The sequence below is a fragment of the Ictalurus punctatus genome, chromosome 22, assembly GCF_001660625.3.
Source record: "Ictalurus punctatus breed USDA103 chromosome 22, Coco_2.0, whole genome shotgun sequence".
In the NCBI taxonomy this organism is placed as follows: domain Eukaryota; kingdom Metazoa; phylum Chordata; class Actinopteri; order Siluriformes; family Ictaluridae; genus Ictalurus; species Ictalurus punctatus.
This window is the reverse complement of record NC_030437.2, coordinates 4,129,269-4,245,000: the sequence shown is the minus strand read 5'-3', so window position 1 is coordinate 4,245,000 and position 115,732 is coordinate 4,129,269. Positions and strand designations below refer to the sequence as shown.

Here is a 115,732-nt window from a genome sequence, read left to right as displayed (position 1 = left end):
CTCTCTCTCTCTCTCTCTCTCTCTCACTTTCTCACACAAGTGATCTGACGGGGAAAGTGGGAAGAATCTTCACGCATGTAATGGGATAATGAAAAGGAAATATTTATATTAAGGGAAAAACAAACTATTGAAAATCCCCTCATTAGGCTTTGTTAATAAATGCAAATGTGGGTAATTAGCGAGAGGACCTTGGAGCTTCTGTTTTGCTTTTCTTGCTTGTTTGCATGTTTTTTTGCTCTCTTTTTTTTTTTTTTTTTTTTTTTTTTTGAAGTTTTGCCTCTTCGTTCCTTCTCTCTCTGTGTGAAGATCTCTCCTCCTATCTTCTCCACGGACGTGGCATGATCCTCTCACTTTCATCAACAACTTCATCAAAAACCCTCCTATCCACCATAGAACCAGGCCCAATTTTGCCTATAAAGTACAAAAGTGCACTCTGAATGTCTACAAGGGTCACACAGACACACACACACACACACACACACACACACACACACACACACACACACACACACACACACACACACACACACACACACACCCAGACATTCACACCTTTGCTTGTTATTCTCATGAGGAGATTCCATTGACGTAATTATTAAAGCAGCTAATTAATGCTATGCCTACTCTGAAACCTATCCCTATCCTTAATCTTGAGAAATAATAGGACTTTTAGGGTTTTCTTTCTGTCTTTATTTCTTTCTCTCTGTCTTTATCTTTTTTTAAAAAAATAAAACCTGTGGTTTTGGTGTTTTTTTTGTTTGTTTTTTTTTTAAAGTCCTCACAAGATCAAAACTGTCAGATATTCCTAATCCAATACCTTCTCAGAAATAAAGCTACTGGGGTGGTACCATAAAGGGGACATATTTAGTACCACTTAGTATATGTATTTTAAATGGAAAACATTTTTTAAAATAAACAATTGGACTTTAAGGACCACTACTTTAAGTTAAAGGTACACCGCATGCAATTTCTGAGTTGAAGGAAATATACTAAAAGTGAAATACAAAACCCCCAGCAACAAGAAAAAGTACAGTTTCTGAGACTCAGCTCCAGTTTCGGTCATATACACTCTTGCATACTGCATTTTTTTTTTAAATTAAATATAATGTACACTTTTCTGTCATCCCAAATGCATCTGATTAGCCCAAGATGTCTTGAGTGTCAAACAACCCTGTGTTTTGGGTGAAATGATACCAAAAGTAATCAAATATCTATGAAAGAAGTACATATTTATGGTGTGTAGGTTTATAATTCGGGAAATTATTTGGGGTGAAGTACATTTCCATTGCTTGTTAGGTTACCATTACCATCAAAACTCCAACGGAAACCTAAATGAACTAATTTCAGACAGGAAACACCTATCTGACATTAGCCTAGTTCTATCTTTGTAATCATGTCAATAGCATACATTTATATTATTACTGTGATCCATGCTTTATTATAGGAATAGTGCAGTTTGATATACTACTTGTGGTTGTAATCAAACAGTGAATATCAATCTGTGCATAAAGTTCTGTTCTGCTACCAGACTGCCATGTGCATTAGGATTGGAAGTTTACCTACTGTAGAACTTTAAACTTGGAGTATTAGACTGGAAATTTAAGCCAGAACTTTAGACTGGGACTTCAGGTTTGGAATATAAGGACTGGAAGTTCAGTGAGAACTTTAGGCTGGAACTTTAGGCATGAGAGGGCAGGCCTGGAACTTCAAAAGTCTTGAAATGATGGCTTGGAACATCAGGCCAGGAACTTAAGGCTGTGTAACAGAGCCTGGTAATCAAAGCAGGAGCAAATATTCCTCTGAAGCGTGGCATAGACATGATTATTTCAATGTTACAAATATACACAAGGGCCAGTGATTTTCACAGAACAACAGATTAAAACAAATTCAAAACGTTCCTCTGTTTATGTCCAGAAATGCCACATTTAAAGGCACAGACTTCATGTAATATTTTATTTTCTCTGCATGAGAAAGCACTCTCTAAAGATTCAAAGAAAGTGTTAGCTAATTAGAGCTAAACAAAGTTTTCCATTTTTTTATGCTCCTTTTATGCTTCCTTGCATTGTACCATATGACTTCTTCAGCTTTCAAGTCACTTCATTACTTTTAATTTATTAATGTCCAATAGTTAATGTGCCAAAAATGTCAGATTCAAAAGCTGAGAAAATGGGCCACTTCTGCACTCGGGAGGGGAGGCTCAAGCTGTTTGGAGCCTGTTGTTTTGGCTCAGGGGGTTGTGAGAGGGAACAAGGGGTGCGATGGAGGGAGTTTATCCATCTTTCACCATCTCACACACACACACACACACACACACACACACACACACACACACACACACACACACACACAAACACACACACACACACACACACACACACACACACACACACACACACACACACACACACACATGTAGTCACACGCACTCTCAACATCCTCTGAATCGTGCCAGAGGATGTAACTATGCACAAACTGACTTACACTTCTCAGAACTCAGGCCAGCCAGAAAGAAGTTTCTTCTTGAGCTGAGCACACACACACACACACACACACACACACACACACACACACACACACACACACACACACACACACACACACATAGTGTTATCTACCAATGAACAGAAGGAACAAACAAGCAGAGCATTGACTATAGCAAAAACTATTTTTAGTCTCCAAAGATAAAGAATCCTAGAGCAGGGTTAAGAAGCTAAGAAGTTAAGAAGCAACTTTTCATAATTTATTTTTCATAATTGATTCATTTTTCATAATTTATTCAAAATGGATACATTTTACTTGGTTGACTTAAGAGTATATTCATTCATCATTGCATTTGTTTTAGCTGTTTGAGAAATCCGACACATTTCACACATCTATGTATTTTGCATTATTGTCAGTACTGACTTATTTTTTCTATAATACTATGCACTATTAGTGACGAATAACGGAACAATGTAATTTAACAAAACGGCGTTCTGCTGAAATATTAAATAAGAAAATAATGATTTTTGGTAGTGTAGCTTTTGTCCTTTTTGGAGCCTTATATCATGCCTGGAAAAGTGTGCCATGACAAAGGACCGAGACTGGGCAATGACCAATACGTGATTTAATCTTTAAGCTAAGGTTCATCTTCACTAATATGGGTTTAGATTCCTGTATGTTCGTTTCCATGATGTAATTACATGAATCAAATTTAGTCACACGCTTAGAGCTCAGGTTCAGCCTCATTAATCGATCGTGTGCCCTTGACGCCTGTCTCTCTCCTATCAGCCGATCGATCATGTATTGATTGCCCATTCGTCCGGACTGCTGCTTTCCTGCAAAATCAGACTTTTCAGTGCAAAGATAGTGCAGGCAATATGTTGTTAAAAAGTGTTGAAATGTTTCTAGTGTACTATATTGTGTGTGTGTGTGTGTGTGTGTGTGTGTGTGTGTGTGTGTGTGTGTGTGTGTGTGTGTGTGTGTGTGTTTGTGTGTGTGTGTGTATCTCATGCCACCAATCACGCGGCAGAAGTGCAATGCATAAAATCATGCAGATACAGGTCTTGGAAAAACAATGTGATATCAGTGACTTGATTTGAGCTTTTCAGAAAATGTTGATAACCCCCTCACCCCCAGCCCCCCCACACGCACACCCCCACACCCCCTCGCCCCCTAAACAACATTCTCTAGAGTATACACAGAATAATGCATGAAACGAAATGCATGCGTCACATTTTCAACTGTTCAGCTTGGATTAGCCTGTGGCCACTGTAGCCTCAGTTTCCTGTTCTTGGCTAACAGAAGTGAAAACCGATGTGTGTTGTAGTCTTGATGTAGTTTGACGTGTTGCTCATTCTGAGATGCCTTTTTGCTCACCATGGTTGTAAAGAGTGATTATTTTGAGTTACCATAGCCTGCTTGTTATTTCTTCTGACTTCGCTCATAAACTTGGCACTGAACTGCTGCTCATTGGATGGTTTTATTTCCCCACGCACCATTCTGTATAAACTCTAGACACTGTTATGTGTAAAAATGACATGAAAACAGCAGTTTCTGAAATACCATTTACCTGCCTGTCTAGCACCAACAACCATCCCACAGTCAAAGTCAATGAGATCACTTTTTTCCCCATTCTGATGTTTGATGCAAACTGAAGCTCTTGACTAGTATTGGCATGGTTTGATGCATTGCACTGCTGCCATATGATTGGGTGATTAGATAATTGGAGGAATGAGCTGGGTGTTTCCATTGAACTGGCCAAAAATGTATGTGTGTGTGTGTGTGTGTGGGGGGGGGGGGGGGGGGGGGGGGCATGGGTGTCTAATTGGCAAAATCAGAGAAGCACACCATTTCTCTCTGTCTCATGAGGAACATCATACACTGTAATTCCATGGGTTACTTTGAAAGACTATAGGTAAGGAAAGTGACATGATTATAGTTAGATTTGTATTTGTACATTTACATAATTCAGTTAATTGATTATATAATCTGCTCATTAATTAGCTACCGATTATCCAACCCCGGCAAAAAACTGTGTAAACAGCCTATCAGTTCACATTCTCATTCACAGGACTAAAGCCATGTCTGGATCAACATAGAGACAATTACAAAACAATACAGTCACCTCATTATCACACACACACACACACACACACACACACACACACACACACACACACACACACACACACACACACACACACACTCATCTGTTCACTCACATATGCTCAATACAGAACTATGGTTTCTATAGTAACCTTTTGCTGTACAGAATGTTCAAGAGGCTATTTCTTGTGTCATTTGCCCATTTGATTAATTATGGCTTTGTAAAAGAGAGTATGGTAAAGCTAAACATTGCCCCAACACACACACACACACACACACACACACACACACACACACACACACACACACACACACACACACACACACACACACACACACACCATCCACTACTCCTCTGATCCTGAGCTGGGAGTCCATGTGGGGGACAAACAGGGATATTGTTTGGCCAGGGATAGACCCTTTTACCCCCTCCTGTGGCTGGAGTCCCAAGGAGCTGGAGGTTAGAGAAACAAAATGAGCGTCTGCTCTAATGAGCCGCTGCTTGTCAGCTACAGTTAGAGAGAGAGGAAAAGGGGAGAGATTGTGTGTGAGAGAGAGAGAGAGAGAGAGAGAGAGAGAGAGAGAGAGATAGAGAGAGAGAAAGGGGGGGATAGCCCAGGGGCTAGACTTGGGCTGCACAATATATTATTTGTGTTATTGACATAGTGTCCTTTCTAGTCCCGAAATATATCAACAATATGCCCTCTACACGCTGCTCCCTACAGTTAGTTAGTCCCTCAACAATCTGTAAAAAAAAAAAAAAAAAAAAAAAAATGTGAATAATGAAAAATCATTCATTAGAAAACTCTAATATTACTTTCAGATTTACAGCATTCAGACCATTTGCTGTGAAATTGAACTCAGGTGTGTCTTTTTTCTGTAACCTGTGCTAAATTCAGCTGACTGGACACGATTTAGAAAGACACACACCAGTCTATTATAAAAACCCCTTAATTGCACAGGCAGACAATGAGGTCAGAAGAGTTGTCCACAGCCGTTCCTCAGTAAAAGTCTTTCCCAAAAGGCAAATCCAATATTCCGACATCTAATGAATGTATGATTACATTCTTTGGCTTGAACGCCACGTGCTACATCTAGGGGGAAATCAAACACCACTCATCATCCCCACAGTGAAGCATGATGATGGTAGCATCATGTTGTGGGAATGGTTTTCAGCAGCTGGTCAGCACTGAGAGAATGATAAACAGAGTAAAGTAGATCTTTGAGGGAAAACTTGCTCCAGACTGCTCATTACCATAGATTGGGGTGAAGGTTGATTGTCCAGTCAAGACAACAGACTCAACTGAAACTCTGGAGATAGCTGAAAATAGTGATGTCCATTCAGCCTGATGGAGCTTGAGAGGTTCTGCAGATAAGTTATGAAACCTGGGAAGTTAAAAAATGGAAGGCAATGAAATAATTCCTCTTTTGCTGCAGTGACATGTCAGACTTAATTTGTTTCATTTATTTAACCACGCTACACTTGACACTGCCCCCTAGTGCACCCATCCACATTATGTGTAAATATACTTGTTAAATATATCTGTGCACAACACACTCACATGATCAAAGTATTAATAAGTCCTTAGTTAATTCACACACACTGTGCTCTTTCATCCTGACAGACAAAAAATAATTGCGATCAGAAGAATCGCACAACGTTTTCGTTGTTGTTTTTTTTAATCTCTAGTGATAAGGTATTTGAGTTATTTTTTGTTTTTTTTAGTCATTATTAGAAATGTATAAGTTTCTTCCACTTGTACTTCCTCAAGTAACAGTGCTGATCTCTACGTGAATGAAGTCTTTTGAACATGCCTTAAGTGGTTTTACTCTTCTCAGGATATCAGGTGTTGATACACAACCTGGTACCTTGTTTACATATGCACAGGCCTGGTAACTCTAGGTGAGCATTTAGCTTCCACTCTATAGACTTGATAAATAACTCATGAAGGAAACTTTAATGGCAAGGAGAACAATGGTCTGAGTTATTTTAGAAGGGAAATCAGTTCACTATATCGCTTCCTGAGAAACTAATGCATAAGAATAAAGTTGAAATAAAGGATCTGTGTTTTGTTGGTGTCTATAGGTACTTAGTCTGGAACAGAGAGCCTTGTTATCTAATGAGGCACTCATTCGCTTCCATTATGTGGTGAAGGTGTACATGGTGTAGATGTTAAAGCAAAAGTCAAGATGGCTGGTTTCACCAAGATTGACACAATACTAACTCTGACCAATTAGTGTTTAGGAGTAAAGTGTATTGCCTACATGCCTGTGCTGCTTAAGCACATCATCCGACAGTAGCAACTTGTGATCATCATACTGTACTAGAAAAGTCTGAGGCTGTGCTTCCTCACAAGTTCCTCCACTGGTGATTGCAAAAGTAAATTTTGTCACTGTTAGGACCCCAGCTCACCACTATGGTGACCGACACAAATTTCTCTGCTGGAATTAATTTGCTTAAAACTTCCTTGTTCTGATGTCCTGTCCAACCTGTGTTCATCACTCCTATCTGCAGTCCACCATTTTGCTATTATTTTGAAGAGATTATTTTATTATTAAGACTGTGTGTGTGTGTGTGTGTGTGTGTGTGTGTGTGTGTGTGTGTGTGTGTGTGTGTGTGTGTGTGTGTGTGTGTGTGTGTGTTTTGTGGATCGGACGTATGGCTGTTTTCACATTGTGGTTGAGTCCTCACTGGCAGCACATGTCTTGCTCTTTTCCGTTCCCACCATTCTGTGGATACGCAAAACTGCTCTCACACAATGGCAGCCATCTGGCTGTGCTTTATTATTTTACACTGAGGTACACATGCACCATCATTTGATTGATCAATCAGTAGCTCCATCACTTCATTGTGATTCGGCACTAAATATTCCTGACATTTGATCCTTTATTTGGGTCTGTATAAGTAAACTATGAGCCACTCAAAAGATCATAGCTTAAAAGGTTCAAGTTTTTTTTTTTTTTTTTTTTTAAGACACTTTCATAGCTGAGGGGAGGGGGGGTCTGTGTTGGCATTATGGACTATTAAATGTGACATCAACATCCCTGACCATGGACTGCTCAACCATGAGCTGTTTAAGGGCCAGATATTACTTTTATTCCAACCATTATATGCAATACCAGAACCTTTGAACTACAATTCAAAGAGTGAATTCACATATTAGGTTGAGTTTTTTTTTTTTTTTTTTTTTTTTTTTTTTTAAAAAAGCAATTGATCAGATGATAATGAAGCACTTTTCATCACTTGTTTCAGTCTCAGGTCAAAATGAACAAAATAATCTGCATATTAAAGGGGATTTTTATTATTATATTATATTTTTAGTGATGGTTCTAGTTTAAGCAAAAAAATTTAAACCGAGGACTGTCATAATTCGGCCTCATTCATGGTGACATATGATATACACAGATATAATGCACAGAACATAGTGAAAATACAGGCACAGATGCTTCATTAAAAAAGAGCTGCAAGTCATTGCTCATAAGCCCATGCTCTCTCATCACTGCCATACACACACATGTCCATCATGTCTTCCAACCCTTATATTCCTGTTCTGTCATAATACAATACTATATATATATATATATATATATATATATATATATATATATATATATATATATATATATATATACATGCATCTATATGTTGTAGTCATTGCTGGGCTTGTAGCCCATGGCCACGGGTGAAAGGCATCCTGTAAATTAATCAAAAGGTATGAATAAATATTTTTCAGTCCGATGACATCCAAGTTCAGTATTTTATTGAAATAGGTGCTTTGCTTTGGTTAGTTATATGTCATTCATATTTACCTTTTATATGTTGGTCCATGAAACATAAACAGTGGTCTGTGAAACATAGCCAGGAGGTGTGTGAATCTGTGGTTCCCTTTCAAAGGGAACTCAACGTTGTTTGAGCTTCATGCTGTGGGAAGCACCCTTGCGTGTGACTGGTATCTGAAGTACATCTATTTACGTGCTTGCCGTGGTCAGGTGATGTGGCAATTAAGCATGTCGCGTGATATAAAAACGGCACCTGTGAACCACGCCATCAGTATTATTACAGTATCTTTACTGAGACTGCATGTCGGTAATTGTGTGTAAACTCTCACAAAAAGACTCTTCATTACCTATCTTTTTTTTAAAAAAAATTTAAATTATCTTTACTTTTCTGTACCTTTCAAAAAAAGAAGAAAAAAAATATGAGTGAGAGAGAATTAAGGAAGTGTGTCATGCCTTGCATCTGTTTCATCATGGAGGGGACGGACACACTTTCTGTATGAAGTTTCAGGGAGTGGAGCATGTCACAGTGGCCCTGCCCTTGAGAGGGCTGACTGTGCGCATAGTGAGTGCTTTACAATCAGTTAGCCCCGCTTGTGCTTCGTGGATCTGGGCCAGCCACTGCTGAGGCAAGCAGCCAGCTCAGGTCCTAGGGCACTTGTATGGATCTGGAAGTGGAGCCGGAGACGAACGCAGCTCTATCTCTTGCTCTGTCTTCCAGATTCGGCTCTCCGCCAGATTTTGGAGCCCGTGTCGCGACTCCTCTTCCCGTTATAGAAAGCCAAAACACCCTCTCTGACTCCGAGGAGCCAGAGGGGGGAGCCACTGTACCAAAAATGAAGAGCAGCTCTCAAACATTTAAAGAGCTGCTTGAAGTGATTAGTAGGGCAGTAGAAAAACTTAATTTATACTGGCCCAGGGAAGAGGAAGTAGCAGGCTGGATATGCGCTATCTCCACAGTGAAAATAAATCTCCCTCACACAACAGAAAACTCCCCTTTTTCCTGAAGTGCATGATGAAATATCACACTTCTTAGGAAAACCATACACTAGACGTGTTTATAATCCCACGACGTTGGATTATTCGACCGTGGGTATTTAGCTATGCCAAAGGTGGAAGAGGCACTTGCAAGCTACCTCTCTCTGTCGATGGCAGGAAATTTGGGGGGGGGGGGGGGGTGTTTGCCATCCAAGCCATATAAGACCACATCAGCATTGGTTGTCAAAGCTTATGTGGCAGTGTTGCAGGACTACCAAGCAGACCTGCTGAGTGAGCTCAACAAGGGGGAGGGAACTTTGCCTGAGGCAATGGCGGAGCTTTGCCGTGCCACGGATTTATCTCTGCGGGCAACCAAGCAAATGGCCCATCATATCGGCCATTCAATGGGTAGCTTGGTTATGGCAGAAAGGAACCTATGGCTTAACCTCTCAGGGATGGTGGATAAAGATAAAGTCTCCCTGCTGGACGCCCCTGTTGAACCTTCTGGCCTGTTGGCAGCAAGGTTAACGTCATCGCCGACATGTTTTGTGAGGCGAAACAGCAAACGGCGGTGTTCAGCCAGTTCCTTTCCCGTCATGTCGAGTTCACCACAAGTGGAGCTTGGGCCAGCACTAGTGTGAGGGAGGCACAGAAGGCGAGTGTGGTGGCCCACCTACCCCCACGGAGAGCCAGGGGGACCGGATGGCCACAGTCACAGCCTGCTAGTAAGCCTGATCTGAGAATGATCATAAAGGCCAAGCAGACAAAGAATGAGCAGTTCTGATGGGCTGTGGAGGGAAGTATGAGGGGATATGAGGCTGTTAGGGCAGCTAGCCCCCAGTATTACTGTAGGGCCTCCCCTAGCCAATGTTGTCCCAAGTTTTCAGTCTTCTCTGGTCAGTGAGTTGTCACAGGACAACGAAAATCTGATGCTTTCCCTCCAACAGAATGTGGAAGGGTTACTGTCAGTAAAAGACCATCTATCAGAGTGTAAACTACTGCCAAATGTATCTCCATGGGTTGTGACCACCACAGAAAAGGGTTACCCGGTCTAGTTCAGAGCTCGCCCCCCCCCCATTCAGATGTGTGCTTACCACAGCAGTCAGCATACAGCAGAGTCCAATGTTACTACAGGAAGCAAGATCCCTCTTGGACAAAGGGGCCATAGAACATGTACCCCGTTCCCTGAGAGACGGAGGTTTTTACAGCTATTATTTCCTGATCCACAAAAAAGACAGGAGTATTTTAGATCTGTGCCATCTCAACCATACTCTTCAGACATACAGGTTCAAGATGCTGACTCTCAAAGATATAGTTCCACAGATTCAGTTCAAGGACTGGTCCATCCATCCATCTTCTACCACTTACTCCTTTTCAGGGTCACAGGGAACCTGAAGCCTATCCCAGGGAGCATCTGGCACAAGGCGGGGGACACCCTGGACAGGGTACCAATCCATAACAATCACATCACACCCATTCATACACTACGGACATGCCAATCAGCCATACATGTCTTTGGACTGGGGGGAGGAAACCCCCGCAGCATGGGCAGAACATGCAAACTCTGCACACACAAGGCCACGGTGGGAATCAAACCCCAGACCCTGGAGGTGTGAGGCGAACGTGCTAACCACTAAGCCACCGTGTGCCCTCGAAAGACTGGTGTGTGACAATATATCTATATATCTATATATCAGGAAGTTCCTGAGGTTTGCATTTCAAGGCAACATGTGCCAATATCGGTTTCTTCCCTTTGGTCTAGCTATATCTCCTCACACCTTCACAAAGTGCATGGATGCCGCTCTGGCTCCATTGCGACTCCAGGGCATCTGTGTTCTAACCTACTTGGATGACTGTTTAATTCTAGTGCGATCCAGGAAACTGGCAAGTCAACATTGAGATGTTGCTCTCACCCACATGAGTCCCACTGTGCTGTTGTTGCTCCCACAAGTTCTAGCAAGAGTTCGCCAAGACCGTCAATGTGTGCTGCTAATAGCAGCTTATTGCCAAGCTTGAATATGGTTCACAGAGACAATATCTCTGCTAGATGGCACTCCTTGGGAGATTCCTGTTTACAGGGATCTACTGTCTCAGGCCAGAGAGTTGATTTATCACCCTCGGCCGGAACTATGGAAACTGTGGGTCTGGCCGCTGAGGGGCACCAGCTCAGATTCTGGTCTCTCAACTGAGGATGTAGAGACCATATTGAATGCTGGAGCACTATCCATGAAAAAACTGTATGTGCTCAAGTGGTGACTTTTTGTCTTGTGGTGTGAGGAACGTCAGTCAGACCCAGTAAATAGCTACAATCCTGTGCAATAGCTACAATCCTGGAGTTCTTACAAGGGCATTTCTCAGCAGGGTTGGATCCTTCTGCAATCAGGGTCTACATAGTTGCCATTTCAGCCAGCCATCCTCTAACATCGAGGTTTATGCATAGTGTCAGGTGTCCATAGTGTTCTGGGACCTTTCTGTGGTCCTGGAAGGCCTGTCAGGTGCCCCATTTGAGCCCTTAGAATCAGCCTCTGAGAAGCTTCTGACTCTAGAGGTAGCTCTTCTGCTGGCCCTGACATCTCTCAAGCGAGTAGGAGATCTACAAACTCTCTCTGTTGCCCCTTCCTGCCTTGTCTTTGCCCCTGGATTAGCCAAGGCTTTCCTATATCCTAGGACAGATTATAATCCTAAAGTGCCTACATCTGCTGCTCAGCTGATAATATTGCAGGCTTTCTGCCATCCTCCGTTCATAATACCAGTATTAGAGAAATTGCACCTACTGTGTCCTGTAAGGGCTCTCTGTACTTACGTCCACTGCTCTGGCCAATGGCATAAGGCAAAGCAGTTGCTGGTCTGCTTTGGCAGCGCCAGTAGAGGTGATGCTGTGTCGAAGCAGTGCATTTCTAATTGAATAGTGGATGCAATCTCGATTGCTTATGAGGCGAATATATTGCACTTCCTCGAGATTATACTACACCTTTTAAGTTGGACATTTGAACTCATTCAGAATTTTTGTGATTTAAATAAATATCTCAATATGTTCTGAATGCTTGACTGCTCTGAATATACAGTATTGTATGCATGACTCTTAATTCGGACACTTTCGCATTTCCTGAATGTATTTTCTGTTGTGGATCCTCAGTCATATGCTGCAGTTGTACGCCTGGTGTTTTTTCCTTCCAATTTTTTTGCTATTCTTGTATTGTGATGGCTATTAATTATATAACTTGAAGTTTTTCCATTGCACATATCTTTCTCTATTTATAATCAGTGGTTCTGTGGTTGTCCTGTGCTGTTGTTGCTGTCCATAAGGGTTGACACTCCCACTGTCTCTCACTGCTCAGTACTGTTGTGTTATAGCAACCTTGTTGTTGGTTTTGTGGTTGGAGGCAACTGTAGTTTTATGTCATGGTGTCGGTATAGGGCCACAACAATGGTTCAATCCTTGGGGCCTCCACCACCCTTAGTGTACATATTTTCACACTTCAGTACATTTGGTGAAGTGTGAAAGCTGTTTTCAAGCTAGGTATTAGCTGTTTTAGAGAACCAATTCCTGGTCCTCTTGAAATGAGGCTGTTGGTGCAGTCTGCATCATGTTTGGATGCTATCCACTCTCAGCACTGTAGCACTGCTAACCCCAACCCTAACCCTGGTCTGTTTTAAGGTGCGTGTGTGATCGTTATACCAGGGTGCTAGCTTTTTTTCTCTAATTATTTTTCTTTTAAGTGGAGTTACCTTATATGCCTTGTATGATTTACAATATTTGATTTATGCCAATTTAGCTGTGATGTTTTAGCCCTGCTTTTAATAAACATCAATGCAGGAATATATATATATATATATATATATATATATATATATATATATATATATATATATATATATATATATATATATATATAAAACATCAATTAATAAGAATGCATATTTTGTTAATTACATAAAAAAAACAGTGTTGGTGGTACATTCAGGCTTTTGGATACTAGTGAATGTGGGTCATGGGGGTGCTCATGTGGTTCTGTTTAGGCTGGATGGGTTGTTATTGTTATTATGGTGACAGGTGGGGTGAATGCAGTAATATTGGTGTTAACCCCCCTCCCTGGTGCTCTAATCCCACTGAAGTGATGAAGTGTGGCTAGAGGGAGGACACACAGCTGTTGATGATCAGCTCGGTTAACATGAGAGGGAAGATATGTTTCCATCCAGCCATTTCACTAATTCTAAGCAAATTTCTGACCCATCAGTTGATGCACATATCCACTAATTTCTGTCCTGATATTCTGAAGCCAGTTAGTCATGCAGAGTGAGTGAAACACACACTCACTGTCATCATCATCATCATAATCTTCATCATTATAAACGTTTCCATCTGACATGTTTACATAGGCCATACACCAAATTTTCCACCAAAGTTGTTATCTGCATGTTTGCACTAATTTTCTGTTTTCATGTATTAGAAATAGTCAAACAGCAAGTGAAATATTGATTGAAAACTGAACATTGATTTTTGGATGTGAAAAAGCTTTTCGGTTTATGATTTTGGCTTTGTGCCTAATGAGTAAAGGGAGTGGATTAGGGCTTACATTTCTTAACAGTGTGGTAGATGCACACCAGGGGTAGCTGGGTATAAATGTGGGAGCTATGCTAAGCCCTTCTTCTTTCCTCTCCTTTTGTTTTGATTGTTGTGGAAACAAGCGCAACAGCCCCACCAATGAATGTACAAAAAATTTACAGCATGGTATAAAGAAGTGAGGATGGGGCTGATGTCTTTCTAGCCCAGACTGTAGATTCATGCAGTCACAGTCGTGATAGGTGACTACACAGAGTGAACTGAACACCCATCCATTGGTAAAAGTACAAACAACACAAGACAGACAATAGAATCATAAGTTTATTATTGGGTTGTTGTTGTTGTTGTTTCTTTTTGTTTGTTTGGTTTTTGTTCAACAAATGATTTTTCTGTTTCGCATATTTTCTTACATGGAAAGAACCCAGAAGAGCAATATAAATTCAAATCATGAATGCAACTGCCTATCTGCCTTTAAGTGTGCGTATGAAATAGTTTGCCCCATATCATTATCAGTATTGGGTCAGTTACTCAAAAAAAAAAATAAAAAAATAAAGTAATCCACTACAGATTACTAATTACTACTTTAAAATTTGAATTTGATGACATTTCTGACTCCTGCATGTAAAATGTAATCAGTTTACTAATTACTTTACTTTCAGGTTAATTTCAAAACCTATCAATCCTACAAAAATACACTACAACGTGAAACTCATAGTTCTTTCAGTAATTATAGCGTGCGTCAATGTGTGACATGATCAGAAAAAGTTGGACTTTATCATAAAACTTGCCTCGGGTGTTTTTAGGACTACCAGACCTATAAAATATCACATTTTTCTAACTCGTCTAGTTTGGTATATCATGTTCATGTAAAGTGGAACTCATATAGACATTTACACACCTTGTTTTCCTGCTCAGCATGACAGGATGTTACTGTTTCAATTTCAACCCCTTTACTGTTTTTTTTTTTTTTAAATCTGCGTATATCCATTTTTCCTCACACTGACCGTTTGAGCTAGCGTTACGCAGAATTGAGAGCCGTCAGACAATAAGGCACGAGTGTTTCCACGTATTTTCCTATAAACCATGTCTGATTGGTCTCGTCTCCGTTCACTGAAGATATAAAATGACAACACTGCTGTCTTATTTTACTGACGTTCAGTTTCGTAGTGACAAACCGCTCCAAGTGGAGAATTATTCGGGGCTAAAGTAAAAATCTTTGGGAATACAGCCCCGAATTTCCAGAGCGGGTTACGCCCCTGGCAGCTGTGCAAAACGTGAGTTATTTTAAAAATTCATTTGACTTAATATTGTTGTTTTTTTTTAACAATAAATTTGTAATTCAAATAACGTAATTTCAGTAACTGTAATCAAATTCTATAAATAGAAAATATAAATGTATTTTATTTTATAAATGTAATTATTAATATAAATGTGATGTGTTACATTACTGCGTTAACAGAAGAAGTCATTAGAATTACTTTGCAATGCATTACACCCAACTCTGATCATTCTTATTATACCATCGATGATCCCTCATGACATAATGTATCGCTCAACACGAACTACAGCTAGGTATTACATTTTAGCCTTCCCAACCTACTATCAAAGATGCAGACAAAACAATTATGAATGTTGTTGAATAATAAGACAGCAGCAGTATTCTTCTCATAATTGTGTTGTATGTGAAGCTATGTTTGTCAGTGTTTTGCTCGGAGTTTGAATCTACATAGCCCACGTTCACAAGCTCGTTCATTTGCATTTTGTCTAGACGTGACATCACATTTTATCCTTCTGTTTTGAGTAAACAATATGTGTTGACCCCACTTTAGTGGGGGGAACATCCACGGCTACGGAGGACAACAACACGAAGCGTTCTTTTGTCTTCTGAGGAACAACACGCGTGAGAATTCATCAGGAAAGATGCTGACCTATTCCATGGCCTCTCAAATGTAAAAGCTTGAATATTAAAATATATGAGGAACAAATTGTTCAAAATAGTTTTGTCGTTTATTGGGATAGAGACGAGGGTGTTATCGATTCAAAGTAGAGCTGAACCAAGCCAGCCTGAGAAAATCTCCAGAGAACAAATGAACTGTGGTGTCTTTATCAGATGAGGTGTCCGGACAAGTCAGCTGAATGATGACATCATCAAAAGGGCATGGTCAGATAAAATCAGTGCAGTAACAGCGTCTTCTATAAAAGTGCTTCTCAAAGCTACCAAAACTTTATTTATTATTTAGTTACTATAATTATTAGCCTGTTTAGCTAGTTCCTTGAATTAAAAGTGTTTTATCCAAACCTATCTAACTTATATTTTTTGATAATAATAAAATAAAAGACCACATATAATGACCACAACTTGAGCCTAATGTGTTCTGAAGGTGTAAAGTTCAGGTCGAACAAGTATTTGGCTCAAATAAAAAAACTAGAATACTATTTTAAACATTAAATAATTTGAATTTAATATTTTAATCGTTCATAAAATAAATATATACCAAGATTGTTTTTTTTTTTTTTTTTTGTAAAACAGTTTAAAGGGATGACTGCAAAATTTTGATACCCCCTGTTCTTTAACACCCACGTTAGACTAATAATATTTGAGAAGAAATCAAAAATTAAAACAAGAAAATTAAGAAAAGGACAAAACTATTTAAACAAGCACTTTTTGCTCAAAAGTATTTGATCAAACCTTTAAAAATGTATGTTTTGATAAAGATTATCATATTTTTTTAGAGAAAAATAATATAATATTTATATTTAAAAAACGGTCAATAAATTGCTGTATAATGACAATAACAAAGGGTTCACAATGTCCTTCTTGTTAGTTCAACATTACTTTTGCCAACTGTGCACGCTAGTTAGTGTTCTTTACATGGAAGGCTTTATGAAAATACAGCCCAATTAGGGACTAATGAGTGTGAGCAGCCCTGGCATAGAGAGGTCGAGGGCATGGGTTTGAGATGGGGAGGGGGTCATGTGGATATACAAAGCTACAAACGCTTCTCTCCCTCTCTTTCTACCTCTCTCGTGCACTCTGTATCACTTTGTTTGTCTGCCTCGTTCTCTCCATCTGTCTTAAAATCATGACATCAGCGATTTGGTGTACAGTAAGTGTGAATTAAACACCAAAAATAACCCTTTTGTTGTGTGTATCTCTGTATTTGATATGTAATGTGTTCTGTTCATTTGTGCACTACTGCAGACAGTTAGAATGAGTCCGTTTTTACAATGACAACTTCAAGAGAGAAAGAAACAGAGATGCTGGTTCGAGAACAACTGTTTGTCACAGCCATAATTTAAGTGATTACAGGAAGTAACTTGTTTTGAGGGTGCTACACAACATTCAATGTAACTATAAATGGATAAAAAGTGTGCGTTGTTCTTTAATTAGACGCGAAATTGATGCGTCAAGGAAGATGTTTTCTTCCTTCCAGTGGATACACGCAGAGAGATAAGTACACAGACTCCACCCTAACTTCACAATAGCAAATGGAAGTACAACTTATTATTAAATACGGGTCTGTGATTTCGTAGTATAAAGCTGGAGTATTCATATCCCACAAAGCTTAAAGCTATATCTATACAAGATAAACCTTTCTGTCTAAATCACAGCCTACAGTGGGGGGAAAGAAATAGCACTAATGTGACTAAGAGAATATACTGTATACAGTACTTACGTTACGTGGACACCACTCACAAGGTCCGCTGACACTGACCGCATTGTCACTAGAGTCAAAATGGCTAATAATTTATGGCTAAAAGACAGCATCAGTGTCATAATGTCCAAAAACATGTGAATTTGTCCCTCAATAGCCTCTAGTATGCATTTCAGTAATATGGTATTCAGCCACATGGCATGAAAAGCTATTTTTAAAGCTCTATCCATGTCATACATCTTGTAGCAAATATGTGTTTACCACAGAAAAGATTTCCCTGTACTGGGGGGGGGACAGAAAAATAGCTGATTCGGTCACAATGGATGTCTATGGGTAGTTGTTGAATTCTGTGAATAGATGTTTCATTTTGTACACAATTTCATTGAGTTTAAAACTACAACTAAAACACTCTAACCATAAAGGTCACAGACACAGGAGGAACTCGTCTTATGTAATTTTATGTATTCAACTTTCCAGTTCCATAGACAAAAAGTGACCTCATATGGATTAAAAATGTCCCAATAAGACTTCCTGTTGCAGTAAATAACTCACTACAGACTCCAGAAAATAATAATGCCATGGACATATGATACAGATTTAGAGTTTAATATTTGGATGCATTCGACGGAAAGATTCAAGAACATATGCAACAAAAAAAGGAAAACGTTTCTACGCTCTCTTTCTGTGTGATCGATAGAGATTAGGTTTAAATCACTGGTTAGACAAAGGGGTGGGGTTAACACCCATACCTTTTCTTCAACTTATCCATTTGAAATCCAATAAAATCACCACCCTCATCAGAATTCCTACATATCTTGTGTAAGATCAGGTTCATCTTGGGAGTCCAATTTAAATATGTATATCTTGAGAGCTTACCTTTCTGTGAATGTCTTCTTTTGTCTCAAAGGACATCAAGGACATGCCACTTTGGTGACACCTGCTTTATCTGATGCATATTGAGAACTATCGGAATGATTGCTAAGCTTTCTACAAGAAAAATACAATCCTCTGTACTGTTCAAACCATCTCTGCAAACCTAATCAAGGTTTAACTAGAGCCCCCAAAAGTTTTTTTCTTTTTCCCTGAACACAGCGCAGAGAGGATGAGCAATTGTAATTGAAAAATAAATCATGAAATAAACAAGGAGGCAGGTTGGAGTTACACCAAATAAGATCAGTGACATTGGGAGGGTCATCAATACGCAGGTCACGAATGCTCTCTCATCATCCTAACGTGCCTCAGGATCAGTATTTAATTATATTACAGGATGTCTGGCCTTATCCACCTTCCCAAAGTCAAGCACTGCTCCTCCACAGGTCTATAAGAGAGATGTGAGATCATATTACAGTGACAGGATGGTTTTAAGTCACTATATACATATTTATATATTGCTTTCAGCGATACACATTGTCGCAAGGCAGCTTTACAGAAACCTGGACGTAGATTTTGATTTCGATCTCTAATGAACAAGGAAGCAGAGACGAGGGAAGGACATGAGGAAGACACGTTGAGACTCAAAACAGCTCCCGTCCCCTTCTGGGTGAGACCTGAGAGTGTGATTATAAATCATTACAATATACAGGTGTACAAGAATAAGACAGGTGTAGAAAGGATGTTCAGTATGAGAATATTGTTCTGTATCATTCTCTATTCAGAAATTGTGAGAGAGTACATTAAAAAAAAAAGCCTATGGAAGAGAATTTTAGGCCAATCTTAAATGTGACACTATTAATTAATAATAATATTCCTTTAAAGTGCACAAAACAAACTTTTATTTGCACAGAGATCAGAAGAGAGTACTCACTTTTGTTTCCAGTGGTTTAGACATAAATGGCTGTGTGTTTACACTGTTACACATGCTGTACACTCACTACTTTACATTGTAGCAAAGTGTCATTTCTTCAGTGTCGTCACATGAAAAGATATCATCAAATATTTACAAAAATGTGAGGGGTGTACTCACTTTTGTGAGATACTGTACATTCATTCACTTAGCAGACGCTTTTATCCAAAGCGACTTACAAATGAGAAAAATACAAGCAAAACAATACATCAAGCAGAGAACAATACAGATAGTGCTACCATACATGATCCATTAATTGAGTTCCAGAAGAAGCACAGTGCACAGAGTAGAGGTGTAAGTGCAATTTTTAATTTTTTAAAAAAATTATTATTATGAGTTGGTTAGGTGTTCACGGAAGAGGTCGGTCTTTAACTGTTTTTTGAAGATGGTGAGAGATTCTGTGGAAGTGCATTCCACCACTGAGGAACAGTTAGCGTGAAGGTTCTGGAAAAGGACCTTGCGCCACGCTGAGTTGGAACTGCTAAACGTCGGTCGTTAATCGATCGCAGATTGCGAGAGTAATCTGAGTTCGGATCCCGGAAAATTGACTTAAGCAGGTGTATAGACGATGTCTGAATACTTTTGGACTTTTGACCATAGCGTGATTGTTGGTGCCAGACAGGCTGGTTTGTGTATTTCTCTGTCAATCTCCTGCAATTTTACACACACAGCAGTCTCTAGAGTTTACACAGAGTGGTGCAACAAAGAAAAAAAAAAGAAGAAAAAATCATCCAGTGAGCGGCAGTTCAGTGGACAGAAATGCCTTGTTGTTGAGAGAGGTCAATGGAGAATGGTTCGAGCTGACAGAAAGGTTACAGTGACTCAGATAACCATTTTGTCAGAACTGTAGTGAGCAGAAAAGCGTCTCAGAATTTTACATGGGTAGGGTCAGAGTGTGGTGCCAACAGAATGAATCCATGGACATAGTGTGTGTGTGTGTGTGTGTGTGTGTGTGTGTGTGTGTGTGTGTGTGTGTGTGTGTGTGTGTGTGTGTGTGTGTGTGTATATGTATGCTGTAGAGTAAAGAATTAAATAAATAAATAAATTCTATAAAGAGCAGTAAACAGTAATATATGAAACAAAGTCAATATTTGGTGTGACGGCCCTTTGCTTTAAAAAAATTAAAAAGTCTCAGGTACGATTAGTGCAGTTTTATTTATAAGGAAATGAGCTGTAACTTTTACTGAGCATCTTGCAGAACCAGCCACGGTTCTTCTGGAGACTTTGACTATCGCACTAGTTTCTTATTTCTGCAGCGAAACCCAGCAGCCTTCATTGTGTTTTTGTCTGAGTAGTGCTCTCTTATGTAATATTCTGCTTTCTTTACTGACATACAAATAGTAACCCTTAGTAAACAGTAACACCTAGTAACCCAGCCAGATCTCAAGAGGTTCAGTAGAGTAAAGTAGCACATCACTAAATAAGCAGGCCCATATCGCTTACTGTTGTAATTTGGGTATAAGTAGTGTATTAGGATGACTAATTAATCTCTGTTGTAAAGCAAGTCATTCATAGTCTTTTCTACAGGTGATGCAGAGAGATTAAGTGAAACGTGATCTGTACTGCCCTACAGGCGAAGACTCAGAGTGGCAAATCACTGTGGATAAGCCACACAAGTGGTGCTGAATTAATGCCTAGTGTGAAACGTGGCCCGTGTAGGCTATCGTACCGGTCTACAGTGTACACACACTCGTAGTTAATGTGTAATGTGTATAATGACAGGTTAGAGTGTGTTAGAGTGAAAATATTCTACGTGATCAAAAACGGCCTGTTTGTAATGACTAGCAAGGCAGCAACTCTCAAACGATGAGAATACTTTACGTAATAAAATCTGTGAAGGCTTGATTTCAGGTCATCAACCGAGGATTTAAGAACCTGAAGCTGTTGAATGTGTGTGTGTGTGTGTGTGTGTGTGTGTGTGTGTAGTAGTAGTAGTAGTAGCTCTTCACCTGTTTCTTTCCCAGACATGACGAGACAAGGCAAGTCAATCAAGTAGGCGGAGCAAACAATAAATAAGGAAATAAGACAGCGGAAATAAGGAATGGTGGAACAGTACACTTCCACAATTGTTTTTTAACATTTCCTCCTTAACTGAAATCTGATTCTCTTTTGCATCTCAGACAGAAGTAAAGTTCTAGCATTTTAAAAATTCTGGCTACCCAAATATTTAAAGATTTGGTTCTGACTGCAGAGCAGGAGCATCACAGACATTTTGACAGCTGGTGTCTGATTACAAACCGAATGAATTAGGCGTATGTCCTTTTCACTACGGCACAGAGCTAGAAACCACTTGATTAAAGCATGACATCTACAGTACTGTGTGCACTTTTAGACAACTTTAGGCAGAGTGACTTTTTTTTAACAACCATATGTGTTAAACTGGCTCCTTGAACACAACATGATCTCTGGAGAAAGCCTAGCCAAGAATAAACAGTAAATAAAACACTTCCTCATAGATTTGGTGAAATATATTGGTGATTTTTATTTATTTATTTATTTTTAAGTTGAGCAAAGTATGTTACAGGCAGGGGGAGAAAATGGTTAAAAATAATTTTGTCTAAATAAGTGTAATTTATACAGAAGTACTTACTTTCAGAATGTTTTATTTTTGTGGGAAGACAGCCAATTTCTGGTCAGCGAGGTGGTTTTGATTATGTTGTGTAGCTTACTGTGTCTTCACAGGTGCTGCCAGGTAAACCATAGCAAACTAAAGACAGCAATACCCAATAGCAACCGGAGTAGAGCAATTTGAGAGATATGAGGTGAAAAAATGCTGTTGGTAAAAAGACGTGTTTCTCTGACATTCTGTTCTTTCTTAGGAAGAAAATGTGTACATTAGGAAAGTGTGTGTGTGTGTGTGTGTGTGTGTGTGTGTGTGTGTGTAGAGGTGGGAAAAGAAAATAACTACACCATTATCTTTGTTGAATCACAACCAGAAGTCCTTATATGAGGTTTTTAATTATTCAAATTTGTACTCAGAAAGAAGTGTATTAACCATGCTGTCATGAAGAGTGAGGACAGAAGGAATGGAGATGAGGAGAGAAGAAACTCATGAGGGAGGACAAGAGTGGACAAGAGAGGAGAGGAGAGGAGAGGAGAGGAGAGAGATATACAGTAAGGGGGAACATGAGGAGGGGGACAGACTGAGCAATCAAGGGCTTGAGACTCGGGGGTCAAGTGAGGACGCTAGAGAAACAGCGAGTAAAAGGGAAGAGAGCGAGACAGAGAGATAGAGAGAGATAGAGAGAGATAGAGAGTAGACATCTCCTGCCACTGTAATAATGGCGCAAACAAGCAGGAGCGAGAGACACCACTGACTCAGCCTCACGCCATATGAGCTGGCAGCATGTCATAACCCAGGTCATCACACACACACGCACACACACACATCCTTGTTACCCCACATATCGGATGAGACCTGTTTTTCCATCCCTGACGACCAGTGCAAATGAAGCGAACACATCAGCATTCACCAGCCCTTACTGTCTGAATCATCATCACCATCACCATCAGCATCATCATCATCTTCATCATCTATGCACTTTCAGATGACCTGACACCATCTCAGCTGAAATGCTTGTTACTCCAATCATCATCATCATCATCATCATCATCAACACGAACCAGGCTTAGGTTCAAATCAAGTCATTTAAAAAGCAAGTGATTCAAATTTAAGCATGTTATGCTTAATGCAGGTAAAAGGAAATTGATAAAATAAATAAATAAACTGATTATGACAATGAAGGAAATCTAAGATCCTGTGGGAGATACATCATTGAAAAAATGTTTACTAGTTTGTTATATTTGTTTAAGAAACTCTGTCTTTAACATTTGCTAAACAATCAGAGAGAGAGAGAGAGAGAGAGAGAGAGAGAGAGAGAGAGAGAGAGAGAGAATAATATATATACACAGGTGCATCTCAAAAAATTTGAATATCATGGAAAATGGAAATAATGCAAATAATATTTTGAGATACTGGATTTTTGATTTCCGTGAGCTGTATGCCGTAATCATGAAGAATAAAACAAAACAAAAAACAGTGAAATATTTCACTTTGTGTATAATGAATCTAGAATATATGAAAGTTCCACTTTTTGAATTAAATTACGGGGAGAAAACGAACTTTTTCACGATATTCACATTTTTAAAAAATGCACCTGTGTTATTATATAAGCTAGTGTGCAGATGCACCTCATATTTTTTTTAAAGCTGTAAATCCAGATATCCTGTAAAAACAGAAGCTTGGACAGAAGTGCTGGCTTTAATTCCAATCACAGGTTTAAATTAACGCTATCGTTTCTAAAGCCATGGCCAAAAGTATTGGCAGTGACATAAGTTTTCTGTTTCAGTTGTTATGTGTCACAATTCCCCCTTGAAGCAGTGTGCTTTAAGCGCAAATGCGCGAGCACCTGCTTTTCCGCTGTCGACCGTAGTGACATTGGGACACGTGTGTTTTGTATAAGTTTGTCATGTCTCCTCCCTGTTCCGTCATTGGCTGGGAATTCACGTGGGTCTGTATTGCTCCCAGCTGATAGCAGTTTACACGCTAATCATGTCCGCATATATACCGCGCGCTTCCCAGCACACAACGCGGAAGATTGAGAAGTCGTAAATAGTAAATAAGTGGTTAGCGTTAGTTTAGTTCGCGCCACGGCCACGGCGCTGGATTATCCGCTTCCAGTCCCTCGCCTTAGTTCGTGTCTCGTTTTCTTTAACGACCTAGATTCCTGCCTTGCCCCGTGTATGCCTGTTTGCCAATCGCCTGACCTCTTGCATGTTTATGGATTACGTTTTGGATCACGTTTAGGATTTGTCTGCCTGCCTCTTTAAATAAACAACTGTTATCCTGCACTTTCATCCGCCTTATCTCTGCTCCGTCACGATTCGTGACAGAAGCTTCCGCTCTAACATGGATGCAGCAGGAGGACTAGAGAGAAGGCACGCCACAGCAACCAGGAAAATCGTAGGACAATACCGCATCGGGGAACGCTCGGATTACTGGCCGCATTTTTCATCCGTGCAATTTCCCCAAAGGTACGCCATTGAATTGAGGCCAGAGACAGCGGGATTGGCTCCAGCTACCCGCTGGAGCTTCTCTTCAGCTGCCAGGAGTATTTCTGCAGCTTGGCGGTTTCCAAGCCTACTAAGAGAGAGTGGATCGGGTTCCTGGTGTCCAGGTTTTGCGGCCCGGCCCGTGACTGGGCGGAGCAGCTGGTGAGTGCTGGGTCGTGATGTCACTCAGTTTACAGAGCTGTTTATGGAGGAGTTTTCACAGACTGGACAACTTCGTGGTCTTGATTTACTGGGGTGGAGAGTCAATGGACAGCCCCAGGTGGACCCACCATTCAACCTCTATTATGAGGAGATGGACAGGGCAGTAACCAGCGATCCACTTCAGTTTCCGGCCAACACGGGGGCGAAATCCCCGAGATGTATGACCAAGGGCTGCGGGAGAGAGACTCAGCTTCAATGTCCCACCTGCAGGAAGCTGGTCCTCCAGGAAGCTTTCTTCTGCTCTCAGGAATGCTTCAAGAGCAGCTGGCGGGAGCATAAGAAACTCCACCGGAGAGCCCGTGCAGAGACCCAGCCCGGGACCGACAGGGTGACCTCAGAGCTCGAACCTGAGCCCCACGAGGTGGGCTCACCCACCGAGCTCCAACAAAAGGTCCAAGTCAAGTCTCACGTCCCTGAGCTCCAGGTCCAGCCGCCAGTCCCTGAGCTCCAGGTCAAGTCTCACGTCCCTGACGCCCAAGCCAAGCCTCCAGGCTCTGACGCCCAAGCCAAGCCTCCAGGCTCTGACGCCCAAGCCAAGCCTCCAGGCTCTGAGGCCCAAGCTCTGCTAATATCTCAGCCTAAGGACCAAATGCTGCTCACGCCCAAGTCTACCGACCCGGTTGCCCCAGTTCAACCCACTGACACGCACAGCCAAGTTCTGCTCACGTGCCAGTCCGCTGACACGCCAAGCTCCGCTCACGCCCCCATCTGCCGACACGCCCAGCCAAGCTCCGCTCACGCCCCCGTCTGCCGACACGCACCGCCAAGCTCCGCTCACGCCCCCGTCTGCCGACAAGCCCAGCCAAGCTCCGCTCACGCCCCCGTCTGCCGACACGCCCAGCCAAGCTCCGCTCACGCCCCAGTCTGCCGACACACACCGCCAAGCTCCGCTCACGCCACAGTCTGCCGACACGCACAGCCAAGTTCTGCTCACGCCACAGTCTGCTGACGCACAGCCAAGCTCCGCTCACGCCCCAGTCCGCCGACACGGCCAGCCAAGCTCCGCCCATGCCCAAGGTTCACCTAGTGACCTCAGAGCCTCAGTCTTATTGTGCAGCTGTGGACGTCGCTCAGCCCGCCTGTGCAGCTGTGGACGTCGCTCAGCCCGCCTGTGCAGCTGTGGACGTCGCTCAGCCCGCCTGTGCAGCTGTGGACGTCGCTCAGCCCGCCTGTGCAGCTGTGGACGTCGCTCAGCCCGCCTGTGCAGCTGTGGACGTCGCTCAGCCCGCCTGTGCAGCTGTGGACGTCGCTCAGCCCGCCTGTGCAGCTGTGGACGTCGCTCAGCCCGCCTGTTCAGCTGAGGTCGTTGCTCAGCCCGCCTGCTCCATGGCAAATAGCGTTCCCCCCTTCTGCTCCGAGGAGACCCACGCTCCTCTCCCTGGCCGCACGGAGACCCACGCTCCTCTCCCTGGCCTTACAGGGGACTTCGCTCTGCCTCCCAGTTCAGCTGGGGACGTCACTCCGCTTTCATGCTCCGACAAGGACGTCGCCCTGCTTCCTTGCTCTGCCGAGTACAGTGCTCTGTTTCCCTGCTCCGCCAAGGACGTCGCTCTGCCGAGTACAGTGCTCTGTTTCCCTGCTCCGCCAAGGACGTCGCTCTGCCTTCCTGCTCCGCCGAGGACGTCGCTCAGCCCCCCTGTCCAGCTGACGTCGTCGCTCAGCCCCCCTGTCCAGCTGACGTCGTCGCTCTGCTTCCCTACGCCGCCAAGAACACCGTGCAGTTTCATGTCTCTGCTTGGGACATTCAGCCCAGGGGGCCGGGGCCGCCAGTGAAGTGGGATGACTCATGGCACTCCGGGAGGAGTGCCCTTGGGGGGGGGGGTTTGTCACGATTCCCCCTTGAAGCAGTGTGCTTTAAGCGCAAATGCGTGAGCACCTGCTTTTCCACTGTTGACCGTAGTGACATTGGGACACGTGTGTTTTGTTTGTTTGTCATGTCTCCTCCCTCTTCCGTCATTGGCTGGGAATTCACGTGGGTCTGTATTGCTCCCAGCTGATAGCAGTTTACACGCTAATCATGTCCGCATATATACCGCGTGCTTCCCAGCACACAACGCGGAAGATTGAGAAGTCGTAAATAGTAAATAAGTGTTTAGCGTTAGTTTAGTTCGCGCCATAGCCATAAGCGAGTTCGCACTGGATTATGGACTAAGTCCCTCGCCTTAGTTCGTGTCTCGTTTTGTTTAACGACCTACATTCCTGCCTTGCCCCGTGTATGCCTGTTTGCCAATCGCCTGACCTCTTGCATGTTTATGGATTACGTTTTGGATCACGTTTAGGATTTGTCTGCCTGCCTGTCTCTTTAAATAAACAACTGTTATCCTGCACTTGCATCTGCCTTATCTCTGCTTCGTCACGATGTGTGACATTATGGTGTTGATTCACATTGTTTCTAGAGTGATCAGATGCATTTTAAATAACTGCCAAAAGCTTCGTTGGCCAAAAAAAAAAAAAAAAAAAAAAAAGAACTTTATCACAATAACCAGTTAACATCATTTCACTAATCATATCATCTCATTGTGTTCTTTTGTTAGCAATGGTTACCCCCAAAGAAGGATGTGCAGCCATCATTGCTTTGCATCAAAATAGCCTTACATGCAAGGAAATTGTTGCAGACAATATTGCACCTGAAAGAACCGTTTACCAGATCCTCAAGAACTTAAAAGAGAGAGGTTCAGCTGCAGTGGAGAAGGCTTCAGGATGGCCCAAAGTGTCCAGCAAGCACCAGGAACGTCTCCTCCTGAGGAGTCAGCTACAGAATCGTGTCACCACCAGTGCAGAGCTTGCTCAATACTGGAAACAGGTGGGTGAGTGCATCTGCATGCACAGTGAGGCGAAGACTTTTGGACAATGGCCTGGTGTCAAGAAGGGCAGCAAAGAAGCCACTTCTCTCCGAGAAAAACATCAAGGAAAGACTAACATTCTGCAGGAAGTACACAGATTTTACAGCAGAAGACTGGTGCAAAGTTATTTTCTCTTATGAAGCCCCCTTCTGACTGTTTGGGACATCTGGAAAATCGATTGTCTGGCGTAGAAAAGCTGAACACTACCATGAGTCCTGTGTTGTGGCAACAGTGAAGCATCCTGAGACTATCCATGTGTGGGGTTGCTTTTCATCCAAGGGAGTGGGCTCTCTCACAATACTGCCCAAAAACACTGCCAGGAATAAAGAATGGTATCAAAATGTCCTGCAAGAGCAACTTCTCCCAACGATCCAGGACCAATTCGGTGATGATCCGTGGATTTTTCCAGCATGATGGACCACCATGTCACAAGGCAAAAGTGATAATGAAGTGGCTCGGAGATCATTACATTGAAATTTTGGCTCTGTGGCCAGGCAACTTTCCGGATCTTAATCCCATAGAGAACCTGTGGTCAATCCTCAAAAGGAGAGCGGACAAGCTGAAGCCCACAAATTGTGATCAACTCTGAGTAGTAATAAGGCAAGAATGGATCGCCATCAGTCAGGATTTGGCCTAGAAGCTGATCTCCATCATGCCAGAGCAGATTACAGAGGTTATGAAAAACAAGGGTGAACAATGTAAATATTGACTCTTTGCGTATATTGAATGTTTTTGGCCAATAAAACCCTTTAAAACTTATGAAAGCTTATCATTGTTTTCCAGTATACCACAGAAACATGTGAAAAAAAATTATCTACAAATACTGAAGCAGCAAACTTTGCAAATCACAAAATTTATGTCACTGCCAATACTTTTGGGCATGACTGTATAGTAACTGATCATTCACAGGGACTAGTATAACAGATGCTCTATACAAACAGATTTATTATTATTATTATTAAAAATTATTATTATTATTATTAAAAATGTGGTGCAGTTTTCTATGAGCAGATGTTTATAAACAGTCTGAGCGTGTGTCAGTGGAGCATTTCATTAGGTCAGAACAACCTCACCAAAAACCAGACACTGCTTGCTTTACAAACCTGCACTTGAGAAAAGATCCAGTCCGAGTAAAGATCCTGTGCTGGTAAAACCAGGAGCATTGTTTGAGCTATAATAAAAAAAGAGGGTGTTGTGACCCTAAAAGCTTTGCCAAAAGCTTTGTGCAGCATTGTGGTTTTCTTCACAAGATGTAATGGATGTCCATGTAAGTCCATTTGGAGAAACGGTTACAGGGTACTACAGGTATTATTTAAGTAATCAGTCAATGAAATAAATGTAGACGGTTGGTCAAAAAAGATTTTAGCAAGCAATTTAGACATCTACATGGAGTCTGTATAGTTCATTATGCCTGTATGCATAGTTTAGAATGAATAAATATTCATATTTTTACTTGTCAGAGTCAACTTCCTGGTAGTGGAATGTGGTATTCCAGTGGAAGTCCTGATATGGGGCAGTGGTGGCTCAGTGGTTAAAGGCTCTGGGTTACTGATCAGAAGGTCAGGAATTCAAAATTGGTTTTATATGATCCGCCACGCCTACTTAGATCAAAAGATGCAGGCTATCTGACGGTACCTCGAATAGTGAAGGCTACAGCAGGGGGAAGAGCTTTCTCTTATAGGGCCCCACAGTTATGGAACAGTCTTCCTATTAGTGTTCGGGACTCAGACACAGTCTCAGTGTTTAAGTCTAAGCTTAAAACGTATTTGTTTACTCAAGCCTACCCTGACTAGATTCTGTTCTACTTTCTCCCTCTCTCCTTTCGCCGAGCCCCACACGAATTTATGGAGATACTAGAGATCCAGATCCTTTCTGCCTCTGGATGGAGCTCAAATCTTCTTTAATCCCAGACTGCTGGGACTACGGCTGCTCTTAACGCCATACAGACTTCATATAAATCCATAATGAACTTTTTCACAATATCTGTTGTTACCCAGATGAGGATGGGTTCCCTTCTGAGTCGGGTTCCTCTCAAGGTTTCTTCCTCTTAAAACATCTTAGGGAGTTTTTCCTTGCCACCGTCGCCACTCAGTGGCTTGCTCAGTTGGGATAAATTCACACCTTTAATATCTGTATACCGTGCTGATATTTCTGTAAAGCTGCTTTGAGACAATGTCTATTGTAAAAAGCGCTATACAAATAAAATTGAATTGAATTGAATTGAAGCCCCAGCACTGCCAAGCTACTGCTGTTGGGCCTTTGAGCAAGGCCCTTGAGCCTCAATTGCTCAGTTGTATAAATGAGATAAATGTAACTCGCTCTGGATATGGGTGCCTTCCAAATGCCGTAAATGGTCAATTTTTTCTGATTAGAAACATTATGCAACCTTAACCATGCTCTTATTATCCATATTGTAAATGGAATTCACTCACCTGGGAGTGAATGTGTATGCGCATGGTGACCTGTGATAGACTGCCATCACATCCAGGGTGTATTCCCGCCTTGTAGACATTGGGCCCGGGATAGGCTCACAGACCTGTTTGTGAACACTGTCTAGAATAATTTTTTCTGTGTGTTTGTCAACTCCAGCTATGACCTCTAACAGCACAGCAGCAGGAGGGTAAACGCATCAGAGATACATTTAAGTACTAAATACTTCATTTAAATACTAAATAAACACTGCGTACAGTATACTCTGCCACCCAAGCTGGATATGTCCACAATGCGACCTCAGTGAGATGCAGTCTCCTACTGATTTCACTACGGATTTAATGTCTACTGAGCAGATACACCTCCATATGGACAATCCAGTCCAAATGAATTAATAATTTTGATTGCAACTGTACATTTAATACTTATTCTGTAGATAGTGGTGGAGATGGAGGAGAAAAAGTGAAGGAAGAATGGTAATATATATATATATATATATATATATATATATATATATATATATATATATATATAAATAAAACAAGACGGTACAATGAGGAAAGAAAGAAAAGATAGGGGCTAACATTATGCAGAAAGCAGATCTGATCTCATCAGGTTCGGCAAACAAACAAAAAAGGCAGGTAAAATAGCAGGAGAGGAAACGGAGGGGTCATCCGATGCCGCCACATCTATCCGAGGCTCGCACCTCCCGGCTAAGGTTTCCTTCTTCAACAAAGAGCCACCAGCGGGTTCTGCCGGCCCTGGTACAAAAGCTGCAGCCAAATGAGCCAACACCTCTTCCCTTTGGGGCATCCAACAAAACACTTTTGTTCATGTAAGACTGCAAAATCACCCCTGGCTGTCGAAAGGACTCTTTCTTTCTTTCTTTTTTTTTTAATGGTAGAAGGTTTTTGTCTAAAAATGTTATTATCCTTATCATTAAACATGGAAAAGGGGTAGCTTTTCCATTGCTGTGTGATTCCCAAGCTGCCTTTTGTGACTGGGTGGTTTAAAAGTGAGAATTTTCCTGGCAGCAGTTATTTAAACAGCGTTTGTTTCCTTTATGGTAAATGATAGTATCTGTATGTGTATTTGTACTTCCTTGCACAATGTCATTTGTTAACAAATAACAAAACAACACTGTAATATAGCACCAGGAGTCATCTCATAACATAAGCAGAAATGTAAAAGAAAAGAAATGAAAAAATGTGTGTGTGTGTGTGTGTGTGTGTGTGGGGGGGGGTGTCATTGGGGATAGGAGGAGAAGTAGACTTCCTGTCTTGACAGGCAGTTTCAGGGGAAACTGTTTTGCGACTGTTTCATCATCCCAGATGGAGAATTCCACCACTGGGGTACCATTTGTGTCCTACTGATATAACATTTTTTAAATGTGTACTGTTTGTAACGAACATTTGAAACACAGGTAAAGTGTCCTTCAAAACAAGCTGAAAACACTCGTAACTCGTTCCTTCACAACAACCCATGCGCACGTTTCGGGCAAATATTGTAAAACAAAAAACATCTACAGCACTTTCAAACCAGCATTTTTCCCTGTCCCAGCCCACTCTAACTACACTTTGCTTTGAAATATAATCATAATAGTTATAAAAGTAACTTCTTACTATTTTTGCATTCAGCATGAATCCATTGAACACCTCATGCTTGAAAAATTTTTCATTACTAATCTGTTATAGGTCGACACGTCACCTTTATCCTTGGTCAATATGGCAGCGCGTGTACACGCAGCAGCTCAGCACTCCATAATTTCATTGTACAGTGATAATAAATAAATCAAATCAGGTATTGAAGAAGTATACACTTTAGTTATGGGAGGAATAAACATACGCCTTCTCATTCTTGTTCTACGGTATATATTTAATAAGGCTGTGATTATGACTGACGAAGTCACTTTGAAAGTACAACCCTTTTACCCAAATTATACACTACAAATAAATGATCAATTAAATAATAATTTTAGGTAAATCATTACAATGCCCTTAATGTCCTCATGCAATAAGCATTACACTTACTCATTTATGAACCTGTCAGCAAATTAACCTTCTAAAAATGAGATATTGTTGCCTGAGATATATTAACACATTTCTGGATGGTTTAATGAACGTCTTAGATTTAATAAGATTTGAGTTTTAAGAGTAATTTCAAGAGTTACTAGGGCTACAAGAGTGGAATCACCCAAATAGAGTTAGGTTGACTCAGGTGCAGTAAAGTAGCTATGCAACACTGATATAATGATGTGGCTCTTTTAGACTGTCCCACAACACTGAATATATGCTGGAAATGCAGAGAACCCTCTTTCTCTGGAATAGGCTCTGTGGATTGTGTCTCAGCTGGAGAACTTTTCCCAATCTTGGCTCCACTGTCAGGCGCCTCTCTCCAATCAACACCACAGGACAGAATGTCCCGACTGTGCCTCACGGTCTCCCAGCTCTTCTCCTTCTCCCACACCACTTTGATCAAGATATACAGTATGCATTTTCACTCAAAGGAATCGGATCAATATTTAATGTGTGGATTTATACACTAATCTATCTCCAAACTTGTCTTCTACATAATAAAGTACAGATGTTTTCAGGAAATCTAGGAATTTAGAAAGCAGTGATAACAACTCTTGGTCAACCACATCAGCAATTCTCCATTGTAGGCATTCCGTTTAAACTCAATAGAGTGTTGAAAACTTATTATTCATTCAATTATCATTGATTACAAACCTCGTAGCTCCGAGGTTCGCCAGTTTAATCCTGAACTCAGGGTACAATCTTTATTTTTTGCAAATTCTGCCCGTATCCATGGGGGTTTCTTCTGTGTTCTCTGGTTTCATTTAGCCTCTCACATAGATGCTGGTAGTTGGATTAGCAATGCTAACATACTGTATTTGTGTGTATGGTGCCCTGTGATGTATTGATGTCCCATTCAAGGTGTATTCCCATCTCAAACCGAACGACCCTGACCCTGAGTAAAGCTTTTTCATTACATTTCAGTAGAGCAGAAATACAAATACATTGACTATGAAATTTTTTTTTTAAATAACGTACTGAATCTATGTAAGTAGGATTTATGTAAGTGCCACACTGTCCTTTTACTCATAAACATATAGAAACTAAATCTAAACAGTAGAGCATCATTGTAAAGCCTCAAAATCCCCACTGGAGGCCTTTGTGTGCAAAGTAAGAATATCATGTCACAGTTACCAGTTTCTGCCCATCACAGTTACTATACCATCATTCCCATCATTCAGTTGTTTGCTGACATGCCCAGGACCACATGGTTTTAATTATTTTCTTTTTTATTTTTTACCCTGCTCCGATACATGATTTACTTGCTTCTACAAATTCTCTGTCTCAGCTGGAAAACTTTTCCCAATCTCGGCTCCACAGTTGGGGGTCTCTTTCCAATCGACACCACAGGACAGACTGTCCCTCCTGTTCTTCACAGTCTACCAGTTGCACTCCTCCACATTTTCCAATCCTGCATAGCATTTTTCACAAGAGTGTGTTTTTAATCCAGTTGCACCTAGCGCAAATTATGCAGCTGGATGAACAATAAATCTGTTTTCTTGCATGCTAGCAGGACCTGCTGCATGACACGTACATCAACGTAGAGTCTACCAAAATTTTGTAAATGTACGGCTGATGCATTTGCAGCACATCAGGTGATACCACAAAATCATGGATATATATATATATATATATATATATATATATATATATATATATATCCATGATTTTGTGGTATCACCTGATATATATATATATATATATATATATATATATATATATATATATATATATATATATATATATATATATATATATATATATATATATATATATATATATATGTGTGTGTGTGTGTGTGTGTATAGAGAGAGAGAGAGTTCATTTGTTTCCTATATATATATATATAGTTCAAGCACCACTTGAAAACTTGAATACCTGCACTGAGTAGTTGGAGATAATTATGTGCTTTTGCGCTAGTTGGGAAGGACAGATATTTTAAATGATAAAGCATGATTAGAAAAATCAATGACTGGCTAATGAGAACAATGATAGATAGAGTGAGTTTTTTTTCTATCATAATCTTCAATGGTCATACAACAAAGTAGATCTAACACAAAAAAAAACAAAAGTAGCTGAAAAATTACATTTACATTTTATCGTTAGATTTGTATTATTTTTTACTGTATCACCCGGTTACTGTTGTATATCACCAGGCTTTATATGGTCTGTCAAATCGATTACTCAAACTACTACAGTTATCAACAAATAAAAACAACTAAAAAGAAGGTAGAAAAATGGCAAGAGGTCCAGCAAATGTGGAACTTACCCTAACAGAAGAGCTCTCTCATTCTTCAGCATAACATACAGTAGCCAGTGGTGCAGGGCGTTTCCATTACCAGGATACAGCAGTATTGCAAAGACCACATCAGACTTTCCTGGTATACAGTTGCATCCTTGTACAATTCTTTAACAAGAATTTCCCAAACTAGGTTTAGATTTGCATTTATTCATTTGGCTTTTATCCAGATTCAGAGAGGAAACAGTAGAAGAGTTAAGGGTGTTGCTTAAAGACCTTCAGTGGAAGCCTGAAGGTGCAGGGATTTGAACTCACCAACTGATTAGTCTGGATCCCTGGTGCACCACAGGCCTTCCCAGACTGAGCAGCACTGTACAGTATTTGGCCAAAATATCCACTATGTGGACAGCTGACCCTCACAGCCATGTGTGGACCTTCCCCTAACTGTTGGCACAATATTGGAAGCAAAAAATTGCATAAAATGTCTTTATATACTGTAGTGGAAAGATTTCTTCACACTTGCTGGAAACTAACGTGTTCCAGCATGGCAATGCCCCTGTTCACACCTTGGCAATCCATAAAGACATGGTTTGCCAAGGTCGGAAGAACCTGAGTGGCTTGCAGAGAGTTTTTGGGATTAATTGAAATGACGGCACACACCCAACATTACTGTCCAGCCTCTTGTGCTCTTCTGGCTAAATGGCCACAAATCCTTAACAACATATTCCAAAATCTAGTTTGAAGACCTCCCAAAAGAGTACAAAAAAGGGACAACTCAATATTAATGCTCATAGTTTTGATACTCAGGTGTCCACATACTATTGGCCATATAGTGTACCACATTCCAATGAATATTCAAGGGGGTACAGGCCTTAGTGGTCTCAGGATTCAGTGTGGAGCTTTGGGAAAAGCACATCAGGTGTGTGCATAGTGATGGCTCAAATTTTGCCTATTTCCTGAAGACACTTAACATAGAAACAGATACTCACATATTCGATTGGAGAAAGAAAAATAAGACACCAGCCGTGAGTGAGAAGAAGCAAGGGTCCAGGTTTATTCGTTCCGTTCCACCACACAAGATCCCCACAGTTTGAGACGCCCCAAAATGCGATCTAAAAAAACAGAGCTGAAGCTCTTCTATTTGTACAGTTTTCTTAGGGTCAGGATGACCCAGACACCAATGTGTTATAGAAAGAGCTTATCAAAATTACCATTCTGTTTTAGAAAGGGATTATCAAAATTACCAGTATGTTTTGAAAAGAGCCTTTTCCGAACACCATTAGGTTTGAAAGAGGTACGAGACACAACATTTCGGAGAGAACTTGGCCTTACAGTTATCTCGAGGGTGCAACGTGACTCAACTACCCTTATAAATGGCCCCTCTTGGTTCTCTCTTAAAAATTAAGGCCTTTGTCTGTATTGCTCTTGACTTTTTCTCGTGAGACAAGACTCTTCCCCACCTCCAAGTATATTATGAGTAAGTTTCTTTCACATTTTTCTGTATTTCTGGTTTACAATTTCCTTTCATATTTGCTGTACATTTCTGTTATATATATATATATATATATATATATATATATATATATATATATATATATATATATGGTTATACTGCTTGCAAGTGGTTTACTGTACTCCCTACCTCATAATATCATTATATTATCCTTATAATATCTTAATACTCCTTTTATTATTCTTATAATGTTCTGTTTTCCTTCTGTATGTGTGTGTGGGGTCGCATAGGCCTATGTGTGTGTGTGTGTCTCTTAGTTGACCGTCCACCTACGGTCTGAGGCCTGCCGCACTAATCAAATACATGTATGGTTTGCGCCTTGCTTATCTGTGTGTTGTGTCTTAGGTAAACATCCGTTCATACATCCACCAGCCCAGTGAATTCTCAAAAAGATTACATATTACTCATACTAGGTCTCCCTTGTGTTTATTTCATGTATATTTTATATACAACAATAGGAATATTCATGAATATCTGCACATCTTAATAATTCTCCAGGGCCAAATGCATAAGATGGTTAGTCCTCACCTCCTCCATCCTCTCATTTTGGGGACTTATTGTACAGGTTTTTGGGAAATATTAAAGACCATGATAATGGATGGTTCTTGGCAAAGCAGAGCAAGGTGGGGGTTTATGTAGCTCTGGCTGGGGAGGCAGTGCCAGGGCCATCAGTAACTGCTCTGCATCACAGCAACTCAATGGAGGGGGTTGTGTCCATGCCCTTACCCTCCATGAGGATTCCCCTTGGGGATTTACCTCAACCAAATAAGAGTAATTGTTGGTCAAATAATCCTACTAGAAATCACACTGACCTACTTAGTGATGCAGGATACTCACACAAGAAAAGACACCACCCAACTGCAGATGCCAAAGAGTCACAGGGAAATGCTTTTCCATGCAGCTCATCATAATCCAATGGCTGGGAATCTAAGGCAGGATAAAATACTCAACTGTCTAATGGCCTACTTTTATCGGTCAAGCATTCATGTATGTAGGTGTTGTGCGATATGCCATAATTGGTCAATCAAGGTCAGTGGACATACAGTGGTGCTTTAAAGTTTGTGAACCTTTCAGAATTTTCTTCATTTCTGCAAAAATATGGCCTAAATCATTATCAGATTTTCACACAAGTAGACAATGTGACAAAAAAAATTATATTTGGCTAGTTATTTATTCATTGAAGAAAATTATTCAATATTATCCAATATTACACATCTGTGAGAGTCAGGTGGGATTGCAATCAGGTGTGAGTGAGCTCCCTGTTTTATTTTAAGAACAGGGATCTATCAAAGTCCGATCTTGTTTGTTGAAGTATATTATGGTATGACCAAAGGAGATTTCTGAGGACCTCAGAAAAAGAATTGTTGATGCTCATCAGGCTGGAAAAGGTTACAAAACCAACCAATCCACAGTCAGACAGTGTACTCAAGACCATTGTTACCCTCCACAGGAGTGGTCAACCAACAAAGATCACTCCAAAAGCAAGATGTTTAATAGTCCATGCGGTCACAAAGGAACCCAGAGTAACTTCTAAGCAATTAAAGGCCTCTCTCACATTGGCTAATGTTAATGTCCATGAGGTCACCATCAGGAGAACATTGAAGAATAATGGTGTGCATGGCAGGGTTGCAAGGACAAAACGACTGCTAAGCAAGCAGTTCATTGAGGGAACCCATCAACATCCCACAGTTGAAGCTTTTCTGTACTAAGGAATGGGCTAAAATTCCTCCAGGCCAATGTGCAGGACCGATCAACAGTTACCAGAATTTATTAGTTGCCATTATTGCTGCACACGGAGTCACACCTTGGACATACTGAAAGCAAAGGTTGACATACTTAAGCCACTCACATCTGTAATATTGGATCATTTTCCTCAATAAATAAATGACCAAGTATAATCTTTTAGTCTCATTTGTTTAACTGGGTTCTCTTTTTCTATTTTTAGGAAATGTGTGAAAATATGATGATGTTTTAGGTCATATTTATGCAGAAATGTAGAAAACTCTGAAGGGTTCAAGCACCACTGTAATACTGGTAAATGGAGCCTCTTCACAAAATCTCAGCATGCAGTGTTGTGGAAGTATATCTTCAGCGTAATCTCCAGAGTTGCTGGCTATCCAAGGCACTATGAGAACTAATGGGAACCAATAGCAGTTTTCTAATAACGAGATGGCTAAAATGTATCCACATTCATGTGAAAGCCGGATATTAATTGGGAATTGGCTAGTGGCTATTGGTTATTACTGCCAAAGGTGGTGCAACCAGTTATTAAGCTCAAATGGGTAATTACTTCACACAAATGAAATGGGTATTGGATAACATAATTCCATAAACAAATGAAATAATTGCATTTTCTCAGGTTCCTTTTGTATAAATATACAAATGAAGCAAGAAATCAAATACTATTCCTGGAAAAAAAAAACCTGTAAATAAGGATTGTCCTTTTCTGAACTTATGCAAAATAACAAACACAGACACTTAAGTCCAGTAGCAGGTTTTTATTTGTAGATTTTGTGCAAGGTGATGCTGGTATATCAAACACTTTGCATTCTGGTGTTGGCTCTACAGTGATTGCAATGGAGAAAAAAAAATCGAATAAAATAAACAATAGAGAAAGTGTAGCACCTAATATGCTTGCTTCATCCAGCCTCACATCTTAAATGATGCTACTGTATTTCATGCTGCATTTGTCAAGCTTGCATTTTTCCTTCTGAATTTCCTTTCAGTGTTAGCTTTTTATGCACGTTCACAAATTGAAATTTGTATGCCTCTGAGGGGTGTGACAATACATCGTGACACGATGCATCGAAATGCAAAACATTGACGATGTACTGATCGTGGGAATCAGCATTTAATTAATTATGCATCTAACGCAACTGCACTATTTGAACACCAGAGGTCCCAATTTGCACAACCCTTATATAGGATTATAATATGATGAGTGTACGCTGGGGCCGATGACTCGTTAAAACATAACATACGGCGCGTGTTATAATATAACATGTTACACAACCACATTGTAACAGCTAAAATGAGCTCTTTGGTAGGTTTCAAATTACACCAGCCCTGTGCCTCTGTAATCTACAGGCCGCAGAACTCGATCACTTTAGCCGACTTTGGAGCTCTCATTATGTTTCAAACCATCATTTTACCCTGGTCAGAGATTATTCAATCAGTTTTTTTTTTATTTAATTTTAAGATATGTTGGACGTGTAGTACATTTTGTTTACAATATTAAACCTATTCAGACATTTTTTCTTGATTCAGATTTTGTTCTGAGTATCAAATTGGATCGAATTATGAAGCCAGTATCATGAGCGAATCAAATCATGACCGGAGTGTATCCTTACACCTCTACCATCTACAGTAAGCACACTGGAAGTGAATGTGTGAAAATTTAATGTAACTGAAAAAGTATGTGTGTAAAAAAATTTCCAATAAATGCCAATATATGAATAACAATTAACAGCTAGTGAGGATGACTGTTACTCCGCTGTACATTGCCCTTTAAATAATGATTATTGGTTACTTCTGTTTATTCAATAATAGATCTTTTTTGCATAGAAGTATTCTAAATAAATTAAAACCAAACGGTTGTCCTCTGGCATACTGCAGTCCAGACGCAGTCCCAGCAAAGTATTTACAGTGGATTGAACCAAGCACGAAAAGTACTGTAGCGGAACCACTAAACATATGAAATAATCTGACATGTTGAGATGAAGTTGACATGAATCATCACTGCTTCTGTAACAGATGCGCTTTTGCAGCTTTCTGCAGCCAATCACACGCTCTTGTGGAAATTATTTAGCTGAAAGCAGCTAATTGGTCTTTTTTGTTGTTGTTGCAGTTCATTTACCTTCTCTAGTGTTAAGTGACAGCATGGCTTGTTTACCAAAAAAAAAAAAACCTGATGAAAAGAGGATGTTTAAAGATGTTGGGACAGAGAATAGTTCATTCATTCTACAGCTCAAGTTCTAAACAGACTCCTTCAGATTCCTTCAGAATCCAAAAAAACAAAACAAAAAAAGGCATAAAAGGTTGTTGCCATTCACTCGTATTAGCTGCTTATTCGGGTCTTTGTAAACAAGGAAATTTAGGTTGCTGAACCTTCACAATTTGTAGTCGAATACCCCTGATCTATAGTAGTAGACAAACAGATCAGTTAAGAACACACCTTATTGCATTGTTGCATAGGAAAATGTAAAGCACTCAAGTGAAGTACCACACATGGAAATTTCTATAAATGGTATGCTTCAGAAACAACCAGAAGTCTCGCTGGTAAAGATATTGTACATCCCATAATTTAAATTTACAATATTTTACATCCATGTGAGCTAAAAGAACAGACATTAATAATAATAATAATAATAATAATAATAATAATAACGACAACACTTGGTCTACAGTAATTCAGGTAAATACTGTGACACTTTCGGAAGTTTGAAATGTGTCTTAATAATGATTAACTATTAAGTATTTTCTCCTTTTTAAAACAATGCCGATGTTCAAATCGACAAATACTTGAATGATTTTTTTTTTTTTTTTAAACGTATAAATTAAATTGACACATTCTGATTACAGTTAATATAGTAAGCTTTGGTGTTATTAAGGACAAAAAAACAACAACAACAACAACAACAACAGTATTTCAAAGACTACTAAATAACAATTCTACATCATGTACTTTACTGGGTTTTCATTACATGTCAGTCACTAGAGGCGTAATTCCTGTCATAGATATATTTTAAATAATACTAAGTTGTTTTTAATATTTTAAACTTGTGAGTAAAATACTGTCTACTACTCTTTCGGCAAACCTAACGACATGCTCTCAGTTATGGCTCAGTTTTATTGGCTTATTCAGATTTCCTGACAGCTGGAAAGAACGTTGTGGGACAAACGTAATATATGGCTGCTGCAAGCGCTTCATACCCTGTTTTCACCTGGAATTTTCGTACGTCTCGTACCTGGGTTGTACCGTGAAAAGATTTTAACCACATGTAAATCCCTTTCTGGACTTTTTTTGGTCAGGTTCTGCAGGACGCTAGTCACTTTAAACTGACACGTTCGGCTATATGTGGATAATCTCTATCCAGATATAATCCCGGTATTCAGGACACATGAAATGACCACGTGTAAACGGGGTCTTGGTTGTTAGTGGATACCAGGACCAGCCCAGAAAAACTATATTTTTCGTGATCTTAAACCACTTGTGTCTGAGTAGCGATCACATCCAAACCGTATTGTGCTGAATCACGCTGAAATGGCTTTAGAGTTCTTCACCTGACATACTGAATTGGTGCTACAACGCAGACTTCTCTATAATCACTTCACTGTAATATGCATTGAGTATAGTGTATAAAGAATGTTTGGTTTATGTGTCCAGCATTTTAAGCAGAAAACTCCCGTGCCAAGACCCCCCCCCCCCACCCCCCCCACACACACTTTTCCCCTCCTTCTCACTTGTTCTTTTAGGATTCATACACTCATGCATGCACCCACACACACCATCTCTTCCTGTCCTTGATTTACTGCGGCTGTTCTTTGAGTTGTTCCTTCAAAACTCCCGTGTCCACGGCTCTCCACACGTGCAGGGCGCTGCTAGAGGTGAGGAAGAGGAAGAGGAGGAAGGCGATAGGGAAGCCCATCGTGTCCACTATGGCTCCAGCCAGGGCGCTGAAGCACAACTTCCCTAATACCTCCAGCGTGGCCAAGAAACTGTAATGAGTCGCCTGAAATGTAAGAAAAGGAAATAATAATTACTACATCAGCGGGGAAATAAATAAAATATCTTATTAAAACTTTGTCCGCTGTCGTCGGTACAGTTTTGATCAAGATGTGACGGCACACGGGCTTCGAAAACCTTCTGAGAGCTAGAGTCGGATTACAAACTGAACCGATTAGACTTATTCCATTTCCACTGTGAGAAAATCTGATCTAAATCTAATCTTAAGCTTTTTAAATACACACAATATATGCTTTCTTAAAGTTGAAGAGTATAGGCTTGATCAGCATGTTTTCAGAATTCTGCCACGGCGACGTCCAGCAAACAGAGCAAACAGACGTCTCAAACAGAGCAGACTATACATCTTACCGAACACGTCTTTAGCTTCAGCTTAGACGTCAGCCCTAGATGAATATTACTGAACGGTAATTAAAATAATAAAAGGGATAGATGAAGTTCACAGGGAAGCCGATACCGAGCTGAGCTGCAGGGAGAATCCAACAAGGCTTCCTATTGACCATATAGTGCACTACAAAGGGAGCTTAAAAAAACATTAGGTTTTGCCCTAGCATGTCTGTGACCCTCTGGTCTGACACCATTCTGAACTGCGGTGAAGAACGGTGGCGTTTTTCGTCTTAGCATGGTTGCTATAACAACCTGAAAAAATACATTTTGGTGTTCTGGTGAAACCGACGAACATGATCGTCTGTGATTGGTAACAACAGCCCGGAGGCTCTGCTAAGATTGTGTAGAGTTTGTAAGGTTCTCTGAACTCTAAACGTGCACCTCGGACACTTCCCTCACTCGCACCGCTCGACCACTAGAGTCAAGTGAAGCACTTTTTTATTTCTGCAGACTTGTTTAAAGTGTTGTGTTTTTCTCTCCGGAGCTTTTCACAAGCACTTACAGTATCACCTTTCCGTCACCCAATACTGCCTTAGGAACACAAACGGACTGATGACTGATGACACACACATACACACACACACACACACTACAGTGAGATGTGCAGCATATAATTAGTGAAACTAAGAGTCAGAGACCTAAAGTAACTAAAAATGCATCAATTCACGGACACACTGACATTTCCTCAGCCTTTCCTGTGTGTACTTTAATGTGTCAGGTCCCCCCTTCTCTCTTTTTTTTTTTATTATTTACATTTGTAGTAATAATAGAATTTTAAAAAAATGTGTGCTTTTTAAAGATGCATGATTGGCGTTGATGAGGCTTCTATGAAAAGAAGGCAGCACTTCATTCCTCTTGATGTGTCGATATGAAAGCGCCGAGCTCACAGTACACAGCCACAGATGAGTGACACCGGAATGTGCCTGTGAAGTCCTCAGACTTGTCTGTGAGAGGCAGGTGTGCAACAGGGACGAGGCCAGAGAGCATTCAAACGCCCCCCCACCCCCCGATTCCCCAAAAATCTCTCGCAGTTCAAAACACACGGTGCGCTGATCTGGGGATTCAGAAGTGTCGGCATGTTTGTCAGTGCATTCTGTATTAAACAACATCTACGAAGGAAACAAACAGCTACTTCGACTTCACACAGTGGGAGGTGACGGGTAAGAAAAGAAATAATAATAATAATAATAATAAAAAAATGAAAATCCAGACCCGGCGGCATGTCATTTAAATTTATACCACAGCGCTGTAGAATTGATTCTGATTGGTCAGAGGGTGTGTATATTAACGCACTCGTCCTGATAAGAGCTGCAAATGCATTTGGCGGCATGGCAACCTCGTCTTAACAGCACACTCCAAGGGTTTTATTCTTTACATGTGACCTATGTAACCATAGCAACCTAAAGTATGCTGCTAGTGTACTGCACTGACAGTGTTAATTGAAGCAACACATCTGAACATCGAATATTCGCTGAACACCAGTTGGTGGAAATGTGCCATTCGGATGGAATGGTTTAGGGTCAGGGTTAAGGTTAGGTCTTGGATCGGTAGCAATTTTGCATGGCACCACGGTGCAAGTAGATGGGTGCATCTAGTCTAGGATTAGGTGTGGTACCTGGATGCTCTCCTCAGCTCGCTGTGTGCAGTGCATCATACAGGTAAAGGTGAGAGTAGTGATGAGGCCTGCGATAAAGTGCTGCATGCTCAGACTCAACACTGCCATGCCTGTAAGAGAACACACACACACACACACACACACACACACACACACACACACACACACACACACACACACAGAGAGAGAGAGAGTCAACTGGACAATGAAGTTATATAGACACTGCTTTTTATTGTGGGCGTGTACATAAAACTCTTTTTATTGCAAAACTACCCAATTGACACATTATTATTATTATTATTATTATTATTATTATTATTATTATTATTCTTGCATGTAGCAGAAATCTACATATTTGACCGTCCTGTTCACACACCATTGGATTTGTTCTTTAAATCCTACTGACATCATAGACATACGTACATTGAAATATAAAATTGAAACGGTTTACTGATGCTATGCAGCATGACTTATCTCAATAATGATCTAAATCTGTGAAGTGTCAGAAAGCTGAGAAGTGTGCAAAGAGCAACTCATTTCAATTTTATTTTGGACACGGTCTAGTATGGGGGCACAATTGGGGGTTGGGGGGTTCGATTCCCGCCTCCACCTTGGTTTTGCATGTTCTCCCCCTGCTTCGGTGGTTTTATCCAGGTACTCCAGTTTCCTCCCGCAGTTCAAAGACATGCGTTGGAGGTTGACTGGCATCTCTGAACTGTCTGTAGTGTGTGAATGGGTTGGCACCTCGTCTAAAGTGCCCGCCCCCCTCCATTCCCTGCCCCGAGTTTTATGGGATAGACTCCAGGCTCCCCGACATCCTGTGTAGGATAAGCGGTACAGAAAATTGATGGATGGATGGATGGATGGATAGTCTAGTATTCCATAAATCTGAATGGATCCCATCAATAACCAATGGGAACTACGAGTAAGTAAACAGGAAGTGGACGAAGACGCTCACATCTGCAGTAACAGATGACAATCTAAATGGAGTTGTGGCAGGAGAGGAAGCATGTGTACAAAGTAAATATGAAAAGCTACCACAATGATGCAAAGAACATAAAAAAACCCAAAACAAATAAAGAAATAAACCCTGGAGTACAAACGCTAAAGCCTTAAACCAATCAGCAGTCTCGGCTTACGTTACTATAGTAACAGGACAGCACGTGCTTTTGAGAAGGTTTGGAGAGTTCAATTTGGTTCAGCAACAAGATATTATTTGGATAACGGGTGGGTCTTTTACACGGCTCTTCTGACTTCATTGAAAAGAAAATACATCAGAGGTGGTAAGTCTGCGAAGAAAATACTAGCAGGCAAATGGAAAAAAGAAAAAAAACCCCAAAAGATTACTACATTAGAAGAGACCACATTGTACACCTAATGTCTAGTGTGATCTCTTATTAATTATAAGCAGCTCCTCCATTTTTTAAATTTATTTAATTGATTAAAGAGAGAACAATCCTGGCAGGACGTGAAAGTACCAAGTCTTTCGCATACAATGTCCTTTCCTGTTCGGTGAATTGGCTTTTCAGCTGGGGTAATTATATTCCTGTTTAGTCTGACTCCTGCTTTAGCTGAAAAAAAAAAAGAAAGAAAAAACAGAAAAGCGTAGTTTTCACGTGTTTCACTCTAGCAAGTCAAACATTGCACAGTTCTATACCTAAACTGTATATATTAGCACCTTTGTAACAGTTAGATTCAAGAATTTTTCCAGGTTTAATGTGTTAAAATGTGTCAATTTTATTTTCAATTTCTTGTTTTTTTAAAAGGTTAACTGTATTATAAAATGGGAAAACATTACATGAAGTAAGTATTTGTGAAGCTGCATGAATTAGAGAATACAGGGATGTCTAAAGATAATCTATTTAAACATTTAGGGCCTAATCCATCACATGTTCACTCACTATTTTGCACCGTTTAATTATTAAATAATAAAATGTATTCTATTTTATTTACTCTCCTGTAAAGTAAAGGTTCCTGAATGTGTGTGAAGGATAGGCTCATGACACCCACTTTAGTTGAATTAATCGTTTTATCTGTTAAAAAAATAAATAAATAACTCAGTCCTTGACATCAGCAATGTCTCAGAATACGACGTTGTCGAGGCAGAAAAATAAAACGTTCTGTGGACTTCAGAGGGCTGATTCTGAATAAGGTAATATTTACGCATTTAATACTGGCCTTAAATGGCATTGGACAGTTTTATGAGTGTATTTACAGTCCATGAATTTCAGTGTGAGATATTGTGGACATATTATCAAACTGTCAAAGTGGTGCTGGACTTAATACTCAATACTGCTCCTCACTCGAGCTGATATCGTTCAAGTAAAATGTGCTTAAGCCCAAGGTCTGAATCATGTATAATGGAGACTAGTCTCTGTTTTATTCAAACTCCACGCTGCATGTGTGAATTGTGAATATTTTCACATGGTCTTAATAGAGAAGTGGGCAATTTTTAAGCGTGATTTACTCAACTCAGCACTACTCTTAGCGACTCGACTCATGTTCAGAGAACAGAATATCGAATCTTCTAGAAGTGTGAAAACCCTGCTTAAACACAGTAAAAGCTTTCGATGTGTTACGCTCAGTACGTTTACACGGACAACAACCCGATTAAGACGATACTCTGATTAATAAACTAGCATGTAAACAGCGATTACTGATGACCTTAATCTAACTAAATACTCGAAGTAAACACGAATCGAATTAAGACGTGTGGAGTATTCCTGTTTTAGTCGCATTATCAACATGCGTTACAGACACGTACACACCTTAATCACACTATTAACGTCGTGTGAGAGTTTTCACCGCATTTTACGACAGGACACGTAGACACACGGCAGTGCTCAACCGTTTTACGGCAAACAAGAGAGCACGGCTGCGTCCCAAACCGCGTACTTACCTGCTGTATAGTAGGAGAAATACATGTATCATGGCTACTATATAGTAGGTAAGAACACGGTTTGGGACACAACCCACGGCTTCAATCAGTCATCCTTTTGCACGTATAGCACGACAAATAATTAATCGTATTTGAAGCGTTTGTAAAAATTTAAAATAAAAACACCCAAAACTGTATACGGTACCATAACGCAGACGAACTGTACATCGATACGTGAAATTTTGGAGGGATGTCGGACGACGTGGCGTGGGGACGTAATGACGCGCGCTGTTAATCGATCTATGTTCTATAACACGTAAAACATGAACATGAAAGGAATATTCTAAAAGTGACTCATGTAAACACCTTAATCACAATATTATCTTATTCAGAATAAGGTCAGTAATTAGATTACTGCTGTCCATGTAAACGTACTTATTGCCTTGTCTCGATTGCTCCCAGTTAAAAAGAACAAACTTACTTGTACAAGTTTAGAATGATGAAATTATCCTTTAAAAATGTAATACGTAAAAATATTATCGTACTTTTCTTTTATTTTTCATACCTGAAGTCAACTTTGCCTATCAGGAGTTCTGCATAAGTTCCCAGCAACCACAGACACTCATACAATATTGAGACATATTTTCATCAGGATGTGATTTGTAAGGATGGGAGGATGAGGAAGAGGAGGGGGAGGGGAGAGAGAGAGAGAGAGAGAGAGAGAGAGGTGCATAAAGTAGATTTGCTCTGTGGAGAAAGTGACAGGGAGAGAGGGAGAGGGAGAAAAGAAAGAGACTGTGACAGAAACATGCTTGCTGACAAAAACACCCCTGAAGCCGCGGCTTCGTGGGAGCGAAGTAACAAAAAAAAAACAAAACATAAAAGTGAGTCAGCTAAAACCCAGCCGTGATTTCTCTTTTTATTTTCATTAAATAAACATACGGAAAACCACAAGGGGATATGAGAGAGAGAGAGAGAGAGAGAGAGAGAGGGAGAGAGAGGGAGAGAGAGAGATGCGAGAGTCAAGAGTTAGGTTATTCATTTATCAAAGTGAACAGCGAGAGCGCTCCAAGAAAAATACTGTTGGCTTCGAGATGGAAACAGTGACAAGAGAAAGAGAGAGAGAATCAGGCAAAAAGAAAAGACAGACAGAGAGAGACAAAGAGAGAGACAGAGACGAAGAAAGACAGAGAGACACGGAGAGAGAGAGACAAAGAGAGAAACAGGCAAAGAGAAAAGACAGACAGAGAGAGAGACAAAGACGAAGAAAGACAGAGAGAGAGAGAGAGAGAGAGAGAGAGAGAGAGGCAAAGGGCAAAGAGAAAAGACAGACAGAGAGAGACAGAAAGGCAGACACAGAGAGAAAGGTAAAGAGAAAAAACAGAGCGAGAGAGATGAAGAAAGACAGATACACCGAGAGAGATGGAGAGAGAGAAAAGAGAGAGACAGAAAGACAGATACACAGAGAGAGAGAGAGAGAAAAGAGAGAGACAGAAAGACAGAGACACACAGAAAGAGAGACAAAGGAAGACAGAGAGACAGAGAGAGAGAGAGAGAGGGAGGAAGACAAGAAGAGAGAAAGAGAGACAGAGTGAGATATCAAATTACCAATTTTTCTAAAACTGCATTATAAATAATGTGTTAATTGGCAATTATCAAGTCTCCATCGAAAACACAAACTCCATTTCCCATGATGCTCAGTGCAACGACGCACTGCAATGATCACATAACCGGTCACGTGGAGGAAAAAAAAGCAGACAAAAAAAAAACTTCTCCCTCTCTCTCACAATTTTGATGCTCAGATACCAATCAAACTCACTTCATGATTAACTATTCCTAACACTTGGGGGTGTGCTGTTACAGGAAAATAATCAGCGATGGAGCGGTGTAATGAAGTGGAGTTAAGTTATTGCTGTGACCTAAAGTCAAAAAGTGTGTGTGGTCCCTCCCCCTCCCTTACACCACAATGACTTGCCACCGTTTACATCTCTGGGTGGGAGGGGCGGCATACTGTCATTCCTCTGTCAATCACAGAGAAACTAGCCAATCAGGGGCATCAGGAGCTCGTGTATGTGAAAGAGGGCAGATTTCTGGCTTGTTGGCTGGCTTCATGCGCCTCTGAGGAAAGAACGTGTTACTCTCATCCTTCACCCGCGCTGGTTTGTGATGTCATGAGTCGGTGTGAGGAAATTGGCAGATGAACACATCGGGAAGGAGATGGAATGGGGGGGCCAAACATTTTTTATGAGGTTACACCCCATAACTTCTCAAGCCAGTCTTTTCAGCTACATCTGTTTGTTTTTTTTCCTATCATGTTTCAATCTTCATTTAGATCAGTGGTCACCAACCCTGTTCCTGGAGATCTACCTTCTTGAAGACTTTAGCTCAGACCATAATTGTTCTCACCTGACCATCTAATCATTGTTCTTAATCAGCTAAAACATGTTTTGGATTTTAGTTGGAGATGAAACCTGCAGGACAGCAGATAAACTTTTTAAAAATACATTTAGTGTTCCATTCCATCGAACGGCGACCATCACGAAACACACGTCACCTGACTTCTCATTTCATTTAGTTATGTACATATTTAAGGTTATTTATTTTTATTTTTTTAAAGCCAGAATTATAAAACCAGGTCATTTATTAATACTATACTGTTACCTGATAACTAATATAAATATAAAGGAAATATTTTGTCTAACCGTCTGAAGTAAGCATGCGTGCGTGTGTGTGTGTGTGCATCTCACCTTTCATTAGAGGAGAGGGCTCGAGCACAGTGAGTAGCGAGCACTGGAAAACCATGCTGACGGTCCGGATCACAAACGCACGCCGCATCAACATGCTGATGCTGAAAACACACACAATTACTTCATCGATTTATACATTTCAGTTCTTACTACATTCTAAGAAGAAAAAAAAAGAATAAAAAGTTATACCAGGGGTAATGAGAGTGTGACAGAGAAATTTACACTTTCCACACACACGTTTTTTTTTTTTTTTTTTTGCCTCAGACAGAGTAATTGATTCGCTGTTAGTTTGTTAAAGAGCCTCCTGCTGAGTTTTGCTTCACAGCCTAATCAATAACACAACATGTCACTGGCTGATTAGACTCATCCTAATTAGTGACCATCAGATGCCACACACACTATTATCTCCTAATCCCAATCAGAGCACCCAGTGGACTCTATCAATCATGCAAAAATAAGTGTAAGTGTGTGTGTGTGTGTTTGATGTGGGACATGAGTGTTCCTGTCCTTGGGATTTATATCCGATATCTGGCACCATTTTGTTGAATACAGTCTGCAGTACTATAGCAAGTCTGCATTTAATCTCTCGCTGGTCAGTTCTCGTAACGTCAGGACTGTGCGCCAAATACATTACACATCGAAGACTCTACATAATAGAATATTAGAAATGTGCAACTGTTAGTATGGGTTTTATGTTTTCCATGAGAAGACGTTTCTTTTGGAAAGAGTCTCCAGTGTCAGTGAGAGAAAAGAGCGAAGAGTGAAGGAACAGCTGCTGTAACGCAAGTCAGAACAGGAACTCGTTTTGTTAACTATTAATGGATAAAAAGTATAATGTGTGGTTCTTAATAATTTTTTTAAAAAATTGGCAAATTGTATTCATTGGCAAATTGTTGTGGTAAGAAAGTAATACAAGACTTTTTGCGAAATGCTTTTACTATATATTATGAAAATAATCATAATCTAATCTAATCTACATGTAAATCAGCACATCAGAAAATCCCAATATAATAAGTCTTTATTGGGCATGTATACATTACAGTGAAATTCTTTTCTTCGCATACCCCAGCATGTCAGGAAGTTGGGGTCAGAGCACAGGGTCAGCCATGATACAGCGCCCCTAGAGCAGAGAGGGTTAAGGGCCTTGCTCAAGGGCCCAACAATATCAGCTTGGCAGTGCTGGGGCTTGAACCCCTGACCTTCTAATCAGTAACCCTACTACTGCCCCAATTATATAGTCAATACAAATTCATATTCACAATTCACATACACATCTACAACAGTTCGGTTTCACAATAAGTCATTTACTGTCTTCTAATCATACATGAGTGAGTGAGTGAGAGAGAGAGAGAGAGAGAGAGAGAGAGAGAGAGAGAGAGAGAGACCTCAGCACAGACCAGGAGGCGCCAGGAGAAGAAAGACCGGAGAAACAGAGGAAAAGTAAGAAAGAGCTTGGAAAACGAGCAAGAAAAAAATGAGAGCAGGAATTCACGTTGGAGAGAAAAAGAGTACGACAGACAGAAAAAGAGAGCAAGAAAGGAAAAGAGAATAATTGAACTGAGACAGCGCAGGGGGCGTGAGAGAAAAAAAAGAGAAAGGGGCATTAAGGAGAGAAAGACAGGGTGAGAAGGAAAGCAGGAGCAGGCGTGTGAGCGAGAGACATAATAAGAGAAGGGGTGAGGGTGAGAGAGAGAGAGAAAATGACAAAACAGTGAAAGAGAGGGGGTATGTGTTTAAGAGATGACCGATGCCTTTGGGTGTGTATCTGTGGTCACTCGAGCGCTACAGATGGAATGGATAAGAGTCCAAATGAGCTTTTAGCATCTGTGAACGTACAACAGCAGAAACCCAACCTGTGGGAAGCGAAGCCTGAATGAGTGCCTGTGTCTGACGAGCCGAGTCCTGTGTGCGAGAGAGAGACGTACAAATGACTTTACACTCCACAACACACACGCACCCACACACACACACACCCACACACACACACACGCACACACGCACACACGCACACACGCACACACACGCACACACGCACACACTCCATCTGCTCTCGCATGATTCCATTTCTTCACACAAGAGAAAATAAATGAGGGGTCAGATCAGATTAAAATCTAATCTGCCTAACAATCAAGTTTTAAACCTTAAAACATCCCAGGTTAAATGATGGTGTAAAGAGAGGCACCGAAGCACAGCTGTAGTTAATCGAGTGCAAGTGGTGTGTTGGGTTTAAGATGCGTCTGTCTGCTAGCAGCCGAGTGCAAAGCAAACCTGGGCTTCATTAAATTCACACGAGCCATGCAAACAGGCCACACCTACTAAACTGGGACTGACACAGAAGCCACGCCTCCTTCACTGGTACGGACACAGAAGCCATGCCTCCTTCACTGGTACTGACACAGAAGCCACGCCTCCTTCACTGGTACTGACACAGAAGCCACGCCTCCTTCACTGGTACTGACACAGAAGCCACGCCTCCTTCACTGGTACGGACACAGAAGCCATGCCTCCTTCACTGGTACTGACACACTGAGCCACACCTCCTTCACTGGTACTGACACACTGAGCCACACCTCCTTCACTGGTACTGACACACTGAGCCACACTTCCTTCACTGGTACTGACACACTGAGCCACACCTCCTTCACTGGTACTGACACACTGAGCCACACCTCCTTCACTGGTACTGACACACTGAGCCACACCTCCTTCACTGGTACTGACACACTGAGCCACACCTCCTTCATTGGTACTGACACAGAAGCCACACCTCCTTCACTTGTACTGACAGAGAGCCCATGCCTCCTTCACTAATACTGACACACTGAGCCACACCTCCTTCACTGGGACTGACAGCCAGAGAATTCAGGCACATTAATAGCAGCATAGCACCTGTCAGTACCACTGAAGGAGGTGTGGCCTCTGTGCCAGTATCAGTGAAGGAGGTGTGGCCCTGTACTTGTGAGGCCCAGTGAAGGGGGAGTGGCCTCCACTTTGCACATTGGATCACACTGAAACATATGTTTCATATGACTGATGTTCTAAGAGGAGGTACGGTGGTGCAGACATCCCAAATACATTCAATTCCATCCATGTTTTACTTTATATTCCCTGTTATCTTTATTTTTTTTCCCCATTATCAAAATGATCAGTTTTAAGTTTCACATGTTTTATTTCTCACCATGGTCTTATTCCAACGCTGGTACCATGGTATTTAATATCGTATTAAGGCGAAACAAAATCTGACCTACAATGATCCCAGAACAGCCTTTAATAACCCTAAAGGTTGAGCAGAATGATGGAATATACAGACGCATCAGCATCACAGAAACACACGGCTTCTTTACAGCGGCAGCTTTTCATTCCCTCTCAGTGCTCACGGCTCACACCTCACCGACCGAGCTGTGTTTACTTCCATTAGTCTTTCACTATCTCTGGAGGGCAGGTCAGTGTGTGCACACACACACACACACACACACACACACACACACACACACACACACAACCACAGAGACATAGACATGCCCTTGGTGGTCTTTCCTGCATAATGCAATAATAAAACAGAAAAAAAAGAAGTCAGAGGTAAAGATGAAAAGGAGGACAGAAAAATGGAACGATCAGAAATGTATTTTTGGTGGTTATTATTATTATTATATTTCCTAAGCACTTTTTTTTAATTGATAAACAAGTAGTCACAAAGGATCTCATTGAAAAAAGTGCTGACTGGTGCACCTTATATGCCAACGTGAAAAACAATTGCCATTTTTACCACCCCAATTCCAAAAAAGTTGTGACAGTATGGAAAATGCTAATAAAAACAAAGAGGAGTGATTTGTACATGTACTTTGACTTGTATGTAAACAAAAAACTTATAAAGACCACGTATGTGATATTTGACCTAATCAACTGCATCGTGAAACGTTTATTTTGAAATTGATGCATGCAACACGTTCCAAAAAAGTTGGGACAGGGCAATTTAAGACTAGTAGTAATGTGACAAGTTGAAATAAGAAGGTGATGTGAAACAGGTGAGGACATCGTCTAATTATAGCATATAAGGAGCCTCCAAAAAAGGCCTAGTCCTTCAAGAGCAAGGATGGGTCAAGGCTCACCAATCTGCCAACAGATGTGTCAGTGAATAATCCAACACTTTGAGAACATTCCCCAAAGACAAATCGGTAGGATTTCCCCTTCTACAGTGCACAGTATAATTAAAAGATTCAAGGAATCCGTTCAAATCTCAGTGTGTAAAGGGCAAGGCCGAAAACCACTTCTGAATGATCTCTGATCCCTCAGACGTCATTGTGTTAAAAACAGTCATGGGGTCAGGAACACTTTGGTAAACCTTTGTCAGACGACACCATTCGCCGCTGCATCCACAGATGCAAGTTAACGCTTTACTATGCAAAGCAGGAGCCGTACATAAACACTGTCCAGAAGCGCCGCCGACTTCTCTGGGCTCGGTAGCACAGTCCACAGGAGCACAATAGCATAGTGGAATCGTGTTTTGTGGTCCGACAAGTCAACATTTCAAATAGTTTTTGGAGAAAACAGCCATTGTGTTCCAAAAGGACCATCCAAGTTGTTATCAGCCTCAGGTCCAAAAGCCAGTGTCTGTCATGGTATGGGGGCGTGTCAGTGCCCATGATATGGGTAACTTGCACATCTGTAAGGGCAGCATTAATGCAGAAAGATACGTACACATTTTGGAGCTACATATGCTGCTTTCCAGAGCAGAACAATGCCAAACCACATTCTGCCTGGACTACAAGCGCATGGTTGTATAAACAGAGAGTGCGGGTACCTGCCTGCAGTCCTGACCTGTCACCGACTGAGAATGTGAGGCGCATTCTGAAGTGCAAAATAAGGCAACGAAGGCCTTGTACAATAGCACAGCTGAAGAAATGCATAATGGATGAATGGGGGAAAATTCCGCTTGCTAAACTTAACTGGTGTCTTCACCCAGCGTCCAAACGCTTAATAAGTGTTAATAAAAGAAAAGGTGATGTTACACAGCGGTAAACAGTCGATTGTCCCAACTTTTTTGGAGTGTGTTGCAGTCATCAGATTTGAAATGAGTGTGAATTTAATTTATTTGAGTAAATATACAAAGTAAAACATCAAAGAATGTGTTAATAATGTGTTTCCACTATAGTACAGGGTGAAGTGAATTTTCAAATGACTTTTTGTTGGTTTTATACTGCCCCAACTTTTTCGGAATCGGGGTTGTAGTTACACTGATACGTTCAAATATTGGGGACGAAATATTTTCTATTCACCTATTCAAATGTCTGATTATTCACTCAGAAAGAAGACCGGCACCTTTTTGTTTTCCACCACCACTGCGCCCTCCCTGTTCGTTTCTTTCAATTACTCCGCAGTTTGTGACTTGAAAAAATCTAATGGTAAGTAATAATAATAATAAAAATAATGCTAAACAAATACCCGTATTACCTGTACTTTGAGAGTAAGAATCCTCCGAGAGAGGAGCCGAAAATAGAGAAGGCCATGGCGACCACGCCGTTCCACAGGCCGAGCTCTCGCGCCGTCATATGATGATCCAACAGGAAGAGGGGGAACATCGTGATGGCTCCCTGTTCACCTGAACACAACCAAAACGCAACAGTGTATATATATATATATTTTTTAAAAATAGTCGTATCCAAACCAGTATTCCACCATACGTTATTAATGTTACCAAAAGTTACTATTTATGGGGGAAAAAACCAAACAATAAAAACCCTCACAGAATTTGTAATGGTTTTAATAGGAATCTTATTGGTTTTAACGGAAACTCTAATGGTCCCTGTGGGTCTCCACTGGTAACCTGTTGCTTTCTGTTGGTGGCATGTTATGTCTAGTGGATACGTCCTTAATACGTCCATTTGATAATGCTTTTAATGCTTAACAGATGATGGTTTGTAATGGTATTTTTAGTGGAAACCATTAGAATATCTGCAATGGTTTCTATTAAGGTTTTTTCTAAGTTTTCACATATTATTCAGTGCACCAGTTGCTGTTTTTATACCACCAGTGTACCACACAATGTAGAAACACTATGCAGGTTCTTACCATTACTGTCTGATGTTGGCATACTGTTTAGTACACTGGTATACAGATTTAGCCCAATGGCGGTGTAATATTTTCCCCACATACTCTTTAGTACTGGGACTCGCCGGACGAACCACACAAAACACTATTTTACCTTCATCATTAAATCTGTTAATGAGGGAAATAAAAACACAAAGAACCTGTCACTTTAATTCTGTTCACTCCGAGTACAAAGGCGAAATGCAGGGGAGGAAAAAAACAAAACAAAAAAAACATCCTACCTCACAGATCTCCACGCGCGCGCTTATCTGTGAGCGGGAAAGTTTTGTCTCTCTCGCGCGCCGCCAGTTTGTTCGGTTTAGCCGTGTATTATTCAACGCTTCTGTCATTATTTATGCGGCTTGTCTTCCATGACTGACAGCTCTGAGACCGCCGTCAAACAGACACGCGGGTGTCCGGGGGACCCCGCGACGGAGAGAGGGGAAAAAAAGACCAAAAAAAAAAAAACCTCAGAATGAAATAAAAACGGAAAGTCAAATCAAAAACACAACTAATCAGATGATAGCGAGCGCCCAAAGATCCCGCGTGAGCGCTGACAGAGCTTTCGACTGTCAACCGTCACCGCTTTCTTCGCAGGCGATCGTTTGAGACAGCCGAACTAAACCATGTAAAGGATCCGTCTATAAAAAGCGAATGTGCGAACAAAGAAGGGATTTATTCTTCATGTTCAGGGACTCTTTCGCTCTTTTCCGTCTGCTTCTACAAGGCGAGCAGTCAGTCTGTTGTGTTTTAAAACGTTGCCTCGCCTTCACTTTCGGGTGAAAACTTTTTCAACCTGTGACAGATACAAGCCCCTGTTCCTGTCAGATCAATACTTTGATTTCTCGCAGTTCCTACTTTGTAAGGTCAATCACAGCTGAAGTGTTAAAATAAATAAATGAATAAATAAATGAATAAATAAATCCTTCTGAACGGTCATTAGTGAAGAGATCAGCTGATGGAAACTTCAGAGCAGGATGGCCGGGCCTCAGTAAACTTACATCTACATCTCAAAATCTGCAGAAAAAGACCTGAAACTAGGTCAGAAGTTCAAGCATTGGAAAGATGATATGCTTTTGTTTTTCCTTCGCCACAGTCCACGTGCAGTTCTGATTTGCAGAAGCTATAATATGGCTTTTTAGCATCGCCATTATCCACTCCATAATCCCCCTTTTCCTCTCCCAGTCTTTGCAATATATCTTACAGCAGAAATGGGTCTGTACGTCGTAGACACAACGGGCTTCGTTTATCAAACTGGATACAAACAGATTTATTCGTAAACCGTGAGTACGAGCATTTATGTATGAAAATCCCATAAATTCGGAAAAACGTTCGTATCCTAGCCGTGCCCCCGAGTGTGTCTAAATTTAACTAACCAATGTAAACCTCCGTTTGACCAACTTCAAATCATATCGTTTACATGGTTTACGGCACTTTTATATATGGAATATACTTTAATATACTATGGCTCTGTGTAAATGAGCGTAGTCATAAACCGTAAACAAATGCCTCAGCTGATGGAAGATCATCTTATCGTTATGATTAATATTATACGTATGTTTTTAAATATGTTTACTGGTATAGAAGCTAATCAAAATAACTTCCACTTCTGCCTTTCAGCCTTTACGCTCATCTGTCATTTCGTGCTCCCAGCCGTCTGTGCACTTGACCTTTTATGGAGTTTTATGGGCGTCACTAACTGCAAATGAGCTGTGTTGAGAACACGCACACGCAAATCCGGTAGAAAACTTGAGTTTGGCTTACGTAAACACTCGTGCTTTCATTCTGATTGCCACAGTTAAAGTTTTTAGAAGCTGCAGACTATCTTTAAATTAGCCCAAAACATAACACCGTAGCCTAGCCCAATAACTCTAGTTACCCCACCTTAGAGCTTCTTAGCGCTCTTATGAAAAATGGCGGAAAGTTCACCTTTAATGTAGGTCAATATCAACCAGCATATTGATATAAACTGATTGTTTAAATTATAGTCGCAATTATTGTAAGACCTGCTGTTAAAGAACACTGATGAACAGCTCCCGACCAATCAGATTCAAGAATTTAAAATGTTCTCTTTCCTGGCATCCATTGACTTTTAAAAAACAAAAAAAAACACACACAAAAAAAAAAAAAAAAAAAAAAAACTTTTTTTTTTAAGTTTAAACCTCTGTCATTTGCATTACCCACAATGCTGTTTGACTACCTGCTGATAGTGGTGCATAAAAGCCTCCACAATGTAAATATACACTCAAAGGCCACTTTAATAGGAACATCTGTACACCTTCTCATTCAAACCTCATCCAGTTTGGGTGAGCGTGTTGTAGCTTCAATCTGCTTCAAGGTTCTCCTTCAATGTGTTGTGTGTTCTGAGATGATTTTCTGCTCACCACGGTTGTAAAGAGTGGTTATTTCAGCTACTATAGACTTCCTGTCAGCTTGGACCAGTCTGGCCATTCTCTTCTGGTCTCTCTCAGCAAAAAGGCGTTTCCACCTGCAGAACTGCTGCTCACTGGATGTTCTTTGTTTTTTCCAAATCATTTTTTTTTTCCACAAAACAATTTCTATAAATATTCTCAGGAACAGCCATTATTCATATCAGCTGGGATTTCATTAAACATCTGAAAACACACAGAGAGAGAGAGGGTGGGGTGGGTATTCGGGGACGGAAACTGGGTGAGAGGATAAAAAAGACTGAATGAGAGAGAAGGTAAAAAAAAAAGATGGAATGAGAGCAACAGGGAGACAACGAGAGACAGGGACACTTCAACTTAAAGGAAATTGTGGCTAAATATGGGACAGAGAGAGAGAGAGAGGAATGAGAGATAGATGGACAATGGTGAGAGACAGATAAAGCGAGATAGGATGTAATAGAGAAAGAGAAAAGGGGGATGAGAGAGGGAGAAAGAGATAGAGAGACTTCCCTTAGTTGTTAGCTAAACATCCCTTACTTATAAACGAAAGAATTGAATTTTAGACATTAAACATGTCCAGGCTGTTGGACTAATTCTGAGAAATTGCCTTACTTTAAACTAACTCTTGTGAGAGATGTCAGCTCTGCAAAACTTCATGTTACTGACTTGCTTTAAAATGATGTGCCGTATTTTTATGTCTAAAGCTGTCCCATCTGTTTCTTTTGAGAAGCCAGATCAGTAAATAAAAGTTTAACTAGAACTACCACATCTAGCTCATCATACCCCCCAAAGTGCTTTATTTCTCTGGAACCACAACAATTTGTTCACAAGTACAATTTTTGTCCATTTACAGTTGTCTAGTTATACCATTGAGGCTTCACGCTCCCCTCCTGCGACCGTATTCCCCCCTCACACCCGTCTCTCTCACTCTCATCTGGACATTTCTCAGAGAGGCTACACGCCTGACTCCATCACTGCTGAGTTTTTTGTATGTATGGAAATTGTCAAAGTGAAACATCCCTAACAACTCTCATCTCAGTACAGGCTGCTTCACTGTGGGATTAGTGATCTGATCAAGCACCAGTTTTAACTTCTATACCGATTAAAGAAAACACAGAAGTGACAGAGTGAGTATCTCGGATCAGTTTTGTGCTACATGTCCCTAAAAAAATCCATCTTTTGCCAAACTGCACCAAGATCTACTGTATCAAAGTTGTCTATAGAATTCTATCAGACAGCAGCTGTGTGTTAATGATGCGCGCACACACACGCACACACTACGAGTACTGCTAATCCTCCTGCCAGTTGAGGTTCAAGTCAAAATAATTAGATTCTACTCGATCAACCAATTCATTATAAACCTTCCGTTAACTTCTGTTAAGGTGATAGATGCGATAGATTGTGTGGGCGGGGCTTTGCGTCCTATATAATTACATTTGTGTGCTGACTAACGCGTGATGCATAATTACATACATTCTCATCTAATACAGCCCTAGGTATTAGGAAAAAAAATCAATGACAGGGTGAGACGATGCTGTGAGTTATTACTGTTACTGCCTGCTTATTTTCCAATAACAGCATGTGTGTTTCCTCCCAGTGTCCAAAATAAATAAATTAATTAATTAATAAATAGGTGGATAGTCTAAATTGCCCCGAGGTGAGTGTGTGAATGTGCGCGTCTGGTGTCCCATCCAGGAAGGAAATCTTCTGATTTGAAATCGTGTAAATGGAAGGACATGATTTCCTGTTTACCACAAAAAAAGTCCATGTCTTTAGTTTCGCTGAGGAACGTGTGTGATTAAGGCATGCAGTTTTGATGCCAAACTGGAGACTATAACCTTCCATAACCTGTTATATTTTTTTTAATGATATTTGAACGTGTGACCTCTGTGAACCTTTTTTTTGTGGAAAAAAAAAGAAGCCTGCATATCACTTAAAAACAAACCAGATAAAGCTGTGATGATGGAGATGTTGAAGAAAAAAAGCTCTGTATGACAGATTTTTTTTGGGGGGGGGTTATTACTTAAAATCCTGCCAGTCTTCCAAGTCTACATCTCATCAGATTAATGTGTCGCCTCAGGTTTACTCTCTCTGTCTTCTACCTGCTTCTCCTCTGTAAACAAAACCAACACTGTTAAATGAATTCATTTTCATATAGAGAAACACACTGGCACACCAGGCCAAACACGACACACACACACACACACACACACACACACACACACACACACACACACACACACACACACACACACACGGTGCATATTTTCCATTTTCTGTTTGGATGAAAATCGCCAGAGACACAAAGAGACTCTAATCCTTACATAATCCCCATCTGCTGTCCAACACAACCCATTCAGCTCACACACTCACTCATGGTGACTTTAATCCAGAGCTGAAATGGCGTGTTGTGTGTCTTCCACCTTCAGGAAGTCAGCATGTGAAGAGGTTAGTGGAAAGGCCATGTGTCAGAGTGTCACTGCAGCTCTACGTTGCCTCATAACAACCGAGCGTGCCTTCACTGTAAGGCAAATAAATGGAAATCTTCTGCCATCTTGCGGCGAATGCAGGAACTACATCAGAGCTCATTTGGTTTGAGTTCTGCTAAAAATTATTTCTCTCAAACAAGACTGTTACTTTTTCGTGAATAAAGTTGTAACGATGGCGCAGTAAGAATGATGTGAGGCAAACTATTACACACGCACTACAGTACATTCAGGACAGAGCTGGAATGTGAAAGAAACCTTCAGGAGAAACTGGGAACGAGCATGGGAGAAGCCTCTGTAATAAAGAATATCATTTAAAAAAAAATTTTTTAAGACTTGCGTCAAGCCAGTAATTCAGGAGTGGCTCCCGCATGAGTTGGGCAACTTCCTCTACCATTTTAGAAATGCTGTAATTTGGTGACTCAGACTAGTTAGGGGAAGTCCATCTGTTTTCGGTGAGTCAGAGTGCTCGTGAGGTCGGGTCGGGTTGGCTCAGCTTGCTGATCAACAGCGTAACAGCATTATGAGTTATGAGAAAGTGACCTCTAAACCGGCTCGGTTTTATTTGTCAGGGAACAAGCTGACGCTGTTCTGCAAAGAGATCTCTGATCAGATCAGTGTGTGCTATGTAAGCTGTTCTCTTTAGGTTAGGGATCTGTTGCAGGATCTCTGCGTTATTTGATCCACTGTGAATAAATAAAGTTGTTGTTTTTTTGTGTGGCTATTACAATGTCATTTTATCCTTAATCAAAATCCCATCCATCCATTTTCCATACCGTTTAATAAATAAGGTAATATAGTAAGGCCATGAGTTATGTTTCGTGGCCATGCAATATTAAACTTGTGACAGATACACCATTCAAAGTATTTATTTACTCACTATTATAAAGTGAGTGAGATGGAAATCAATAGAATTAGACCAGTGTGGCCAGAGAAACACAAGCATGGAGATGAGGGATAACAACGTTACACTTTGCTTCGAGCTTGGAATGATGCATAAAGTCATACCGGAGTCTGAAATGGATATCAGCCCATGCGACCTCAAGCGAATTCTCAAAGCACCGGGTCCTATGAAGTACAGGCCACGTATTAAGTGTAATGCTCCTACAACTTATTAAATGATGCAATTTGTGAACACTACAACCTAAAAATTCATGGCTGCAAACTGGGTACTTTGGGCTAATACTTAATTACTTAATCGCAGAAATTGGATTAAAAATCAAGTAAACGCCACAATATTTGAAGGAGCTTGCAATTCTTCAAAATTACTGCAGATTTGGGCCAAGACATTTTTTGTGCAGATTTGTGACGTCATCCCAACACGCATTCAATCAAAAGTTCCTGTGTGTCGAACATGAGTACAGCCAAAAGGTTCATTTACCAACAAACATTACCGTGAATAACCGTGCAAACAATTTTGCGCAGTTGCAGTTTCACCAACTCAAGTAGTTTTTCACAAAAAAAGCTTTAAAAAATACAATATAAAAAATGTTGCAGCAAAATGAAGCATTTTTGGCCGCAACAATCACAAAAGACACTCCACGAAATCCTGGCTGTTTTTAAGAAACATGAGGTATTTAACAAAGAAAACGTATCGGCACTGATATCGTGAAGCCTGAAAGGTTTCTTTAACAGTTATGGAAGGAGACTCCAGTGTCGGCACTCAATAACAGTTTTTTCACCACAGGAAACTCTTCAGGAGTTTGTGCTCTTCGGTTTCTCGATAACATAAGCTGCATTTTTGATGTTGTATTAACTTCAAAAGCTGCTATAATGCAAGTGATAACAGGAACGAACTGTCTCAAACACTGCGTAACATTAAACGGAATTATAAAAGGTTAAAAAAAACAAATGGCTGTGATATAAGAGGAATACAATACTCTGGGAATGCCGTTATAGGAAAATAATCAACTTGGCATGATGACAGTAACGCCACTTTGCGTCACACCACCTCATCACTGATTATATTCCTACAAATAATAACGTTTTTGAGTGGAGCAGTACTTCAGTAAAACTGAACAACTTTTGAGGAAAGTCGATGCATAGGGTTTTGAGGTTGGTTACAAATAAGGTGCACAGACTGCACACACTCACCTAGCTTATAAGTAAGCACATAGAGCATGGTCCACGGCGTCCCCGGCACGTCCATCAGTTTCTTCCACATAGTCCACGGTCTTGTTGTGTCCCTCGTGGGCTTTCTCGCCTCTCCTGGGGCCCGCCCTCCTTCACCGTCCAGTACATTCACACCGCATACGAACAACGCCACCCCTCCGTATACACAAGACAGCAATGTAAACGTCCACGCCCAGCCCACTACATCAATCACGGCTAGGAGGCCACCTCCGGCAAAGACGGAGCCTGCCTTGTAGCCCACCACCTGCGCCGTGTTGCCCAGGCCGAGCTCAGCGGTGCCACGCAGCAGCCTCACAGCTACACCGTCCACTGCCACGTCCTGCACAGACACCAGTGCGTTCATGGCCAGCAGCACACCCGCCACACCACCCTGCTGTAGCTCAGGTGACAGTGTCGCACCCGCCAGACACACAAGCGCCAATCCACCAACTGTCGACACCAACCAGCGCCGCTTGGTACCCGCACGGTCCACTAGGGGCGCCCACAGCACCTTGAGCACCCAGGGGAAGTAAAGTACCTTGGCCAAAGAGATGCGGGTTAGCGACTGGCCAGTGCCACGAAGATAGACTGGAAGAAGTGAAGACTGCAATCCATATGGGATACCCTGCACAAAGTACAGCAGGCCGAGGAAGAGCAGCTTGTCGCTCATCACGGAATAGTAGATGCTCATGGAATAATTCTGTAAAAATGCATAAACGTGTGACCTTCCAAGATGAAATCCGTCCCACTCCGAGGGCAGCGCGTCTCTGAGATCTGAGGGCAGATTGGGTCAAAATAAAAAGATATGACTTCAAATTGAAAGAACGCAGTAAGCCTATTCAAGTGAAACAGGCAAAGCGATGGATGGATGAATGGATGGATGGATGGATGGAGGGAGGGAGCGTGAAACATGAATAGTATTGTTAATATCTACAGGTTAATAACTCTCCACTCCAACACATACATGGTGACAGCCAACATTTTGAAGTGTGTAGATGGAAGATTACAGACCAACAAGACATCTTTGGAGTGTGTGTTTTTTTTTTAATGAATGTTTTTAATAGGCTGCTAATTGAGTGCATTGATTGACTGAATGAATGAATGATCTAAGCTCATGTAAAATCAGAAACTAAATAATTACCGAAGGTGACAGCTTTTACTGCACTTTTAATTAGCAGGTGAATGATCAGAAATGAAATGCATAGTTTATGCATTTACAAGAGTGCAGCTTTCCTTTTTTTATATATACACATTTTTAGCACTCAGACAGCGAATCTTACATGTCAAATAAAAAACAATTCTTATTCAACAGCTTCCACGTTAAACATCACAGGAAACCTATTAAACAGTAAACATATATTGAGCCATAGCTAGTGAACTGGAGTCTGAATGACTCGCCTGCTCTTCATGCGAAGAAATAACAACCTGTAATAATTCATCACTAACCACTGTGAATATTAAATGTTGCTTTGATGCGTTAAGTGAAATAAAATGTAGTTGTAAAAGGCTTCCCTCTTCTTCCCTCGCCGCAGAACAACCTTCTCTTCTGTTAAGGTCTTTCAGGCTTCAGCACTTCCGTGTTTTCCTTCCTTTTCCCCGCCCATGTTCGGAAAAGGCCCGCCTCCTGCGCTACGATTGGATGTTAGCGCGTACCACAACGCCGTTCTCTGATTGGACGTCTTACACGTCATTGTAGCAACCAAGCAGTGGTGTACTGTACCTGTGAACACCTTAGATAGATGCCTCTAACGTTCTTTCTCTCAAGAACCTTTGGTTCTTTGATACACATTGAGTTGCAAGATGCCTTTTTTTTCACCGTTACATGATAACAGTGAATTACTTTGTAAATTGTTATTATTTTGTCTTCTGGGAAAAATGCTTCTGAAGGGCAGTACAAAATGGGGGGGTTTACAAAAAAATGTCTTAATGTATCGTGTTGCCTTCTTGAGCATCAGTGAACGTTTGCACCTTTTGTAATAGTCGTTTATGAGTCCCTCAGTTGTCCTCAGTGTGAAAAGACGATGAAAACATCACACAGTATAGTCACTGTTGGAAAGGGGTCAAATATGTAGAAGATGCTGGAAAAGCAAAGAATGTGCAGGACCTGAAGGATTTTCCTGAAAACAGTCGTTGATCATCCAGGTAACAACACACAGTATTAAGAATCAATATGTAAACTTTTGTTATGTACTGCTTATTCAGGGCGGGACTAAATAAAAAAAACAAAATGCAATTTTAATGATACATCTATTTTTTTTAAGTGATATTTCACAGATTTTGCAAGGCTAATGTAAACTTATGACCTCGACTATATGATTATTTGCTGCATTCTGAGCAGTTTCTGAAATTTTGTATAAATTATATTTTGCCTGGATGTCGATTTACCACATACTAATCTAAATTAAACGGGTACTTGTTAAACTAAACTAAAAAGCAAAATGCAATTTTTATCATCCCTTTTATTATTATTATTATTTTTAAAATTATTAACATTTTGCAGATTCTGCAAGGTATATGTAAACTTATGAACCTCAACTGTATCTGTCAGCTTCTTTGGAGTGCCATAAGACCCAAAAGCAAACGAGAGCTGGAAAGATCATTAGGAAAGAAGATACATTAATAACATAACTCTATATAGGGCATTGTGGCTTAAATCACCAAACAGAGGACAGTCTAGCGTGTACTGTTACAGTGCCCAGACTATTTAAATGAAAGGAAAGTACTTGACTGGATTAAGGGAAATTGTTAAACACTAAAAAGACTTATACGAGTAGGACTGATATATTTTCTAATAACTACATTACAGAACGACAAGAAGAAGATCAAACAAACAATGGGGCTGGTTAGGTTTCATGGAATGTGGTTGGACTTGAAGCTGTCATAAAAAAAAAAAAAGGTTGACAAATACTTCCTTGACTGTTTAACTGAATTTCATTGTAAGGCAAATGAATCGTTTCTTTTAACCATATATTGTACAGGGGCAAGAAAAAGTATGTGAACCTTTTGGAATTTCATGGTTTTCTGCGTAAATTTGTAATAACATGTGATCTGATCTTCATCTAAGTCAAGGGTATTGACAAATATAATGTGTCTAAAATAAGAACACAAAAAAAAATTCTGATCCCTCATGTCTTTATTGAACACACTTATTCAACATTCAAAATGGCCGTGGAAAAAGTAAGTGAACCCTGGCGGCAATACCCTCAACCAGGTGCTTCCTGTAGCTGTGGATCAGACCTGCACATCATTCAGGGGGAATTTTAGCCCATTCTTCCTGGCAGAACTGCTTTAGCTCTGGCGTATTCTTTGGACGTCTCATGTGTATGGCTCTCTTTAAGTCATTCCATAGCATCTCTATCGGGTTGAGGTCTGGGCTCTGACTTGGCCACTCCAAAAGGCGGATTTTGTTTTTCTGAAGCCATCCTGTTGTGGACTTGCGCCGGTGTTTTGGGTCGTTGTCCTGTTGCATCACCCAACTTCTACACAGTTTCAGCTGAAGTACAGACATTCTCACATTATCATTCAGAAACAGGTTTGTCACAGACAAATACATTTTACGTTTCAGGACTTTAATAGTAGTATGCACTCAGAACAGACTGTACAGCAAAATTCTTCACATTTATTACATAAATGCTAGAAATATTTTAAAATATACTTACTTTATGAAATAAATATCATTTAAAGAAAATTATTAAGGTAGATTGCAGAGTGTTCAGTTCAATAACTCAATAACATGGTATTAGCGGCCTCTGCCACTGGCTAATGGCAAAACAATTATACAGACAGAATTTAAGAAATGTTAGGTGTGGAATTATTTATGAGGTGCAATAGACAATATTCCTACGACAACTTCTGCACTTCAGTATTGGTGCTTGTAACATTATAGATTACCTTCTATGTTGCACAAGGAAAACACTTGGGGGGGGGGGGGGGGGGGGTGCCATTATAAGAAAAGTATCAATGATTGAGTGATGTGACCTGTTCAGATTTAAAACTTCAACAGCACTATGATATGTTTGTAATAGTATGTGTGTGTGTTGGGTCATATACCCATGTAGTATGAAAGGAGTTCCTGAGGTGTATTTCTCAGTACCTTGTATGCTGTTCTTGCCAAATATTTTAGCCACAATGTTACCTTTTTTTTTAGCCACAATTTTAGCCACAATTGTTACCACAATTGCCTACCTCAGTCTGTCTTCAGCTGTTCCATTACTCCACAAAGGGAGTAAACAGACTTGATCAGTAGGGTCAGACAGCAGAAAGGGGGGTGGCAAAAAAAACAAAAAACACACACACAAAAAGATAGCTTTGTTTCCAAGGCCACATCTCTGTTCACAATCTTTCATGGCGTGCCAAGAACAGTCTAATATCAGGGTGGTGTCTGCATTCTGATGTTCACACTAAGTGTAGCCAAGCATCAAAAGCACCACACCCATTCACACCACTACACCCACCATTTTCCCATTTAAATAGCCATTTGTGGGTTACTGAAGCCATTTCCCCCCAAATCATAGGATCAGCAGTTCAATTCCTGGCCCACATGCCGAAGTGTCCTTGGGCAAGACACTAAACCCCCGAGTTTCCCCCCAATGGCAAGCTAGCGCCTTGCATGGCAGCTCTGCTACCATTGATATTGTTTGTTTTTGTGTGTGTGTGTGTGTGTGTGTGTGTGTGTGTGTGTGTGTGTGTGTGTGTGTGTGTGTGTGTGTGTGTGTGTGTGTGTGTGTGTGTGTGTGTGTGTGTGAGAGAGAGAGAGAATGGGTGAATGAAAGCCAGTGAAAAAGCAGTTTGGAACCACCAGGGTTAAAAAAAAAGCACTATGTAAGTGGAGCACATTTACCATTACCAAGCAAACTCAGACACACAGCAATGGCACTTAAAGAAATTTCGTTCTTTAATCACAAATGCACTTCAGGACATCACAATTCATCCCATTTTACTTGGCAGCATAAAAAAAAAAAAAAAAAAAAAAAAAAAAAAAAAAAATCATGAACAGAAATGCACTGCAGATTACTGATCACTTCCGCACAACCCCAGCAGGATCTTCTCGTAGTCGCCCTTGGTGTCGTCCTAAAAAAGGACAGGACAGAACACAATCAGAACAACGAAAAAAATCTCAGCATAGTGTACAACTTAGATGCAACTGCTTCTAGTGTTGTGAATTTTACCCAAAAAATTATGAAAATGGAAAATGACTGTATTATGAAGAGGTTAAGATAGTTATTGGCCTTGTCCTCATACCACAATATTAAATACACCATATTAGAGGTGTGCATCAAGAATGGGATTCCATAGGGTCAAAATAAAAAGTTGTGGGTGGTTTTTACTATTATGCTGGGTGGGAGCAGGTGGCCAGATATGAAAGCCACAGGACAAAGAAAAATCAGATTCTTTAACATGGTTGTGTATGTATTGCTACTAGTAGTAGTAGCACTTAATCATGGTCCATTTTAACTGGTACCCTCCCCACTTTCTTGCACAATATCCAATTGCCTTGTTTATAAGTTCGTTCACAAATTTATTGTATAGAGCCTTTTGGAGAAACAGCTGTGCTCTATTTTTCTGGCATACTATAACCATGTTCCATTCCAAAGCTACCCGTCTTTCTAGTCGCATCCTCCAGAGGTACCAGTCTCATTAAGCCGCATTTTAACATAAAGGGACCCTTGGCAGGCATCATAGGCACATTCTGGGCACTTTTCAGTTATAACGTTTGGCACTGCTCACCAAATAACAGCCAAAACACAACTAGAGCACGGTTTGCTAGTTCCTTTTAACTTCTGGGAAATCGAGGAACACATATGACTTAACAAAAAACACTAGAGTACTGCTGCTAGCTAAAAGAGAAGCAACAGTAAAGTTGGTCAGATTTATTTGTTTCAAAATGAATGTTCGTGGTTGGATTGGAGAACAAAAGTTCACAAAAAGCTGGCCAAGATTTGTTGTGGAGCATGCAAATACAAAAGCATCAGACCTGGCTTTTATTTTAAACACAGGGACTATTTAATATGCGGGCTTCTTTAAACAGTAATGGCAAACCTATTATTTATCAGCACTTCTATTTATTTGCCTTATAGCAGTTTGAGCAATTTAGACAGACATTACTTTCAGAACCTACCAGAATGTCCTTGTAGAGAGTCTTGCCGTATTTCTTCTTGTATTCATTCTTGATCTGCACCAGGTCGATCTCAGAGCGGCTCACCATGATGCGGGTCAGGATCTTCCCTCTGTAGCCAGAGCCCTATATGCAAGTAATACAAAATACATTTAGCTCTGCAATTGTTCATTAGCATATAGACTGCACACCCCATGCTCAGGGGAGTGGAGTAGATATAAAAACCTAAAACGCATTTACCTTCATTGCCAGGTTGAGTTTTTCAGCGAAGTAAGCAGGTTTGCTTCCAGCACATTTGACTAGCAGAGACAAAAAAGGAGAAATGATTCCCTCATAAAGGTGGGGTGCTATTTACAAAGCATCGGCATGTTGATCTGGGAACAGATTTTCCTCAATAAATACGAGCTTAGGACATTAATCAATGGCCAACAAAGTAATCAACAATTCGTATCTACATGAATATTCTAGACTCTATAAATCAATATCCAATTTGCAGAATATTTCTTTATTTCTTCTTCATTATTGATGTATGAAAAAAAACAAAAAACCTGTTGATCTTGAATCTTCATTGGTGTGAAATTAACAAGATCTGTTTTGGGGATTTTTTTTTTTGTCCTGATGCACAACAAACACTTTATGGCCGGTTGTACGTTCCAACACATCATTCTTGCCATATTTTTGCAACTGAGAGCTAACAAGCGTGTCAGGGAGTGGCAATCAAGGGACGGAAATGGGAAACAAAACCTCAAACTTTAAAACACAGCAGAAGGGTGTAATTGTGTTCCATTAATGCTTTTGAACAAAGTTTTATCCAAACTTGTGACTAACTTGCTCAGCCAGCTGAGACGGAACCTCATCCTTCAGAGCTGCTGTATTATTTTTCCACAATCCAACCCTAAATATTTCCCAGAAATCAGTACAGAATGAAAGCACAAGTGTGAATATCTTACCAACAGCAACCAAAAGGTTTTCAATGTCTCCATTCAGCTCCAGGTCGATTGCTTTGGCCAAATCAACTTTGCTGTACTTGGAATAGCATTCAAACACTGGAAGGCAAAGCAATGAGACACAAACTGAGACAAGCTTTTACGTAAAAAAAATAAAATAAAAAAAAATCTGGAGGACCGGTGTAGCTCGGCAGTTCCAAGCCTACGAGCTACTGTTGTATAAATTAAGCAGTCACATTGCAATCAAGTTTCAAGATTCCACTGAAACACCACAATGATTTGATTCATTCGAATGAGAAATAGGTACGACATGGTAAAGAAACAAACCCAAACAAGAATTATTCCTCGGACCAATACCATGGCTTGTATGGTCAGACATTTCTTCAGTTCCTTACATCACAACTTTAGCTCCTTCCTGCAATTAATCCCCATTTCTTGTTTGACTCATCTTATCCGGTCATATACAGTATCTCACAAAAGTGAGTACACCCCTCACATTTTTGTAAATATTTGATTATATCTTTTCATGTGACAACACTGAAGAAATGACACTTTGCTCCAATGTAAAGTAGTGAGTGTACAGCTTGTGTAACAGTGTAAATTTGCTGTCCCCTCAAAATAACACACAGACATTAATGTCTAAACCGCTGGCAACAAAAGTGAGTACACCCCTAAGTGAAAATGTCCAAATTGGGCCCAATTAGCCATTTTCCCCTCCCCGGTGTCATGTGACTTGTTAGTGTTACAAGGTCTCAGGTGTGAATGGGGAGCAGGTGTGTTAAATTTAATGTCATCGCTCTCACACTCCCTCATACTGGTCACTGGAAGTTCAACATGGCACCTCATGGCAAAGAACTCTGAGGATCTGAAAAAAAAGAATTGGTGCTCTACATAAAGATGGCCTAGGCTATAAGAAGATTGCCAAGACCCTGACACTGAGCTGTAGCACGGTGGCCAAGACCATACAGCGGTTTAACAGGACAGGTTCCACTCAGTACAGGCCTCGCCATGGTCCACCAAAGAATTTGAGTGCACGTGCTCAGCATCATATCCGGAGGTTGTCTTTGGGAAATAGACGTATGAGTGCTGCCAGCATTACTGCAGAGGTTGAAGGGGTGGGGGGTCAGCCTGTCAGTGCTCAGACCATATGCCACACACTGCATCAAATTGGTCTGCATGGCCGTCGTCCCAGAAGGAAGCCTCTTCTAAAGATGATGCACAAGAAAGCCCGCAAACAGTTTGCTGAAGACAAGCAGACTAAGGACATGGATTACTGGAACCATGTCCTGTGGTCTGATCAGACCAAGGTAAACTTATTTGGTTCAGATGGTGTCACGCGTGTGTGGCGGCAACCAGGTGAGGAGTACAAAGACAAGTGTGTCTTGCCTAAAGTCAAGCATGGTGGTGGGAGTGTCATGGTCTGGGGCTGCAGGAGTGCTGCCAGCACTGGGGAGCTACAGTTAATTGAGGGAACCATGAATGCCAACATGTACTGTGACATACTGAAGCAGAGCATGATCCCCTCCCTTCGGAGACTGGGCCGCAGGGCAGTATTCCAGCATGATAACGACCCCAAACACACCTCCAAGACAACCACTGCCTTGCTAAAGAGGCTGAGGGTGAAGGTGATGGACTGGCCAAGCATGTCTCCAGACCTAAACCCTATTGAGCATCTGTCGGGCATCCTCAAACGGAAGGTGGAGGAGCACAAGGTCTCCAACATCCACCAGCTCCGTAATGTCGTCATGGAGGAGTGGAAGAGGACTCCAGTGGCAACCTGTGAAGCTCTGGTGAACTCTATGCCCAAGGGGGTTAAGGCAGTGCTGGAAAATAATGGTGGCCTCACAAAATATTGACACTTTGGGCCCAATTTGGACTTTTTCACTTAGGGGTGTACTCACTTTTGTTGCCAGCGGTTTAGACATTAATGGCTGTGTGTTGAGTTATTTTGAGGGGACGGCAAATTTACACTGTTACACAAGCTGTACACTCAGTACTTTACATTGTAGCAAAGTGTTATTTCTTCAGTGTTGTCACATGAAAAGATATAACAGATATTTACAAAAATGTGAGTGGTGTACTCACTTTTGTGAGATACTGTACATGTACATAGACATTACAAAGAAAAACTAAGCATGGAATGAAGTAGCAGAGATCCTTGGTGCCTTTGGTGAATTTCGCTCTGGTTTTGCAGTTCTGCCATGGAGGCTAGCATGTTACATGTACATTATTTAAATTATGTTTACCTAGTTGGCTTAAGAAGCTATATACAGCTACTGCCATTTTTCATCAGAATGCTGGCAGACAATATTCATGTACATGTACAATTAAATGCGTTTAGTGTTCACAGCATTTTTCCATGACATCAGTTATTCCACCAAGGATGGTACCTTTTCTGAGTTGAGGAGCGCTCCTGCTGGTCAGGATGTTGATGAACACAGAGCAGTCGGTGCCTTTCCTCTTCTCTCCGGCCTCATAGAGATCCTAGAGAATTGCACACATTGTACATAAGCAAGCCAATATAAAAGCATAAACAAAAAGTGCCTGCACTCAATTCTCCTTACCCTGGCATCTTTGTCTGCCAGATCTGCTTGCACAGTACCGTCCTCACTTCTGGTAGCCTATAGGATGAGCCAAATGATGTAGAGGTTCAGATGTTTACACAAATCCCCCCCACTATTCCCTTCACCTAAACATTGTGTTTAGTTATAAACCTACCTTGCAGAGAGCCAGAAGGCAATCCCTGAAGTGTCCGCTCGTGTCAGACTTAATGTCGGCCTCCAGCTCCTTCTTGAATTCTATAGAAAAGAACATTTTGCTCATAGGTTGCTCATTCATATTATGTCAGATAGTCCATGCCTGAGTAAGCCACCGTAGAAAGCACTGTTAGCTAGCTAGCTAACATTTAGCAAAGAAATAAATTAAATTTGAAAAATATCAGACACAGTGGTGGAATGCAGAGTCAGATGACTTTGGGTCAGTCCTTTCCAGGTTATTAACTGACACAATAAACTAGATTCAGCAGCTTTGCTTAACATCAACATGTTTACTAGTGCATTATGGTAGACACTTTAACCATCAGGAATAGGTCGATGTGGTGCTCGCACTGTAACCCATCAAAACCACATGAAATCCTATCATTTAAGAACCTCAACACAGAAGTAGCTTAAACTACAATACAACAATGTTATATCATCAATGTTCCATAAATAAAAAGTCAAGCTTACCTTCCTTGTAGGCATTTTTGAGGTCTCTGATCTCCTTATTGCTTCTGGAGGCCAAAATCTCAATCAAGGTGTCCTCCTCTGTACCCAAGCCCTACAACATGAGCAAGCACTAGATATCAAGACATCCTCATAACTGCATCAGGTGTACTGGAGTGGAGAACTGGGAAACTACAGAATAGAGTAAAAACGCCTCTCAAACAGTCACGCCAAGGATTCAATGGATTACCTTCATGGCCAGTTTGAGTTGCTGGGCATCATACTGAGCAGGAGTCCTGAGCAAAGCCAGAACGACATCCTCCAGCTCGCCTTTCAGTGCTGCCTTCAGGGCAACATCGAGGGGCTGCACACAAAAGGGGCAACGTTTTACAACAGTTTTAGTCATTTTCAAAAAGTAGGCATAAACAATGGTGTATCAAAAGATGTATATTTGAAAAACCTGCTTCCATAACCATTTATCATGTTATCTCCATCAGTATACTAACTTTACTCTTTAGTGATATTTATGCCACATGGGGTTTTTATATAGGCTTCCTACACCCACGCTATACCTGATCCTCTAGGACACTAGATCTCAAAGTGGGGTCTAGGGACCCACAGGGGTCCATGAAGGAAAGTCCATGATTTTTTTTGTTTCAATTGTTATAGTGGTGGGAATCACAACCCACATCAACATTATAATATTGAGGAGTCAACACATCAAAATCAACTCAAACCTAATGTGGTCTATCAAGGGAAAGTTCAGTAGCAAAGCTTAATAGCTCCACACAATACTATTTGAAAAATCAAAATAATGTTCATTAAAATAAATGGTCAGTGGAATTTATTTCAGTTTAATGGGTCTCTGGCAACAGAAAGCTTTAGATCCGTTTAGGTGTGGTTTGACGGTGAATAAAAGTTAGCCTGGGCGTGGGTGAGCTTACTGCCTTTATTAAGTCAACATTTATTAAGTGCTTTGGATTAAATAATAAGCAAGTGAATTTTATTTATTTACTTGTGCGAGTTAGACTCTCACTTTATCAGCTCTCAGGGAAGCAGTGAGAAGTGTCGGCCTGGCAAAACCCCTCAAAATGTCAATAGTTTCTATTATGTAGTACTGAGAACTACAGGATTTGTCCAATGTAGCTTAACCACAAGTGAAGTTCTAGCATTTTTAAAGGCTGTTTATCCTTAAAAGTTTCAAAGATTTCATTCCAGTTCAACTGAAACATACCACCATCTTAATTTAAAACTACCATCTAATTTTTTATTTTATTTTTTTACATTTTACAGTTCCTGATTACACAAATCATTCAAGTTGGTTTCTTGACTGTTTGCACAACTGTGAAAGTACTCGAGTGTACACTGTACCTGCTTTGGTGATTGAGTGCACAAGTGTTTTCCTGAAAAGTTTTAGAGGTTTCACCTTGCCAGTGGCCTTCTGATACGCAGCTTTGATCTGCTGCCTCTGATCGTTGGTCCTCTTCACAAGAACATTGATGATGGTGTCCTCGTCTACACCTGAGAGCAACGAACTACAGGTCAAAACACTTACAGTGCAATTCAACAACCCACACAGAAAAATAGCAGCATTAACAGTGTAGCCTGCATGATTAATACAATACCTACATCCTACAGCATGGGTTGTGCAGTCTATAAACTATCTGCAATTTATTTATTTATTTCATGAGTCAGAGTATTTGGGTCATGATTCAGTGCAGATGAAAGTGTTTGTTGTTACACATGTCAATTTGATCTGTTTGATCATGAGTTTGTGTGAAAAGGGTGTGTTACCCTTCGTCTTGATGGCTTGGTCCAGAAAGGCCGCATCTCCGGCTGGGTTAAACTGAGGGAAAGGGGTTACAGTCCCCTGACAACCCTATACACAAACAACAATTTGTTAAAATTTCTACACACAATAACCTACCTCACAAAACATCCATAATCTTAAAGTGATAGTTTGACAAGCATTTAATTTAAAGTTTGACACTAGGCTTGCTGCAATAGCCGGTGTTACACGGTGTTCGCGCTGCACACCGATTGCATCACTTACCCACCGTGGCACCGCCCACACTGTTTTGCTTTTTTATAGTAATAAAAATAATTTTGTTCATTTTGAGAACAGACACTACAATTAAAAACTGAATGCGTCTCCTCAATTCAGCATGAGTCGAGTCGCAGCACGGACCAGCAGGAGTCAGATATCCTTCATCACGTGACGAAAGTGAGGAGAGCTGACTGATGAGACGATGGCGGAAGATTTGGTTTAAAAAGTTCTATGTTTAATATAAGCGAGTTTGTCATTGTAGCCTACTGTTTTGTAGTTGTGAGTTTACATTAAGAACAGTAATGAACGCACCATTCAAGCAATCGCCATGCCCGAATTGCTGCTAATTCGAAAGCTAAAGTGAAATGTGCACACAGGGTCATTCATAAACTAAAATAAATCTAAAATAAAATAAATCTACAGCTTAAGATTAGCAGTTAAACAGTTAAAACCTTTTCTTTTCTTCCAAAAGAAGTGATTTAATCCAGAGGGCAGAGAAGACATGCCCACATCTGACTCATACACTCCTTCCTTCCCCTCTCTCTCTCCCTCCCTCCCTTTTCCTTCCCTTTTTCCCCTCCCCTTCTCTCTCTTGTTCATTTTGACTCATACACTCCCCCCCCCACCAACTTTGTTGTTCATTCTCTCTCTCTCTCTCTCTCGCTCCCTCTCCCTCCCTCCGATGAAGAAAAAAAGGAGTTGGTTTTTCACTCATTCCTTCAGAAACTCTTATGGAAACTTACAACATCATCAGTCACACCCACATACACAGTCTGCTTAAGAAACTCGCTGAGGAAAGCCATGTTGGATGGATCTGCAAGAAATAAAATTCTGGTTAAGTGCCAAGTCTTTAAATCACAGAATAATAATAATAATAATAATAATAATAATAATAATAATAATAATAATAATAATAATAATATTTTTTAAATCAGCTGTTAAACAGCATTATTAACTTTTTAAAAAAAGTTCACTTGGACAAAAAAAGTGATTGAAACCAGTCATGCAGTTAAGCACTGATGACTCACTTCTCATGCATGTGCACACAAAGTGTAAAAAAAAAGAAAAGGAAAAAAATAACTTCATTTTTACTAACTAGGAGAGATATATATATATATATATATATATATATATATATATATATATATATATATATATATATATATATCATACATATGTAACCTAGTTTTGAATATATTATGCCTCAAGGTATAAGCTATATTACAGTAGTATATATATGTAGACCTTTTAAATATTTTTTTTTATTTATTTTAATCATTGAGTAGCATGCACTGGGGGAAATTTGCAGTTAGTTTTCCAACATCACGCCATAGATTAAGAAGTACAAAAAAGTACAGTCTTTAAAAATAAAGAAATAAAATAAAACCACTGGAACCGTTTTAACTCTACACTTACCGAGACCCTCGCTCTAACAGACGGTGAAGACGCGGAAAGCGCTCTGAACACGCCCAAGGTTTATTATATCCACACTCTGACGTAACAGGTGTGGCGAGTTTTTCGGTTGCTTGGATTTCTGTGTCCTTGTGGGCGTGGCTATCTATCAGCAAACCAGAGCCGTTGAGAGAGAGAGTTGCGACACTCCCATAGACATAGGAATTAGGGAAAGCGGAAGTGACGCGTGTCATGGGGCAACCGATTGTATTCAAACACTGAATACAAGCGGAATTAGCATATAAAACTTTGGATTGACTATCCATAGTGATATTTTAGATGCCAGTTGTATTTTGACGTGTCATAATTATAATTTGACTAGTCAGAATGATAATTAGAGATATCTTTAATTATAATTTGACTAGTAAGAAATCTGATTGGAGATATCTATAAATACATTTTGACTAGTCAAAATTCCATTTGATATATTTAATGACATCATAAATGTCAGTCACACATGCACAAAGGTAATTAGAGATATCTCTAATGAGAGATGACTTCTTTTCCTGGGTTCAATTGAGCAGTTGCTTGCATTCACTGATATTCAGTTGTTGTGCGTGCTTATGTGGATGTCTTAACATTAGGATGTGAGTAATTATGACCATAGAAGCATGAAAAAAATATGAATGCATACATACTGTAAATGTATTCTGCGTTATGGGAGCAATCCCCTTTTCCTCCAATGGCCAAGGTGCGAAACTTCTGCCAACGGTGCCCCCAGTGCCAGTGTACGTAAGTGCAGCCTCGTAAACACGTCAGATCCTTCCACATTTCTACTGGATTAAGGTCAGCACTTTGGCTTGGCCATTCCAAAACATTAATTTCATTCTTCTTTAACCATTCTTTGGCTTGTGAGCTTAGGGTCCTTGTCTTGCTGCTTTACCCACTTTCTCTTCAAATTCAGATCATGGACAGATATTCCTGACATTTTCCTTTAGAATTTAGTTGGTATAATTCTGAATTCATTGTTCCATCAATGATGGCAAGCTGTCCTGGCCCAGATACAGCAAAACAGGCCCAAAGCATGATACTACCACCAGCATATGTTACAGATGGTATAAGGTTCTTATACTGCAATGCAGTGTTTTCCTTTTTCCAAACATAACATCCAGGTTATGCATGTAACCCTGTTCCTTGAAAGGGGAACGAGATATTGCGTGAGCTTAACACTGTTGGAGCATCTTTGCGCGCACCTGGTATCTGAAGTCACGCCAAGGTATAGGCTTGCGTCGGTCAGCTGATGTGGCATTTCGTGCATTGTGTGACTATAAACTGCACCTGTAAACCACGTCATAAGCTTCTCCTTGTCTGAAGTGAAGACACAAACATACCCCAGTATGACAAAGCTATGCAATGTCTCATTCCCTTCTCAGGGAACAGGGTTATATGCGTAACCCAGACGTTCCCTTTCAAAGGGAACTCAACGTAGCATGAGCTTAATGCTGTGGGAACGAGTATACCCACGCTGTCATACTAAGGATATGGTCTGTCCAAAAAGGTCTGTGCCTGAGGGTCACTAAAGGACCATCAAGCCTGGGGTGGAATCCATGTCCAAACTGTACTACCTAATGAATGTGTGCAGCATAGACCATCCTGCCAAAGCACACACATCGTGTAAGGGTACCTCTTTAGATAAAGCCTTCGAGGAGGCGGCCCCCCAAGTGAAATGAGCCCTCATGCCCATAGGCGTAGCGAGACCATGTGCCTCATAAGCTATAGAGACTGCTTCCACTATCCAATTAGAGATGCGTTGCTTTGACACATCACCTCTACTGTCACTGCCAAAGCAGACCAGCAACTGCTCCAACTTATGCCACTGGCCAGAGCAGTGGATGTACGTACAAAGAGCCCTTGCTGAACACAGTATGTGCAATGTTTCTTGTTCTGGTGTAAGGAACAGAGGAGGGAAGAAAGCCTGCAACACTACCGGCTGGGCAGCAGACATAGGCACTTTAAGAATATAATCTGGCCTTGGATTTAGGAAGGCCTTGGCTAAACCAGGGGCAAAGTCAAGGCAGGATGGGGCAACAGAGAGAGCTTGCAGATCTCCTACTTGCTTGAGAGATGTCAGGTCCAGCAAAAGAGCTCCCTTTAAAGTCATAAGCTTCTCAGGGGCTAACTCTAAGGGCTCAAATGGGGTGCCTGACAGACCTTCCAGAACCACAGAAAGTTCCCAGGAAGGTATGTGTGGTCTGCAGATAGGCCTCAGCCATCAGACACTATGCATAAACCTCAATGTTAGAGGATGTTGTCCCACAGAGGCTCTATCAATGGGGTGTGACTGGCCAAAATGGCAGCCATGTAGACCCTAATTGTAGAAGGAGCCAACCCTGCTGAGAAAAGTTCCTGTAAGAACTCCAGCACTGTAGCTACTGTGCAGTTTACTGGGTCTAACTGATGTTCCTCCCACCATGACACAAAAAGTTGCCACTTGAGCGCATACAATTTTCTCGTGGATGGTGCTCTAGCATTTAACATGGTCTCCACAACCTCAGTTAAGAGACCGGAATCTATGAACTGGTGCTCCTCAGGGTCCAGACCCACAGTTCCATAGTTCCACCCGAGGATGCTAACTCAACACTCTGGCTTGAGACAATATATCCCTGCAAACAGGAATTTCCCAGGGAGTGCCGTCCAGCAGAGATATTATCTCCGAGAACCATATTCCAGCTGGCCAATAAGGTGCTACTAGCAGCAGATCTAGATGGACTTGGTGATCATGTGGGAGCAGGGCGATCAGAGGAAAGGCATACAGCCATGACCTTGGCCACGTGTGTACCATGGCGTCCAGTACTAATTCTACAGGAGGAGTAAGGGTGAACCACAGCAGGCAGCGTATTATCTCCTTGGAGGCAAGCACATCCACTTCTGCTCAGCCAAACCTCCACCATATGGCTCCACCACTTGTGGATGGATCCCCCAATCCCCGGTTGATCGGAATGTACATTGCACTCACTGACAAAAAATTTCCCTCTACCCAGAGAAGACTTAGTTAAGCCTGCCTGAATAGGGGGCATGAACATAACCCTCCCTTGTGGTTGCTATATGAGACCACCACTGTATTGTCTGTGATAAAAACACTAGGTGACCTCTCACTGAGGAAGAAAGAATTTCAGTGCTAGGAATACGGCCCACATTTCTAGTTTATTTATTTGCCTCTCTAGATGAGTGCCGCTCCAGAGACCGTGAGCTGGACGGCCGTCTAAGACCGTGCCCTAGTTCGTGAGGGAGGCCTCTGTCATTACTGTCTTGTGATAAGGAGATGCCCCCCGAAGCTAGAAACCGGGGACACCTCCAAGTTTTCAGAGCACGTAGGCATCGCTGTGAGACACTGATTACTCTCATGGGTTTCATCCTTGGATGAAACCCCTGACTTTTCAGCCACCACTGAAACGGTCTCATGTGCAATAGACCCAATGGTATGGGCTTTGGCTGCTGCTGTCCAGGGTTAGGTTTATGGTAAGCCACAACAGTCTCTCGTAGAGACTAAAGGGGATGCTTTTATCTTGCTCAACGTTGATAGGATTGATCCTACGCGTGTTGGAGATAGACATGCCCTCATCGTATTTGGATCCCATATAACCCTTAGAAAAGTCATCATCTGAAATGGAGAAAGCATACTTTTCTTGAGGTTCAACCTGAGCCCCAAGCTCCTTACAACATCTCCATGTTGAATCACCAACTCCTTGGAACATACAAGAATTAACCAGTTGTCCAGATAGTTTAGTGCACGGATGCCCTGGAGTCGCAATGGAGCCAGAGCAGTATCCATGCACTTCCTGAAGGTGCAAGGGGATAAAGCTAGACCAAAGGGAAGAACTCGATATTGATATGCGTCACCTCCAATCGAGGCCCTCAGTTAATTCTTTATTTCTATGTGGAAATATGTGTCTTTTATCAATCGTCACAAACCAATCCTCAAACTGAATCTGTGGAACGATAAGTTTGAGTGGCAACATCTTGAACCTGTATGTCCGAAGAGTACAGTTCGCTTACTCCCTTCTTTTTTGCAAACCAGGAAATAACGGCTGTGCTGACTACTGTGGTGAGTACGCCTCTGAACAGGCTCTGAATTGGGACAACATTGACCGGGAGGGGGTTGCGGGGTACACAGTAACACTGGGGGCTAACTGCCCTAACAACCTCTTGACCCCGATACCTCCCTCCGCAGCACATTAGGACCACTTCTTCTTTGGCAGGCCGCCACACTCGCCATCTGTACCTTCCTCACATTTGTACTGGCCTGAGCTCTGACATGACGAGGAAGGAACTGTCTGAACACCGCCGTTTGCTGTTTTGCCTCCCAAAACCTGTCGACGATGGCATTTACCACGCTGCCGACTAGGCCAGAAGGTGTAACAAGCATGTTACAGCCCAGTCTAGGTTAGGCCCCACAGAGTAACCAGCTCGGGATTCAATGGAATTGACCTTTAAAAATGAGGGAGCCAGGAATAACACAACCAGGTTTGTGTTAAAAAGTTGTGGTATATTGTAACACACAGTTATAGATATAAAACTATAGAAAGAGCCAACCACCAGACATACCTTCAGCGTGGGCCAAGGCCAAAATAATAAACAAAAGGATTCTTTTGTTAGGTAGCTAGCTTACTGTTAGAGACAAGGAATCTCAGATTATGTTCTTCAGTCCTCCATCAGCCTTACAGCCTTTTTATTTCTCTTAACTCTTAGTTCTGTGCTATGAGCGAGAAAGTGTGATTGACCACAGAGTGTTCAGGCACCTGGAGAGTCTAAATGAACACACACACACGTTCACAGAGACTTCATTTATTTTGTCTAGAACAGGATTATTTATACACATAGTTAAGCATAAGCAGCAATGTGTGGGCGGGTTCCTACTTGTGCAGCTGCTAGACAGATTCATACAAAGCACACAAAAATAAGTCTTTTCATGGTATAGAAAATACATGTGCCAGCTATAATAAAGGATGGCAGTTGATCAGCTTATCAGAAGAGGTAATTAAGTGAATACATTCATTATAGGTATTTGATAGCAGTTCATAATATGAGAGTACATGATATAAGAGAATTCCCTTCACTTACCTAAAAGGAAAGTAACAAAGAAAATACAAATACTTCCCTAACTACCTAAGCCAAAAACAGAGACAAAAGGACCGTCTCCCAAAAGAAATGGCAGCTACACCCCTACTGCCAGTGAACCAAGTGAACATATATACAATGGTGAATAGAATGCACATAAACAGGTACAGGGACAACCAAACTCAAAGTCAAAAACCAGAAGAGCAGTCAGAATATACCATGAAGCAGCACAGCCAAACACACTCTCTAAACCACCTCCAACATCCCACCCCATTCTCACTCCTCTTCCTCTTTATATATGGTCGTCAATCAGCGACATCATCCTGGGAGACCGGAGCAAGGTAGGCTAGGGCATGTTGGAAACTCTGGGAGGGAGTTCGGACCTGCACACAAAATATGGCACAGCACACACACACACACACACACAAACTTCCCATCCCAAAGATGGCGGGTTGCCAAAGGGTCATCCAGAAAGGAGACTTTATTTTTATCCCCCATTCCAAAGAGATTGAGCCACAGGTGCCTCTCTGTCATGAAGAGACAAATCCGTGGCCTGGTGAAGCTCCGCCACTGCCTTGGGCCCAATTCCCTCCATACTTTTGAGCTCATTCAGCAGGTCTGCTGGTAGGCCTACAATACTGCCATTGTATGCTGCATAGGCTTTGCCATCCAAGCCGTGTAAGACCACCTCGGCGTTGGATGGCAAACTGACCCCCCTAATTACACTGCCGTCGATGGAGAGAGCTAGCTCGCAAGCGCCTCCTCCACATTTGGCATAACAAAATAACCATACTGTTTATTCCCCCACGATGGCTGAATAATCCGAGGCCACAGGTTATAAACACGGCTGGTGTACGGGTTTCTCCAGAAGTGTGATATTTCATGGTGCACATCTGGAAAAAAAGGGGAGTTTTCTGTGATGTGAGGGAGTTTTTGTTTCACTGTGAAGGAAGCACTCGTCCAGCCTGCCATGAGCCTCTTCCTCTTCCCTGAGCCAGACTAGTTTTAATTTCTCAACTGGCCTAGTGATCACTTTGAGCAGCTCTTTATAGGACTGAGAGCTGCTCTCTGATGACACACTGGCTTCCCCCTCTGGCTGACTCTCCATACTGTAAAGAGAAGTCAACTTGGTACCACAGAGTGGGATCCGGAGGAAAGAGCAAGAAATAGAGCAGCACTCGCGTCCGGTTTCTCCTCCAGATCCATACTGGACCCCCAAGACCTGAGCCGGCTAGCTGCCTCATCAGCAGCTGCCCCAGAGCCTTGAATCTCCCTTCAGCCGAGAAGAGAGAGCCAAGATGCTTCATTGTGAAGCATTCACAATGAATGCAGTCAGCCCCCTTAAGGGCTGCTGCAACATGCTCTACTCCCAGATACTTCACACAAAAATCTGTCCATCCCCCTCTGTAATATAACAAGAGCAGGGAGTAACACACTTTCTGACTTCTCTCTGGCTGATATATATATTTTTTTTACATATACATGTAGCAAAATGCCACATCAGCAGAACATGGCAAGCCTATAAATTGGTGTAATTTTACACAAACTTCAGACACCAGTTGCACACAAAGGCACTCTCACAGAATTAAGCTCACAACACATTGAGTTCCCTTTGAAAGAGAACTCTTCTCATTTGAACCAAAAATTCTATTTTGGTCTCATCAATCCACAAAATATACCAATAGTCTTCTGGTTTGTCCATCTTTAGCAAACTTCAGAGGGGCAGCAATGTTCTTTTTGGAGAGCAGTGGATTTTTCCTTGCAACCTGCCATACACACAATTGTTGTTCAGTGTTCTCCTGATGGTGGGCTCATGCACATTAACCAGTGTGAGAAAGGCATTTAGTTGCTTAGGTGATACCCTCAGACTATTACACAGCTTGCTCTTGGAGTGATCCTTGTTGGTTGACTACCCCTGGGAAGGGTAACAAGAGTCTTGAATTTGGAAAACACCCAAATCTAATTTCACCTTCAAATTAAACTGCTAATCCTAGAGGTTCATACACTTTTGCCATTCACAGATATGTAATTTTGGGTCATTTTCCTCAATAATTGACCAAATATAATGTCACATTTGTTAAATATGGTTCTCTTTGTTTACTTTTAGGACTTGTGTGAAAACCTGATGTTTTAAATAATTTATTTAGATATATAGACATTTCTATTTCAGTTAATTCAAACAACTTTTCCAGCACCACTGTATTTCTCAGTACCTTGTATACTTGCCAATTATTCAGCTAGCGTGTTACTTTGTCCTCTGCTGTTCAATTACTCCAGACACACAGGAACAGTGAATGCAGTGGTACCTGCATTCTGATGTTCATTTTAAGTCTATCCAAGCATAACACCCACTCAAACCATGTATAGTGATACCCCCACTGAAATATTCTGTAGTTGTGTTACTGAAGCCATTTCCCCAAAGCAAACTCAGACACACAGCAATGGCACTCAAAGAAATTTAATTCTTTAATCACAAATGTGCTTGATGATCACTTAATTCATTATGAGTTTTTCTTTATGTGGAAAATAAGTATCTTCACAATGAACAGAAACAGGTGCTGCAGTTTACTGATCACTTCCACACAACGCCAGCAGGATCTTCTCATAGTCACCCTGGGTGTCGTCCTGAAAATGACAGAAAGCAAGATCAGGCCACTGAAAGAAAATCTCAGCACAGTGTACAACTAACTACATTGCTTCTAATGTTAAGTGAATTTTTAAGTTATGCAAAATTACTTATTTGAGTATTATGAAGAGGTTAAGATATAGTTATGGTCTTGTATTAGCACACACACACACTAAGGTCAAACCAAAAAGTGGTAGGTGATTTTACTCTTGGCTGGCATGAGCATGTGAGCAGATACAAAGCCCACAGGACAAAAGAAAGAGCACATTCATTAACACCTGTGTTTATTGCTGCTGTCTTTATTATTAGTGGTAGTTGTAGTAGCAGTAGTAGAACTACCTTACTGGAAACAATTTTCTTGCACAATATCCAAGTGTCTTGTTTTACAAGTTTGTTTACATCGAGTCAATTTGAGAAACAGAATCAAAAGTTGTGCTCTTTTTCTGGCATATTATAACTGTTCCATTCCAAAGCTAGCTGTTTTTGTAGCTACACCCTCCAGAGGTACCAGGCTCATGAAGCTGCATTTTAACATAAAAGGAAGGCATCACAGTCACATTCCAGGGACTTTTCAGTTATAAAGTTTGGCATTACTCACTAAACACAACTAGAGTACCATCCACCGTATGACCAAGCTAGCTAACTAGGAAGTCATAGCTGCATATGCTAGCTAGCTACATCAGTGGTTGCTAGTTCCTTTTAACGTCTGCCAATCTATGAACACAAGTCTGCCTTAACTAAAACACTAAGAAGTACTGCTGGTAGCTTCAACTACAATGAAATACAAGTGTAAACTTGGTCAGGTTTATTCAGCTATGTTTGTGAAAATGGAAGTTCATGGTTGACCTGGAGAATGGAATTGGAGGATAGCCCACACAAAAGTAAATATGCCTTCAAATTAGGCAAAGTAATGTACCCAAGAGGGCATCTGGCTTCCAAATGTAGCTCAAAGATTCACAAAAATCTGTCCAAGATTTGTGGAGCATGCAAAAAGAAAAGTATCAGACCTAATTAGTTTAAGAACGGGGACTACTTAGTATGCCAGTGGCAGTCTTTTTTGTATAATAATAATAATAATAATAATAATAATAATAATAATAATAATAATAATAATAAGCTTTGGCATTGTCATTTGTTAGCTATTATTTGCCTTATAGCAATTTGAGAGATTTGGAAGTAACCATTAGCAGCACCATGAATTTTCTGCAATTACTTTAATCAGAACCTACCAGAATTTCCTTGTAGAGAGTCTTGCCATATTTCTTCTTGTATTCATTCTTGATCTGCACCAGGTCGATCTCAGAGCGGCTCACCATGATGCGGGTCAGGATCTTCCCTCTGTAGCCAGAGCCCTATATGCAAGTAATACAAAATACATTTAGCTCTGCAATTGTTCATTAGCATATAGACTGCACACCCCATGCTCAGGGGAGTGGAGTAGATATAAAAACCTAAAACGCATTTACCTTCATTGCCAGGTTGAGTTTTTCAGCGAAGTAAGCAGGTTTGCTTCCAGCACATTTGACTAGCAGAGACACAAAAGCAGAAATGATTCTCTCATAAACGTGGGCTGCTAAATATGAACTTATATACAATATAACACTAAAATAAGTTATAATGATTAAAAAAATTAATATAAATAAATAAGTTATATTTATATAAATAAATTCTATATACAAATACATTTTATATTATATATAAAAATTATATATATATATATATATATATATATATATATATATATATATATATATATATATATATATATATATATATATATATATATTTAAAAAAAACACTTATTTTAGTTTATATTGTATATAAGTATTTATGCATTATTTTTATGGATTCACAAAAAGCACCGAATTAAACTACAGTCCTAAATTAATAATAAAAACTCCCTTTCACTGCACCTTGTGGTTTGTTTCTCGCTGCCTTTAGACATTATTTTACTTGTTTAATTTTGATCATAATGTTTTAGACATTACAGATCGTACTCGCACTACACTCTGCATCTACACTGCGTGTGATCAGCAACGTGTCCTCATCACCAAAACTTAATTTACGTTATAATAAACTACAGAATTTACACTGCAAGCGCGCAAATCCAACATATGACAAACTTAAATCAAACTAAACTTTTTAAGCAGCTTGCACCAGTTTCCCTTGCCCCTTACACACAGTGGAGCATTTTGAATATAAACATAACTGTGCTCATGCATCACTGTTTGATCTCTGAGGTGTTTAATATAAAATGCTCCCTTGCTTTAGAGGACTTTCTTCCTCAGTCACGTGATGATTTCGCCTCAGTCTGATGGTAACTGAGGTCATGTTGGGAATAAAAGGTAACGCTGACAAAGTAAACTGAATAAGGTCAGTGTCAGTGAATCTGGGTGTTTGCTAATGCTAGCGTGCGTATGATGTCATGCGTGGTCACCTAGGAAGCGGCTTATAGTTCTGGTTAGTAAAAAACAAAAAACCAAAACAAAACACCGCTAGTGATGTATTTGAGATGATATTACCCCCTTCTAAAATCCACACACTAGACGGTAAAGTAGTGCGTAGGATACAGTACTTCATTTGGGACACAACTTTAGTATTTACTCTCCGAAGCGTGTTTTCGGAACAGAAGTAATGTAATGAGTAAATCTCCCCCGTGCCGCACGCAGGCCAATTTAATCTGTAATGAGATTCATTGACAACGATTTTCAAAATCAATTATTATCAATTAGTTGTTGCAGCTTTACCTCATTGGTGTGTAATTGACAAAATCTTTTTTTTTTGTCCTGATACACAACAAACACTTTGGCTGGTTGTACGTTCCAACACATCATTCTTGCCATATTTTTGCTACTGAGAGCTAAAAGGCGTGTCAGGGAGTGGCAATCAAGGGGCAGAAATGGGAAACAAAACCTCAATGTTTAAAACACAAGAGAAAGGTGCAATTGTGTTCCATTAATGCTTTTGTCCAAACTTGCTCAACCAGCTGGGATTGAACCCTTGGATTCATCCCTGAGAGTTGCCATCTATTCATTCATCCATCCATCCATCCCCCCATAATCCAACCTCAAATATTACTCAAATCAGTACAGAATCATAGAACAAGCATGAATATCTTACCAACAGCAACCAAAAGGCTCTCAATGTCTCCCTTCAGCTCCAGGTCAACCGCTTTGGCCAAATCCACTTTGCTGATCTTGGAATAACATTCGAACACTGGAAGTCAGAGAAATGAGACCAACTGAGACAAGCTTTTATAGAATGACACTTAGTCGTGGACTGCAGGACTCAGATCTGGAGGGCCAGCGTAGCTCAGCAGTTCAGGTTAACACTAATTTTGAAGTGGAGTTCAAATGCCAAGCCTGTTGTATAAATTAAGCTTTTAGATTCCACTGAAATGCTACTAGCACTCAATACATTTGAATTAGGATTAGGTATGAAGGAGTTCCTCACTCACAACTTTAGCTCAAAATGGTTTGATAAAAATGGAAGAAACTCAACCATGGTTTCATCTTATCCTGTCATATGCATTTCAGAGACGTTACAAAGAGCAATTTAGCATGGAATAAAGTAGCAGAGACCGTTGGTGCCTCTGGGAAATGTACATAGCTAGTACAGTTAGCTGGTTTTGTTAATCTGCCAATGAGGCTAGTCCAGAATGTAACGTTCAAACAATTTATTTTTATTTTTTTACACTGATTAGTACATTATTTTATTTATGTTTAACTATTGGCAGATCTATTCATCCATCTATATATAGCTGCTTCCATTTCTCATCAGAATGCTGGGCAGTGCCCACAAGAGACAAAATATCAATGACTTTCAATTGCTCGTGTGAATGTAGGGTTAAAATCAGTGATATTTAAAATATTCTACATGTACCATTAAATACATTTAGTGTTCACAGCATTTTTCCATGACATCAGTTATTCCACCAAGGATGGTACCTTTTCTGAGTTGAGGAGCGCTCCTGCTGGTCAGGATGTTGATGAACACAGAGCAGTCTGTGCCTTTCCTCTTCTCTCCGGCCTCATAAAGGTCCTAGAGAATTGCACACATTGTATATAAGCAAGCAAAAAATAAAAGCACATACACAAAGTGCCTGCACACACATCTCCTTACCCTGGCATCTTTGTCTGCCAGATCCGCTTGCACAGTCTTGTCCTCACTTCTGGTAGCCTGTAGGATGAGCAAAACAATGTAGAGGTTCAGTTGTTTACACAAATCCCCCCACTATTCCCTTCACCCAAACATTGTGTTCAGTTATGAACCTACCTTGCAGAGAGCCAGAAGGCAATCCCTGAAGTGTCCGCTCGTGTCAGACTTAATGTCGGCCTCCAGCTCCTTCTTGAATTCTATAGAAAAGAACATTTTGCTCATAGGTTGTCATTCATATTATAAGTCAGATAGTCCATGCCTGAGTAAACCACTGTAGAAAGCACTGTTAGCTAGCTAACTTTTAGCAAATAAATGAATTAAATTTGAAAGAAAAAAAAAAAAGAAAGAAAATAAAATAAAGAAAATAAAATAAAAAAAACCAGCAACACCATGGTGGAATGCAGAGTCATCGATGATTTTGGGTCAGTCCTTTCCAAGTTATTAACTGACTCAATAAATTAGATTCCTCAGCTTTGCTTAAGATTTCATGGTTTCCTAGTGCATTATGGTAGAAACTTCATCCATTATGCAAGGGTCCATGTGGTGCTCACACTGTAACCTATCAAACCCACATGAATTCCTCTCTTGATTATGAATTTTAGCCTGGTTAATATCATATGAGCCTCAACACCATCAGAGGAGAAGCTTCAACTACCATACACCAATATTTAATTATAAGTTTTCCCATTAATAAGAAATCAAGCTTACCCTCCTTGTAGGCATTTTTGAGGTCTCTGATCTCCTTATTGCTTCTGGAGGCCAAAATCTCAATCAAGGTGTCCTCCTCTGTACCCAAGCCCTACAACATGAGCAAGCGCTAGAGATCAAGACATCCTCATAACTGCATCAGGTGTACTGGAGTGGAGAACTGGGAAACTACAGAATAGAGTAAAAACGCCTCTCAAACATTCATGGTAAGGATTCAGTGTATTACCTTCATGGCCAGTTTGAGCTGCTGGGCATCATACTGAGCAGGAGTCCTGAGCAAAGCCAGAACGACATCCTCCAGCTCGCCTTTCAGTGCTGCCTTCAGGGCAACATCGAGGGGCTGCACACAAAAGGGGCAACGTTTTACAACAGTTTTAGTCATTTTCAAAAAGTAGGCATAAACAATGGTGTACCAAAAGATGTATATTTGAAAAACCTGCTCCCATAACCATTTATCATGTTATCTCCATCAGTATACTAACTTTACTCTTTAGTGATATTTATGCCACATGGGGTTTTTATATAGGCTTCCTACACCCGCGCTATACCTGATCCTCTAGGACACTAGATCTCAAAGTGGGGTTTATCGACCCACAGGGGTCCATGAAGGAAAGTCCATGATTTTTTTTGTTTCAACTGTTATAGTGGTGGGAATCACAACCCACATCAACATTATTATATTGAGGGGTCAACACACCAAAATCAACTCAAACCTAATGTGGTCCATCAGTGGAAAGTTCAGAAACAGAAAGCTTTATAGCTCCACACAATACTAGTTAAAATAAATCCGTACTGAGGTGGTCAGTGAAATTTATTTTACAGTTAAATGGGTCTCTGGCTACAGAAAGCTTTAGATCCGATTAGGTGTGGTTTGACAGCGAGTAAAAGTAAGCCACAGCTTGGATGTGGAAGAGCTTACTGGCTTTATTGAATCAACAAATGAGCATCCTGGATTAAATAATAAGCAAGTGAGTCTTCTGTACTTACTTGTGCAAATGCAAGGGCCTGGCAAAACCCTGCAGAATAATTTATATTATGTGGTATTGAGAACTACAGGATTGTACCCGATTTGGTGATTGAGTGCACAAGTGTTTTCCTGAAAAGTTTTAGAGGTTTCACCTTGCCAGTGGCCTTCTGATACGCAGCTTTGATCTGCTGCCTCTGATCGTTGGTCCGCTTCACAAGAACGTTGATGATGGTGTCCTCGTCTACACCTGAGAGCAACGAACTACAGGTCAGAACACTTACAGTGTAATTCAACAATCCACACAGAAAAATAATAGCATTAACAGTGTAGCCTGCATGATTAATACAATACCTACATCCTACAGCATGGGTTGTGCAGTCTATAAACTATCTGCAATTTATTTATTTAAGTTATTTCATGAGTCATAATGAGTATTTGGGTCATGATTCAGTGCAGATGAAACTGTTTGTTGTTACACATGTCAGTTTGATCTGTTTGATCATGAGTTTGTGTGAAAAGGGTGCGTTACCCTTTGTCTTGATGGCTTGGTCCAAAAAGGCCACATCTCCAGCTGGGTTAAACTGAGGGAAAGGGGTTACAGTCCCCTGACAACCCTACACACACACACACACACACACACACAGTTAAAACTTCTACACACAATATCTACCTTACAAAACAGCCATACTCACTGTTTGACAAGCATTTAATTTAAAAGTTTGACACCCTTTAATCTGCCAAGATATGACTTGCAACAGACCTACATGTTTAATGTAGACCTTTCAAACTGTGCAGGCTTCATGACTAAATCACACACTCGCATGAACACAACATGTATAAAGTCACAGATATTTGTACATGAACATTTCATCATAAAAGTGAAATGTCTGAAAATTATTATCTGGATCACTTCTAATATCCAAGGGATTCAACTTCAAGGTTCTACTTTTGCCACCTTATAGATAACTGTGTCATACAAGGTCAGAAACCACAACAAGCATGCGATGCTTTAGTCATGCTAAACTGGTAGCCATAAGCATCCCTCACTTGTTAACAACATTAGCTTTGGAACACCAGTGCTAAAGTAAGGATGCAAACCAAACATGTCTTGGCTGTTCAGTTACGTTTTGAGTAAGGAGGAAATTGAATAGAGGTCACTTTTGGTCAAACTATACCTTTAACAAATCTGCAAACACCAAAGTTATTGAAGTAACTGCTTCAGAAACATGAAAAGACACTCAGGTAAACCAACACGCCTGTTGCTAAAATAATCTAAAATAAAATAAATCTACAGCTTCAGATTAGGATTCATGCTCCAGAAAGTGTGACCAAAGCACAGAAACAGTTTAACTCTTTTCCTTTTCTTGCAAAAGAGGTGATTTCATCCAGTGGGCAGAGAAGACATGCCCACATCTGACTCATATACTCCTCTCTCTCACTCACTCGCTCGCTCTCTCTCACACACGTTCATTCTTGCTCTCTCTGCAAGTTTTTCTATCTGATGAGGAAAAACCAACTCCTTTTTTTCTTCATTCCTTCAAAAACTGTTATGGGAACTTACAATATCATCAGGCACACCCAGATACGTAGTCTGCTTAAGAAACTCGCCGAGGAAAGCCATGTTGGATGGATCTGAAAGAAATAACATTCTGATTAAGTGCCAAGGCTTTAAATATCACAACAACAACAACTTTTAATCAGCTGTTAAACAGGCAGACTATTGAAACATTAAAAGTTCACTGGGACAAAAGTGACTGTGATTTTCAGTCATGCAGTGAAGTGCGAGACAGATGACTCACTTCTCATGCATGTGCATGCAAATACTTTAGTTTTTTTTTATTTTTTAAACTAATAAGGAATTGTATACAAAACATATCTGCACATAAATATCATACATATGTAACCTAGTTTTGAATATATTATACCTCAAGGTATAAGCTAATATATATATATATATATATATATATATATATATATATATATATATATATATATATATATATATATATATATATATACACACACACATACACACACACACGACTTTTAATATTTCTTTAATTTTATTTTTTAATCATTGAGCAGCATGCACTCTGGAACGTTTTCCAAACAGTTCGGCAGCATCACTCCATAGGTTAAGAAGTACAATAAATAAATAAATAAATTAAGACCACTAAGAAATTCTCAACTGTTCACTTACCGAGATCTTCGCTCTAACAGACGGTGAAGACGCGGAAAGCGCTGCGCAAACGCCCAAGATTTATTATATTCACACGCTGACGTAACAGGTGTGGCAAGTTTTTAGGATGCCTGGATTTATGAGTCCTTGTGGGCGTGGCTATCTGCCGCGTGCTACAGGAAACCAGGAAGTGAAAGAAATAAACTAAAAAATGTACCGCCCCACCCTTTACTGCATTCATTCAAAGCCGATATGAGCACTTTTCAAGATTTTGAAGCATATAAACACCCCAGCAAACATTTAAAACCCGGATTTATTTCCTATTAGACATTTTTAGCCAGTTTAACACATTTGCTAACCACTAACATTGGCTAAGTTAGCTAGCTGACTGAACCCAGAGGAACACAAGCTGAGTTTATATGTAATGCTCAGTGCGTCAGGTTTAAAAGCAAAAAGATGTAGCTGGTATTGACAGATAATTTTTGGCAAGGTGGAAGAGATGAGGGAAGAAAGTTTTATGTTTTGCCCAAAACTCCAGTGGATCTCTTGTTCTGTTAACGAAAGTTGCATTTAAGTATCGCTGGACTTCAACTGTTGCATCCTCAGTGACACTGTGGACCTTTTGTGTCTCACTTATCTTATTGTCCAAGAGGTCCCATAAGCTCTCCTCTCCATCTCCCTGTCCTCCTGCTGAAGTTGATGGATGGGGTGACTCAGGTGGTGGAAACAGTTTTGATGTTTCATGTATCACTGCACTGCATTCAGTAATCAGCAGTCCTTGATTGCAGAATCAGCATTGAGCGCACTGCCAAAAGCAACGGTCTTAAATTTGGGATCCAAAAGGGCGGCCTCGGCTAACATCCTTAAGGATTCTAGATCTCCAAAGTGTTGTTTTAGGTTTGTGATCAAGTTGTTTGTGAGATCAATCACTGTTGTTGTAGTCAGTTTGTGTGCCTTTTCATTGAATTTATGAAACAACATTCTGACATGTCTGATTTTTGAAGCTGTGACCACCTTCTCTGCAGAGAGTTCAACTCTGACATGATTGAAAGGTGAAAGTGCTTGAAGACACTGTGAGATGGCTACAAACTGTCCACTGTTCAAGGGTGTTAAAGCAGCACCAACTGCTTCACGTTCTTCATATACGAAGCATGAAAAATGTGCTGTTCCACCGCCTGAATCAGCATCTTTTTCACCTGAATCAGTATTGCCATCTGCAGCTGGATAGCGCACCCGCAACACTATGGAGAAACTGAGGAACTCCCAGTCCGGGAAACCACCTCCTGGAACATCGCCAGAGTACTCATGCTCCTCTTCATTCGAGTGTGGGTCCTGAAAGATCTTCTGACGGACCAAGGTGCTCCTTTTATGTCTCAACTAATGGTTGATCTCTGTCAGCTGTTGCAGATGAAGCTCTTTGGCCTTGAACATCTGTGTACCACCTCCAAACCGATAGCCTGGTCGAGCACTTTAATCAGATGTTCAAAGGAGGGAAGAAATTGGGACATACTCCTCCCCAATGTCCTGTTTGTCGTCTGGGAAACACCCCAGGCTTCCACGGGCTTCACCCCATTCAAGCTCCTGTTCAGCCAGAGACCTTGAGGACTGCTGGACATGGTCCACGAAGCATGGGAGGAGAAACTGTTGCCATTTCATGCAGTCATTGAATATGTCCAGGAGATGCAGGAATGGATCGACGCCAAGCCCAAGAACACCTTCAGTGTGTCTAGTGGCCACTGGCACCCTCCCTCACCTGAATCTCCTCACCTCCTAACATCTCCCTTGCAACCAAATAAAAAGCATGTGTGTATGTTACACCAAACTTCCCTGTTTTATGTCTATTTCTTGCCTGCCACAGCAGGGAATCACTACAGTGTTAGATGTGCAATCTGGATTTATTTTTGAAATGCTGTGCAGCACTATGCAATAGGCAATATTCCTTCTACCACTTCTGCACTTCAGTATTGGTGCTTGTAACAACATGGATTATTTTGTATGTTATGCAAGGAATACAACACTTTTGTTATAAAGTATCAATTATGGGGTGGAGTGACGTCTTCATATTGAAAAAGTCAGCAGTATTGTGATTTAAATATTTGTAATATGATGTGAGTGTTGTGTCGTGTACCCATGTTGTAACATCAAAGATTTTACAAGGTGTACAGTGGTGCTTAAAAGTTTGTGATATAATGTTCTATATTTCTGCATAAATATGACCTAAAACATCATCCAATTTTCAAACAAGTCCTAAAAGTAGATCAGGAGAACCAAGTTAACAAATAAGACAAAAATATTATACTTGGTCATTTATTTATTGAAGAAAATGGTCCAATATTGCATATCTGTGAGTGGCAAAAGTATATGAACCTTTGCTTTCAGTATCTGGTGTGATCCCCTTGTGCAGCAACAACTGCAGCTAAACATTTCCGGTAATTGTTGATCAGTCCTGCACATCGGCTTGTAGGAATTTTAGTCCATTCCTCAGTACAGAACAGCTTCAACTCTTGCATGTTGGTGGGTTTCCTCACATGAACTGCTTGCTTCAGGTTCTTCCACAACATTTGTATTGGATTAAGGTCAGGGCCATTCCAAAACATTAACTTTATTCTTCTTTAACCATTCTCTGGTTTGTGTTCTTAGGGTTGTTGTGTTGCTGCATGACCCACTTTCTCTTGAGATTCAGTTCATGGACAGATGTCCTGACGTTTTCCTTTAGATTTCGCTGGTATAATTCAGAGTTCATTGTTCCATCAATGATGGCGAGTCGTCCTGCCCAGATGCAGTAAAACAGGCCCAAACAATGACACTACCACCACCATGTTTCACAGATGGGATAACTTTTCTCATTTAAACCAAAAATTATATTTTGGTCTCATCTATTTACAAAATATTCCAATAGCCTGTTGGCTTGTCCATCTTTAGCAAACTGCAGAGGGGCAGCAATGTTCTTTTGGAGAGCAGTGCCTTTCTCCTTGCAACCTGTCATGGACACCATTGTTGTTCAGTGTTCTCCTGATGGTGGACTCATGAACATTAACATTGGCCAATGTAAGAAAGGTATTTAGTTGCTTAAGTTTTACCCTGGGCTCCTTTGTGAACTCACAGACTATTACACGTCTTGCACTTGGAGTGATCTTTATTGGTTGACCACTCCTGGGAAGGATAATAATGGTCTTGAATTTGGAAAACAACTGACTCTAATTTCACCTTCAAATTAAACTGCTAATCTTAGAGGTTCACATACTTTTGCCACTCATAGATATGTAATATTGGATAATTTTCCTCAGTAAATATATGACCAAGAATAATATTTTGTCACATTTGTTTAACATGAATCTTTCTTTTTTTAAATACTTGTGTGAAAATCTGATGTTTTAGGTCATATTTATGCAGATATATAGAACATTCTATTTCAATTAATTCTTACAAACTTTCAGGCACTACGGTATTTCTCAGTACCTTGTATTACTTGCCAAATATTGTATACTTGCCACAGTGTTATTTTATTGTCTGATTCTGTCTGTCCTCTGCTGTTCCATTACTCCAGACACACGAACAGTGAATGCATTGGTGCCTGCATTCTGATGTTCACAGTAAGTCTAGCCAAGCATCACAATCATCACACCCACACCACGTGTCACTACCCCCACTGCTTTCCCACGGAAATATACTGCAGTTGTGTGTTACTGAAGCCATTTCCCCCAAGCAAACTCAGACACACAGCAATGGCACTCAAAGAAATTTCATTCTTTAATCACAAATGTGCTTGATGATCACTTAATTCATTATGAGTTTTTCTTTTTTATGTGGAAAATAAGTATCTTCACAATGAACAGAAACAGGTGCTGCAGTTTACTGATCACTTCCACACAATGCCAGCAGGATCTTCTCATAGTCACCCTGGGTGTCGTCCTGAAAATGACAAAAAGCATGATCAGACCACTGAAAGAAAATCTCAGCACAGTGTACAACTTGATGCAATGATGCAATGTTGCAACTACACTGCTCCTAATGTTAAGTGAATTGATATATTTTTTTAATTATGCAAAATGGAAAATGACTATTTGTGTATTATGAAGAGGTTAAGATATAGTTATTGATCTTGTCCTAAACCACAGACCACGATATTAAATACACTGTACTAGAGGTGTATTGAGACTGGGATCCTATAGGGTCAAACCAAAAAGTTGTAGGTGGTTTTACTCTTAGCTAGCAGGAGCAGGTGGGCAGATACGAAGCCTACATTACAAAGAAAGACCACACTGGTGTTTATTGCTACTGCCATTATTATTATTATTATTATTATTATTATTATTATTATTATTATTATTAGTAGTAGTAGTAGTATAACTACAGAATGGCACATTTTAACCGACATCTCCCCATTTGGTTGCATAAAATCTAAGTTCCTTGTTTACACTTTCGTTTACATAGAGCCAATTTGAGAAACAGAATCAACACGAAAAACACTGCTGGTAGCTACAACTACAACGACATACAACTGTAAACTTGGTCAGGTTTATTCAGCTATGTTTGTCAAAATGGATGTTCATGGTTGACCTGGAGAATGGAATCGTAGGACAGCCCACACTGAGAAGGAAACATGCCTTCAAATTAGGCAAAATAATGTACCCAAGAGGGGATCTGCCTTCCAAGATTTGTTGTGGAGCATGCAAATACAAACGCAATTTAAAAAATAGGTTTGCCATTATCATTTGTTAGCTCTTTTATTTATTTGCCTTATAGCAGTTTGAGAGATTAGGCAGACAAGCAGATGGAAACACCAATTAGCAGCACTTTTTAATTTTCATCTATTACTTTATCAGAACCTACCAGAATGTCCTTGTAGAGAGTCTTGCCGTATTTCTTCTTGTATTCATTCTTGATCTGCACCATGTCGATCTCCGAGCGGCTCACCATGATGCGGGTCAGGATCTTCCCTCTGTAGCCGGAGCCCTATACGCAAGTAATACAAAATACATTTAGCTCTGCAATCGTTCATTAGCATATAGACTGCACACCCCATGCTCAGGGGAGTGGAGTAGATATAAAAACCCAAAATGCATTTACCTTCATTGCCAGGTTGAGTTTTTCAGCGAAGTAAGCAGGTTTGCTTCCAGCACATTTGACTAGCAGAGACAAAAAAGGAGAAATGATTCCCTCATAAAGGTGGGGTGATATTTACAAAGCATCGGCATGTTGACATGGGAACAGATTTTCCTCAATAAATACGAACTTAGGACATTATAATCAATGGCCAACAAAGTAATCAACAATTCGTATCTACATGAATATTCTAGACTCTATAAATTAATATCCAATTTGCAGAATATTTCTTTATTTCTTCTTCATTATTGATATATGGGGGGAAAAACCCTGTTAATCTTGAATCTTCATTGGTGTAAAATTGACAAGATCTGTTTTGGGGATTTTTTTAAAAAAAAAATTTTTTGTCCTGATGCACAACAAACACTTTATGGCCGGTTGTACGTTCCAACACATCATTCTTGCCATATTTTTGCAACTGAGAGCTAACAGGCGTGTCAGGGAGTGGCAATCAAGGGACGGAAAAGGGAAACAAAACCTCAAATAAACTTTAAAACACAGGAGAAAGGTATAATTGTGTTCCATTAATGCTTTTGTCCAAACTTGCAGCTAACTTGCTCAACCAGCTGGGATTGAACCCTTGATCTCATCCCCGCGAGTTGCTATATTATTTTTCCTCAAACCAACCCTAAATATGACCCATCAGTATAGAATGATAGAACAAGCATGAATATCTTACCAATGGCAACCAAAAGGTTCTCAATGTCTCCCTTTAGCTCCAGGTCAACTGCTTTGGCCATATCCACTTTGCTGAACTTGGAATAGCATTCAAAAACTGGAAGACAATGAAATGAGACAAACTGAGACAAGCTTTTATATAATAACAATGCTTAGTTCAATCTGGAGGACTGGTGTAGCTCAGCAGTTTAAGTTAACATTGTTTTTGTAAGTGGAGTTCAAATTCCAAGCCTGTTGTATAAATTAAACACTCACATTGCAAACAAGTTTGAAAATTCCTAATGCTACCATGCTTTTAGATTCCACTGAAATGCCACAAGCACTCAATACTTTTGAATTAGGATTAGGTATGACACAGTAAAGATACAAACCCAAACAATTAGAATAATTCCTTGGACCAACACTATGGTGCATATGGTCCAACGTTTCTTCAGTTCCTCACTCAACTTCAGCTCAGAACTTTAGTACAAAACGGTTTGACTTGCAAAAATGGAAGAAAAACTCATAACCATGGTTTTATATTATGATGTCATGTGCATATCAGAGACATTAAAAAGAACAATTAAGCATGGAATAAAGTAGCAGAGACCCTTATTGCCTCTGGGGAATGTACGTAGCTAGTACAGTTAGCTGGTTTTGCTAATCTGCCAATGAGGCTTGTACAAAGTCCAGAACGTAACGTTCAAACAACTGATTTTTTACACTGATTAGTGCATTATTTAATTTATGTTTAACTAGTTGGCAGATCGTGCTATCTATCCATCCATCTATATCTACAGTATCTCACAAAAGTGAGAACACCCCTCACATTTTTGTAAATATTTGATTATATCTTTTAATGTGACAACACTGAAGAAATGACACTTTGCTACAATGTAAAGTAGTGAGTGTACAGCTTGTGTAACAGTGTAAATTTGCTGGCCACACACAGCCATTAATGTCTAAACCGCTGACAACAAAAGTGAGTACACCCCTAAGTGAAAATGTCCAAATTGGGCCCAATTAGCCATTTTCCCTGCCCGGTGTCATGTGACTTGTTAGTGTTACAAGGTCTCAGGTGTGAATGGGGAGCAGGTGTGTTAAATTTAGTGTCATCGCTCTCACACTCCCTCATAAGGGTCACTGGAAGTTCAACATGGCACCTCATGGCAAAGAACTCTCTGAGGATCTGAAAAAAATAAATGTTGCTCTACATAAAGATGGCCTAGGCTATAAGAAGATTGCCAAGACCCTGACACTGAGCTGCAGCACGGTGGCCAAGACCATACAGTTTAACAGGACAGGTTCCACTCAGAACAGGCCTCGCCATGGTCGACCAAAGAAGTTGAGTTCACGTGCTCAGCATCATATCCAGAGGTTGTGTTTGGGAAATAGATGTATGAGTGCTGCCAGCATTACTGCAGAGGTTGAAGGTCTGCATGGCTGTCATCCCAGAAGGAAGCCTCTTCTAAAGATGATGCACAAGAAAGCCCGCAAACAGTTTGCTGAAGACAAGCAGACTAAGGACATGGATTACTGGAACCATGTCCTGTGGTCTGATGAGACCAAGGTAAACTTATTTGGTTCAGCAACCAGGTAAGGAGTACAAAGACAAGTGTGTCTTGCCTAAAGTCAAGCATGGTGGTGGGACTCTGGGGTTTGCATGAGTGCTGCCGGCACTGGGGAGCTACAGTTAATTGAGGGATCCATGAATGTCAACATGCACTGTGACATACTGAAGCAGAGCATGATCCCCTCCCTTCGGAGACTGGGCCGCAGGGCAGTATTCCAGCATGATAACGACCCCAAACACACCTCCAAGATGACCACTGCCTTGCTAAAGAGGCTGAGGGTGAAGGTGATGGACTGGCCAAGCATGTCTCCAGACCTAAACCCTATTGAGCATCTGTCGGGCATCCTCAAACGGAAGGTGGAGGAGCACAAGGTCTCTAACATCCTCCAACTCCGTGATGTCATCATGGAGGAGTAGAAGAGGACTCCAGTGGCATCCTGTGAAGCTCTGGTGAACTCCATGCCCAAGGGGGTTAAGGCAGTGCTGGAAAATAATGGTGGCCACACAAAATATTGACACTTTGGGCCCAATTTGGACATTTTCACTTAGGGGTGTACTCACTTTTGTTGCCACTTTTGTGTTGAGTTATTTTGAGGGGACAGCAAATTTACACTGTTATACAAGCTGTACACTCACTACTTTACAGTGTAGCAAAGTGTTATTTCTTCAGTGTTGTCACATGAAAAGATATAATCAAATATTTACAAAAATGTGAGGGGTGGACTCACTTTTGTGAGACACTGTAGCTGCTTCCATTTCTCATCAGAATGCTGGGCAGTGCCCATAAGAGACAAAATAACAGCAACTTTTCACTTGTTCGTGTGAATGTAGGGTTAAAATCGGTGACATTTTAAATTTTCTATACAATTCTGTACAATTAAATATGGTTAAATATGTACCTTTTCTGAGTTGAGGAGCGCTCCTGCTGGTCAGGATGTTGATGAACACAGAGCAGTCGGTGCCTTTCCTCTTCTCTCCGGCCTCATAGAGATCCTAGAGAATTGCACACATCGTACATTAGCAAGTCAAGATAAAAGCATAAATACAAAGTGCCTGCGCACACACACACACACACACACACACACACACACACACACACACACACACACACACACACACACACACACACACACACACACACACACACACACACACACACACACACACACATTTCCTTACCTTGGCGTCTTTTTCAGCCAGATCTGCATGCACAGTCTTGTCCTCACTTCTGGTAGCCTGTAGGACAAGCAAAGTGTAGAAATTCAGTTGTTTACACACAAACCCTCACTATTCCCCTTCACCCAAACACTGTGTTCAGTTATGAATCCACCTTGCAGAGAGCCAGAAGGCAATCCCTGAAGTATCCGCTCGTGTCAGACTTAATGTCGGCCTCCAGCTCCTTCTTGAATTCTATAGAAAATAATATAAATTTTGGTTGCTTATTCCTATTATAAGTCAGATACTCCATGCATTGAGTGAGTCACTGTTAGCTAGTTAGCTTAATATTTACAGAATAAATAAATAAAAATTTTAAAAATATTCAGTGACACCATGGTGGGATGCAGAGTCATAGATGACTTTGGGTCAGTCCTTTCCAGGTTATTAACTGTCTCAATAAATTAGCTTTCTCAGCTATGCCTTATGGTAGAAACTGTATTCATCAGGAATGGGTCCATGTGGTGCTCGCACTGTAACCCATCAAACCCACATGAAATCCTCTTCTGATTATGAATTTGTGCTCGGTTAATATCTATACATCATTTACGAGCCTCAACACCATCAGAAGAGAAGCTTCAACTACCATACCCTGATATTTTCATCCATTTTCCCATAAATAAAAAGTCAAGCTTACCCTCCTTGTAGGCATGTTTGATGTCTCTGATCTCCTTATTGGATCTGGAGGCCAAAATCTCAATCAAGGTGTCCTCCTCTGTACCCAAGCCCTAGAACGTGAGCAAGCGCTAGAGATCAAGACATCCTCATAATTGCATCATAGATTCAGAAAATGGATGAATACAGGTTCGTTATATTTAATGCAATTCAGTTGAAACAAATCCAGTTCTGCTGTACCCTGACACAACACAATTTACACTATGTTCTTATAGAATTTTCAACACATCCTTCCCCCTCATGACTTGATAAAATTGATCACTTGCATCAAATGAATGGTCACTTGCTCCACAAGTGTATATGTACTCAGGGAGTGGGCATCCCTGTTTTCATGCAGTCAGTGATTTATCAGCTCACATTGCTCAAATCACTTCACACTGGTTGCTAGATGGTGTTCCTGTCCTGATTTACTATTGGTTGCCATGCATCTGGCTAGAGCAGCATCTGGCTAGAGCAATATGGCCAACGTACATAATCAGCTACAGAATGTAGGTAAAACCACCATTTGGCCCTTAATCAGATGTCAGAAGTCCTCCTCTTTAAAAAGAAATGAGATGGTTTGACCATTGTGGCTACAAATTAAATGTATTCTACATCACATGTCTTCATTTCTATGCAATCCTGCACAATTTTATTAAATATAATCTGCAAACATCTGCACAGCAAACATCACTGTCAAGAAAACACTGTCCTGAGTGAAATGCCAAAGGAACGCAATCAAGGATGTATTGACTAGGCTAGAACAACACACATCAAATGCCTTCCTGCTTTACACGAGATGTACCGGAGTGGAAAACTGGGAAACTACAGAGCTGTGACTTAGAAGATGACCTCCAAAACATTCATGGTAAGGATTCAGTGTATTACCTTAATGGCCAGTTTGAGCTGCTGGGCATCATACTGAGCAGGAGTCTTGAGCAAAGCCAGAACCACATCCTCCAGCTCACCTTTCAGTGCTGCCTGCAGAGCGACATCGAGGGGCTGCGCACAAAAGGGGCAACGTTTTTCACCAGTTTTAGTCATTTCCAAAAAGTGGGCATACACACCCTAAGTACATATAATTGTTTATTTGAAAAATCTGCTTCTATAACCATTTATCATGTTATCTCTATCAGTATACTAACATTTACTCTTTAGTGATATTTATGCCTCATGGTTGAGTCAATGTGTGTCTTCTTTATAGACTTCCTACACTTGAGCTATACCTGATCTCAAAGTGGAGTACATGATTTTATTTTTTATTTTATGTTGTTACAGTGGTGGGATTCACAGCCCTTATTTTCAACATTATTATATTCAGGGGTCCAAGCACAAAAGTCAGCTCAGACCTAATGCTTTATGGTGCCAAAAAAAAAAAACTCTTTGAAAAATCTAGATAATGTTCATGAAATAACTCTGTACTGAGGTGGTCAGTGGAATTTATTTTATAGTCAAATGGGTCTCTGACTACAGAAATCTTTATTAGGTGAGGTTTGGTGATGAGTAAAAGTGAGCCACAGCATGGGTATGGGAGAGCTTACTGGCTTTATTGAGTCAACAACTGAGTATCTTGGATTAAACAATAAGCAATTGAGTCTTGTGGATTTACTAGTGCAATTTAGTAGACTCACTTTATCAGCCCTCAGGTATGCGTCCAAGTGTTGGCCAGGCAAAACCCTTCAAATGTTGATATTTTCTATTATGTAGTAATAAAGACTAGAGAATTTTTTCTCTTTTTTTTCCATGTAGCTCAACCACAAGTAAAGTTCAAACATTTTATAGTCTGTTTATCCTTACTCTGTTTATACTTCTATCCTTTATACTTAAAAGTGAAAAAGGATTTCATTCCAATTTAACTGAAGCACACCAAAACATTAATTGTTAAAAATAAACTACTATCCTGTACATTGATTTAGTGACTATTCAAAGTTTTTAATTTTTTTTGCCAGAATCCAACTTAAGCAACATCCAATACGTGTTTTCCTGAAAAGTTTTAGAGACTTCACCTTGCCAGTGGCCTTCTGATACGCAGCTTTGATCTGCTGCCTCTGATTATTGGTCCGCTTCACGAGAATATTGATGATGGTGTCCTCATCTACACCTGAGAGCAACGAACTACAGGTCAGAACACTTACACACAGTGCAATTCAACAACACAAAGAAAAATAATAGCATCAGCAGTGTAGCCTGTATGATTAATACAGGTCACATTATCCATCTAGATCATTCTAACAGAGACATATGCAAAAGGAAAACATATTTCAGAGCTAGAAGCAAATGTTAGAATTGCACCATATGAAGGGTTTTCCCAGGCTACCACACACAGACACACACACACACACACACACACACACACACACACACACACACACACACATGCATACACATGTAGAGTATCTACAGTTTATTTAATTCATGAGTCAGAGTATATGGCTCATGATTTAGTGCAGATGAAACCGTGTTTGTTGTTACACAGGTCAGTTTGATCTGTTTGATCATGTTACCCTTTGTCTTGATGGCTTGGTCCAGAAAGGCCGCATCTCCGGCTGGGTTAAACTGAGGGAATAGTATCACAGTCCCCTGACAACCCTACAAAACAAAAACACACACACACACGGTTAAAACACACACACAAAATCTACCTCGCAAAACATCCATACTCTTAAAGGGATAGTTTGACAAGAGTTTAAATTGACACATTTTTATCTGCTATTTTATCTGCCCAGATATTCTTTGCAGTGGATCTATAAGTTTCCTTTTCACACACACTGTGCAGGCTTCATGTCTAAATAATCACACACTCACAACATGTATACATGAAAACAACATGTATAAGCTCAGAGATATTTGTACATGAACAGTTCATCAAAAGAGAAACGTCTCCGTTAAAATTATCATCTGGATCACTTGTAATATCCAAACTAGCCTTTATAAATTAGCTATGTGCTAAGGAAAATTGTGCATAAGAAAGTGATACAAAAGCAGAAATGGTTCAGAAGATGAACTGATTCAAAAAGCGATTCATAAGCTGAAGTGATTCAGCTTAAAGGTGGAACATTTGTCCATTTTTATAGACAACTGTGTCAGAAACCACAACAAGCATGCCATGTTTTAGTCATGCTAAACCAGTAACCATAAGCTTCGCTCACTTGATAACAAGATTAGCTTTGGAAAGCCCGTGCAAAAGTAAGCATGAGAACCAAACGTGTCTTGGCTGATCAATTACATTTTTAGTAAGGAGGAAATTTTGGCCAAACTATACCTTTAATAAATCTGCAAACATCAAAGTTATTGCCTACAACTGCTTCAGAAACATGAAACACACTCAGGTAAACTAATACACACTTGTTGCTATTCTTGAAAAAAAAGCTGATTTAATCCAGAGAGGACATGCTCACATCAGACTCAAACACTCCCCCCCCCCCCCCCCCCCCCTCTCTTTCTCTCTCATGGTAAATTTTTCTGTCTGATGAAGAGAAAAAGGAGTTGTTTTTTCACTCATTCCTTCAAAAACTGTTATGGAAACTTACAACATCATCAGGTACACCCAGATATATAACCTGCTTAAGAAACTCGCCACGGAAAGCCATGTTGGATGGATCTGCAAGAAATAATATTCTGATTAAGTGGCAAGGCTTTAAATCTCATAATAATACATTCAATTGGAAAAAAGTGACTGAAATCACAGTCATGCAGTGAAGTGTAATACAGATGATTCACTTCTCATGCATGTGCATGCAAAGCTTTTTTTTTTTTTTTTTTTTTTTAAAACTTCATAATTAGGAAATATAAAAAATATCTGCACTTAAATATCATACATATGCAACCTAGGTTGAATATATTATGCTTCAAGACATAAGCTATATTGCATTATTATATATGTAGACCTTTTAAAATCATTGTAATTAGTTTGGAAGTTTTCAAACAGTTTTCCAGCATCACTATAGTACTCCATATATTGAGAAGGCCAAAAAGGAATCATCTTTAAAAATTAATAAATAAATAAACACATAAATGAATGAAAGAAATCAAATCACTGAGGACATCTCAACTCTTCACTTACCAAGATCTTCGCTCTGACAGACGGTGGAGATGCTGCACAAACACCGCAGGTTTATTATATCCACACTCTGACGTAACAAGTGTGGCGAAATTTTAGGTTGGCTTGATTTCTGTGTCTTTGTGGGTGTGGCTAATTGCTGCACTTTACAGGAACCCAGGGAGTGAAAGAAATATATCATAAATGTACCACCACACCCTTTATTATTTAAAAGTGTCCCTCTCAACATTAATTAATAAACAATTATATTATGTAAAAATCATTTGAATTCAAATTAACATGAGAGCATGCACATAACAGTAGCAAATGAATCAGAAAAAAGTCTCAGAAGTTTTATTATTAGTCTCAGAAGTAACATTTTTGTTATGTCTTTCTACTTACACATTGTTTTATGATTTAAATGATGTTTATAGCTACATTTAATGTTGTGGACATCTGTGAGACATTACTTCCTGTTATCACTTACATTATAGCCGCTGTAAACTGTAGTCCCCTCATCAGCCTGTCTTTTTTCTCTCGCTCTCTCTCGCTCTCACTTGATGGTAATAAGACAAAAAAAAAGAAGCATGTCATGTTGTCATATTATTGAGAAAAGCACAAACTCATCTGTCCTGAAAATTTACTGAATGTTACAAAGCGTTGACACTGGAGACTCCTTCCATAAATACAATCGTCTCCTTACAGGAAACTTCACCATGTCAACAATTTTTCAGTAAATGACAACACATTAAATATGTTTATTATTAGGCTGAGATTATGTCGATTGTCTGCCGTACAAGCACGTTAATATAAAGACAGCCGACACTGTCATCAGAGCTGCTATTATGGAAAATTAATTGACACTTTCAGAGTAATCATATTCGAGGCCTGACCAAGTGCATTTATATACAAGTTAGGTGTAGCTGATAACCTGAAAACTACATATTTGGCCAAGATCTAAAACATTTTTAAACCTTTTAAAAGACTAGCTAATATTATGCATATGTTGTTTTACCTTCAGTACAGAACAATGCAGATCATTTAATACTTTGTAACTACTAAAGCGCACATTCATGAGATCTACGAACATGCCCAGCTCTTCACATATGTACACAGGTTACTTCAGCATCCTGTTTTTCTCTTTGAATATCTGTGTACATTATTTTTTTAAACAGTTTTCTCTGCAACACATACAGATGAGGCTTTGAATTCCGGTCACCAGTACATGTACATGCACGTCTGCTAAAGAAAATAGAAGGCAGCAACATGGAATTATTATCAATTATTACAACATTATGTTATCAAATAATCACTCTATATAATCACTCCTGTCTTGATGATCTTAAACATGTCCGTGCAAAACTTTTAACAGGTTTTAACCATGTTTAGGTGTGTTTCTGTGTGAGAATCAACAGTTACCGTACCTGTTTCAGAAAGGTACTAGGCCCTTAGTTGCACATATACCTTAGTCATAGATCACACTCTCATTTACTTAATAAGGCTCTGATCAGATTACTCCTAATCGCTCAGACTTAATAATTAGTTTATGAGTTACTCTCCTCTCTGAAACTATTGGAACGGCAAGGCCAATTAATTTGTTTGTGCTATACACCAAATACATTTGGGTTTGAGATCAAAGGATGGATATGAGATGAGAGTTTAGGATTTCAGTTTTTATTTCCTGGTATTTACATGTAGATGTGTTATACAACATAAAACATAGAACCTTTTGTATCAGACCACCCAATTTTCAGCTGAGCAAAAGTATAGGAACAGATACGTCTTGAAATAAATTAAACACTACTTGATAATTGGTTGCATATCCCTTGCTTGCAATTATTGCATCAAGCCTGTGACACTTACATAACCAAATAGTTTTTTGCTTTTGTGATGCTTTTCCTGGCTTTTACCGCAGCCTCTTTCACGTGGTGATTGTTTTGGGGGATTTTCTCTCTATAGTCTCCTCTTCAGGAGGTGAAATGCTAATCAACTGAGTTTAGGTCTGGTGATTGACTTTGCCAGTCTAAAACCTTCCACTTTTCCCCCTGAGAAAGTTCTTGGCAGTGTGTTTCGATAATTGTCTTGATGCATAATAAAGTTTCTCCCGATTAATTTGGATGCATTTCTTTGTAAATTGACCAATAAAATGCTCCTGTAAACTTCTGAATTCATTCTACTGCTACCATCACGATTTACATTATCAATAAAGATTAGTGAGCTTGGTCCAGAAGCAGTCATTCAAGCCCAAGCCATGACACTACCTCCACCATGCTTGACTGATGAGATTCTATATTGTGGATTATGAGCAGATCATTTCTTTCTCCACACTTTGGCCTTTCCATCATTTTGGTAGAGGTTAATCTATGTTCCAGAACTTTTGTGGATCATCTTTGTATTTCTTTGCAAATTTCACTGGCTTTCTGATTCTTACTGCTAATGAGGGGTTTTCATCTTATGGTATGGTTTTTGTCGAAGGGTGAATTGTGATACTGTCACCCCTGCCCTGTGAAGGTTGTTGGTGATGTCACAGACTGTGGTTTTGGGGATTTTCACATATTTTTTTTTTAAATGTTTTCTTTCTTTTTCAGTACATTCCAACTTGTTGTATTGGCTATGCCCAATGTTTGTGTAATGACTGATTTCTCCCTCTTTTCTCCCATAGACAGCTCTCTCGTCTTCATGTTGGTTTATGCAGTCTTCACAGGAAAAACTTAGGGCTCAAGCCATGCATAGACATTCAGAGGTATTAATTATTTAAAGAATCACTTTAACAGAGCACACCTGGGCAGCAAGAAACATTTATCAGCCTCAGGCACCATCTATGTCTGTGATTGTTTTGATGGTTAATATCTATGGTGTTGTTGTGTTTGTTTTCTACACACCCATGGTGGAAAAAAATTCCCTCTTTGAGGACAAATAAATCATCTATGTATGTATGTATGTATGTATGTATGTATGTATGTATGTATGTATGTTTGTTTCAGTATTTTTTATCACTTGAAAAAATGGGTGAACCCAGATAAAAGGTGCCATGTTTTATGTTGTTTAACACATCTAGATGTAAATATGAGGAAATGAATTCTGTTGTCTCATCCATCTTTTGATCTCCAACTCTTTTGATCAAAAGCTTTTGATCTCAGATCTCAATTTTTTCAATGTATAGTGAAAAAAATAGAAATGGCTTTGCTGTTCCAGTACTTTTAGAGGGGACTGTATGCAAAATGTCAAATATTAATAGTGTAGAAATGTCAGTTTGTCAATAGTTTGTATATCAATATTCTAAAATAATGTCCTACCCCATAATTTTAACTTATGTTGACTTCATGTTATAGGAGAGTCCCATGATTTTTTAAAATCTTCTAGGAATTCAGATTTTTCCTGGGCTCAGAGAAACTCTGTGCGTCATTTCTCATGTTGTCTATGTGACTGCATGGGTTTTATCCGGGTTCTCTGATTTTCTCCCACCACCCAAAAACTTGCAGCTTGGTGAACTGGCTACACTAAATTACCCCTAGATGTGAATGAGTGTGTGAAAGTGTGTACTCATGGTGCCCTTCGACAGACTGGAGTCTGTCCAATGTGTGTATCTGCCTCACGCCTGGTGTTCCTTGTCCTGGCTCCACCCGTGCCCAGGATAAATTAACTACTGAAACTGAGTGGGTGAGATACATTTTCCTTTTGTTAAACAAAGTTGAATGTTAAGTGCCTTCCTCATGCCCCAACAATCTCAGGTAGCAAAAGGGGCCAAATTAGTTTGGGTTTATTTATTCTTCTACATTAGGAATAAGATTTGGTGATGACAAAGTCAAGGGTTAAAGTGAGTGAGGATGATCAAAAATGGCGATCCTGCAAACTCAGTAAATTGAAGAGGGTAAAAATCCAAGTTTTCTGCTTCTACTCCACTGTGATGAACAGCAGGAACCAAACTCTCAGTCAGTGCATTACAGAAGCAATAAGGTCAAAGAGACAATAATATTTCATCTTTATCAGACATCAGCACTGTCAGGTACACTGTCTGACTCGCAGCAGTGGTCTCTGGTTTCACATAAATAACGAATGGTACAAGAATACTGTTCTGGTTCCAAGCTACTTTTCACATCAGCACTGTCAGGAACACTGTCCGATTCGCGGTGGTGGTCTGTGGGTTCGCATAAATAACGAATAGTGCTGGAATACCGTTGTGGTTCCAAGCTACTTTCCGGTGCTAGTGGAGTTTGTTACTGTGAAATGCCAGCCATACTACCTCCCCAGAGAGTTTACCACCATGACCATTGTTGCGGTGTACATTCCCCCTGGCACTAACACAAGGGAAGTGTTAAGTGAACTATATGGGGTTTCATTGTCGCTGGAGACTTTAACCACTCGAATCTGAAATCAGTGCTGCCAGAATCCCCCCAGCATGTTGATTTGGTTGCTTGGAACACATGTCTGTTGTGCTAATCCCAGCATACAGACCACTCTTGAAGAGTGCCAAACTGGTTCTGAAACAGGTGAGAACCACCCAAAAACATGCAGATTAGTGAATTGGCTACACTACCCCTAGGTTTGAATCCGTGTGTGAAAGTGTGTGTTCATGGTGACCTGTGACAGACTGGAGTCTCATCCAAGGTGTGTATGTGGCTCACGCCCAGTGTTCCTGGGTCTGGCTCCATCCCTGCACAGGATAATGCAGCTACTTAAATGGAGTGATTGAGCTAAATTTTCATTTTGTGAAAAAGTATAACATTTGAAGGATAAGTGCCTTCCTCATGCCCCAACAAGCTCAGGTAGCAGAAGATGGATGGACAAATATGTTTGTGTTTATTTATTCTTCTACATTAGGAATAAGATTCGGTGATGACAAAGTCAGGGGTTAAAGTGAGTGAGGATGAACAAAAATGATGATCCGCACCCTCAGTAAATTGAAGAACATCACAGACTTGGAGGAATACACAGCATGAGTGACTGGCTACATCAGCAAATGCATAGATGATGTGACTTTCGTCAAGTCCATCACTACATGCACAAACTAGAAGCCGTGGATGACTGCAAAAGTTATCTCACTGCTGAAAACCCGAGACACTGCCTTCAGGTCTGACAACAAGGCAGCCCTCTGAAGCCAAGCGCAACTATGCAGAAAGGCATATGTGGCAAGGCATTCAGGCCATCACAGACCACAAAGTTACACCACTTGTCTGTGATGATGATGCCTCGCTCCCAGTTGCACTGAGTGATTTATACACATGGTTCAAAGCACAGAACGATATGCCAGCATGGAAGACCACCCCAATTCCCACTGACCAAGTAAATTGTCTGTCTGCAGTAGATGTCAAGAAAACTCTGTACAGAGTTAACCCACGGAACGCTACAGGTCCTGACAGCATACCTGGCTGGGTGCTCAGGGAATGAGCTGATCAGCTGCAGATGCCCTCACAGACATCTTTAACATTTCCCTGCACTAATCAGTCATCCCTCTGTGCTTCAAGGTGACCACCATCATTCCTGTGACGAAAAGAAATCGTCTGTGTCTTGCCTGAGTGACTACACGTCCGTTGCACTCACACCTATCATCATGAAGTGCTTCAAGCAGCTAGTCATGAAACACATAACCACTCAACCGCTCAACAGAAGAAGCCATATGTACTACCATCCATCTTTCTCTGACCCATCTAGACAAACGGGCAACTATGTAAGTATGCTCTTCATAGACTTCAGTTCAGCATTCAACAAAATCAACCCACAACAACTGATAACAAAGCTGAGCCTGCTGGGTCTGACCACCTCCCTTTGCAACTGGATCCTGGACTTTTTGACTGAGAGACCCCAGTCTGTCAGGATCGGCATCTCCACCTCCAGCACACCACACTGAACACTGGTGCCCCCTAGGACTATGTGCTCAGTCCACTGCTGTTTACCTTGCTGATTTAGGACTGTGCTGCAAATTTCAGTTCTAATCACATCATCAAGTTTGCTGATGACACTGCAGCCGTGGGCCTCATCAGCAACAATGATGAGTCAGCTTACAGGGCTGAGTTGAACCAGCTCGCAGAATGGTGTAGAGACATCTATCTCTTAATGTTGATAAGACTAAATAGATGATTGTTGACTTCAGGAGAACCTGAGTGGACCACGCACCACTGCACGTCAATGGAACAATTGTGGAAAGAGTCAAAAGCTCAAAATTTCTTGCACATGACAGCGGACCTCTCTTGAACTAGCCAAGAAGGCCCAGCAGCACCTATACTTCCTGAAGAGAACCAAACTTCCTCCTCCCATCCTCACTGCCTTCTAGAGAGGGATGATAGAAAGTGTCCTGACAAGCTGTCTCACCATGTGGTACGGGAACTGCACAGCTTCTGACTGCAAGACCCTTCAGCAAATTGTGAGAACAGATGAAAAGATCATCAGAGTCTCTCTATCCACCATGGACACCTCATTCTACAACCACTGCATCTACAAACCCATCAGTATTGCAGATGACCCCTCTCACCCTTCTTCCATCTGGCAGAAGGTGTAGGAGTATCCGTGCTACTGCCAGCAGACACCGCAACGGTTTCTTCCCTGAGGCATTCAGATTACTCAACACCCTGCTGTCTCCCAGTGCTCAACTTGGGTAGTCAAACAACTAACCCACTATGACTCAATACCACTGCACACGACACTTTCTTGTATGTTAAGTCATGACAACTTAAAATACAAGACGATACAGTAAAATAAGTCATATATACTGAGAGATTTAATTATTTCATGAGTAGGCCTCTGTTTATCCAAAGAGACTTACAATTGAGAGTTGAGGTCACAGCAGACTACACATAGGAAGCACAAGCACATTTTGCATCATAAATATATTAGAATACATCATATAACCAAGTATTGACATAGAAACAGTGATATTGCCTTGTATAATTATCACAACATGAATTCATTACCTCATTCCTGTAGATGTAAAGTGACGTTGCTTTTGTTGCACAACATGTGCTGCAGTCTCTTCATAGCTGTGTCACAAACTGAATACTAAATACTGTACTAAATTATGTGCCACACCTGTGACAAACCTCTGTTGTTAAGCAGAGTTAATGTTTAGCAGCGTGGTTAGTATGACTGGTCGTATGAACTAAGGGATAAGACAAAGAAGATAAATTAACACTGCAAGTGAAAAATGCCACAGAAAAATGGTCTGGATCCATATCATCATCTCTGAGGGCTTGAGCCCCTGCCATTTTTCTAAATTATTTAAAAGTGTCCCTGTCAACATTAATTAATGAACAATTATATTATGTAAAAATCATTTGAATTCAAATTAACATGAGAGCATGCACACAACAGTAGCAAATTAATCAGAAAAAAGTCTCAGAAGTTTTATTATTATTCTCAGAAGTAACATTTTTGTTATGTCTTTCTACTTACACATTGTTTTATGATTTAAATGATGTTTATAGCTACATTTAATGTTGTGGACATCTGCAAGACATTACTTCCTGTTATCACTTACATTATAGCAGCTGTAAACTGTAGTCCCCTCATCAGCCTGTCTTTTCTCTCTCGCTCACTCTCTCTCTCTCTCTCTCTCTCGCTTGATGGTAATAAGACAAAAAAAAAGAAGCATGTCATGTTGTCATATTATTGAGAAAAGCACAAACTCATCTGTCCTGAAAATTTACTGAATGTTACAAAGCGTTGACACTGGAGACTCCTTCCATAAATACAATCGTCTCCTTACAGGAAACTTCACCATGTCAACAATTTTTCAGTAAATGACAACACATTAAATATGTTTATTATTAGGCTGAGATTATGTCGATTGTCTGCCGTACAAGCACGTTAATATAAAGACAGCCGACACTGTCATCAGAGCTGCTATTATGGAAAATTAATTGACACTTTCAGAGTAATCGTATTTGAGGCCTGACCAAGTGCATTTATATACAAGTTAGGTGTAGCTGATAACCTGAAAACTACATATTTGGCCAAGATCTAAAACATTTTTAAACCTTTTAAAAGACTAGCTAATATTATGCATATGTTGTTTTACCTTCAGTACAGAACAATGCAGATCATTTAATACTTTGTAACTACTAAAGCGCACATTCATGAGATCTACGAACATGCCCAGCTCTTCACATATGTACACAGGTTACTTCAGCATCCTGTTTTTCTCTTTGAATATCTGTGTACATTATTTTTTTAAACAGTTTTCTCTGCAACACATACAGATGAGGCTTTGAATTCCGGTCACCAGTACATGTACATGCACGTCTGCTAAAGAAAATAGAAGGCAGCAACATGGAATTATTATCAATTATTACAACATTATGTTATCAAATAATCACTCTATATAATCACTCCTGTCTTGATGATCTTAAACATGTCCGTGCAAAACTTTTAACAGGTTTTAACCATGTTTAGGTGTGTTTCTGTGTGAGAATCAACAGTTACCGTACCTGTTTCAGAAAGGTACTAGGCCCTTAGTTGCACATATACCTTAGTCATAGATCACACTCTCATTTACTTAATAAGGCTCTGATCAGATTACTCCTAATCGCTCAGACTTAATAATTAGTTTATGAGTTACTCTCCTCTCTGAAACTATTGGAACGGCAAGGCCAATTAATTTGTTTGTGCTATACACTAAATACATTTGGGTTTGAGATCAAAGGATGGATATGAGATGAGAGTTTAGGATTTCAGTTTTTATTTCCTGGTATTTACATGTAGATGTGTTAAATAACATAAAACATAGAACCTTTTGTATCAGACCACCCAATTTTCAGTTGAGCAAAAGTATAGGAACAGATACGTCTTGAAATAAATTAAACACTACTTGATATTTGGTTGCATATCCCTTGCTTGCAATTATTGCATCAAGCCTGTGACACTTACATAACCAAATAGTTTTTTGCTTTTGTGATGCTTTTCCTGGCTTTTACCGCAGCCTCTTTCACGTGGTGATTGTTTTGGGGGATTTCTCTCTCCAGTCTCCTCTTCAGGAGGTGAAATGCTGCTCAACTGAGTTTAGGTCTGGTGATTGACTTTGCCAGTCTAAAACCTTCCACTTTTCCCCCTGAGAAAGTTCTTGGCAGTGTGTTTCGATAATTGTCTTGATGCATAATAAAGTTTCTCCCGATTAATTTGGATGCATTTCTTTGTAAATTGACCAATAAAATGCTCCTGTAAACTTCTGAATTCATTCTACTGCTACCATCACGATTTACATTATCAATAAAGATTAGTGAGCTTGGTCCAGAAGCAGTCATTCAAGCCCAAGCCATGACACTACCTCCACCATGCTTGACTGATGAGATTCTATATTGTGGATTATGAGCAGATCATTTCTTTCTCCACACTTTGGCCTTTCCATCATTTTGGTAGAGGTTAATCTATGTTCCAGAACTTTTGTGGATCATCTTTGTATTTCTTTGCAAATTTCACTGGCTTTCTGATTCTTACTGCTAATGAGGGGTTTTCATCTTATGGTATGGTTTTTGTCGAAGGGTGAATTGTGATACTGTCACCCCTGCCCTGTGAAGGTTGTTGGTGATGTCACAGACTGTGGTTTTGGGGATTTTCACATATTTTTTTTTTTAATGTTTTCTTTCTTTTTCAGTACATTCCAACTTGTTGTATTGGCTATGCCCAATGTTTGTGTAATGACTGATTTCTCCCTCTTTTCTCCCATAGACAGCTCTCTCGTCTTCATGTTGGTTTATGCAGTCTTCACAGGAAAAACTTCGGCTCAAACCATGCATAGACATTCAGAGGTATTAATTATTTAAAGAATCACTTTAACAGAGCACACCTGGGCAGCAAGAAACATTTATCAGCCTCAGGCACCATCTATGTCTGTGATTGTTTTGATGGTTAATATCTATGGTGTTGTTGTGTTTGTTTTCTACACACCCATGGTGTAAATATGAGGAAATGAATTCTGTTGTCTCATTCATCTTTTGATCTCCAACTCTTTTGATCAAAAGCTTTTGATCTCAGATCTCAATTTTTTCAATGTATAGTGAAAAAAATAGAAATGGCCTTGCTGTTCCAGTACTTTTAGAGGGGACTGTATGCAAAATGTCAAATATTAATAGTGTAGAAATGTCAGTTTGTCAATAGTTTGTATATCAATATTCTAAAATAATGTCCTACCCCATAATTTTAACTTATGTTGACTTCATGTTATAGGAGAGTCCCATGATTTTTTAAAATCTTCTAGGAATTCAGATTTTTCCTGGGCTCAGAGAAACTCTGTGCGTCATTTCTCATGTTGTCTATGTGACTGCATGGGTTTTATCCGGGTTCTCTGATTTTCTCCCACCACCCAAAAACTTGCAGCTTGGTGAACTGGCTACACTAAATTACCCCTATATGTGAATGAGTGTGTGAAAGTGTGTACTCATGGTGCCCTTCGACAGACTGGAGTCTGTCCAATGTGTGTATGTGGCTCACGCCCGGTGTTCCTGGGCCTGGCTCCATCCCTGCACAGGATAATGCAGCTACTTAAATGGAGTGATTGAGCTAAATTTTCATTTTGTGAAAAAGTTTAACATTTGAAGGATAAGTGCCTTCCTCATGCCCCAACAAGCTCAGGTAGCAGAAGATTTATGGACAAATATGTTTGTGTTTATTTATTCTTCTACATTAGGAATAAGATTTGGTGATGACAAAGTCAGGGGTTAAAGTGAGTGAGGATGAACAAAAATGATGATCCACACCCTCAGTAAATTGAAGAACATCACAGACTTGGAGGAATACACAGCATGAGTGACTGGCTACATCAGCAAATGCATAGATGATGTGACTTTCTTCATTCAGG

General features: G+C 40.4%; 4 protein-coding genes across 6 annotated transcripts; all 4 read right to left on the bottom strand.

The window, feature by feature from the left end:
- Positions 1-38,262: 38,262 nt before the first annotated feature.
- On the bottom strand, positions 38,263-63,847 carry mfsd3 (major facilitator superfamily domain containing 3). Of its 2 annotated transcripts, XM_017452385.3 has the most exons (7): positions 63,689-63,847; positions 62,225-63,016; positions 54,601-54,748; positions 51,003-51,051; positions 49,150-49,250; positions 43,525-43,634; positions 41,375-41,511 (listed from the first exon to the last, which is right to left on the bottom strand). In XM_017452385.3, exons 2-6 carry the CDS (start codon positions 62,931-62,933, stop codon positions 43,538-43,540), a joined length of 1,104 nt encoding a protein of 367 aa, XP_017307874.1. In that variant the 5' UTR covers positions 62,934-63,016; positions 63,689-63,847; the 3' UTR covers positions 41,375-41,511; positions 43,525-43,537. The 2 variants fall into 2 exon arrangements, with proteins under 2 accessions (XP_017307872.1, XP_017307874.1); XM_017452383.3 differs by lacking the exon at positions 51,003-51,051 and having other exon boundaries at positions 38,263-41,511.
- Positions 63,848-67,112: 3,265 nt separating this feature from the next.
- LOC108255809 (annexin A1) lies at positions 67,113-76,105 on the bottom strand. Of its 2 annotated transcripts, XM_017452059.3 has the most exons (13): positions 75,971-76,102; positions 75,298-75,368; positions 74,302-74,386; positions 73,934-74,028; positions 72,758-72,871; positions 72,532-72,622; positions 72,023-72,102; positions 71,869-71,925; positions 71,695-71,788; positions 69,308-69,403; positions 68,598-68,656; positions 68,361-68,483; positions 67,113-67,312 (listed from the first exon to the last, which is right to left on the bottom strand). In XM_017452059.3, the coding sequence occupies exons 2-13, from the start codon at positions 75,355-75,357 to the stop codon at positions 67,253-67,255; spliced, it is 1,014 nt and encodes a 337-aa protein (XP_017307548.1). In that variant the 5' UTR covers positions 75,358-75,368; positions 75,971-76,102; the 3' UTR covers positions 67,113-67,252. The 2 variants fall into 2 exon arrangements, with proteins under 2 accessions (XP_017307548.1, XP_047005681.1); XM_047149725.2 differs by lacking the exon at positions 69,308-69,403 and having other exon boundaries at positions 75,971-76,105.
- Positions 76,106-83,506: 7,401 nt separating this feature from the next.
- On the bottom strand, positions 83,507-91,732 carry anxa1 (annexin a1). Its single transcript, NM_001257108.1, is given in 13 exon segments — positions 83,507-83,689; positions 84,920-85,042; positions 85,157-85,215; positions 86,811-86,906; positions 87,638-87,731; positions 87,813-87,869; positions 87,966-88,045; positions 88,557-88,647; positions 88,783-88,896; positions 89,676-89,770; positions 90,053-90,137; positions 91,085-91,155; positions 91,724-91,732. Coding segments are annotated over 12 exon segments (1,014 nt in total). The 5' UTR covers positions 91,145-91,155; positions 91,724-91,732; the 3' UTR covers positions 83,507-83,629.
- A 3,696-nt stretch (positions 91,733-95,428) lies between these two features.
- LOC108255810 (annexin A1) lies at positions 95,429-111,928 on the bottom strand. Its single transcript, XM_017452060.1, has 15 exons — positions 111,855-111,928; positions 105,434-105,502; positions 104,971-105,111; positions 104,438-104,508; positions 103,412-103,496; positions 102,914-103,008; positions 101,796-101,909; positions 100,891-100,981; positions 100,369-100,448; positions 100,218-100,274; positions 99,938-100,031; positions 97,488-97,583; positions 96,773-96,831; positions 96,536-96,658; positions 95,429-95,614 (listed from the first exon to the last, which is right to left on the bottom strand). The coding sequence occupies exons 4-15, from the start codon at positions 104,495-104,497 to the stop codon at positions 95,555-95,557; spliced, it is 1,014 nt and encodes a 337-aa protein (XP_017307549.1). The 5' UTR covers positions 104,498-104,508; positions 104,971-105,111; positions 105,434-105,502; positions 111,855-111,928; the 3' UTR covers positions 95,429-95,554.
- Positions 111,929-115,732: the final 3,804 nt, after the last annotated feature.

What these genes read in the sequence shown, in the direction of transcription:
- LOC108255809 (XM_017452059.3), bottom strand. Translation starts at nt 75,357, where the DNA reads ATGGCTTTCCTCAGCGAGTTTCTTAAGCAGACTGTGTATGTGGGTGTG. An exon ending in CCAAGCCATCAAGACGAAGG is followed by an intron (nt 74,029 to 74,301) that starts GTAACACACCCT and finishes CGTTGCTCTCAG; the next exon opens with GTGTAGACGAGGACACCATC. An exon ending in CAAAAATGCCTACAAGGAAG is followed by an intron (nt 72,103 to 72,531) that starts GTAAGCTTGACT and finishes TCTTTTCTATAG; the next exon opens with AATTCAAGAAGGAGCTGGAG.
- LOC108255810 (XM_017452060.1), bottom strand. Translation starts at nt 104,497, where the DNA reads ATGGCTTTCCGTGGCGAGTTTCTTAAGCAGGTTATATATCTGGGTGTA. An exon ending in TGGGTGTACCTGATGATGTT is followed by an intron (nt 103,497 to 104,437) that starts GTAAGTTTCCAT and finishes TTTGTTTTGTAG; the next exon opens with GGTTGTCAGGGGACTGTGAT. An exon ending in CGCTCCTCAACTCAGAAAAG is followed by an intron (nt 97,584 to 99,937) that starts GTACATATTTAA and finishes ATTGTCTTCCAG; the next exon opens with TTTTTGAATGCTATTCCAAG.
- mfsd3 (XM_017452383.3), bottom strand. Translation starts at nt 62,933, where the DNA reads ATGAGCATCTACTATTCCGTGATGAGCGACAAGCTGCTCTTCCTCGGC. An exon ending in TGTGCTTACTTATAAGCTAG is followed by an intron (nt 54,749 to 62,224) that starts GTGAGTGTGTGC and finishes GGTTGTGTTCAG; the next exon opens with GTGAACAGGGAGCCATCACG. An exon ending in TTCTTACTCTCAAAGTACAG is followed by an intron (nt 49,251 to 54,600) that starts GTAATACGGGTA and finishes GTGTGTTTTCAG; the next exon opens with CATCAGCATGTTGATGCGGC.